A 144,179-nucleotide genomic window follows, 5' to 3' on the forward strand; every position below is an offset into this window, starting at 1 on the left:
ATCATTATTTTATGAAACATGATTAAAATGTTTTCTTCAAATTGGAGTCTTCACAAATTTCATCTTCAAAGTGTTTATAATTTAGTCATATAAAATTGTATTCCTATAAATTGTATTTAAAACTTAAAGTGTTATTAATTTTTTATTGTGTTTGAATAATTTGAGAAAATTTAATTTTAGAACTTTAAATCATTAAAAATTTAAATTTAGATTTTACAATGTCAATAAGTACTTCTGTTTATAAAGCAATTTAAATAATGTAGCAGTATAACATCAAATAAGGAGAGTAACCATTTCATGCTAATCTTCATATTTACTTACAAATTCTTACAGTTAAGTCTTTTTGTGTATCATTCTCTATTTTAATGTGCATATAAATGTATCATTTGTATAAAGATACATAAAATTTTATATAAATACTTTATATAAAGATAACATAAAATGTATTTTTCAAAAAGCTGAAAATAGTGGGTAACATGCACAATGTTTAGAACAATGTTCTAGGATTACAAGAAAAATAGGAGAAGACTCAGTGTCAGTAACAAAGAAAGCACTGAAAACGAGAATGCTAAGCTAAAGCAGGTGCAGCCATGAGAGGTGAAAGGAGGAAGCTCACCAAAGGGATTTACCACACATCCAAAGATGGAAGATGAAGACTGCACACCCGAAGCAAAAAGTTGCAACTGAAATCTGTACAGAAACACAACTCTTGTACCAAAAGAGTTAGGTTAGTCGAGAGCCATAATTATCTATTTTAGAGCAAATTTGTGTAAGTCCCAAGAGTAAAATGACCAATTAACTATGATAAAAATGTTAATAGCTGCTTTACAATATTTATAAAAAAACACAAAATATTGGCAAGAAGAAATAAGAAATCTGAATGGTCATATGAATTAAAAAAATAAATTGTTATTAAGATCTCTCTGTCAGGAATAGATATCTTCAAAACCAATTCTTCTGAAATTTAAACAACAAAATTACAACAATTTTACAATTATTCTTCAGAGAATTGAAAAACAATGAAATATTTCCCAAGTTGAACTATGAAGTCAGAATTGCAATAATAATAAAGATGAAAAATTGTTTATAAACAAGGAAGCGATAGGCTAGAGTCCCTTGAAAACATAGCAAAATGGTTGAACTGAAAAGAATAAATTAACTTTTCATTCTTTATAGACAATATAATTTTATATGTGCAAAACTCAGAAGAATCTGCAGAAAAAAATATTAGGATAGTAAATGTATTTAACATTGTTACTAATGTTAAATGTAAAATAATAGCTACAATTTTACACATGACTAGTAAAAACTAAACAAATGATTATTTTACAGAAGCATCAAAAAACATCAAATATCTAAAACCTAAAGAAATGTCTACAAGGTTACTACACTGAAAACCACAGATATTTCTGAGAGAAATCAAAGAAGACAAATTCTTGGGAGACATACCATGTTTATTAATAAGAAGCATCAATACTTACATGTTATTTCTTCCTAAACTGATCCCTAGATTCACTGCAAGTACAAAAATACAAAACAAAAAACTCTCCACACAACTAGATTGTAGAAAATAATACAAGGCAACAATCAGTAAGACAGTGTCATATTAGCACACACAAAAAAGTTGCCAAATGGAATGTATAGTAGAATCCAGATACTTATTCACACATATATAATCACCTGACTAGGCAGCACAATATACAGGAAAATAAAATAACTTTTAATAAATTATTTCTGATAAAGTTGATATCTACACAGAAATAACGTATTTGATTCTTCATTTCATACATGGAGAAAAAAATTAATTTCAGATGGTTTACAGATGTGAACATAAAATTAAAACAATAATAATTTTAAGGGAAAACATAATATCTTTATGATCTTGAAGTAGTTAAAGGTGCTTTAACAGAACGAAAATTTCACTAATCTTTAGCAAAGATTTGTTGAATTGTATCAAAATTAAGACATTTTATTAATCAAAAGTCACTATAGAAATCAATTAAGAAATATTTGAATTATCCCTCTAGGTTAATTGGTAAAATTAATATGATCTCAATTAAAATACCAGTTTTTTAAATGGTGCCTTACAAGTTGACAATAGCATTCATATAAATGTATAAATTTACAAAAATATCTAGTAAAACCCTGAAAAAGATGACTATGATGGAAGATGTGCTGTGGCAAATATGAAAATATAAAAGGAGCTATAATTATATCAGTATGGTTCTGGAACATATGAAGACAACAAGACCAATGCAGCAGAAGTGTAACTTCAGAAAAAAATGTTTCATCTCCATATAGAAATCTCAAATTCCTTAGGCAAAGATGTCATTTCAAATAATAATGTTGGATCAACTGGACCGTCATTCAGCAATGAACTAATTAACAAAATATTTAAAACAATTTATCTTTCAATACACAAACATTAATTGCAAATGTATGAAATGTCTAAATATAAAAAAGCAATCAATACACATTCTGAAGGAAAATATAGACAAATACTTTTATAAACCTATGTTGGAGAACACTTTCTAACCATGATTTTGAAAGTATAGACATAGAAAAAAAACAAAGCAAATGACATATAAGACTACATAAAAACTTGCATACCAAAAACACCATAAACAAAAATCAAGTCTAATGTTACTAATATATGAAGAAATATTAATAGTTGAAATAATAGAAAAAATGTCATAGAAATGTAGGCAAAAATTTATACACAATGATATGGTTTGGCTCTGTGTCCCCACCCAAATCTCACCTTAAATTGTAATCCCCATAATCCCCACATGTCCAAGGCAGAACCAGGTGGGAGTAACAGAATCATGGAGATGGTTCTCTCATTGCTGTTCTTGTGATAATGAGTGAGTATCATGAGATCTGATGGTTTTATAAGTGCCTGGCATTTCCCCTACTGGCACTCATTCTCTCTCCTGCTGCCCTGTGAAGAGTTGAATTCTGTCATGATTGTAAGTTTCCTGAGGCCATTCCACCATTCAGAACTGGGAGTCAATTAAATCTCTTATATTTATAAATTACCCAGTCTGGGGTACTTCTTCACAGAAGCATAAGAATAAACTAATACATTAAATTAGTACCAAGAGTAGGGTGCTACTATAAAGATACCCTAAAAAGTAGAACCAACATTGGAACTGGGTAACAGGCAAAGGATGGAACAGTTTATGTGGCTCAAAGAAGACAGGAAAATGTAGGAAAGTTTGGAACTTCCTAGAGACTTGGAGGGCTCAGAAGACAGGAAGATGTGGGAAAGTTTGAAACTTCCTAAAGACTTGTTAAATGGCTTTGACCAAAATACTGATAGTGATATGAACAATGAAGTCCAGGATGAGGTTGTCTCGAACTTGTTTGGAACTGGTATAAGGGTCACTCCAAAGAGACTGGTGGCATTTTGTCCCTGCCCTAGAGATCTGTGGAACTTGGAATCTGAGAGAGATGATTTAGGGTATCTGGCAGAAGAAATTTCTAAGTGGCAAAGCATTCAAGAGGAAGTAGAGCATAAAAATTTGGAAAATTTGCAGCCTGATGATGTGATAGAAAAGGAAAACCCATTTTCCGGGGAGAAATTCAAGGCAGTTGCAGAAATTTGCATAAGTAACAAGGAGATGAATGTTAATCACCAAGAAAATGGGAAAAATGTCTCCAGGGCATGTCAGAGACCTTCATGGCAACACCTCCTATCCCAGGCCCAGAGGCCTAGGAGGGAAAAATAGTTTTGTGGGCAAGGCACAGAACCTGCTTGCTCTATGCAGCCTTAAAAAATGGTGCTGTGAGTCCCAGCTGCTTCAGCTCCAGCCATAGCAGAAACGGGCCAAGGTACAGCTCATGCCATTGATTCAGAGGGGGCAAGTCTCAAGCCTTGGCAGCTTACACATGGTGTTGGGCCTGCAGGTGTACAGAAGTCTATAATTGAGGTTAGGGAACCTCCACCTAGATTTCAAAGGATGTATAGAAATACCTGGATGTCCAGGCAGAAGTTTGCTATGGTATGGGGCTCTCGTGGAGAACCTCTGCTAGAGCAGTGCAGAAGGGAAATATGGGGTTGGAGCCCTCACACAGAGTCACCTTTGGGGTACTCCCTAGTAGAGCTGTGAGAAGAGGGCCACTGTCCTCCACATCCCAGAAAAATACATCCACTGACAGCTTGTACCATGTATCTAGAAAAGCTACAGACAATGCCAGCCCATGAAAGCAGCCAGGAGGGGAGATTTACCCTATAAAGCCACAGAGGCAGAGCTGCCCAAGACCATGGGAGCCTACCTCTTGTATCAGTGTGACCTGGATGGGAGACATGGAGTCAAAACAAAACATTTTGTAACTTTAAGGTTACAAAGTGACTGCCTTATTGGATTTTGGACATTGTGGGACCTGTAGCCCCTTTGTTTTGGCCAGTTTTTCCCATTTAGAATAGGTGTATTTACCCAATGCCAGTACCTCCATTGTATCTAGGAAAGAACTAACTTGTTTTTGATTTTACAAGCTCATAGGTGGAAGGGACTTGCCTTGTCTCAGATGAGACTTTGCACTTTTGCACTTGGGTTAATGCTGGAATTAGTTAAGTTATGATCTTCATAATATCCACATAACAAGGGCAGAATCAGGTGGAGGTAATGAAATCATGGGGGCAGCTTCCCCCATCCAGTTCTCATGATAATAAGTGAGTCTTATGAGATCTGATGGTTTTATAAGCAACTGACATTTCCCCTGCTAGCACTCAGTTTCTTCTTGCCACCTTGTGAAGAGGTACCTTCCACCATGATTGTAAGTTTCCTAAGGCCTCCCCAGTCATGTGGAACTGTGAGTCAATAAAACCTCTTTTCTTTATAAATTACCCAGTCTCGGGTATTTCTTCATAGTGGTGTGAGAATGGACTAATGCACACAGATAATTGAGATGTTTAAAAGTGGCTCCTAAACATACGAAAAATTTTGATGTCAACAGAGTATGAGAAATTCTTTAAAATAGCAATTATATACAATTTGTCAAACATTTGCAAAAATTCAAACAGAGTTTGTTGATGAGACTGCAGGGAAATATGCACCATCATACATTGCTATAGAGTAAAAAGTCATTATGTCACGAATGAAAAAAATTCATTGATAACTAACAAAATTGCCTATTCATTTTCCCTTTGATAAAGCTATATGACTTAGACATTACCTTATTGGTAGGCTCCTAAAAATGCAGAAGTATATATGCACAAGATTATTAAATGAAGAACTATTTGCAATAAAATATTATTGGACTTTACAATTTGGTATATTTTTGTAGTGGCTGGTACAGGTTGTTCCTTTCCATGCTTAGTGCTTCCTTTAGGAGCTCTTGTAAAGCAGGCCTGGTGGTGACAAAATCTCTCAGCATTTGCTTGTCTGTAAAGGATTTTATTTCTCTTTCGCTTATGAAGGTTAGTTTGGCTGGATATGAAATTCTGGGTTGAAAATTCTTTTCTTTAAGAATTTTGAATATTGGCCCCCACTCTCTTCCAGCTTGTAGGGTTTCTGCAGAGAGATCCACTGTTAGTCTGATGGGCTTCCATTTGTGGGTAACCCAACCTTTCTCTCTGGCTGCCCTTAACATTTTTTCCTTCATTTCAACCTTTGTGAATCTGATGATTATGTGTCTTGGGGTTGCTCTTCTCGAGGAGTATCTTTGTGGTGATCTCTGTATTTCCTGAATTTGAATGTTGGCCTGCCTTGCTACATTGGGAAAGTTCTCCAGATGACAGGTTGATGGCTGCGGCAAACCACCATGGCAAGCATATACCTATGTAACAAACCTGCATGTTCTGCACTTGTACCCTAGAACTTAAAGTATAATAATAAAAAAATTGGAAACTAAATGTCCAACTTTAGATGACTGATTGCATAAACTATAATACATCCAAACAATTGAATACTAGGTAACTGTACAAAAGAGTGAGACAGAATTCTATAACCTGTTTTGAAGTGACTTCTAGGGTATTTTGTTAAGTGAGAAATGCAAAATTCAAAGGAAGAAAATTACAGTATGTTACTTTTTGTGTATCACCAAAAAAAGAATAATAAAACATAAAAACCTACATGTAGCAGTTTATTTTGTTTTGTTTTGTTTTTTTTCTTGCCTTTTTGTTTTTCAAAATCTTTCTGTGGTAATTCAATAAAACTGCAACTCAGCCACCCCTTTGTAATTACACCAGGAAAGTCTTGTGAACTAATTATTTTATTGATTCAAGCAGCAATGGTTCTAAATCAGACTAAGGGTCCAACCCCAGGTGTGCTCTTGCTGTGTCAGGACTCCCTGCTCAACCCTAGGCCTTCAGATCTCTAAAGCGATGGGGCCTTGAGAGCTATTTTTTAAAAGTTTCCCAAGCTAGTTAGATGACTAGTTCAGTTTAAGGAAGACTTGTCTAGTGCTCTTGCAGGGCTTCTCAATGTCAGTATACCATTGAAAAACTTTAAAAAGTGCAGATTTTATGTCCAACTCCAAGGGATTCTAATTGCTTAATGAGGTGTAGAAATAGACATTTTTAAGAATCTCTCAAGTTGCTTTTGGAAGAAGTTGCTAGTGTAGCTCACTTTAGGGAACTTTGCTCCATTCAGGGTTTGGCAAAAGGCAGGCACATGGGGAAAGAACGGGACACATTTATGAGGCTTAACTGTTGCTTCTCCAAGACCAGTTGCAAATCAGTAATCTAAACAATGCATGTACCTATGGCTAACATGGTATCTATGCCTAGAGACTCCAGTGCCAGCGAGAGAGAGTGAGGGTAACAGCGACTACGGGGACACGGTGGGCTTTCTGGTGTATCTTGCTATTCTTTTTTTTTTTTCAACTTTTATATTAACTTCAGGGGTACATGTGCAGGATGTGCAAGTTTGTTACATAGGTAAACTTGTGTCATGGTGGTTTGTTGCACAGCTCATCCCATCACGTACGTGTTGAGCTCAGCATCCATTAGGTATTCTTCCTGATGTTCTCCATCCCACCAACGCCCTCTGGCAGGCTCCAGAGTGTGTTGCCCCCCACATGTGTCCATGTGTTCTCATCATTCAGCTTCCACTTATAAGTTAGAACATGTGGTGTTTGGTTTTCTGTTCTTGTGCTAGTTTGCTGAGAATCATGTCTTCCAACTCCATGCATATCGCTGCAAAGAACATGATCTTTTTTTTATGACTGCATATTATTCCATTCCATTCTAATTCATTATCATCAGTTCTATCTTACCGTTTTCATTTTCATATCAATATCTTCTTTCTCTCTCACAGTGAGAACCCTCATGCTCGATATACTTCATTTCAACATCAATATGTACCACATATTGATGTATGTACCACATATATGGAAAGTATATGTACCACATTTTCTTTATCCAGTCTATCATTGATGGGCATTTAGGTTGATTCTAGTTATTTGCTACTGTGAATAGTACTGCAATGAACATAGGCATTCATGTATCTTTATAATGTAATGATTTATATTCCTTTGGGTGTGTACCCAGTAAGTAGATTGCTGAGTAAAATGGCATTTCTGTCTCTAGAACTTTGAGGTATTGTCACACCGTCTTCCACAATGGTTAAACTAATTTACACACCCATCAACAGTGTAAAAGCATTTCATTTTCTCAGCAATCTCATCAGCATCTGTTGTTTTTTGACTTTTTTATAATAATTCTGACTGGCGTGAGACGGTATTTCATTGTGATTTTAATTTGCATTCCTCTAATGATTAGTGATGTTGAGCTTTCTTTCATATTTTGCCCTCATGTATGTCTTCTTTTGAGAAGTGAGTGTTCAAGTTCTTTGCCCACTTTTTAAGGTGATTGTGTTTTGTTTGTTTCTTGCACATTTGTTTAAGTTACTTGGTAGTCTTCACCAAAAAATTAAGGTAAAACAAAAAACAATAAATGTGCTTACCTATAAAAATTGAGTGGTGAACAGGGATAGAAGAAAAGTGTGACAGAGTGACATATTTCTGAGAATAATGATTTGCGTAACTTTGCCTTTGGAAGTATGTTAATGTTCTACATATTTAAAAAATAAAATTAAATAATTAAGAAAAATAGGAGAAGGAAATTAGAAATAAAATAAAACCAATCAATCACAATAACATTTTAAATAAATAGCAATCCTGTAATCGCAGCAGTTTGTGTGGCTGAGGCGGGCAGATAACCCAAGGTCAGGAGTTTGAGACCAGTCTGGCCAACATGGTGAAACCTTGTCTGTACTAAAAAATAAAAATAAAAATAAAAAATAAAAACTTAGCCAGGCATGATGGCACATGCCTGTAATCCCAGCTACTTGGGAGGCTGAGGCAGGAGAATTGCTTGAACCCAGGAGGTGGAGGTTGCAGTGAGCCGAGATAGTGCCATTGCACTCCAGCCTGGGCATCACAGCAAGACTCTGTCTCAAAAAATAAATAAATAAATAGCAATACTGGAGGGATAAACAGGTGTTGGAGTACAGGAGAAAAGAAAACAAATCTTTAATTCTTTTAATTTTTTTTTTCTTAATTTTAGTATGAGCAAAGCAATTTTTAAACTATTATGAGTATAAGATGAGCAAATATATTGATGTTGAAAGTGAAGTATATTGAATGAGAGGGTTTTCTCTGTAAGAGAGAAAGAAGTTATTAATATAAAAATAAAATGGCAAGATAGAACCAATGACAATGAATTAAAATTGAAGATATCAGTGTATAAACACATAATTTTGGGACTATGAGTCTTTGTATTTAGCCTGGATCTTAGTCTAAAGATCACTAAAAGGAACTAGAACACCTTTGGGGAATGAGGAATGACTCTCAGAAACAAGAGAAGGATATATATAAGTAGTCGTCAATTGTGTGTATATATCACAATTTCTTTATCCACTCTTATAATGACTTCTTTTCCTCTGTGTAGATACCCAGTAGTGGGATAGCTGGATCAAATGCTAGTTCTACTTGTGTTTCTTTAAGGAATTTCCACACTGTTGTCCCTAGTGTTTGTATTAGTTTTCATTCCCACTAGCACTATAAAAGTGTTCCCTTTTCACAGTGAAAATGGTGTCTTAAACAGCAAGTTAGGCAATCTGGGAAAAGAGTGTTACAGACAATGGAAGCTATGAAAATATGACTAAGGCAGACCGAGTGCCGCATTTTCAAGGAAAAACAAGGAGTTAGTGGTGGTTGGGCAGATGTACAATGGGGCCTATGGTAAGAGACAAGACAACAGAGGGCCAGGAGGTCACATTCTGTAGGGCTTTAAGGAACCATATTTTTGTGTTCTAAATACTTTTCAGATCACCTGAAACGCTGAAATATTATTTCTTACAAGATATTTAGTGAATGGCCTTAATAGTGAAGCCAACATATTCTAGCCTGACTTAACTTTAATTATAGTTACAATGACTCCAACTCAAGTTTATCTGACCACTGACCATATTATGCAAAATACTTGGAAAACTAAAATTAAAGAATTTGTAAAGGAGTTTGCTAAAATGTTATACTTAGAATAGCTATATATCCAGATTATTGGAGGGATACTTAACTTGAAGGTATACATAACCATTAAAAGATAAAGAAACACAATCTACATCTCAGTGGTGTATAGATGTGAGGTTGCAAATTTGTGCTCCCTATAAACTGCTGAAGATGTTGCTGTTGGGAGAATCTGACATCTTTGGTAGCAGAAAAATTCCACTAGTAATGTAGCCAAGGAATTAATTGGATGTGAATATGTTGCTCAAAGAGAGTTATCTGCAAAAGTCTGCACCATAAATTTTTAATATAAATTATCATAAAAGAGTCTTCTCTAGTGAGTTGTTTAAGAACTGTAGAAAATAATTCATATTGAGCTATTGGTATTAGTTTCTTTAAAACAATATTTGTTAAAATCAAGATTTAAATATAATTTATTTGGAATTATAAACTTCTAGAAATGGAAAGAACATTAGGAATATTCCAGTCTAGCTGTTTTATGTTTCAAATGGGCTGAGAGAAGTTAAATGATATTCCCCAAGGTTACATTAATTGACAAAAATGTTGGAACTAAAACCAAGTTTCCATAGGTTTATTCTCCCTCCTTTTAAGTGGCAGTTCTAAAAACTATTTGGTCTAATAGGAGTATCATATCCCTGAAACTTTCCTGCAGTGTTCACCCAAATTGAAAGTAGAGTTGTGAAAGAGTAGCTACTATAAAAAGCAAAGAACTCAGGCAATTTATTCTCTTCTCCCAGTAGGAACGCACAGAACAGTATATTCTCATGAAGTTCATAAAGTGAAAACAGTAGAAAGAAGCAGAGTTTATGTACAGGGAAAAAGTCATTAGATAGTCTCTTATAATGTCTGTTGAAGTGGTATTTTAAGAATTTTTATAGACATGTTTGCATCATTACTGGCCTGAGAATATTAATTCTTTTTCAATCAACTATTAATGATGGGGATATAGGTTAAGTTTTCCATAAGACAAAATAAGATATAGATTTATGAATCTATATTTTATTGAAATTAATTATTGACAAATGTAATATGCATGTAAATCACCAGGGGAAGTAAAATGCAGAATTCAGGGATTCCACTTTCAAAGGCTGCTTCAGTAGGCTTAGTGGTGAAGACAGAATCTTCGTATTTATCACAGGTAACTAAAACAACTGGTTCCTAGACCACGCTTTCAGAAAAGCTATTGCAATGCATCTGGATGTCTTTAGGGGCATTTTCTTACCTTCCCTCCTGGCTGTTGTTCATTGTATTTGTTTGTACTTTTGAAATTTTGCTGTATTCACTGATCATAGATAGACCAAGTCTAACTTTCATGAACATATTTCCTTCATTATTTTTCTGTCAGTCAAAAAGTATTGCAATATAACTTAAAATGGTCATATTTATTACTGGCACTATCTTTGATAATATGTATTATAAACTGAATATAACAATGTATACATATATACTGTATGACATTTCTACAAAAATTAAACATAAATGTGATTATCAAGGTATCAGTTAATGAAATTAATAATATGCAGCTTTGGCTTCTGACAGGAGACTCAAAATAGATATTCATTTCAAAATTACTGAAAAGAATCCCTGGCTAGTTAGTTGTACTAAGTTAGAGTTTCATCTAAACTATGATTGAAATCATGCATACTGGAATGTGTTTTTTTTTTAAAGGAGAAGATTGAGCATTAATAAAATCCAGATTCTGATGCAGTAGGCTTCAGGTGAGGCATAAGATTCTGAATTTATACCACACTCCCAACTGATACCTATATTTCTGATCTGTGAATCAAGTTTTGTACAATGATGCTTTAGAGGACATTTCTTTCATTGACATATCACAACTCTGTGTGGTAAATCTATTTATCATACTATATTCACAATAGTGTTCCAGTGGAGTGTTGTTCAATCTACCTATGGAATTCTTTGACAGTGTGCATTGGAGATTTCTCTTGTCAGTTCCTGAAAAATAAAATGTTTTTCACCATCTGAGGTAATTTTTTCTTGTATCCACATATATATGAGATGCTGTGACTGTTTGTATTATTTCAGAACTAATTGCCCTAAATTGAGAATCAATTGACTCTTCAGCTCACATTGAGCTTGCATTGGTGAATTTTGCAAACTTCACTATTAAACAAATCCTAAGCGATAAATAAGAAAAAATTAAAATCTTTCTGTTAAACTAAATGCCTCATGAGGGATTAAGAAAAATGTCCATCATTCCAGAATTGTCTGGTGGAATGGTAAAAAACAAGGGTTTCATATTTTGTATTGTAGAGTAAAATAGTTGGAAAATATTGGGAAGGCATTGTGATTTATTCAATTGAAAGGAAAAAAAATAAAAGAATATAGAGAATTATCCTTATAGAAGTCCTGAAATGTGGTATTAAAAACCACTCATATATTTGAGAATGTCCCTAGACATATCAGGTCTTAAGAAATATGCAAATACCACCTCTGTGATAAAGTCAGGATATTATGCCATCTTTCTAGTTAAACTTAGAGATCTGTTTTAATGTCTTGACTCTCACTTCATTATTCTGCTTCCTGCTATTTCCTGCATTCTAAAGATGAAATAACCTTATAATATGCCATCCTATGCACCAAATGAAAGGAAAGTCACATATATGAAGGAAAGAAAATTATTTTCTGTTCAGTTTGTCCTCCAAACATATGTGAAATATCTCAGAAAATAAAACAAATTGATTTCCATCTTCAGGAAGAGAAAATTTCTACTATAATCTGTATCCTACATATTATGGTTTTCTAGAACCCAGAGCTTGTCTCCACAATTGAACACTAACTGAAGATTAAAACGTAGGTGCGATTGGAGGGATCTGGCAAGATGGCAGAATAGGAACAGCTCCGGTCTGCAGCTCCCAGCTAGACTAACGCAGAAGGCAGGTGATTTCTGCATTTCCAACTGAGGTGCTATGTTTATCTCACTGGAACAGGTTAGGCAGTAGGTGCAGCCCACGGAGGGTGAGCAGAAGCAGGGTGGGGTGTCACCTCACCCAGAAAATGCAAGGAGCAAGAGGCCTCTCTTTCCTGGCCAAGGGAAGCCATGAGGGACTGTGCTATCTGGCCCAGATACTGTGCCTTTCCCATGTTTTTTGCAATCTGCAGATCAGGAGATTCCCTCGTGTGCCTACATTACCTGGGCCCTGGATTTCAAGCATGAAACTGGGCAGCTGTTTGGGGAGACACCGAGCTAGCTGCAGTTTTTTTTCATACCCCAGTGACACCAGGAACCTCAGTGAGACAGAACCGTTCACTCCCCCGGAAAGGGGACTCTTTTGAGAAGTGTCTGTTTATATCACTTGCCCACTTTTTGAATGTTTTTTTTTTTTTTCTTGTAAATCTGTTTAAGTTCCTTGTAGATTCTGGATATTAGACCTTTGTCAGATGGACAGATTGAAAAAATTTTCTCCCATTCTATAGGTTGCCTTTTCACTCTGATGATAGTTTCTTTTGTTCAGCAGAAGATTTTTAGTTTAATTAGATCCCATTTGTCAATTTTAGCTTTTGTTGCAATTGCTTTTAGTGTTTTAGTCGTGAAGTCTTTGCCCATGCCTATGTCCTAACTGATATTGCCTAGGTTTTCTTCTAGGGTTTTTATGGTTTTAGGTCTTACATTTAAGTCTTTAATACACTTTGAGTTAATTTTTGTGTAAGATGTGTAAGGAAGGGGTCCAGTTTCTGTTTTCTGCATATGGCTAGCTAGTTTTCCCAGCAACGTTTATTAAATAAGGAATCCTTTCCCCATTGCTTGTTTTTGTCAGGTTTGTCAAAGGTCAGATGGTTGTAGATGTGTGGTGTTATTTCTGAGGCCTCTGTTCTGTTCCATTGGTCTATATATCTGTTTTGGTACCAGTACCATGCTGCTGGATACTGTAGTCTAGTAGTATAGTTTGAAGTCAGGTAGGGTGATACCTCCAGCTTTGTTCTTTTTGCTTAGGATTGTCTTGGTTATACGGACTCTTTTTTGGTTCCATATGAAATTTAAAGTAGTTTTTTTTTCTAGTTCTGTGAAGAAAGTCAGTGATAGCTTGATGGGAATAGCATAGAATCTATAAATTACTTTGGGCAGTGTGGTCATTATCATGATACTGATTCTTCTTATGCATGAGCATGGAATGTTTTTTTCCATTTGTTTGTGTCCTCTCTTATTTCCTTGAGCAGTGGTTTGTAGTTCACCTTGAAAAGGTCCTTCATGTCCCTTACAAGTCGTATTCCTAGGTATTTTATTTTCTTTGTAGCAATTGTGAATGGGAGTTCACTCATGATTTGGCTCTCTGCTTGCCTATTATTGGTGTATAGAAAGGCTTGTGATTTTTACACACTGATTTTGTATTCTGAGACTTTGCTGAAGTTGTTTATCAGCTTAAGGAGTTTTTGGGCTGAGATGATGGGGTTGTCTAAATATACAATCATGTCATCTGCAAACAGAGACAATTTGACTTCCTCTCTTCCTGTTTGAATACCACTTATTTCTTTCTCTTGCCTGATTGCCCTGGACAGAACTTCCAATACTGTGTTGAATAGGAGTGCTAAGAGAGGGCATCCTTGTCTTGTGCCAGTTTTCAAAGGAAATGCTTCAGCTTTTGCCCATTCACTATGGTATTGGCTATGGGTTTGTCATAAATAGCTCCTATTATTTTGGGATATGTTCCATCAATACCTAGTTTATTGAGAGTTTTTAGCATAAAGGGATGTTGAATTTTATTGAAGGTCTTTTCTGCATCTATTGAGATAATCATGTGGATTTTGTCATTAGTTCTGTTTATGTTTACCAGTCTTGCATCCCAGGGATGAAGCCAACTTGATCGTGGTAGATACGCTTTTTGATGTGCTGCTGAATTCAGCTATCCAGTATTTTATTGAGGATTTTTGCATTGATGTTCATCAGTAATATTAGCCTGAAATTTTCTGTTTTTCTTGTGTCTCTGCCAGGTTTGGGGATTAGGATGATGCTGGCTTCATAAAATGAGTTAGGGAGGAGTCCTCTTTTTCTATTGTTTGGAAAACTTTCAGAAGGAATGGTACCAGCTCCTCTCTGTACCTGTGGTAGAATTTGGCTGTGATTCTGTCTGGTCTTGGGCTTTTTTTTTTTTTAATTGGTAGGCTATTAATTACTGCCTCAATTTCAGAACTTATTATTCATCTATTCAGAGAATCAACTTCTTCCTGGTTTGGTCTTGAGAGGGTGAATGTGTTGAGGAATTTACCCATTTCCTATATATTTTCTAGTTTATTTTCATAGATGTGTTTATAGTATTCTCCGACGGTATTTTGTATATCTGTGGAATCAATGGTGATATCCCCTTTATCATTTTTTATTGTGTCTATTTGAGTCTTCTCTCTTTTCTCCTTTAGTAGTCTGGCTTGCAGTATATCTATTTTCTTAATCTTTTCAAGGAACCAGCTCCTGGATTCATTTATTTTTTTAAGGGTTTTTTGTGTCTTTATCTCCTTCAATTCTGCTCTGATCTTAGTTATTTCTTGTCTTCTGCTACTTTTTGAATTTGTCCTTGCTTCTCTAGTTCTTTTAATTGTGATGTAAGGGTGTCTATTTTAGATCTTTCTCACTTTCTGATATGGGCATTTATTGCTATAAATTTCCCTCTTAATACTGCTTTAGTTGTGTCCCAGAGATACTGGTACATTGTCTGTTTGTTCTCTTTGGTTTCAAGAACTTTGTTATTTCTGCCTTAATTTTGTTATTTACCTAGTAGCCATTCAGGAGCAGATTTTTCAGTTTCCATGTAGTTGTGCAGATTTAAATGAGTTTCTTTATCCTGAGTTTTAATCTTATTGCAGTATGGTCTGAGAGACTGTTCCTTATGATTTCCATTCTTTTGCATTTGCTGAGGAGTATTTCACTATCGATTATGTGGTCGATTTTACAGCAAGTGCTATGTGGTGCTGAGAAGAATGTATATTCTATTGATTTGGGGTGGAGAGTTCTGTAAATGTCTATAAGGTCTGCTTGGTCCTGAGCTGAGTTCAATTCCTGAATATCCTTGTTAATTTTCTGTCTCATTGATCTAATATTGACAGTGAGATGTTAAAGTCTCCCACTATTATTGTGTGGGAGTCAAAGTCTCTTTGTAGGTCTCCAAGAACTTGTTTTATGACTATGGGTGCGCCTGTATGGGGTGCATATATATTCACAATGGTTGGCTCTTCTTGTTGCATTGATCCCTTTACCATTATGTAATGCCCTTCTTTGTCTTTTTATCTTTGTTGATTTAAAGTCTGTTTTACCAGAGACTAGGATTGCAACCCCTTCTCTCTCTCTTTTTTTTTTTTTTTTGCTTTCCATTTGCTTCTTAAATCTTCCTCCATCCCTTTATTTTGAACCTATGTGTGTCTTTGCACATGAGATGAGTCTCCTGAATACAGCACACCAATGGGTCTTGACTCTACCCAATTTGCCGGTGTGTGTGTTTTAATTGGGTTATTTAGCCCATTTACATTTAAGGTTACTATTAGTATGTGTGAATTTGATCCTGTCATTATGATGCTAGCTGATTATTTTGCAAATTAGTTAATGTAGTTTCTTCATAGCGTCATTGGTATTTTTATTTTGGTGTGTTTTTGCAGTGGCTGGTACCAGTTTTTCCTTTCCATACTTAGTGCTTCCTTCAGAAGCTCTTGTAAGGCAGGCTTGGTGGTGTCAAAATCCCTCAGCATTTGCTTCTCTGTGAAGGATTTTATTTCTCCTTCACTTATGAAGCTTAGTTTGGCTGATATGAAATTCTGGGTTGAAAATTCTTTTCTTTAAGAATGTTGAATATTGGCCCCCACTCTCTTCTGGATTGCAGGGTTTCTGTAAAGAGATCCACTGTTAGTCTGTTGGGCTTCCCTTTGTATATAACTTGACCTTTCTTTCTGGCTACGCTTACATTTTTTCATCGTTTCAACCTTGGAGAATCTGACAATTGTGTGTCTTTGGGTTTCTCTTCTTGAGGAGTATCTTAGTGGTGTTCTCTGTATTTCCTGAATTTTAATGATGGCCTGCCTTGCTAGGTTGGGGAAGTTCTCCTGGATCATATCCTGAAGTGTGTTTTACAACTTGGATCCATTCTTGCCCTCACTTTCATGGACCCCAATCTATCGTAGATTTGGTATTTTCACATAGTCCCATATTTCTTGGAGGCTTTGTTCATTCCTTTTCATTCTTTTTTTTCTAATCTTATCTTCATGCCTTATTTCAGTAAGTTGATCTTCAACTTCTGATACCATTTTTTCCACATGATCAATTCGGCTATTGATACTTGTATATGCTTCACGAAGTTCTCATGCTGTATTTTTAAGCTCCATCAGGTCATTTATGTTCTTCTCTAAACTGGTTATTCCACTTAGCAGTTCCCGTAACCTTTTGTCAAGGTTCTTAGCTTTGTTGCATTGGGTTAAAACATGCTCCTTTAGCTCAGAAGAGTTTGTTATTATCCACCTTCTGAAGCCTACTTCTGTCAATTTGTCAAACTCATTCTCTGTTCAGTTTTGTGCCCTTGCTGGAGAGGAGTTGTGATCATTTGGAGAAGAAGAGGCTTTCTGGTTTTTGGAATTTTCAGCATGTTTGTGCTGGTTTTTACTCATCTTTGTAGATTTATCTACCTTTGATCTTTGAGGCTGACGACCTCAAAGATCAGGGAGGTTGTAAGATGAGAGGGTACAAAAGAGAAAACAGGAGGTGCCAGACTCCTCTAAACAACAAGTTCTTGCCCAAACTAACAGAGCAAGAATTCATTACCATGGGAAGGTATTCATGAGAGGATCCATCCCCTAGCCATTCATGAGAGGATCCATCCCCTGTTGTATCAAACCCCTGTGAACCTCAGTAGGAAATGCAAAAGGTTCAAGAGGCCAAAGAAGAGACTCAGAGCCAGCAAATGAGCCATGAGTTTTTATTATGGACTTACAGGGAAGAGAGTCCAGTGGTGGCAGGCTAGACAAGAGAAATGGCCCAGTGGCGGTGGGCCAGAAAAGATATCCACCTTCCTACCATCCGGTGGCAGTAGGCTGAGCAGGAAAATCTCAACCGCCTGCACACAGCATGTATTTATATAGCATTTTCACTTAATACCCTCCCCTTATCAACATCCACCTGGCAACCTTCATCCAATGCAAAACTCACAGCCCCAATGTCCTTAATGGCCTGTGTTCCAACTGATGGGACAGGGGATCAAATGTTTCCTTTTTTTTTTTTTGAAATGGAGTCTCGCTGTGTTGCCCAGGCTGGAATGCAATGGTGTGATCACGGCTCACTGCAAGCTCCGCCTCCCAGGTTCACGCCATTCTCCTGCCTCAGCCTCCCGAGTAGCTGGGACTACAGGTGCCCACCACCATGCCCAGCTAATTTTTTTGTATTTTTATTAGAGACAGGGTTTCACCGTGTTAGCCAGGATGGTCTCGATCTCCTGACCTTGTGATCCACCCATCTTGGCCTCCCAAAGTGCTGGGATTAAAGGCGTGAGCCACTGTGCCTGGCCTCAAATGTTTCTTATAGACAAGGAACAATTTTCCTGATTGGCCAGCCCCCAATTTCCTACCTCAGAACACATATTCAGATATTTCTGCCATACAGGGTCATTCTAAGAGTATGCTTAAGTTATTGCTATCAGATATGTTTACCCTATATCCCCATGATCCAAACACCTCCCATCAAGCCACACCTCCAACATTGGGGATCACATTTTAACATGAGATATAGAGTGGAAAAAACAGCCAAACCATATCAATATAATTCTAGAAAGGTCATTAAATTTACTTAGGCTGAAACTTTCCGTTATCCTATAAACTATGTTAAAATGCATTAAAACATAGCAAAACCTTGTTTTTAAAATTATAGTCTATTAATCTTTGTTAGAAATTGTGAAACTGATTTTTAAAAGTAGATTCTTGTATCCATCCTCTTCTCTGCCTTAGTCTCACTGAAGCAGACTCCTTTGAATAGCTCTCTTGAATATCTTTATAACAAGTATTGCAATGAGTCTTTACACACTAAAGCTTGAGAAAACTCTGACAATTTTTTGCCCAGCTTTCCACAAGATAATTCCTCACAAGAAAGATTGCTCTATAGAAAACATAAGACAAAGTTTAAAATATGATGAAAGAGATTATTGCTCAATGAAGTTTGAAGAGTGTACAAAAGAAAAAAGGGCAAGCATAATATTTTCTATTCCTATCCAAGGGTCTTCACCAAGTCTGGCCTCGACTCCTAAAAAAGATGCAAAATTTACCTTTACAATATCTTAGAATTCTAATGACAGAATGTATTACTTTTTTTTTTTTTGGAACGTGATAGATTAATTTGCCAAGCTGGATAAATTGACTAGTTTTTATAGAATTTACTAAAACTAGTATAGCTGACAACTGAGAAAAAAAAAAAAAGCCAGTATCAGTACCCTACATTCTGAGTTCAGAGAACAGCAAGCTGTGAAATCAGAGCCTGATGAGAAGCACTATTTTAGCAGGAGTGTGATTGCATTTATATCCCACCTGCCTTTTCTAATTTAGGAGAACTACAGTTGGGATATAGGGACACAGGTAGTCTTTTGAGGAAGGAAAAATCATGAAGATAAGTTATCCCATTTCTTTTTTCCCTCAAGAAAGGATTATTGACTGATTCTCATTACCAATACAGCATTAGGTTGTCACTGGTGAATTGCTTGTAATTTCTGTGGGTGTCTATGAGGCAAGGCTAATTATTTACTTCCACAGTCAGATATCTTCTTGGCCATTGGGCTTAATGACTTCCACTTATGAGACTAAGTTGAAATGGGATCAGAGTGAGCAACAAAGGACTGAGGAAAGATGGTATGGTCAGGCTGAGATTAGGTAGGGAAAACCCTCAAATATATGTTTCTGGAAGGTTGCAGAAAATGGATCTTACTTTTGCCTAGTTAGAATTGTAAAGGATATATGGAACTGGTCTCATATATTTTCTGGGACTACCAGTGTGTGTTTTAGAGTTTCAGGCATATTAAGAACATGCCACCAGCCCCCCTCTCTAGATGCCAAACTGAGTAAGTTCACTCTTTTCCATGTCCACTGATGTTTGGGAGAGGTGTTTCAGCTTGAGTCAGCGAGGTCTCCTTTCACCTGTATTTATCTACAGCAAGATAAAATGCGATAACTTAGATCAGTTTTGATAAGCATAAAGGGAGTGAGATGGGAAGCAACTTACTATCTTCTATCTTTGCATGATTTTTATTATCACTGGCAAAAAAAGGTGATGGCCAAGTGACACACACTCAAATACTAATATAAATAAACATATTTAATGCCTTCTCCTTCTTCCCAGCCTTTCACCAAGAAAATAAGTCAGTAGAAAAGAGAGGTGAGTTTGAAAGAGCTACACCTGTCCCTGCATGCCCCTTATTCTCTCAGACACACGAGACACATGTGGAGACACTCATCCAACTTATACTAGCAGCTTTGACTCCAATATGGAACCTGTGCTTTATATTGCATTGCAGAAATCTTGAAAACCAAAACTGTACAGATAATTTAATAATCAAAACCAAGTGAAAATTTAAAGGTGTCTACTGTGATATTATTAAAAGAACCCATTACCCAGGTGGTATGGTATGGCTGAAGGATTAGTTAAAATGGCAGACAGGTGGTGTTAAATAAATAAATAAAAGACATAGTTTAATATTTATTTCCAAGAATTGAGTGAAATTAGTCAAACTGCTTTGTCATCTTATCCCTTATCCTGATGTTCACTAACTATCCTTTATTCACCACTTTCACTTCTTCAAATGTAGAAGTACTAGACTACAGGAAATTGGAGAAATTAAGCAATTTGGATATGTCACATTACATCTGCAAACTTTATTTCCCTCATTTGTAATGTGCTAATGATACTTTCCATCTCCTGGGAAATATAATACTTAAAGTTTGCTGTGGAAAATTTTGTGAGATGAGGACTAGGACATTTCTGAAATATTTTCTTGGGTTTTACATGGAGAAAAGAACAAACAGATTGACTGTCTGATTGACCACATAGGAAGGTGCCGATCAATTCAAATGAGGGGTAATATTTCCCTAGTCTTTCCAAAGTTTCATATACACTCATGGTGAAAAGTCCCTCCCTCTCTACCCTATTATTACACGCAAAACACCCTCACAGGTCACATCACAAAAGGTCCCGGTTACCTCTACCTCATTAAGACACTTTGACAGGTAGACCTTCCATTTAGTAGATTTCCTCAGACTGCTGCTAAAGGTTAAACCATTGTAATGCTAAAACATTCTAAATATTTTTTGTAAGACCACAATTCTCCTACCATTGAAAATATTTTCTAACCAGGCATGCTAACCAACTTCTCAAACAATTTAACAATAAAAGAAGGAATTATTTAACGAATGGATACTAAATAACTGGATGATGAAATAATCTGTACAACAAACCCCCATGATGCACGTGTACCTGTGTAGCAAACCTGCACATCCTGCACAATCACTCCTGAACTTAAAAGTTAAAAATAAAATAGAAAATAAACAATTGGAAATGCTGCTTTACTAGGGATATCAGCCTAGAACAGCTTAAATCTAATTTCCAATATAATTTATTTTATGGACTATATTTATAAGTTAACTAGGTCATTAAGCTAATTTTGAATTGTGCCTGTAATATCCATCAAGGTCTAATCAGTATGTGTCTGTGAGCCTCTATTAGCATACCAGACACAATATTATGTGTCACATGCTATACAAAATGAAGAAAATTTTTGAATTCCTCGAAAAATTTTATAATCTATAGATGTGTTGTCTTTAAGATTCCCCAGTTCACTAGAGTAAACCAGATGTTTTTACATTCCTACTATATATGAACTACACATTTTAAACCTGTTTGGCAAACCTTCTGTTGATTATATTTTATCTAATTCAAATATTTTGACAAACAGCAATAAAATTACAATGTTCCTATGACTTAACACAAGTATTCTCCAGGCGAGTAACATTTTAAATTAACTAAATAATAATAAAAACAAATTATAGCAATATCATATTGGGATAGCCACCTTAATTTAACTATTTTTCAGAATAAATATGGAAGGAAATTAAATTACATAAAAATCATTTATGAAAATGCTTCTGGTGTTCAATTTTAATCTTTAAATTTTTGTTTTTATTTCATACACTTTCTATGGCAGTCAGATGAATCTGGATATAGGCATATTTTTCTGAGCAAAGGAAAGATCCATTATGATTACCTATTGTTCCTGCCTCACTTCTATTTTAAAATTCTCATTGGCAGTCTATTTTCCCACGAACTATATTACTGATTAATATAATTACTAAAACCTTGCTCTAAGGTATAATGTGGAAAATTTTGAGATTTTCAATGTGTTTTAAACATAAAAAGACTTGTGCAAAAACAAATTATGATGATGATAAAATGCTTGGCTTCAACATCAATCTCATGTTCTAATGAATGTGAGAATTTAATGGAGATGGTAGAGCATATGCATTTTCAACAGGCACTAGAGAAAAAATTTTGGAGCCCAGCCAATACCTCCTCTGGAGGGCAGAATATGATGAATTATGCGAAAAACAAGCCAACCATAATCAAGTGGCCGGGCAAGACATACCAGCTGCTATGCTCCAGGGGAGGGGTCCCCATGCTGATGTACAACAACAACTAAATTTTGATCCCCAGGTCTATGCACAAGTGTCTTTGTGCACTCTCAGGGCTTGGGACTGAATTCCTGAAAGTGAAGTTCAATGGGGATCTTTTATAAATGTTCGACAAGGGCCTCAGAAGCCATTTGTTGAATTTATCAATCAGTTAACCCAGGCAATTAAGAGACAAATTAGTCATGCCTAGGCTGCTGATATCTTATTGCTGCAATTGGCTTATGAAAATGCTAACGTCAACTGCCAGCAAGCAATGCAGACAATCAGAGGAAAGGCAGCCACAGTCGGGGAACTTACACGAGCATGTCAACTGATGGGGACCGAAACACACAAAGCCAAAATATTGGCTATGGCATTAAGGCCTCCTAAAGTGAAAAGAAAGAGAAATCCAAATTGTTTTCTATGTGCAGAGCAAGGTCATATGAAGTGGGAATGCCCCAATAATAGAGGCCAAGGTAACTCAGGAAAAAACCCCCTTCTATATGCCCCCAATATAAAAAGGGGAAACATTGGGCAAATCAATGCAGGTCCAAATTTGATAAAAATGGCAATCCCATAAGTACTCAGGTGGGAAACTTCATGAGGGGCTGTCCCCAGGCCCCATTCCAAACTGGGGCAATGCCAGTGGCTTTCCTCGGTCAGAGAGAAAGCCCACGGTCTTCTCTCTTAGAGCAGCCACCATTGGGAGTGCAGAACTGGAATTACTCTGCCAATGAATTAGTGCTAAAAGAAGGAGAGGACCCTAAAAAGGTTGCAACCAAGGTCTGGGGTCCACTGCCTCCAGGAACAGTGGGATTAGTTGTAGAGTGGTCAAGCCTATCCAGTAAAGAAATTAATGTGCTCACCGGGGTAATTGATAATGACTACCAAGGTGAGATATTAGTTATGATGGAATGTAAAGGTCTGCATATTCTTCCCCCTGGATCAAAGACAGCTCAGTTACTACTGTTACCATATTGGGTCCCCAGTGCCCAGGGAAAGGAAAGGGGAAAGGGAAGTTTTGGAAGCACAGGAGCCATAGGGGTATATTGGAATCAACTAATCACTGATCAGAGTCCCATGATCACCTTAAAGATTGGAAATAAGAATTTTACTGGCTTATTGGAAACACGGGCGGATATTTCAATAATTAGTGATCAAAACTGGGCAGAAACTTGGCCTTGGGTCACTCAGAAACAAAAAATTGTCAGCATCGGGGAAGTGCACACAGCCAAGCAGAGCACACACCCCCTAACATGTTGTGATTTTCAAGAAAGAAAGGCAGTTATACAGCCTCTAATTATGTCCATCCCTGTTAATCTCCGGGGATGAGACCTGTTAGTCAAGTGGGCGGCGGGAGGAATCACTCTGCAGAACCTTTTCTAATAATGTCTACTGTTATTATCCCTCCCTTACCCCTGATGTGGCTTTCTCAAGATCCAATTTGGGTGGAACAGTGGCCTTTAAAGGGAGAGAAATTACAAAGAGCCCCTGAATTAGTTGAAGAGCAATTAAAAGCCAGCCATATAGAACCATCAAACAGCCCTTGGAATTCAGCCATTTTCATCATTCCCAAAAAGTCTGGTAAATGGAGACTTTTGCATGACTTACGTGCTATCAATGCTAATTTGCAACCTATGGGACCCCTTCTATAGGGGTTCCCTTCCCCCACGGTGATTCCTCAAGAATGGCCTATAGTCATTATTGACTTAAAAGACTGCTTTTATACTATTCCCCTTACAGGACAGAGAAAATATTGTGTTTACCATAGCAGCTATCAATAATGAAAGGCCAGCTCACCAATTTCATTGGAAGGTACTTCCTCAAGGAATGCTGAACAGCCCTGCCATGTGTCAGTATCATGTAAATCAGGCTTTGTTCCCCAGTAGAAAAGAATTTCCTAATTGCAAGATTATTCATTTTATGGATGATATTTTACTAGCAGCCCCAACAGAGCCAGTACTTTTAAGTTTATATGCCTCTGCTGTAAAGAATACACAGTTAAGGGGTTTAATCATAGCACCTGAAAAAGTACAGATGTCCTCTCCTTGGAAATATCTTGGATACATACTAACTTCCCAGTCAGTAAGACCTCAAAAGGTTAAATTAAATACTAGCAACTTACACACCTTAAATGATTATCAGAAATTGCTGGGTGATATGAATTGACTTCGTCCTACCTTGGGCATAACTACTGATAAGTTACAAAACCTGTTTTCTATCCTAAAGGGCAGTATGTCCCTGGATTCTCCCAGGTGTTTAACTCCTGCAGCAAAAAGGGAACTTGATGAAATAGAGCAGGCTATTTCTCAGAGGCAGCTAGATCTCATAGATCCATGACATTCAGTTCAGTTGTTTGTTTTTCCCACTAAACATTCCCCAACAGGATTAATAGGACAGAAGGCCCCAGGGCTGTGCTTTCTAGAATGTACTTTTTGCTTACATACGGGGACTAAAACTCTGTCTCCCTATATCCAGCTAGTTAGTAAAGTCATCTATTGAGGCCACAGATGATGCAATCTATTGCTAGGTTATGACCCTGATGTTATTAGAATTCCTTTGAGTAAAAAGCAATTTGAAGCAGTATTGCCCTTATGTCTAAACCTGCAAATAGCACTCTCTTATTACACAGGCCATATAGAACATGCCCTTCCTGCCAACAAACTCCTTCAGTTCTCATCTCGTAATCCTGTGGTTTTGCTTGGAAGTTACTTATGTTTATATAAAAAGAAACTATTAAAAATTTTCTACTAGAGCAACTGCACACGAGGAAGGCCAAGACAAACACAAATCAAGAAATGGAGTCCTCCCAAAGCTGCAGTCTGAAAATACTATAAACAGTTAATTCCACACACATGAATGGGTTTCTTTGCTATAGAAAATCCAAGTGAAATAAGAAATGGACATGTTTGACAAGGTTTCGTTTAAAAAAGGATGAGACCCTGTATGCGTTTAGTTTTCTGCTCCATCACATTTTTCTCCTGCATTGTCTGATGTCCATAGTGTTAGGTCGTTTCTAATCAACTTCTAAGGTGGGTGCTGTCTTTGCATAAGTGTTCATTAAGTTTATCAAGTTTTGCGGTGGCCTCATTAAAAGCCTTTTTATTAAGGATCTCATGGTAAAATATGGAAAAGCTGAGAGCCAGATCATGGGAGATTGGGTGTGTGGGTTGCGTCTTTTTCTTGCTTCTATCAAATGCTTTTTAGTAAGCTCCTTGGGAATTATCTTTTATTTGTTTCCAATCATTACCATATGCAACTTTAGTAAAGTACAAGAAGTAGTCTCTCTTCAGTTTCAGAAAGAAAACTTTACTCTTTGGATTAGTTGCATTGGCTAGTAAATGCTTATCCAAAAATTCCAAGACCCTGGTGCAGATGGATCTCAGCTCAGACTTCACTTTCTGCTTAGTCCTTTATCAGCTGCAACTTCTTGTCAGAGTTGTCAGTTTTCTGCTTGAGATAGTCCTTCATCAGCTGCAAATTTTTGTTGGAGGTATTGGTTTTCTGCTCAATGCTTCATTCAGATGACCTTCCAGGCAGACCTGTGGCCCCTGACCATGGTCTTGTAGGCCACTGAGAGCAGATTGTACTCCTCTTTGGGCAACTGGGCACCCTGCTTGGCCACGGCTTTCCTGAATGTGGCCATGTTGAAGCGCTCTCAGCCTGCTTGGTCAGCTTAGCCTTCTGAATCAGCCGTAGATCTACTCCGTGACATGTGGTGAGCTGTTTGTAGGGCCAGGGCTGAGGATGAAGGGAGCAATGGTGAGTGTCTAGCTGGATCGGAGGAGTTCTTCTCAAGAGCTTTAAGTCTGTTGGCCGTAAGAGAAGTCTCCATTATCTTTATAATAAAATTCAAATAATTTATGTGGCTCACCAGGCTATACATTAGCTGGCCCCTGCGTGTTTCATAAACTACTACAAATATTCCTTTACTGTAGTACAGGATCAGGGTGTCCCTGGAAAACCACGTAATCTATGTCATTGAAATGTTATACTTCTTCCAACTGCCAGTAACGTTCATCCTGCAAATTGTCACATGGCTGGCTTATTCTTGCAATAAGCACTGCTGGTGGCATGTCACTTCCTCAGATATCTTACCAGAGAGCACTATCAAAAATACCTACTGTGCCTCCACCAACAACTTTAGTTCTATTTTATTTCATGTTTTATGTTCCTCATACAGTAAAGCGCAGCCTATAGTTTTACTATCTATGGGCCCTTTATTTGACAAGGGCCTTGTCTGGTTTGTCATTCCTGTGTTTCACCATTTAACATTAATTCAAAATTATTTATTGAGTTCCTGAGAAAATATAGAGAATCGGTAAATAATTTTGAAGAAAATAAATAAATCCTCCCGAATATTTATACTATTTCTACATTTATGTTGAGCAAAATACTAAAAGCATAATTCTATCACATTGTTTTCATTGATAATAGTGTAAACAGAATTTATAATACATCATTTCTATCAAAAAATATATAAACTTTCCACACTACCCAGAAACAGTACTGGTTACTTCAATTTACTTTTATTCTTACCTAGCCAATCAATCTGTTAGTTATAGAGAGATTTAAAATTAAAAATGCTTCAGGAAAACCAGAGATGATTATATTTAGAAATATTCAAAATTATTAGTCAAATATACTTTGAATATCAAACTAAATGGCAATATTGAATCAAATTAAGTAGCAATTCTATTTGTGATTTATGTACTGATTATAATAAACTTGATTTATAAATCAAACATTTAATGAGTATATGTCAATATTCAATGTAAAATAAAATACAGAAGAATAACTATTTAATATTTAGCTACTTTGTTACTTTATCCTAAAAGCTAAAAACATTATTTTAAAGACTTTTATCACAGAAAAAAATGTGATTTTTCCATGATGGAGACAAAATAATGCATTTTCACAAACTGAGACTTTAGGCTATATCTTTTTTGCTAGGTGATTTTTTCAATGATTTTTTTCACCTATGGGACAACTAAATAGTAAGGTGTTCTTGCTATTACAATGCTTTAGCCTTCTCTTTTCCTTTTAAATAAGTATATGTCAAGTTCATTTGTGCATAGAATTCAGTCAGGAAATTCTGTAAGTAAATCAAGTATTTCCAAATGCTATAATATTTTTATTGATTCTATAAAAATTTTGGAGTTGTTTTTCCAACTGCACATATTGCTACAAAAAGATAAAAACCACATAGGCACTGTAAAATGTAAGTATCCTTTGGCTTTTTGACAATCCAGTGTTTCATGTTTCCCTTTAGGCAAGAGAGAAAATATACAATCAGTCTATGTGATGTGTGTACCAATGTATTGTACTTTTGTATAATGATCATTATATATAAATGATCATTATATAGCTAGAACAGAAAATTTTTCTTCAATTGTTCACTCAAATAAATATTCAAGACTTTGTTTTCTCCCTTGGGAGCACCAATTATTCTCTGGTTTAGCCAGTTTAACTCTGAAATTCTCTCTTCTACTTGTTCTAATGCATTTTTAAAAGTGTTCACTGTATGTTGTAACTCCCTAAGTGTGTCTTTCATTTCCAGAAGTTCTGATTGGTATTCCTTTATGTTATCTATCTTTCTAGAAAATTTTGTATTCATATTCTAAGGTGCTTTTTAAATTTCTTTATGATAGTTTTCACGTTTCTCTGGTATCTCTTTAATTAGCTTAATAATTAACATTTTGAATTATTTATCTGGAATTTCACAGATGTCGTCTTGGTTTGGATTAATTGCTGGAAAGTTAGTGTGATCTTTTGGAAGTGTCATAGAACCCTGTTTTTTTTTGTCATATTACCAGAGTAAATTTTCTGGTTCCTCCTCATTTTGCTAGACTATTTCTTCAAACTATTTTTGAATTTATGTTTGATTTGAGTGTTTTTTTTTAATTTCTTTTTTCTCCTTAAGGATGTGACTTTAATGGTTATGGTTAATTATAGTCTAATTGGTTCTTTGCGCTTTCAGGGGTAAAGACTCCGTAAGTGTTTCTTGGTTACAAAGAATCTTTGTATAATGGTTTTCTCATACGCTGGTTGTAGTAGCAAAGTGTATGAGTACGTTCACCGTCTTCTATGGGGTTGGAAGGGTAGCCGTCTCTTGAAGCTTGTCTAATTCCCCCATGGTTTGCACTTTTTTTATTTGTATTTTTTGTTTGTTTTTTTGAGACAGTTTCACTCTTTTCACCCAGGCTGGAGTGCAAGGGTGCAATCTTGGCTCACTGCGACATCTGCTTCCTGGGTTCAAGCAATTCTCCTGCCTTATCCTCCCTGGTAGCTGGAATTACAGGTGCCTGCCACCACATCAGACTAATTTTTTTTTTTTTGTATTTTTAGTAGAAATGGTGTTTCACCATGTTGGCCAGGCTGGTCTTGAACTCCTGACCTCAGGTGATCTGCCTGCTTCAGCCTCCCAAAGTGCTGGGATTACAAGCGTGAGCCACCGCACCTGGCCTTATTTATTTGTTTTTACCCAGTATTTTATTTACAATTTTGATGGTCTGGGCTTCAGGATAGTAGGGGAGAAACCTCTACAGGGGTCCCCTACACAGGGACCCAAATTATGGCTAAAGCAGGTGGGTAAATACAATACCCAATGGTAGACAGAGGTCCCAGGCTTGTCCAAGGTGGCTGAGGGAGCTCTCAGTGAGCTGCACTGATGTCTTATCAGGGGGAAGGGTTGGAGCCACCTCAGATCCCCTGCCAGGTCAGCAGAAAAGCTGTCTACCTCCCAGACACACTCTTGTCCCAGTGCTCCAGCTATTCAGATCAGCCAGGTACATCTTTTCATCTTAAGAATTTTGATGATCCAAGTAGAGGGAAATTGTGACTCTGCCTCTTATGCAAGCCTAAACCTGGAGGGTACCCTTCCTGGGGAGATGCAGAATTTTTCTCTGTTCAACTTCTCTCCCTGTTTTATATTTTTTTCTTTCTCTTCCATCTTAATACAACACAATCATGCCCACCTTTTTTTTTTTTTTTTTTAGTAGAGTCAGGGTTTCATCACGTTGGTCAGGCTAGTCTCAACTCCTGACCTAAGGTGATCCACCCGTTTCAGCCTCCTAAAGTGTTGGGATTGCAGGTGTGAGCCACCATGCCCAGCCAGATGGACTCTTTTGTAAATCGAAACCTGGGTTTCCTATTATAAAATACGTGAATATCTATACTGCTGATTGTTTTCTTTGCTGTAATTCTTTCAAGCATTTTTTTTTAAATGAGTGTCTATACCTCTTACATTCTTGCAGTACATTCTTGACTCATTTCAGTTCAGGTTAGAATTTTTGTTTTTCTATGTGACAGTATAAACTTACAATGACACTAAAATTGGGGCTGCTGTCAACTCATCATTGGAAGTATGCTAGTTCTAAACATTAAATTTTTTTTTTTTTTTTTTTTTTTTTTTTTTTTTTTTTTTTTTTTTTTAGACTGAATCTTGCTCTTTCATCCAGGCTGGAGTGCAGTGACACAATCTTGGCTCAATGCAACCTCCACCTCCTCCTGGTTTCAAGCTATTCCTCCACTTAAGGCTCTCGAGTAGCTGGGACTACAGGTGTGCACGACCACACCCAGCTAATTTTTGTATTTTTTGACAGAGACAGGATTTCACCATGTTAGCCAAGCAGGTCTCAAACTCCTGACCTCAAGTGATCTGCCCACCTGGACCTCCCAAAGTGCTGGGATTACAGGCATGAACCACTGCACCCGGCCTAAATATCAATTTTAAAAAATGTGCCAGGGACTTTAAATAATGTACTAGTTCTTCCTTATGTGTGTAATTTTAGAAGTGTTCCAAGAAATTATTATTAAATAATCATTTTATAAAGGTAAAAGCAGGAAAGCTATTTTATGCACTGTTATAATGATTAGCATATACTAGCTACTCTATAAAAATGTTACCTTATTATCAGGAAACACATTGCCTGTGGTACATTAATACCTCTGATTTCACTCCATCACTACAGATTTATTGTATTGGTGTACTTATAGCAGAGTATAATATTCATCTAAAATTATATGACAATATTCATCTAGTATGATATTTATTTATTAGCAACAAACTACATTGTAAACAAGGTCCCCTATGACAGAGATAATTAAACATAATTTAAGTATGCAAACATTTCACTTCTTTTATGACTGAATAGTGTCCTATTACAAATAGAATACATATTGCATATCTACAATATGTTTAATTATTATATAATACCATATTTTTATGAACAGATGAATAAAGAAAATGTGATATATATATCTAATCATCTGTTGATAGACATTAAGTTTTCTTCCATATCTTGGCTATGGTGAATAGTGCTAAATAAACAGGGTTAAAGATATCTCTTCAATATACTGATTTCCTTTTTTTTAGATAAATACCGAGCAGTGGGATTGCTGGATTATATGGTAGTTCTATTCTTGGTTTTTTGAAAAACTTGTATGCTGTTTTTCACAATGTCTGTACTAATTTACATTCCCTCCAAGAGTGTGTAAGAATGTCCTTTTCTCCAAATCCTCATGAGCATTAGTTATTTTTCCTCTTTTTGCTAATAGCCATTCTTATTATGGTAACATATTTCATTGTGGCTTTGATTTACATTTTCTGATGATTAGTCATATTGAGTACTTTTTCATATATTTCTTGGCCATTTATATGTCTTCTTTTAAGAAATATCCTAAGATCCTTTGCCTATTTTTAAATAAGAAGGTGATGATGATGATGACAATTATTATTATTGCTGTTGAGTTGTTTGAGTTCATTGTAAATTATGGATATTAATTACTTATCAGATGAATAGTTTGCAAATATATTCTCCCATTCAATGGATTGTCTTTTCACTGTATTGATTGTTTCCTTTTTTTGTGTAGAAGCCTTATAGTTTAATGTAGACCCATTAGTATATCTTTGCTTTTGTTGCCTGTGTTTTTGTAGTCTTTTGAAGCCATAAAATCTTTACCTAGACCAATGTACTGGAGTGTGTTCCCTATTTTCTTTTAGTAGATTTATAGTTCTAGATCTTTTGTTTAATCAATCCACTTTGAGTTTATTTTTGTATAGGGTAAGAGAGTTCTGGCTTCATTATTCTGCGTGTGGAAATCCAGTTTTCCCAGCACAATTCATGAAAAAAGGTGTTATTTTCCCAATTATGGTCTTAGCATCTTTGTTACAAATGAATTGGCTATAAATATGTGAACTTACTTAGTGGTTCACTATTCTGTTTTATTGGTCGATGTGTCGGCTTTTGTACCAATGCCATGATATTTTGTTTATTATAGCTTTTTATTACATTTTAAAATCAAATAATATGATGCTTCTAGCTTTGTTCTTTTTGTTCAGTATTGCTTCGGCTATGTGGAGTCTTTTGTGGTTCTATACAAGTTTTAGTGTTTTAGCTTTTTTTTTTTTACTGTTTCTGTGAAGAATGTCATTGGTATTTAGATGGGAATTGCATTGAATCTGTAGGTTTCTTTGGGTAGTATAGTCATTTTAGCAATATTAATTCTTCAAATTCATGAGCATGAGATATCTCTCCATTTGTTCATTTCCTAAATTTCTTTCAACATTATTTTGTAGCATCTGTTGCAGAGGTCTCTCACCTCTTTAGTTAAGTTTATTTCTAGGTAATATTTTTGTAGTTATTGTAAACTGCATTACTTCCTCAATTTCTTTTTCAACTAGTTTGTTATTGGTATATGGAAACAATACTGATTTTGTTTGATGATTTTGTGTCCTGCTACTTTGCTGAATTCTTGTTTTAGTTCTCAGATTTTTGGGTGGTGTTTTTAGGTTTTTCTATATGTAAAGATTATGTTGTCTGCAAATCCTAATTGATCGTGGTGTATCTTTTTGAGACACCATGTTATTGGATTTGGTTGCTATTTTGTTGGTGATTTTGGCATTCATGTTTATCAGGGGTATTTAGGTTTAGTTTTCTTTTTTTGTTACGTTCTTGTCTGGTTTTGGTATCAGGGTAATGCTGGCCTCGTAGAATGAGTTAGGAAGAATTCCTTTGTCTTCAATTTTTTTGGAAGAGTTTGAGAAGAATTGATATTAGTTCTTCTAACTAGTGGAATTCAGATATAAAGCCATCCAGTCTTGAAGGGCTTTTCTTAGTTGGGAAACTTTTTATTACTTATTAAATCTATTTATTGATTATTGTTCTGTTCAGGTTTTTTTTTTCTTTTTGGTTAAATCTTGGTGTGTTTATATATCCAGAAATTTATTCATTTCCTCTAAGTTTTTTGTTTATTTTAATGTATTCATATAGCCTTTAATGATCCTTTGTATTTCTGTGGTATACGTTGTAAAGTCTCCCTTTTCATATCTGATTTTCTTTATTTGGGTCTGCTCTCATTTATTCTTGGTTACTCTAGCTAACAGTTTATCAATTTTGTTTACTTTAAAAAAATTGTATTTTGTTGATTCTTATATATTTCAATTAACATTCTCAAATATTTCTTATTAATATTAATAATTTCTTATTAATATTAATTATTAATTTTTATTAATAATTTATTTCTTATTAATATTAATCATTAAATATTAATTTTCAATTAATATTCTTAAATATTAAAATATATTTTTAATATTTATTTTGTTTAGTACTGCCCTGATTTCATTTTTTTCCTTCTCCTACATTTTTGTTTGGTTTGTTCTTCCCTTTCTAGTTCCTTCAGGTGCATCTTTATGTTTATTTGAAATCATTCAACTTTTTTGATATAGAAATTTATTGCTTTAAGCTTCCCTCTTAATATTTCTTTTACTGCCTTCCATAGGTTTTAGTATGCTGTGTGTCCATTTTTACTCATTTTAAGAAAAATTTCAATTTTCTTCTTCATTTCTTAATTGACTCACTGGTTATTCAGGAGCACATTGTACAATTTCCATGTATTTGTACAATTTCCAAAGCTCTTGTTTTTTACTTACAGTTTTATCCCATTGTTATCTGAGAAGACACTTGATACGATATTATTTTTTAAAAATTTGTTGAGACATGTTTTGAGTCCTAATAGTATTGTCTTTTCTGGAGAAAGTTCCATGCACTGATGGGATCTCTCTTTTGTACTTCATAAGTGCCCAAAGAAACTTACTTAGAAATATGAATCATCAATGTATAATGTTTGTCCTTTTTTATTGTTCCTAGGGGGCTTTTATAAAAGCAATTCATAAAGAAGAATATAGTAATGACTTTTGGCACTGGGTTAAACTCAAAACAATGCTAGAATAAAAAGCTGATATTCTAAACACTAAAAATTAATTCACAAGCCAGAATAAAACACTAGTTCGATGTATTCCAGAATAATAATTATTTTTTCTCCTAAAAAGCTACACAAAATGCCAATATCTCTGCAGATGCGATATTAATGAACATTCTTCATTCAATGAAAATGTGAGTCATTAACATTATATGAATACTTCTGTTACATGAAGTGTTTTCTTCCTGCAGAATGAGTAGCCCACTATAAATAGAAGTAAAGGAAGTTTATGAATTATCACCATTATGCACTTTTTTCATTTTGTTGATTTTTTTGGTATTTTTAATGTTTATTTTGTGTAGTACTGCTCTGATTTTATTCTTTTCCTACTCTTAATTTTTGGTTTGGTTTGTTCTTGCCTTTGTAGTTTCTTCAGGTGCATCTTTATGTTTATTTGAAATCTTTCCACTTTTTTGATATACGCATTTATTGCTGTTTCTCTCTTAATATTTCAAAAATCACTATTATAAATTTAATCATTACAAAAATCACTATTATAAATTTAAGGGATAATAACAGTGCAAAAATGTAGCATATGAACTCTGTATTTAAAAAGTATCCATTTATCTTCTGCATGATTTTATTTTCTTATTTTTAGGCAAATTGTATTTTCTATAAATTTAATAAACAGTGCATATGTGCCACTATGTTTACACATGATAGTAAGTATTCGTGAATGTGGCTAATGAGTTCTTCCCAAAGACTAAGTATTCATTAATAGTAAATCTCTTTTCCCCATGAGTTATATTTTATGTGAACATTTACCAAACATCCAAATAACTGGATTTCTCTTCTAGAGGTTTTACAGTTTCGGAACTTACATTTAAATCTTCACTCCATTTTGAGTTTACACTTATATGAGATAATGGTCCAATTTCATTATTCTGCATTTAGATAGTCAGTTTTCTCAATGGCATTTATTAAAGAGACTTTCCTTTTCCCATTGTCTGCTGTTGATATTTTTGTAAAAAATTAATTGATCTAGGATACGTAAGTTTATTTCTGAGCTCTTCATCCTATTACTTTGATCAATGCATCTTTTTTTCCTTGACAGTAGCATACTCTTTTGATTACTATAGCTTTTTAATATGTCTTTAAATCAGCTAGCGTGATGCCATTACCTTTGTTCTTGCTGAGGAGTGCTTTGGCTATTTGTGTGCTTTTGTAGTTCCATATAAATTTTAGGATTGTTTACTTAATTTCTGTGAAAAATGACATTGAAATTTTGATAGGAACTTCAGTGAATGTGCAGACCACTTTGAGTTGTATCAACATTGGGCAACAATTTCATATACTTGACCCCAAAACACAGGCAACAAAGGCAAAAATAGACAAAAGAGATTGCATTAAACTAAAAAGGTTTTGCTCAACAAAAGAAACAATTAACAGAGTAAAGAGACAACCCATAGACTGGGAGATTATATTTTCAAATTATAAATTGGATAAGGAACTAATATCCAAAACATACAAGGACTTCAAAATACTAACAACAACAACAAAAATCAAATAATCCTATTAAAAATGGGCAAAGGACCTGAGTAGATGTTTCTTAAAAGACATAGAAATAGCCATCAGATATATGAAAAAAAATGAGCAACATAAATAATCATCAGAGAAATGCAAATTAAAACAACAATCCATCTCCTCACTCCTGTTAAAATGACCATTACTGAAAAAAAAAAGATAAATGTTGATGAGAATGTGGAAAAGTAAAATACTTATACACTGTGGGTGGGATTGTAAATTAGTACAACCATTTTAAAAACAGTATGGAGGTTCCTTAAAAACTAAAAGTAGAATTATCATATGGTCCAGAAATCCTGCTTCTGTGTGTTTATCAAAAGAAAGTGAAATCAGCATGTTGAAAGGATGTCTGTATGTTCATGTTCATTGCAACGTTATTCACGATAGTAAACATATGTAAACAACCTAAGTATGTCTCAAACGGTAAATAGATACAGAAACTGTGGCGTATGTACTTACACACTGGAATAGTATCCAGCTTTACAAAGAAAATTTTGTCATTTGGGACAGCATGGATGTATCTGGAGGAAATTATGCTAAGTGAAACAAGCCAGGTACAGAAAGACAAATGCTGCATGATCTTGCTTAAATGTAAAATCTAAAAAGCCAAAATCATAGAAGTAGAGGGTGGAATGATGGCTACCAGAAAGTGAGCATGGGCCAGTGGACCAAGCAAATGGATATGTTGGTCAAAGGCTAAAAAGTTTTGGTTAGACAAGAGAAGTAATTTCTGGTTGATATATTGCAGCATTGTGACTATAGCTAATAATCATGTATTCCATATTTCAAAGTTACTAAAATAATAAAATGTAAATGTTTTAATTACAAAGAAATGATAGATTTGTGAGATGATACATGTGTTAGTGTGGCTTGATCATTGCGCTATGCATACATGTATATAATAACATCATACTTTGCCACCTAAATATATGCAATTATTATTTGTCAATTACAAATAAAATAAAATTTTAAAGATAGATCACTCTCGAGTTGCCTCAGATATTGTTAGATAAATGCATCTTTTAACTCCAAAGCCTGCACAGGTGGTGTGTCACCAAAATTATCCATTTCAATATCACTTTCTGAAAATTTTATTATTTAAATCAAAGTATTTTTTCCTACTATTGTTTCTTTCACTATTAATATTTAATACTTCCTTCTGATGGACTGTGTAATCTCTAGGTCAGACAAAACCTCCAAAGAAAAAGACTGAGGAGTGGAATGAGCATTCTCCATTTCATTGTTCATGGTGGTTTTCACATGTATTTTACTCCTACTCTATAGCAAACATCTCTACAAGGGTGTTATGTTATATTCCAACAAAATATGTGGTGGGTATAATTATCTGTTCTCTAATATCTTTTTGGTTTCCTTAACATCAAGATGAAACAATCATTTACAGTGGCTACTAAATTCCACCTGTAATTAAATATTTTTCTTTTTTTTTTTCCTTTTCCTGATAGATATGTAAGCAGCTATCTACATGCAATCTTTGGCTTCTTTTTTCTTTTCTTTTTTTTTTGGAGATGGAATCTCGCTCTGCCACCCAGGCTGGAGTGCAGTGGCACAAACTCGGCTCACCGCCACTCCTGTCTCCCAGGTTCAAGCAACTCTCCTGCCTCAGCCTCCTGAGTAACTGGGATTACAGGTGCATGCCACCATGCCCGGTTAATTTTTGTATTTTAGTAGAGATGGGGTTTCACCATGTTAGCCAGGCTGGTCTCGAACTCCTGATCTCAGATGATCTGCCCGCCTCGGCCTCCCAAAGTACTGGGATTACAGGTGTGAGCCATCTTGGCTGGCCTGGCTTCTTTCTTATCTCAAAAAAAGTTACTAAACACATAAATAGAAATATGTCATTTTTCTTGTCCTTGAGAGTTTCTATTTTGACCAATTGAACTAAAAAAAAGGCTCAAATTCAGTTTACAGTTGACAAACTAAATAATTGATAGTAACACTGCTTCTGAAGACAATTTTAAAAACTGGTGAAATAGGTTTTAAAATTGGATTTAAAATGTGATATCAAAGATGATGAGGAATTATTGTGCGATGGCACGGGAGACTGCAGAAACTTCAATATATGAGCCCAGCATAGAAGCACATGTGCTTCAAAAACCGTTTGATGATATAAATAAGACAGCTGAGAGAATGAGCTATAATTTCGAGACCTTTAAGGGCCACAGGAACAATGACATATCCAGAGACTGTCAAGATTTAGGACTCTAATAATTCCATCACCCAACTTGGAAATGGGACCTTAAAGAATTCATTAACCAGCTCATTTCCAGACTATGGCACTCCAATGAAAAATTCTTTTTTTTTTTTTGGTGGAGTCTCACTCTGTCACCCAGGCTGAAGTCTAGTGGTGTGATCTTGGCTCACTGCAACCTCTGCCTCCCGGGTTCAAGCAATTCTTCTGCCTCAGCCTCCTGATTAGCTGGGACTACAGGCTCGTGCCACCATGCCCAGCTGATTTTTGTATTTTTAGTAGAGATGGGGTTTCACCATGTTGGCCAGGAAGGTCTCAATCTCTTGACCTCGTGATCCACCCACCTTGGCCTTCCAAAGTGCTGGGAATACAGGAGTGAGCCACTGCACCCAGCCTCCAATGAATAATCTGAGTGCTTCTACACCTGCATTAAGGCATCTTAAATTGTGGCTGACTTGAGGTGCCATAAAAATGCAAATAAGAGTAAATTCATCTTAGTCGTCAAATCATGACAAGTATTAATATATTTTAAGCAAATGACCAGATTAAATTCATAGGTAACCTGACACATGTAAGATTAGGTAAAATAAGCAAGAATAAGTGAAAATAACAAACATTTAAAACAACTAATGGGAAACCAAGATACTAAAAATAAAATTGTTCCAGTATAAAAAGTAACTATGCACAACATGTCAAGAAGAAAAAAACCTAAGCATGAATATTTTAGGAGAAACTAAAAATTAATAAAAATTAGCACAACATATTAGAAAATTAACCAACTAGGTACTCTAGACTAAAAAATACAGTAATTGAAATCAATATAGCAGCAGATTGTATATAGCTAAATAAAAAATAGTATCAAAAGAAATTTTATAATTTATTGTAATAAGATACTAAAAGATGAGAAATACAGCACAGAATGTACAGTACATAGAATATAAAATATAATTTTATAGATATGATGAAAGATTTTTAAGACGCAGAGTAAGAAGCTCAGAAAAGCCAAGAAAAATGAATAAGAAAATAAATTTAAATATAGACACAAAAGAATATCTTATACACAAATAAGGGTGAGAAAGACAAGAAAGACAGATTGCATTGTGACAACAGTTAAACTGAGAGCTGACTTCTGTACAAACACTAGAAATGATACCTTCTGTGGACTAAAAGGGAAAAATGACAGCATAATGTCTACACTTACATAAAATGCCCTTATAGAATGATGAGAAATTAAACATAATTTAAGCAGAAAACTGAAAAATTTGGAACAGATGAACCACAGTAAATGAAATTCTAAAGACTGTTCTGTTTAAAATTTCACATAGACTAGAAATCATCTAAGTAAAATGCCACAGATGAAAAAAGGAATAAAGAGAAAAAAGGGAAAAGAATGTTAAATCTAAATTAATGCTTACTTTAAACCAGTAACTGTGATTTTCCATAATTACTTGAAAACAATAGCAAGATATATATATATATATATATATATATGGATTAAAGTGTTCTATATGTGTTTCATTGCTTCCATGATGAATAAAGGTATTAATTGAGACTAGATTAGGTGAAGATTGGTAAATTTAGCATGCGCCATTCAAGATAATCTAGCTTATACTGAACTTACACACAGCTATACATTTTAGTGGCTTATAATGAAAAGTTTTTTTTCTTACACTGCATGATCATCATCAATCACCTGGAAGCTATGTTCCAATGGAAATATTGCGTATTGTCATGCTGAGGGAAAAAGAAAATGACAAACCATGCTCTGAATGAACATAATGAGTAGCCTATCTTATTCTTCTGTTCACAAAGTATTCAGTATGTTCACATTACATATATTTCCCCTTTATCACTACAATATTTGACCGCACCTGAAATACAAATTGGAGAACATATTCTACTGAAGAGTGAGAACATATTCTACTGAAGAGTGAGGAGTTTTCTCAACCCATTCGTGTATAGTAATTAAGCAATATTTTTTTGAGAAATGAGAAGTGTCGTTTTATCCTACATGAAAGCTAACATCGTGGATGCTGGTAGAAGACACAAAACTCCTGGATCAGAGATAAAAGACAGTTTATTTTTACAGCAGTAGTAGTAGCCATAATTTCAGGATTTTGTGTGTGTGTGCCAGTACACTGATCCCTAATTCTCACATGGTGACATGAAAGGCAAGATGGTACTTCGTGTGCAGTGAGTGTGGTTCAGAAAAAGACCCCTGAGTTTAGTATACCTTATCTCTTATAATGGGAAGTAAACATGCCTCCTTTTGTTCTGGAGAGATGTCCTAAATCTTTCAAGACTATAAGCAAAACTTCCTGTAGATACAGAAGGAGCCACTATGTTTTTCAAAGTCATTTGCTATAGGAACATTCTTGAAAAGATACTCCGAAACAAAGGGCAGTCTGTGCCCCACTTCGCAAGACACAACAACACAAGAAACCTATGGATAATTGCTTCCCAACAGTTTTAAGCCACAGAAAATCATGGTAATGTATATTCCAAGCTTATTTTTTTGCCAATATAAATCTAAGAAATTTAGTCATCCTTGTATATATTTGATTCCAGTCAGGCGTATGTAGTAATAACCACAGAGATACTATCGAGTATATTTCTTTCATTGAATTAATAGTTTTATCTGAGTAATTTTTTAAATTTTTTTGAGATGGAGTCTCACTCTATTCCCCAGGCTGGAGTGCAGTGGCATGATCTCAGCTCACTGCAACCTCTGCCTCCCGGGTTCAAGTGTTTCTCCTGCATCAGCCTTCTGAGTAGCTGGGATTACAGGCACCCACCACCATGCCTGGCTAATTTTTGTATTTTTACTAGAGACGGGGTTTCACCATGTTGGCCAGGCTGGTCTCGAACTCCTGAGCTCAAGTGATCCACCCACCTTGGCCTCCCAAAGTGCTGGGAGTACAGGCTCAAGCCACCATGCCTGGTCATGAATTTTATGTGTAATAAATTTCACTGGTACTAATTGTGCATTTCAATTCTTTTTAATATTTTAATACAGTTTTACAACCGTTACTGCAATATGTCTATTACCCCAGAGAGAAATTTCTTACCTATTTACATTCATTTCCCATTTTTACCCCCAGCACTAGGCAACCACTAATCAAATTTTGTCTCTTTTAATTTCCTTTCCTTAACATTTCATATAAATGGAATCATAAAATGAGTTATTTTGTGTTTGTGCACATTTATTTAACATAATATTTTGAGGTTCATTCATATTGTAGCATCTGTCAGTAATTAATTTTTTATCACCAAATAATATTCCATTGTATGTATATTCCACGTGTGTTATCAGCTCACTAACTGATGGATAATTATGTTGCTTTTACTTTTTGGTGATTGCCACTTGCGTACATATGGGTTTATTTTTGGGTTATCTATTCTTTTCCATTGGTTGATGTGTCTGTTTTTATGAAATACCATGCTATAGCTCTGTATTATAATTTGAAATTAGGTAATGTAATTCCTCCAGTTTTATTCTTTTTTAGGAGAGCTTTGGTTATTCTCAGTCTTTTGTGGTTCCATAAAAATTTTAAGTATTTTTTTATCTGTGAAAAATATCATTAGTATTTTTATAAGGCTTTCATTGAATCTGTCAATTGCTTTGGGTAGTATGGACATTGATATGGTTTGGCTATGTCCCCACCCAAATCTCATCTTAAATTTCCATGTGTTGTGGGAGGGACTCAGTGGTAGGTAGTTGAATCATGAAGGCAGGTTGTTCCTGTGATGTTCTTGTTATAGTGAATGAGTCTCATGAGATCTGATGGTTTTAAAAAGGGGAGTTTCCCTGCACGAGCTGTCTTCTCTTGTCTGCTGCCATGTGAGATGTGCCTTTCACCTTCTGCCATGATCGTGAGGTCTCTCCAGCCATGTGAAACTGTAAGTCCAATAAACCTCTTTTTTTTTTTCTTTTGGTAAATTCTCCTTTCTCAGTTATGTCTTTATCAACAGTGTGAAAACAGACTAATAGAGAAAATTGGTACCAGTAGAGTGGGGCACTGCTGAAAAGATACCCAAAAATGTGAAAGTGACTTTGGAACTGGGTAGCAGGCAGAAGTTGGAACAGTTTAGTGGGCTCAAAAGAAGACAGAAAAGTGTGGGAATGTTTGGAACTTCCTAGAGACTTGTTGAATAGCTTTGACAAAAATATTGATAGTGATAAGAACAATAGTCCAGGCTGAGGTGGACTCAGATGGAGATGAGGAACTTGTTTGGAGCTAGAGTAAAGTTGACTCCTGTTATGTTTTAGCAAAGAGACTGACAGTATTTTGCCCTACCCTAGAAATCTGTGGAACTTTGAACTTGAGAGAGATGATTTAGGGTATTTGGCAGAAGAAATTTTTAAGCAGCAAAGCATTCAAGCAGGGACTTGGGTGCTGTTAAAGGCATTCAGTTTTATAAGGGAAGCAGAGCATAAAAGTTTGGAAGCTTTGCAGCCTTACAATGTAATGGAAAAGAAAATCCTGTGTTCTGAGAAGAAATTCAAGCTGGCTGCAGTAATTTGCATAAGTAATGAGGAACCAAATGTTAATCCCCCAAACAATGGGAAAAATGTCTCCAGAGCATGTCAGAGGTTTTCATGGCAGCCCCTCCCATCATAGGCCTGGAGGCCTAGGAAGAAAAAATGGTTGTGTGTGCTCGGCCCAGGCTCCCTGTGCTGTGTGTAGCCTAGGGACTTGGTGCCCTGAATCTCAGCCACTCCAGCCATGTCTGAAAGGGGCCATCATAAAGCTCAGGCCATGGCTTCAGAGAGTGCAAGCTCCAAGCCTTGGCAGCTTCCACATGGTGTTGAGCCTGTGAGTGCAGAGAAGTCAAGAATGGGGGTTTGGGAACCTCCACGTAGATTTCAGAGAATGTATGGAAATGCCTGGATGCCCAGGCAGAAGTTAGCTGCAGGGGGGTGGAGGTCCTCATGAAGAACCTCTGCTAGACCAGTGCAGAAGGGTAATGTGGGGTGGGAACCCCCACACAGAGTCCCTACTGGGGGACCACCTAGTGGAGCTGTGAGAAGAGGGCCACCATCCTCCAGACCCCAGAATGGTAGATCCACCTACAGCTTGTACCATGCACCTGAAAAAGCCACAGACACTCAATGCCAGCCCATAAAAGCAGCTGGGAGGGAGGCTGTACCCTGCAAAACCACAGAGGCAGAGCTGCCGAATACCATGTAAACCCACCTCTTGCATTAGCATGACCTGGATGTGAGACTTGAAGTCAAAAGAGTTCATTTTGGAGCTTTAAGATTTGACTGCTCTGCTGGATTTTGGATTTGCATGGGAACTGTAGTTCCTTTGTATCAGCCAATTCCTCCCATTTGGAACAGCTGTATTTACCCAATGCCTGTACCACCATTGTATCTGGGAAGTAACTAACTTGCTTTTGATTTTACAGGCTCATAGATGAAAGGGACCTGCCTTGTCTCAGATGAGACTTTTGACTGTGAATTTTGAGTTAATGCTGAAATGAGTTGAGACTTTGGCAGACTGTTAGGACAGCATGATTTGTTTCAAAATGCAAGGACATGAGGCTTGGGAGAGGCCAGGTGCAGAATGATGTGGTTTGGCTGTGTCCGTATTCAAATATCATCTTAAATCCCCACATGTTGTGAAAGGGACCCGATGGGAGGTAATTGAATCATGGGGGCAGGTCTTTCCTGTGCTTCTAGTGAACAAGTCTAATGAGATCTGACGGTTTTCAAAAGGGGAGTTTTCCTGCAGAAGCTCTCTTTCCTTGTCTGCTACTATGTGAGACGTAACTTTCAACTCCCACTATGATTGCAAGGCCTCTGCAGCCATGTGAAGCTGTAAGTCTAATAAAGCTCTTTCTTTTGTAAATTGCCCAGCCTCAAGTATGTCTTTATCAGCAGCATGAAAACAAACTAATACAAACATTTTTACAATATTGATTCTTCCAATACATGAATATAAAATAACTTTCAATTTTTCGGGGTTCTCCTCATTTTCTTGCATCAGTGTTTTATATTTTTCATTGTGGATATCTTTTAATTTTTTGCTTCAATTTCAAATATTTTATTTTTTCACTATTGTAAATGAGATTAATTTCTTAATTTCTTTTTTCAAATTATTCACTGTTGGCATACAGAAATACTACTGATTTTTGTATGTTGATTTTGTATCCTGCCACTTTGCTGAATTTGTTAATCAGTTCTAATAATTTTTTTGGTGAAATCTTTAGGCTTTATTCCAAATATAAGCTCATATGATGTGCAAAAAGGACAATACGGCTTCTTCCTTTTCGATTTGAATGCCTTTTATTTCCTTCTCTTGTCTTATTGCTCTAGCTATGACTTCTAGTACTATGTTGAATAACAGTGGTGAAAGGGAAAACCCTTGTCTTGTTTCAGATCTTAGAGGAAAGGCTTTCAGTTATTTCCCAATCAATATGATACTAGCTGTGGGTCTGTTGTATCTGGCTTTTATTATGTTGAAGTATATTCCTTCCATACCCAGATTTTTGAGGGCATTTATCATGAATGGATGTTGAATTTTATAAAATACTCTTTCAGTATCAATTGAAAGGATCATATGTTTTTTGTTTTTTATTCTGTTGATATGATGTATCACTTTGATTGATTTGCATATATTGAATAATTCTTGATTCTTGGGAATAAACATGATTTGGTCATGATGAGTGAAAGATTGTTGTCCTGAATGGTCTTGATGCTTTTTTTTTGTTTTTTTTTTTTAGACAGAGTCTCACTCTGTTGCCAGGCTTGAGTGCAGTGGTATGCTTACTGCAACCTCTGCCTCCCAGGTTCAAGTGATTCTTCTGTCTCAGCCTCTCGAGTAGCTGGGATTACAGGCACGCACCACCACACCCAGCTAATTTTTGTATTTTTAGTAGAGACAGGGTTTCACCATGTTGGTCAGGATGGTCTCAATCTCCCAACCTCATGATCTGCCTGCCTCAGCCTCCCAAAGTGCTGGGATTACAGGCATAAGCCACTGTGCACGGTCTAGATGCTTTTGAATGGTTGTTTGTATGTGGACATTAAAGAGTTAGATATTTACTGTTGTCTTCACGGTCTGGGGTTTTTTGTACCCATCTTCTTGAGAATTCTTTCCAAGTATTCAAAGGGTCTTGAGTGTTGTAATCCAAGGTTTTGGTCACTGCAATCATGTTTTCATTAGTGGGCAATCTAAGCCCAGTAATGCTGTTACTTTTGCAGCCTCAAAGAAGTACCACCTTGGTGGTCTTGGGCAAGGTCCAGAAGAATTTCCTGAATTACGAGGGAGAAACCCTTGTTCTGTTCCCTTACTTTCTTCCAAGAAAATTGAGTCTCTTTTTGCTGAGCCATATGGTGTTTGGGGAGAAGTGACATAAGCACACCTGTGGCCACCACTAGGACTGTGCTGCATCAGACTCAACATGAAAACAGCACTAGGTCTTGCCCAAGGCCTGTAGTAAACACTGCCTAGCTACCACCTATGTTCACTAAGGCACAAGAGCTCTACAATCAGCAGGTGGTCAATCCAGCCTGGCTTCTATCATTCCTTTCAGGTCAGCTAGTTCCTCCTAATCTCGGATATGTTCAGAGATGCATTCTGGGAGCAAGGCCTAGATTTGGGAACCTTGAGAATCTACCTAATACTGTATTCTACTGTGGCTGAGCTGGCACCCAAGCTGCAAGGCCTAGTCATTCCCACTTTTACCTCCTATTTCCTCAAGCAGAGGAGTCTCTCCCCATGGCCATTACCACCCCAGATTCATGACAAATACTTCCTCCTCACTGCTGATGCTCACTCAAGGCTCAAGGACTCTTCAGTCAGTGTGTGGTGAATGCTTCCAGGCCTGGGTCTCTCCTCTCAGGGCAATGGGCTCTCTTCTGCCCCAGGGCAGATTCAGAAATGCCATCTAAGAGGCAAGACCTGGAATCAGGAACCCTAGGAGCCTTCTTGGTTCTCCACCCCACCGTGGCTGAGTGAGTACCCAACCTGCAAGAAAAAGTTTCCTTTAATCTTTTCTCTCCCTTCCCCAAGCAGAAGTTCCTCCCCATAGCCAACAGTTGGAAATGTGATGGGTCACAAGTGATGCTATCAAAGCCCTGGGTCTCACCCAAGGCCTGTGGTAAGTACTGCCTGGCTACCACTGCTGATTATTCAGGGTCCGGGGGCTATTTAGTCAACAGGTGATGAATCCTGCCAAGACTGGGTCCTTCCCTTCAAGGCAGCAGGTTCCCTTCTGGCCCAGGGTGTGTCTAATTGTTTCACAATTTGAGATATTAAATTTAAGCCTTGAATCCATTTTTTATTTGTTTTTATATATGGCCAGACATAGGGGGCTATTTTCAGTATCCGTTTTTGGTCATCTGAGAGCCCAGAATAGGGGATTCACAACTCTGCCTGGTTCTCTATTTTACTGTGGCTGAGCTGATATCCAAAAGTTGCAAAACAAGTCCTCTTTACTCTTCCCTCTCTTCTCCTCAAGTGGAAGGTAAGAGTCTCTCTTGGAGCTGCAAGCTTCACTGCCTGGGGTTGGGGGAGGAGTGATGCAAGCACTCCCTTGGTCATCCCAGCTGGTGTCTCACTAGGTCATGGGCAACCCAAATCAACTACCTCTGAGCCCAGCACAAGACCAGTATGTGCCCAGGAATTCCAGTCCTTTTGGCCTAGTATGTCTTTCAGGTTTCTTTAGAATCCAAGAGCCCTTTAGCCCTTGGTGGCTAGGCTTGCTGGAACTCAGGTTTCAACCACTGGAATATAAGATTTGCCTTTGCCTAGGATTGGCCTAAATGCTCCCTCTGTGGGCACCGGCTTAGTTCTGCCCCCTGTTGCTTTTCACTGAGAGAAGGGAGCACTGACTTCCAGCGCAAAATTCCACAGTCACTGTGGTCTCCCTCTTTCAATGGCACAGATTTTCTCTCTAGTTCACGTGGCTGCTGCTGGGATATTGGGGAGGAGTTGCGTAGGTGATTCAAGACAGTCTTTCTACCCTCTTCTGCATCTCTTTACTTAATATGATATTAAAACCAGGTACTGTGATCACCCACCTAATTTTTTATTTTTATGAGAGTGTTTTTGTGTGGATAGTTGCTCAATTTGGTGTTCCTGTGTGGGAGATGATTGTTGGAGGCTTTTATTTGGCCATCTTGCTCCACCTCCTTTCTCCTTTTCCAATTTTTAAATTGAGTTGTCTTTTCATTACTTAGTTGTTAGTGGTCTTCATACAAGCTGGACGTAAGTCCTTTATTAGTTATATTATTTCAAACTGTTTTCTCTCCATCTGTGAATTGTCTTTATTTGTGCTTAATGCTGTTTTTTGAAATGCATAACTTTTACTTTTTACAGCTCATATTTATTACCTTTTTTACCTGTGCCTTTGGTGTCATATCTAACTTTTGCCAAAGTAAGAGCCTATTTTTTTCTAACAATTTTATTCTTTTCACTCTGACAGCCCTATGTCAATCATACTTCTTACATTTCTGTCATTGTTTCTCCATGATTGTCTCCAGAATTAATTATGGTTAAGTATTAGGCGTTCATAGCAAAGCCTAATGATTAATCCTTTCCACTAAGTCCTTTGTTCTAAGTGAAGTAATTTATTTCATGACACAGAAATAATTGGACCTTAATTCTGAGAAATTTTTATAGATTTAATGATTATTATAACTAATGGGTGTGACCATAGTATACTTAATTTGGTCCATGGTATAACACTGAATTTAGTTGGTATTTATTGCTGAAGGCATTTCTGAAATTTGACTTTGACTATTTGGGGATTAGAATCAATGGCATTTTCAAACCCACAAGTTGCCAAAATTGTGGGCTATTTTTAGTCTTCATTTATTTTTGCTTTCGAACTAGCCAATTATTTCCTGAACACATTTATTTCTTGCATTACCTTATATTATTTTGCCAAATATGGCCACAGAAATTATGTCACAGAATGAGATTTCCATTCCCAAACTCTTCCTCTAGAGCTATACAATATATTACGTACCTAATGTGCTTTCAAAGCTCCCAAAGACAAATGTTTGTCAAATAATTTGCCACTGTGTAAATAGTGTCATCATATTTCCTGTTATAACAATTTCTATACAGAACACACTTCCTAGGTCTTCACTTTGTGTATGATAATAAAATTTGTGTATTAGACAAAATATATTAAATTATATTGCAGTAACAACAAAAAGCAAAATCTTAGTAGTTTATAATAAACAAAATCTGCCTTACATAAAATATACTCATTGAAGTTGAACTGGGTGGTCTAACTTACGTGCTCCACTCCAGAGGCCAGGCCGACAGAACGAATCATCTTAAATGCCCCTCGTCCTTCTTTGAACAGCCTATTGGATACCACAAATGAATAATGAGTAAAAGAATAGACATAGAGATTATAATGTTTATACTTTTGTATAGAGAGTGATGATAAAAATGAGTACTCCATCCTTCTAAAAGAAGGTAAAAAATAAAAGAGAAAAGGAACAAAAAATGGATTAAAGTCTTAAATTTTAGACCTAAAACCATAAAAGCTCTGGAAGAAAACCTAGGCAACACCATTCGGGACATAGGCATGGGCAAGGACTTCATGTCTAAAACACCAAAGGCAATGGCGACAAAAGCCAAAATTGACAAATGGGATCTAATTAAGCTAAAGAGCTTCTGCACAGCAAAAGAAACTACCATCAGAGTGAACAGGCAACCTACAGAATGGGAGAAAATTTTTGCAATCTACTCATCTGACAAAGGGCTGATATCCAGAATCTACAAAGAACTCAACAAACTGAACGATATGAACAGACACTTCTCAAAAGAAGACATTTATGTAGCCAAGACACATGATAAAATGCTCATCATCACTGGCCATCAGAGAAATGCAAATCAAAACCACAATGAGATACCATCTCACACCAGTTAGAATGGTGATCATTAAAAAGTCAGGAAACAACAGGTGCTGGAGAGGATGTGGAGAAATAGGAACACTTTTACACTGTTGATGGGACTGTAAACTAGTTCAACCATTGTGGAAGACAGTGTGGCGATTCCTCAAGGATCTAGAACTAGAAATACCATTTGACCCAGCCATCCCATTTCTGGGTATATACCCGAAGGAATATAAATCATGCTGCTATAAAGACACATGCACACGTATGTTTATTGCAGCACTATTCACAATAGCAAACACTTGGAACCAACCTAAATGTCCAACAATGATAGACTGGATTAAGAAAATGTGGCACATATACACCATGGAATACTATGCAGCCATAAAAAATGATGAGTTCATGTCCTTTATCGGGACATGGATGAAGCTGGAAACCATCATTCTCAGCAAACTATCGCAAGGACAAAAAACCAAACACCACATGTTCTCACACACAGGTGGGGATTGAACAATGAGAACACTTGGACACAGCAAGGGGAACATCACACACTGGGGCCTGTTGTGGGGTCGGGGGAGGGGGGAGGGATAGCATTAGGAGATATACCTAATGTAAATGACGAGTTAATGGGTGCAGCACACCAACATGGCACATGTATACATATGTAACAAACCTGCACGTTGTGCACATGTACCCTAGAACTTAAAGTATAATTTAAAAATAAATAAATAAATAAAACAAAGGCCAGCAAAAAAAAATAGGCAGCATATTTAGAAAGTGCTCAAATAAATGATAAATATGACTTGATAAAGAGTAACTTCAATAAATTTAAATAGAATAAGTGTTTCAGATAAAAATAAAATATTTTTGGATTGTATAACCTAACCTAATAATAAGATTTTTATAAATGACCTATATGAGGTGCAATACTTTCTTTTAAAAGTAAAACGGGTTAAAAAATATACCATGCAATTATTAGCTAGAAGAAAGTGGAGGCTGCTTAAAGTAAAACATGTTATTAGAGGCAAAGAGATCACCTTCTGTAAATTATAGGCCTAATTTAACATTACACAAATTAGACTTTATGTTTTCATAAAATGACATAACCAAATAAGGAGCTAGTAAAACCCAATAAGAAGATAATGAGACAAGAAAATTGCATATTAATCTTATCCTGGAATATAAATCCAAAGGTATTAATAAACTAATACAGTAATTTATACAGTAGTATAAATAGAATAGTATGCCTAATAAGATTGAGCTGTGCATTCTCAGGTATGCACGTTAACAGTAGATCAATTAATTTAATTCATAATACTAACAACTAATATAGAGATTTTACAGAGTTATCAGTAGATGCAGAAATATATTGTATCAAAATCAACATTTGTTGATTATTAAAATATTAGTTATTGGTAAAAAATTAAATGTTTTAGCTGTGTGTTTGAAAACCATTTCTGTCCAGCATTTTATTTCATCTCCAAATTACTGCAGTAAAACAATACAAAGACAAAATATACAAAGATTACCAAAAAAAGTTATTTTTATGACACATTTTACCTGTAAAAATCATGATAATATTTTGGCGATTGTAGTAATATCACTGTATGCCAAATTTTATATTTATGTATACTATGAACAAATAAATAGAATTTGCTCATCAAAGAACAAAAAATCAATGAATAGTAATCTTTCAAAAAAGCAAAATATATTATATACACATACATACATTCATATATATACACACATATATACACGTACACAAATACATTCATATTATAAATGTATGTGTATATAAATCTATGTGTATATATAAGTGTGTTTGTCGATCTAGCTACCTATCTAGTTATGTATATCTATGCAGCAGTCCCCAACCTTTTTGGTACCAGGGACTGGTTTTGTGGAAGACAATTTTTCCACAGACTGAGCAGGAGTGGATGGTTTCAGGATGATTCAAGTGCATTACATTTATTGTGCACTTAATTTCTATTATCATCATATTGTGATATATGATGAAATAATTATACAGTTCACCATAATGTGGAATCAGTGGGAGCCCTGAGCTTGCTTTCCTGCAACTAGACAGCTGAATCTGGGAGTGATGGAAGTCAGTGACAATCAGGCATTAGATTCTCATAAGGAGAACTTAATAGATCCCTCATATTCACAGTTCACAATAGGGTTTGCGCTCCTATGGGAATCTAATGCCACTGCTAACTGGACAGGAGGTGGAGCTCAGACAGTAATGTGGGAGATGGGGAGTGGCTGTAAATACAGATGAAGTTTCATTTGCTCACCCATGTCTCACTTCTTGCTTTGTGGCCAGGTTCCTAACAGGCCACAGACCGCTAATTTTCCATGGCCCAGGGATTGGGGACACCTGTCCATATGTATGTATGTATGTATGTTTGTGTGTATGTATGTATAATCTACCTATCATCTTCTTTGCTTTGTCTATGTTGGAAATTGTAAGATATGACATATCATGTACCAAAAGGAAAGTTAACACAGTGATGATTAAACTAATGCAGAATGCCTTCTTATTAGTTAGGATTTTTATTTTATAGAGATTGCAAGAGTTCATTTTTACTCATTTAGACTTATGTGTAGTCATATATAATTTATGCAAATACATATAATTAAAATGAAATTCAAACATTTTATTTTACAAAATCCTAAAATGTCTACAAATTTGGAATTTTACACATCTGAGTTATTTTTTTGACTTGGAATTGTTGACATTCATGTTTTTCACATTTTTTTTTATTCCAGGAGTTTTAATGACTCAGGATATTACTTAAACTTTAAAATTTGATAGTCATTCTAAAAATGTTGATATTCTCTGTTATATTTCACAAAATGTCTAGTTTCTCTTTTTCTTTAATTGAATACATGTTATAACTTCTCAAAAATTTAGCAACAAATTTCAGACAAAATGGTATTCAAGTATTCTGTGCAATGCACGTGTTGGTTATACCAGCTCTTACTTGGGCTTTAACATGAGACTGGTCAATTTCTTCAACCTGCTATTGTGTGACGTTGTAAAACAGGTGTTTTATCAGCACATGAGCAAAACACATTGTATTAGTCCGTTTTCATGATGCTGATAAAGACACGCCTGAGACTAGACAATTTACAAAAGAAAGAGGTTTCATTGGATGGACAGTTCTGCGTGTCTGGGTAAGCTTCATAATCATGGTGCAAGGCAAGGAACAGCATGTCCCGTCTTACATGGACGGCAGCAGGCAAAGAGAGAATGAGGAAGCTACAAAAGCGGAAACCCCTGATAAAGCCATCAGATCTCGTGAGACTTATCTACTATCATGAGAACAGTATAGGGGAAACTGCCCCCATGATTCAATTATCTTCCACCAGGGTCCCTCCCACAACACATGGGAATTATGGGAGTACAATTTAAGATGAGATTTGGATGAGGACACAGAGCTGAACCATATCACACATCTCTGTCTATCCACTGGCCATTGTTAGTTCTCTTCAAATCACTTAATTTTTGCTTTATAACAAAATAGGGAATTGCCATCATTCTTTCAGTGATGTATCTCTGCTTCATAGCATCAAATTAACACTCCATTTCTCTATAATTATGCCTTTCTGCACACAAAAACTTTCCACTCAATTATCATTTACAGCTTAATTTTTAAATAAACTTTTAAAAGTTTTGAATTACAGTTACAGAACCATTGCAAAAACAGTAGAGTTCTCCATATATCTCACATCGAGTTTTCTCCGTTGTTATCTTTTTACATTATCATTTTCATATTTGTTGAAACTAATAAAGCACTGTTACATTGCATTACCAATAGTCAAAATTCAGACTTGATTTAGATTTCACCAGATTTTCCAATATATCATCTTTTGTTCCAGGATCAGTTAGTTACTACATATTATTTGTTTTTCAAACAAATAATTCTCCTCTTGTCTCAGGCACTGTCTTCATCTTACTTTGGTTTTCATGACATTAGCAGTCTTGAGGAGCACTGACTATGTATCCAGTAGAATATATACTAATCTGAATGTATCTGGTGTTTTCTCATTATTTGATATGTTAATTTCTTTGAAGACAATTTAAATAGTTATGAAAAGTTAATATATTTAATAGTAGAATCCAAATAGCTATACATAAGTCAAATGAAAATGCAATTATATGAATATCCATGACCAAAGTGAAGCTGCCTAGCTAGACATTGATTCTAGCCACCTGTTAGGGAGTGCTTGTAAATGTCATCTATTATAAGACATTTCCTGTCCACAAACGTGTTAACAGGTACATCTTGGAATCTAGGAAATAGAACAGCATTTTTTCTACTTAAGATTCTTTCCAGAACAGATTAACTGACAGCTGGGAAGAGATGTTACCTGACTGCTACCCACAATATAGGTTCAATAAATCCTTTTTTTTATTATTATTATACTTTCAGTTCTAGGGTACGTGGGCAAGGAAAAGTAAATCTTAGGAAGGATGGAATTTACTCATGCCAACATATGTAGTTTTTTCTGGGCATTTTCCATCTTAGCATAATATACAACAAGATGATGGGGTTAATTTTGATAATCAAGAAGTAAATTAAAAAGAGTAGACAGAGGTGGAGTTTCTAATGAAAATAAAGGACAGCAAATACAGGAGTGTTTCTTGTTCTAGGCCGCTAATCAATACAACTGTTTAAGGTTAGAGCTTGTCAGTGACACCAATAAAAAGAGATGTGGTCTAAGACTAAAAATTCTTTATTGAATATATATAACTAGAAAAGTTAATTACTTTAAGGCAAAAGGCATTTGCATGTCTTTAGCAAAAGCAAAGATATGACAACTATTTTACTAGAAGACAGAGAAAGTAATTGAATCACATTTCATTCAGTTCTCCGAAACTTACACTCAAGATATTTTACATGATAAACAACAGGGTATGTGTACTAATAAGTACATTAAGGTGCAATATATAAGTTATAAAGTAACAGTTCCTACAAGAAAATAAGAATGGGCTTATTATTTCTGTACATGGGTGCTATTCGTGTCCACAATGAGTAATAGATCTGCATCTGAAGAATAATTTAGGTATATTTATTTGGCAAGAAAAATTTTAACAAGAAAAAATGTTTAAATTGTGGATATGATAAATACACAAAATGACAGGTAGACTGTCTATCTGCTCCAGTTACATAGTATAAAGTAATCTTTTTGGAGTAAGGTAGATCTATTACCTGAGGAACTGAGTCTATTTTATTTTTAAACCATTAACAATCACATAAAACATAAGTTTCACAAAAAAGGTGCTAAATAATGGTAATTTTAAAATTATACAGGTATAAAAGAACAAAAAATCTAACACAGTAATCAGAAAATATTCCATAAAGTGACATTTGAATATGTTTAATTTTAATTTTAATTGAATATGAAATTGTCAATATTTTTTAAAATATACATAAAATTCATTGAAGTGGGAGAGAAGGATAAGCAGGTGGAGCACAGAAAATTATTAGAGCAGTGAAACTACTGTATATGATACTAGAACAGTGAATTCATGCCAATATATTTTGCTCCAACCCATTAAATGTATATCACCATGAAAGAACTCTAGTGTAAACCATGGACTCTGGGTAATAATTATGCGTAAATGCAGCTTCATTAATTGTAACAAATTTATCACTCTGATGGGGAATGTTGATAATGGGGGAGGCTATAAATAGGTGGGAGCAGGTTTTATGTGGGAAATCTCTGTAACTTCCATTCAAATTTGCTCTGAACCTAAAACTGCACTAAAAAATAAAGCCTATTAAAAATAAATTACCAACTAGAATTTTGAACTCAGGACTTCTAACCAAATGCTCATCAAGCTATTTTTAGTCAAAGAAAACCTTTGTCTAAATTTATATGGCTTCTGGAATCTATGGAAGTCTGGATATATGAAGAGTAATTTTTTTTAAAAGAAAAGAGTTGAATGTCATGTTATAAAATTGAGATATGATAAGGATGCTGTTTGCCTCAAACAAAACTGTATTACAAACATAAGCCTTAAACATCCTGACAATAACAATAAGTTAGAATGGATAAATATTTTATATAAAATGCTGATGATCTGTTTAAGAAAAGGAGGTTACTACAGAAATGGAAGATGCAGCAATGTACTTTAATGTCTACTTAATGAATAAATATGTTATTTGGTAGCAATAGGAAGTCATCAAACGTCATTTAGTGAATTAGTAACATGACTAAAATAGCAATTGGAAAGATTAACTTCAGAGTGTGTTTAGGATAAATTAAAGTAAAAGAGGTACGATGTTACCTAATGGTTGCTGAACTTGTTTTAATGAAAGTTATATGTAATAGGATTCTCTCTTGTGAGTGACAACATTCTGTGTGGTAAAATTTCTTTTACACCTTGTGTTTTTTTTATTGCAGCTAATGTTTATTTATATTTTACTCCACACATATTTTGTTTTACCATAAGAATGTGAATTCATATGTTCCTGAAGAAGTGCTTAAATATTCTTTAGCACATTATTGTGTAGCCAGAAAACATGTGTGCCAATTTGCCAAACCAGAACTGGAAAAAAAAAAAAACTGGTCTTTGAAATAATTAGAAAATTAACTAATGTATTATTAACATATGTATAAAGTAATTACTAAATAATAATTATTGATTAATTACTAATCACACCATAATATTATAATGTCCAATACAGTTTCAGCAATGGAAATGGAAATTACATTGCACAGGTTGCCAAAAAAACTAATCTAATGAAAGACGAATTGAATGAGGAAATAGTCTGAATCAAAGACAGATCCCAGCTTTCAAGCTTGGAATCTAAGGGGAAGCGATGCCATTAATAGAAGAAAGAAACCTTAAACTTGTAAAATGACCACTTTTCCTTTCCATTCTTTTTTCCAAATGGAATATTCTTTTTAACACTAGAGAAAGTTCTATCTTCCTTTCATAGTCTCCACTTAATGTTCTCTAATAGATGTTGTATTTTTCCATATAGTTACCATACAGAGCAAATAACTCTTTGTAACAATGCTTAAAAATATAATTTAATAAAGTATTATAAAATTTCATTTTCTTTAATTCATTGTGTCCAAAGTCAGTTACATTTCTTACTCTGCCCTTATAATTCTTTCATCAGGTTTTTAGGACAGAGCTTTAACTAAAAATATCTTGTTTTCCTTCTTTGTCCTGCTTTGCATTATTCATTATTCCAATTGAAATAAATAAGTAAAGCTGAAAGGCATACTTGGAAGTTTCTTTTTAAATAAAATCTAACACAATACAATTTATTATATTAAAGTTATTTGAGTAAACAAAGTTGTTTAACTCAAACAAAAACATCCATACAACTGTAAAGAATAATGAAAATAAATTATTTCAGTGTTTAGCAAATGTCAAATGTTCTGTGTTCTACATATATTAACTTATTATTACAACATCTTTATTATATTGAGAATATTACTATCTGTATTTTATAGATGAGGAAAGAGAGGGAGATTTGCCACTTGAGCAATAATATAGGTTTAATCAGTCTCAGGACTAGGATTTTAATTCAGACATGCCCCAACATAAACACACTGAAATTCCATGATTTGAGCAAAACGAATTGCAGCTCTGTTTTTATTGTACTTTTCAGGTATACTTTAATTTGCATGATATTTTTTACACTTTACAATTCATAAGCATTTGTGTAATGCTACCTAAGATTCACATTTACTTTATAGCAACAAAATTACATCTAATCAATTCCATATTGCAAAGTAAGCTTGTCATTCTGTTGTGGGCCACAATAGTTTAAGAAATATGCTGAATTTCATTGTTGTCATGTTTCTTTGAAGGTTTTTATTGCCGCAAATCCATAGAAAAGAAAATACTATGTTGGATTTGAGTTTCTGTTGCAATTTTCTTGTTTCCGTATATCTCCATTTTCTTTCTCATCCTTTCTGCTCTGATTAATAATATATATATTCACATACATAACATGTTATATAAAAGATGTATATGTTATGAATACAACAATACATTGTATAACTTCTTAATCACGCTTTGTTTTAAAAAAGAAAACAATTTATATAGTCTTAAAATCGCCTACATTATTACATTTTCTGATATGCTTTAGCAGATTCATGTTAATATGGTATTTCATTGTTACAGGTAGTCAGACAGGCACAAGCAGGGCAGGAGGGTGCTCTCCTCCACCCTCTAGGAATGTCGGTGATGTTTTGGCAATTGTCAGTTTGCCTCTCTAAAAGTGATAAATTGGCAGCTGGCACTAGGGAGAGACAATCTCCTAATGGTCCACAGCTGTTAACATTAAAGCATTAATTGAATGCAGGTGCCAGGAAGAAGCAAAAGGGGGCTTACACTAAAATCTCATGGACTGGGTAAGTGAGCCCGGGCTTGCGCATTAAGGGAAAAAATGGTGGAGTTTGACCTTCCTGGGGCAGGCCACCAGAAAAGGTAAGAAAGCCAGGCGGTCATGTGTAAAACTTCCTAAACTCACTGTGCATGCTCACTTCACAAGGATAAGCATATGCTCACTTCGCAAGGATAAGGAGGGCACTGCACATGTGGGCAGCCCACCCTAAGGGAAGAATCATGAGAAAGGGGTGCACAAGACGCTGGAGGTGGGCCAGCCTATAAAGTCCTAGGATCGTAGTTAAATGGGACACTTGTTCTTCAAGTTCCCCACTTGGATCTCTTCCAAGTGCACTTTCCTTTCTTTCCTGCTCTGAAGCTTTTATAAAATAAACTGCTTTTTTAAAATAAAATTGCTCTCAAATTTACCTCGATCTCTTTCTCTGCCTTATGCACCTCAGTCAAATTCTTTCTTCTGAGGAGGCAAGAATTAAGGTTGCTGAAAACTTCTATGGATGTTTTGGCAATTGTCAGTTTGCCTCTCTAAAAGTGATAAATTGGCAGCTGGCGCTAGGGAGAGACAATCTCCTAATGGTCCACAGCTGTTAACATTAAAGCATTAATTGAATGCAGGTGCCAGGAAGAAGCAAAAGGGGGCTTACACTAAAATCTCATGGACTGGGTAAGTGAGCCCGGGCTTGCGCATTAAGGGAAAAAATGGTGGAGTTTGACCTTCCTGGGGCAGGCCACCAGAAAAGGTAAGAAAGCCAGGCGGTCATGTGTAAAACTGTTAACTGGAATACCTTCCACCAGTAACAACACCCTTTCAGCTTGAAGCAGTCTCTAGTATATATCTTAAAATAAGTCTGTTGCCATAAAATGATCTCATTCTTTACTAATTTGGAATATTTGTATTTGGGTCTTTTTTTTTTTTTTTTTTTTTTTTTTTTAGGCGGAGTCTTGCTCTGTTGCCCAGGCCGGAGTGCAGTGGCACGATCTCGGCTCACAGCAAGTTCTGCCTGCCGGGTTCACGCCATTCTCCTGCCTCAGCCTCCTGAGTAGCTGGGACTACAGGCAGCCGCCACTATGCCCAGCTAATTTTTTGTATTTTTAGTAGAGACGGCATTTCACCGTGTTAGCCAAGATGGTCTCAATCTCCTGACCTCGTGATCCTCCCGCCTTGGCCTGGGTCTCATTTTTAAAATACAGTTTTACTGGATGTAGAATTATTGTTTGATTGTTTTTAAGTTTTTTTCTAATTCCTTAAGTAAAATATTAGCTTATTGATTTGAGATGTTCCTTTTCTTATATGTCTCATCTTAAATTTCTTCAAAGCACTGCTTTGCTGAAGCTTTTCAGTTTTACAGTGTTGCATTTTCATTTTAATTCACTACAACATATTTTCTTTTTTTATGATTTCATTTTTGAACTATTTGTTATCTATTTTCAGTTTTATTTTTTTAATTTCTGTTGGTACTTAGCGTATATATTTATGGGGTATATGAGATATTTTGATACAGGCATGTGATGTGAGATAATGGATAACAAAGAATAAACAATGGGGTATTCATGTTGAAAACTGCAGTATACACCACGAAGAATGGGGTATCCATGCCTCAAGCATTTATCCTTTTGGTTATAGATAACCCAGTTACATTCTTTAAGTTATATTAAAATATACACTTGTTAATATTGACTATAGTCACCCTATTGTGCTATTAGATAGTAGGTATTATTCATTCTATTTGTGTGTGTGTGTGTGTGCTCAACCATCTCCACTTCTGCCCCAATTGACCCCAACCACTCCTGCAATCCTTCCCAGCCTCTGGTCTCCATTCTACTACTACTCTGTCTGTGCACAAGTTCACTTGTTTTAATTTTTAGATCCCACAAATAAGTGAGGATATGTGATGTTTGTCTTTCTGCCCCAGGCTTATTTCATTTAACATAATGATCTCTAGTTCTATACATGTTGTTGCAAATGAATGGATCTCATTCCTTTTTATGGCTGAATAGTACTCCATTGTGTATATGTACCACATTTCTTTATGCATTCATCTGTTGATAGCACTTAGATTGCTTCCAAACCTTAGCTATGTTGTAAACAGTGCTGCAACAAATATAGAAGTGCAGATACCTCTTTGATATACTGATTTCCTTTCTTTGAGATATATACCCACAATGGGATTGTGGGATCACATAGTAGTTCTATTTGTAGTTTGTTGAGGAACCTCCAAACTGTTCTCCATAGTGATTGCACCAACTTGCATTCCCATCAACAGTGTACAAGGTTTCTCTTTTCTCCACATCCTTGCCAGAATTCGTTATTGCCTGTCTTTAGGATATAAGCCATTTTAACTGGGGTGAGATGATATCTCATTGTAGTTTTGTTTTGCATTTCCCTGATGATCAGTGATGTTGAGCACCTTTCATATGCCTGTTTGCCATTTGTATGTCTTCTTTTGAGAAATGTCTATACAAATCTTTTGCCCATTTTTGATTAGATTGTTAGGATTTTTCCTATAGCCTTGTTTGTGCTCCTTATACAATCTGGTTATTTATCTCTTGTCAGAGAGACAGTTTGTAAATGTTTTCTCCTATTCTTTGGGTTGTCTCTTCATTTTGTTGATTGTATCCTTTGCTGTGCAGAAGCTTTTTAACTTGATTTGATCCCATTTTTCCACGTTGGTTTTGGTTGTCTGTGCTTGTGGGGTATTGCTCAAAAAGTCTTTCTAAAGACTGGTCCTGGGAATTTTTCTTAATATTTTCCTGTGAGAGTTTCATAGTTTGAGGTTTTATATTTAATTCTTTAATTCATTTTTATTTTATTTTTGTATATGGCAAGAGATAGGGGTCTAGTTTCTTTTGCATGTGGATATCCTGTTTTCCCAGCACCATTTATTGAAGAGACTGCCTTTTCTCCAATGTATTTCTTGGCACTTTTGTCAAAAATGAGTTCACTATAGGTGTGTAGATTTTTTTCTGGGTTCTCTATTCTATTCCATTGGTCTATGTGTCTGTTTTTATGCCAGTACCTTGCTGTTTTGATTATTATAGCTTTTTAATATAATTGGAAGTCAGGTAGTGTGATTCTTCCAGTTTTGTTCTTTTTGCTTAGCATAGCTTTGGCTATTCTCGATCTTCTCTGGTTGTATGTAAGTTTTAGGATTTTTTTTTCTGTTTCTGTGAAGAGCGTTATTGGTATTCTTTTAGGTATTGCATGGAATCTATAGATTGCTTCGAGTTGTATGAACAATTTAAAAATATTGACTCAATCCATGAACATGGAATATTTTTCTATTTCTTGGTGTTCTCTTCAATTTTCTTCATCAGAGTTTTATGGTTTTCATTATGGAAGTCTTTTACTTCTTTGGTTAATGCCTGGGTATTTAACTTCATTTGTGGCTATTGTACATCAGATTATTAATTTTTTCACATTGTTCACTCTTGGTATATACTGATACTAATATATGCTACTGATTTTTGCATGTTGATTTTGTATTCTGAAACATTACTGAATTTGTTTATCAGTTATAATAGTTTTCTTGTGAAGTCTTTAGGGTTTTCCAAATAGAAGATTATATAATCAGCAAACAAGGATAATTTGACTTCTTACTGTTGAATTTGGATGCTCTTTACTTCTTTCTCTTATCTGATTGCTCTAGCTAGGTCTTTCAATATCATACTATATAACAGTGGTGACAGTGGGCATCCTTCTTGTGTTTCAGATCTTAAAGGGAATGTTTATATTTTTCCCCATTCAGTGTGAAACTAGCTGTGGGTCTGTCATATATTGGCTTTTATTATGTTGAGGTATATTTTTTTCTATTCCCAGTTTTTTGAGGGTTTTGATCATGAAGAGATGTTGAATTTTATGAAATACTTATTTTCAGCATCAATTGAAATAATAATATAGTTTTTATCCTTCGTTCTGCCAATACGATATATCCCCTTAATTAATTTGTGTATGTTGAACCGAGGTGGGTTCAACATACACAAATCCCACTTGGGCATAATAAGTGATCTTTCTAATGTATTGTTGAATTTGTTTGGCTAATATTTTTTTCAGGATTTTTGCATCAATATTTATCAGAGATATTGGCCTAAAGTTTCCTTTTTCTGTGCAATTTTGTCTTTTTTTTTGGTATCCCAGAAATATTGGTCTTGTAGAATGAGTTTGGAAGTACTCCCTTCTCCTCTATTTTTTGCAATAATTTGAGTAGCAATGGTATTAGTACTTTTTTAAATGTTTGGTAAAATTCAGCAGAGAAGCCATTGGGTCCTGAGCTTTTTTTTTACTGAGAGACTTTTTATTATGATTTTGGTCTTGTTATGTGTTATTGGCCTGTTCAGGTTTTGGATTTCTTCCTGATTCAATCTTAGTAGGTTGTATGGCTCTATGAATTTTTGCATTTCTTGTAGATTTTCCAATTTATTGGTATTTATTTGCTCACGGTAACCACTAATAATCCTTTCAATTTGTACAGTATTGGTTGTAATGTCTCCTTTTCATTTCTGATTTTATTTGGGTTTTCTCCTTTTTTTTCCTTAGTCTGGATAAGGGTTTGTCAATTTTGTTTAACTTTTCAAAAAAACGACTTTTGTTTCATTGGTCTTACTGATTTTTTTTTTCATTTCAATTTCATTTATTTTTACCCTGTTCTTTATTATTTTTTTTCTACTGATTTTGGGTTTGGTTTGCTCTCGCTTTTATAGCTCTTTAAGATGCATGGTTAGACTTTTTATTTCTCTTTTTTGATATAGGCACTTGTAAACTTCCTTCTGAGTATTTTTTTTTGCAGTATCCTATAGGTTTTAATATGTTGTGCTTCCATTATCATTTGTCTCAATAAATTTTTCAAATTTCTTTTTAATTTTTTTACTGCCCCACTGGTCATTCAGGATCATATTGTGTACTTTCCTTGTATTCATGTTATTTCCAAAATGTCGCTTGTTATTAATTTCTAGTTTTATTTCATTTTGGTCAGTGATGATACTTGATATTATTTCAATGTCTTTGAATATTTTAAGACTTGTTTTGTGACCTAATGTATGCTCTATCCTTGAGAATGATCTATGTGCTGAGGACAAGAATGTGCATCTGGCAGCCTTTGGATAAACTCTTCTGTAAATATTTATTAGATCCATTTGGTGCAGATTGAGTCTGACATTTGTTCATTTTCTGTCCAGAAGATCTGTCCAATGCTGAAAATGGGATGTTGAACTTTCTAGCTATTATTGTACTGAAGTCTATCTCTCTCTTTAGTTCAGATAATATTTCCTTTATATATCTCGGTGCTCCAGTGTTGAGTGCATATATATTTAAAAATTTTATATCCTCTTGCTGAACTGACCACTTTATCATGACATAGTGACCTTCTTTGTGTCTTCTTGTAATTTTTGTCTTGAAATAAATTTTATCTGATATATGTACAGCCACTTCTGCTTTTTTGTTTCCATTGGTATGAAATATCTTTTGCCATACCTTTATTTTTAGTCTATGTGTGTCTTTATAGGTGAAGTATGTTTCTTATAGGCAACAGGTTGATGGATTTTTTTTTAATCCATTCTGCCACTCTATGTCTTTTGATTGGAGACTTTAGTTCATTTACATTCAATGTTATTATTGATAAGTAAGGACTTACTCCTCTCATTTTGTTATTTGTTTTCTGGTAGTTTTGTAGTCTTCTCTTTCTTCTTTCTTTCCTTCCTGTCTTTTCTTAGTGAAGATGATTTTCTCTAGGGATATGACTTAGTTTCTTGCTTTTTATGTTTTGTGTATCCATTGCATGTGTTTCAGTTTGAAGTTACCATGAGGTTTGCAAATACTCTCTCATAACCCGTTATTTTAACTTGATAACCAGAACACCATTTGCATAAACAAACAAGCAAAAAGAAAACTAATAAAAACTATATGTCTTAACTTCATCTCTCTTTACTTTTTAACTTTTGGTTGTTTCTAGTTAATCTTATTGTACTTACTGTGTCTTGAAAAGTTGTTATTTTTTATTGGTTAATCATTTAGTCTTTCTACTTAGGATAAGAGTAGTTTATACAGCACAGTTACTGTGTCATAATACTCTGTTTTTCTGTGTACTTACTGTTACTAGTGAGTGTTGTACCTCTAGGTGATCATTTATTGCTCAATAATGTTCTTTTTTTCTGACTGAGTACTTCCCTTAGCATTTCTTGTTGGACAACTCTGATATTAATAAATCCTTCAGCTTTTGTCTTTTTTTTTTTTTTTTTTTTTTGAGACGGAGTTTTGCTCTTGTTGCCCAGGCTGGAGTGCAATGGCACGATCTCAGCTCACCGCAACCTCCACCTCCCAGGTTCAAGCAATTCTCCTGCCTCAGCCTACCGAGTAGCTGGAATGTTTGTCTTCTTTATGTTTGGATATTTTAGTGGGATATACTATTCTAGGGCAAAAGATTTTTTTTTTCCTTCACTATTTTAAATATGTCATTCCACTCTCTGCTGGCTTGTAAGGTTTCCAGTAAAAAGTCTGCTGTCAGATGTATTGAAATTCCATTGTATGTTATTTGTTCCTTTTCACTTGCTGATTTTAGAATCCTTTCCTTACCTCTGACTTTCGGGATTTTGTTTATTAAATGCCTTGACATTTTTTTCTCTGCATTAATTATGATAACTGTTCTATAACCGTCTTGTACTTGGATATTGATATCTTTCTCTAGGTTTGGAAAGTTCTCTTCTATTTTCACTTTGAATAAAACCCCTATCTCTTTCTCTACCTCATCCTTAAGCACAATAACACTTAGATTTCCCCATTTGAGGCTATTTTCTAGCTTCCTTAGGCATGCTTTACTGTTTTTATTATTTTTTCTGTTGTCTTTTCTGACCGTGTGTTTTTAATTAGCCTGTTGGGAAGCTCACTAATGCTTTCTTCTGCTTGATCAGTTCTGCTATTAAAAGACTGATGCATTCTTCAGTATGCCAATTGCATTTTTCAGCTCCAGAATTTCTGCTTAATTATTTTTATTTATTTTAAACTCCTTGATAAATATTTTTCTGTTAGAATTCTGAATTCCTTTTTTGTGTTATCTTGAATTTCTTTTTTTCTTTTTTTTTTTTTTTTTTGAGACGGAGTTTTGCTCTTGTTGTCCAGGCTGGAGTGCAATGGCGTGATCTCAGCTCACTGCAACCTCTGCTTCCCAGGTTCAGACGATTCTCCTGCCTCAGCCTCCTGAGTAGCTGGGATTACAGGCGCCTGCCACCATGCTCAGCTAATTTTTTGTATTTTTAGTAGAGACGGGGTTTCACCATGTTGGACAGGCTGGTCTTGAACTCCCGACCTCAAGTGATCTGCCTGCCTCTGCCTCCCGAAGTGCTGGGATTACAGGCGTGAGCCACCTTGCCCAGCCCCTTGAATTTCTTTGAGTTTTCTTAACACAGCTATTTTGAATTCTCTGAAAGGTCACATATCTCTGTGTTTCTAGAATTGGTTCCTGGTGCCTTATTTAATTCATTTTGTGAGGACGTTTTTCTGGATGTTGTTGATGCTAATAGATGTTCAGCATCTAGTCACTGAAGGGTTAGGTATTTGTAGTATTCATTGTCTGGGCTTATTTGTAGCCATTTTGGAGGGGATGGCTCTTCCATTATTTGAAAGGACTTGACTTGTGATCTAAGCTGTATCTAAGCTGTTCATTAGATTAGAACAATGAACATTAACAAATTCTTATATTTTTTATGTAAATTCAGATTAAGATGCTCCTGTTTTTTAGGATAAATAGAAAAGAGGCAGAGAGTGAGAAATGTAACATAGATGGACTGGGAGGAATATTCTATTATTTGTAGTTCTGATTCACCCTGTGAGTAGCTGACAACTAAACATTTATGCTTTCTTTCATGTCCTTGGATATTTTGTATTTTGTGGCAACATTCTAAGATTTATTTATATCACATTGTGTCTTTTTAACACTCTTACAGAAAGATTTAGGTACAGGAAATACAAAAGGAAATGCTTCTGTTACATCTCATAATGTGGTCATTTGTAGAAGCTTCAGAGCTTATCTGTGCAGTGCAAAGTTAGAAAACTTAGGAGTTCTATCACTATTAAGCCATTTAGCTGTGCCCTGCTCTACAGTTATAATTTGTGTTTCTGAGCTTTATCTGCTGTGTGTTAAGCATATGCTTTTAGTCTCAAGAGAGACTCTGGATTATTACAGAAAAATTAACCCAAATAGAAAATAAATTCTGTAATATTAACTCTGATGGTGCCCTATTATTCTGAGAAAAAGGAACACATTATCTCAAAGTTCACTGAGGCACTGAGATAAATAACTTGCCCAAGAGTTTGCTAATTATTTTCCTCACTGCTTCATTTCAACTGGGTTTAAACATTTTTTCCATAGAAGTTATGTTTTTGAATTATTAATAGTCATGATTAAGCAATTTCAAATTCATCATAGTACTACAAATAAGCATAGATAATATATTTATCAACCGATTTACAAAGTTATAATATCAAAGCATTTTGATTACACGTTTACCCTCCACCCTTCATCACAATTTTAAACTGATTTTATTGACTAAAAATCTTAAGAAACATCTGGGCTTTAAGCTAGAATGTGATGCTATTTGAAATCTGATAAAATGTCAACTTTATATTTGGATGAAATATTAATTACTTTATCTGCTAGCACAGTGAGTATTGCTGACTAAATTTATTTAGCAACAGAAAAAAAAAATTCTAAAAAACCCCAGGACTTATCCTCTCTCCTTTGACTTCAAAATTCATATTTAGTATAGAAAATCATAGTTAATACTTATTTTTAAATGTCAGCTTTTTCCATTTAGTCAAAGTATTTGAAAAATTATTAGTTTAAGAATTTATTTGCTTTTTAAAATCACAACTGAGAAATAATGTGTACTCTATGTATTAATTTTATAGTCCATTAAGGATCTTGAAAGAAAATTGTGTGAAGTATTTAAAAATGTAGTATCAGAGAATGCTCAATTGCTGCAAAAGTCTGCCTGCATTTTGTAATCCTAGATATCACTAAAGATTATAGTATTCAGTAAAAAGCTCCAAAGCTAGTACAAATGATATGTATTTTTATTCTATTTGTGTTAGAGACACAGTATACTGACTAGCCTGTAGCTATCTACACCTCTGCTTCCACCCCCTCATCTTCTTTCTTACAGGTATAACCCAAATCTGTTTAGGTCAACAAATTACCAAAATCCCAAAGATAACCATTATCACTTAAAGCCAGGCATGTTAATTGTATTCCCTTTTACAAGATGTGTCTTTGACCAGCCTTTGTAAAGTAGAGGCTGCCGTGTTACTCAAATCTAGTGAAACCAATCTAGGTGTCCATCAGTGGTTGATTGAATACACAAAGTGTGGTATTTATACAGAATGGAATACTATACAACCATAAAAAAGATGAAATCAAGTCTTTACAGCAACATGGATGGAGCTGGAGGCCAGTTTCCTAAATGAACAAACTCAGAAAAAGAAAATCAAATACCATAGGTTCTTACTTATAAGTGGGAGCGAACTAATGGGTACACATGGATATAAAGATGGAGGTAATTGACAATGCAGACTCCAAAAGGGAGAGTGAGAGGAGGGGGGGAGGGTTGAACAATTATTTGTTGGGTACAATGTTCAACAGTAGTGTGATGAATTCCCCAGAAGCCCAATCCCCACCATTACCCAATATAGCCATGTAACAAACATGTACTTGTACCCTAGAATCTAAAATTTAAAAAATAAATAATTAAAATAAGAAATGGAAAGAAAGAAAAGAATGCCGAAAGCCTTCTGGGAGAGTTTCATTATTTAAAAAATACAGGACCACTACAACAACAACAACAGCAATAGAAAGATTGTCCCCTGCTTCATGTTTAGGATGCTAATGATAATAGATTATGTCTTGAGCTGTGGTAGCCGTTTGCAACTGGTATAAGGACTAAAGGCAACACACTGAGATGAGAAGAGCAGAAAGTTGAAAACAGCTTGAGTCCCTGATGACATATTTGAGCTGTTTTATAGTTCTGAATTGCATGTCTCTCTACCTCTTAAATAAACAATAAGTGCTGTCATATTTTATGCCAGAATTTGCAGGGTTTTCTATTGCAGCTATAAACATTTGTAACATTAAATTACTTTCCAATTAATTCATATCATACTGGAGAAAGAAACCTCATTTTTTAAATACCTTCAGCCAAACTGTTCCATAGTTGTAGGAAATGTGAGTTTAAATTTTGTAGAATAAATAGTTGCATGCCAGTTTGCTTTACAAGGATGTTACCAACATTTCAAAACCTTACTTTTTGCTAAGGAAAAGTTAAATATTTTTTATGCTACATATCAAACATTTCAACAAACTCTAGTGTAGTTACCTATGAAGGCCAACATTTAAACATTTGGAGAAATAACTCTTCAAATTGAAAATAATTAAGCTTAAATAATGCCTTTTGAGGGCTTTCACAATGATGTTGAAAGTTCTATTATAACTTAGGCCTTCACGTATTTCAAAATGAAACAACCAAACAAAAGAACAAGAAGAAGATGAAAACGTTACAAAAGTTATAATACAGCAGTACCTTGGAATTATTAAAGGCACAGATGAACGTCATTACTCTTTGAAATGATTAGTTATTAGTTCTGGATGACAGAATGTACCACATTAATTTTATTAAAATGAGACTCCATGGAATTCCTCATGCATTGTCTTATTTGTATGATTTTAACATGAATACATTAAATTTACTACAGAATTATTAGACATTGCTTACTCTAAGGGCCTATAAACTATTTTTTTGAGAAAGGCCAGATAATAACTACAAGCATACCTCAGAGATTTTGCAGGCTCAGTTCCAGACCAAGGCAATAAAGGGAAGATCACAATAAAGCTAATCACACAATATTTTTGGTTTCACAGTATATACAAAATTATATTTAAACTACCTTGTAGCTTATAAAATGTGAAATAGCATCATCTCTAAAAAATAACATACAAACTTAATTAAAAATACTTCATTGCGGCCGGGTGCGGTGGCTCATGCCTGTAATCCCAGCACTTTGGGAGGCCGAGGCGGGCGGATCATGAGGTCAGGAGATTGAGACCATCCTGGCTAACACGGTGAAACCTCGTCTCTACTAAAAAAAGAAAAATACAAAAAATCAGCCGGGCGTGGTGGCGGGCGCTTGTAGTCCCTGCTACTCAGGAGACAGAGGCAGGAGAATTGGGTGAACCCGGGTGGTGGAGCGTGCAGTGAGCCGAGATCGGGCCACCGTACTCCAACCTGGGTGACAGAGTGAGACACTGTCTCAAAAAAATAAATAAATAAATAAATAAATAAAATAAAATAAAAATAAAGTACTTTATTGCTTAAATAAATGCTAGCAATTTTTAGAGGCTTCAACGAGTTGTAATCCTTTACCTGGCAGAGGGTCTGGCCTTCATGTTGATGGCTGCTGATTGATTAGGATGGTGGTTGCTGAGGGCTGGGGTGGCTGTGGCAGCTCTCAAAATAAGACAAAAATGAAATTTTCTGCATCAATTGACTCTTTTTCACTGAAGATTTTTTTAACCATGAAATGCTCTTTTATAGCATTTTTCTATAGTAGAACTTCTTCCAAAATTGGAGTCAGTTCTTTCAAATCCTGCCACTGCTTTATCAAATAAGTTTATGTAATACTCTAAAATTTTTGACATTTCAACAATGTTCACAGCATTTTCACTAGGAGCAGATTCCATCTCAAAAAATCCTTTCTTTGCTCATCCTTAAGAACCAACGACTCATCCATTAAAATTGTATCATGAGTATCATGAGATTGTAGCAATTTAATCACATCTTCTGGCTTCACTTCTAATTCTCTGTTTTTATCACATCTGATTTACATTCTCCACTGAAGTCTTGAGCACCTCAAAGTTATCCAGGAGGGTTGGAATCAAGTTTTTTTGAAAATCTTGTTAATGCCAATATTTTGACCTCCCAGGAATCACTTTTTTTTTTTTTAAACATGGTTTCATGGCTCACTGCAGCCTCAATCTCCTGGGCTCAAAAAATCCTCCTGCCTCAACCTCCGAAGTTGCTGGGACTACAGGCACACATTACTATGCCCAATTAATGTTTTAATTTTTTGTGCAAATGAAGTCTCACTGTGTTGTTCAGGCTGGTCTTAAACCCCTGGTCTCAAGCAATCTATCTATCTCAACCTCCCAAAGTATTTTGATTATGGATGTGAGCCACTGCACCCGGGCCATGAATGCTTTTCTGTGGCATCTAAAACAGTGAATCTTTTCCAAAGCTTTTCAGTTTATTTTCCCCAGATCCATCAGAATAATTACGATCTATGGTACCTATAGTCATAAACTGTATTTTTTACATAGTAAGGCTTGAAAGTGGAAATTACTCCTTGATCCATGGGCTGTAGAATGGATGTTTGGTTAGTAGGCATGAAAACAACATTAATCTCTTTGTTCATCTCCATTAGAACTCTTAGGTGAAAAGATGTATTGTCAATGAGCCATAATATTTTGAAAATAATTTTTTTTCTCTGAGCACTGGGTCTCAACAATGGGCTTAAAATACTCAGTAACCCATCCTGTAAACAGATACACTATCATCCAGGCTTTGTTCTTTCATTTATAGAGCACAGGCAGAGTAGATTTAGCCTAACTCTTAAGGGCCCTATGATTTTTGGAAACGTAAATGAACATTGGCTTCAACTTGAAGTCACCAGCTGCATTAGCCTCTAATAAGAGAGTCAATCTGTTCTTTGAATTTTTGAATCCAGGCATTGACTTCTCTTCTTTAGCTTTGAAAGTCCTAGATGGCATTTTCTTCCAATAGAAGGCTGATTCATGTACATGGAAAATCTGTCAATTAGTGTAGCCACCTTTAACAATGATCTTAGCTAGATCTTCTTGATAACTTGCTGCAGCTTCCACATCAGTACCTGCTGCTTAACCTTGCACTTTTATGTTATAGAGACAACATCCTTACTTAAATGTCATAACCTCTGCTAGCTTCAGACTTTTCTTCTACAGCTTCCTTACCTCTCTCAGCTGTTGTAAAATTGAAGCGACTAAGGGCTTTAATCTGGATTAGTCTTTGACTTAAGGGAATGTTGTGGCTGGTTTGATTTTCTATCCAGACTACTAAAACTTTCTATGTATCAGCAGGAAAGCAGTTTCAGTTTCTTATCGTTTGTGTGTTCACTGGAGTAGCACTTTAATTTCCTTCAAGAACTTTCTCTTTACATTCCTAACTTGGCTAATTATTTGGCATAAGAGTCCTATTTTTTAACCTATCTCAACTTTCTAGATGGCTTTCTCTTTAAGCAAAATCACTTTTAGCTTTTGATTTAATGTGAGAGGTATGCAACTCTTCATTTTACTTAGAGGCCATTGCAGGGTTTTTAATGGGCTCAATTACAGTATTATTGTATCCCCAAAATAAGGAGGGATAGCTGGTTGGCAGGGCAGTCTGAAAATATATCTTTATTGTGTAAGCTCACTGTTTATATGGGCATCTTTTGTGGCACCACAAAACAATTGCAATAGTAACATCAAAGATCACTGATCATAGATCACCATAGCAGATATAATTTTAAGAAGTCTGAAATATTGTGAGAATGATCAAAATGTGGCACAGAGAAGTGAAGTGAGCAGTGCTATAGGAAAAATGGTGCCCAAAGGTTTGCTTAATGCAGGGTTCCCACAAACATTGAATTTGTGAAAAAATGCAGTATCTGCAAAGTACAATAAACCAAAAGTAATAAAATGACGTATGCCTGCACTTAGACTCTGTAGGTCATTAAAGTGCCTGTCCCAATTACTCACTGCCTTTGTTATATGGTTAAAATAGCCATATATAAGACCAAAGTGAATGGGTATGTTGTTTTGCAATAAGTGTTATTTACAAAAACTGGCAGCAGTCCAGATTTGGCTCCAAAGCTATAGATATGACCCCTCTTCAGATTGAATTTTCTTGAAAGTTGACACAATTGAGATTGACAAATTTTTTTATAGAAGAGCTCCGAAACTTGACATTGTAGTAGTAAAATTTAGCAAATGACATAATTTCAAAAACCTCCCAACAAAGGTTTATGGAGTTTACAAATTAAGCTTTTTAAGTAGTGATTCTATAGGAAAAAATATATATATATCCTGGCTGGGTGCGGCAGCTCATGCCTGTAATCCCAGCACTTTGAGAGGAAAAGGCAGGCAGATCACAAGATCAAGAGATCAAGACCATCCTGGCCAACATAGTGAAACCCGATTTCTACTAAAAATACAAAAATTAGCTGGGTGTGGTGGCGGACACCTATAGTCCCAGCTACTCAGGAGGCTGAGGCAGGAGAATTGCTTGAACCTGGGAGGTGGAAGTTGCAGTGAGCCGAGATCACACCACTGCACTCCAACCTGAGCAACAGAGCGAGACTCTGTCCCAAAAAAAAAAAAAAAAAAAAAAAAAATCCTAAAATAGAAATCTGCATAATGAATTCATGGTCTTGTTTTCAATCTAAATCTTCCTCCTATTTTAGAATTGATCAGAAAATGCAATTGTTGTTATTTAAATGTAAAGTGAAAAAAACAAAGCCCAGTTCTACTGGTTGCTGTATAAAAACAATGATCTCAAATAATCCACAACCTTTTGTTTTCTCATGTAGTCCAAGGGTCCAGAGTCAGGAAGCAGCTTAGGTGGTCGTTCTGGATTAGGTAGCATAGATTTATTTACTAATATGCAGTGGGTTTAGGGATCACAATAACACTTTTAGGACACATAAAATGTTTGAATTTCTCTTAAAATCAAAAGAACAAATATTTAGGTCAAATGTTTATTTATAGTATCAATATAATTATTTTATAACAATACAATAATTATATATAGCTAAAATGTTATTTTTACCAGTTGTGTAGGTTGATATCATAAGAGTAATACTTACTTTTCTGGAGAGATTTCTCATTCTTTCACCTGTTCCTTTTCTGCCGCATTCAGATATGCGATATATGTACACATACACACACACACATACACATACATATATATATACACATATACATACATATATATGTGTGTGTATGTGTATATATGTATATATGTGTATATATATGTATATACATGTGTGTATGTGTATATATACACACACACATATATGTATGTATATGTGTGACAGAGAAAGAAAGAGAGAAAAAGGGCCCACAAAGACCAAATTAAAAGGAATAGAAGTTCCTAGGGCTTCAGAAAATTATAATGCATTGATGTCAGTGTGGCTCTTGATTCAGGGTCCGTCATGAAGTTGGTTAAGAGAAGCTGCCAGCAAGAGCTGCAGTTTCTGAAGACTTGTCTGAGGCTCAGGGTCCACTTCCAAGCTTATTCACATGGCTGTTGGCTGGAAGTTTCAATTCCTCTCCACAGGGGTGTTGCTGCTCATATTTGGTTTTCCCCAGAGTGAGTGGTTTCAAAGAAAATAAGCATGAGTGAGCAAGAAGACATACTGTTTATTATAACTTAATCTTGAAACCGGAATGCCATCATTTTTGTTGTATTCTACTAGTCACAGTCCAATCCTGGTGATTTGGAGGTACTTCATAAGGGGTGAATTGTAAGAAGCAGAAATTACTGGGTGTCATCTTGGCAGCAAACTACCATTCCAGGGGCGTCAGGACAGCCATGGTACAACATTACCTTATGTGGGACGGAAGTAATAAGAACGCACCTCAGACAGAATTGTAGTCACTGAATACAAAAGTTCAAGCTAAATTTTATTTTTAAAATTTACTTTAAAATAAAATAGAATTTTTCATATTTTATAATACCTTGCTAAATTTAAGAAAAATAATGTTATACAGTAATTAACAATTATTACTGCTTACTGAACATACCTCCACTGATAAAGTTTTCATAATATCTTATCTACTGGGAATGACTATGCCACATATTTTATAAGCCAACCATTATAATTAGAAGACTAATATATGTATCAGTGTTTGTATCTTTTATTTGTTTTTGTGTATCACTGCCTCAAATATTCTGTAGAAAAAAATAGCATAGTTAAGAGCAAAAATTAAAGTAGATAAAATATAATTCTGTCATAACTTTCTCTTTATAAAATAAATTCTGTGAAATTAAAATGTGGTCCAACATAAACAACTAGTCAATACTTAGGTCTTCAACACAATTCTTATAATTCCAATTTCTCCCACTGACTTTCTTAGTGGTTCGTTGTATCCACCAGACTTATATTTCTCCCTCCAGAGACTGCATATAGAGGTTGTACTTCATTTTTCTCTTTTCATGAAAAAAGGAACATGCTTCTAACAGAAACTGGGGCAAGCTTTTTTTTTCTTCTTCCTCCTTTTTCTTTTTGCTGTAATTGCAGACTTCTTTGTTGCTGAGCTCAGATACTAAGAAATCCATTACTCCTTTTCAGCTAATGTGAAGTGTATGTATCCCTTGGCTGTCCCAAGGAGAGAAGAAAAACACAGACAGGAGAAAAAAAAAATATCAGTCAGAACTGGAAGTTGCTGACTCAGGTTTCTACCCGCAGTACAATAGCCACTCTTTCTTGAAATGCAGTTGTTAAGAGACATCAGAATTAATCCTTTCCAGCATGGACTTTCAGAAACAGTGTTGCAAACTGTTGATAATGAACATCATGCATGTATTTTTTCACCTCATTTTACATAAAATAAATGATATATAAGTGTAAGTACTTAACATGTTAAAATCATTTACACGGGAAAAACTATGCCTCAAAGTTATCTGAAATCTTTGTTACTTGCTTTTGTATTATTATTTTCTTTATCACTTAAGTAACCCTTAAAGTGACATCAAATTTAATAGTTTTCTTTCTTTAGAATACTTTCATACCATTTTTCATTTTACATCTCTTACATTTCTATATTTTATAAGTTTATTGATGAATTTATGCATTCATTCAACAATTCAACATTCATTAAATGTATATAAAGTGTTAATGAAGACTGGAACATACAGGTAGAAATAAAAACTATTGATAAACTGTTCTGGAGCTCATACTACTTAGCTAAAGGATGCTATATACTTGAATAAGGTGATCAGAGATCACCTGGCCAAAATATTATTTTAAACAATTATGTTTGTTGATAAGAATAAATATAACACATACTTTTGTGCAAAGATCACTCATTCATTCCTCTTCGGCCCCAGCTATAGCATCCATATGTGCTTTGAAATTACTAAAATAATTATGAATACCCTGCCTGTGCATAAAATATAATAGAATAGGGATAAGTACATTGCACAGACCAGAAAAATGTTTTTGTTGTTTTTCTAATTAAATACAGAGGGGCCAGACTGATTGGATGCAATATATTCAGCACACAATTCCACTTACTGAGAAAACAGCAGAGGAAGTCAGGCACTGGCAGCAGCTAACTAACACCATCTAATTGGAGTAGCAAGAGCAAGCCATGGGACAGATGGAGAACAAGCTACTTAGATCAGTTTTTATACTACAGATCAACAGCTTTGAGAAGCAGTTATGTTGAGAACCCCATGGTTTTTTCAATGTTTAAACCAAGTCAAAGCTGGTACTTCAGTTGTTACTCCCTCATGGAGCACCAAAGAGTACTGGGAAGACCAAGGAGAGCCACACCTTATGCAAATTATAGGGGCAGAACTACAGAAATTGAATGTATTGAAATTGGAGACTTGGCAATGGCTTCTATTCATCATGATGCCAAGTAGAGGAAAGTATCTGAATTGGAATTGGCAGCTTTCTCACTATACACCTCAGGGATGCTGGATCACTGAACTCAAAATGTCTGTACTAATCAACTAGCCCTTCAGTATGACATCTCTGCTGTACAATATATTTCAGGTTAGTTTGAGGATTTTATATTTCACCTATTTTCTTTCTTCCTTTCCCGTCATTGTGTTTAATTAAATTAAGCATTTTAAAGTGTAGGCATTTTTATACATGTTGTGAAAAAGGAGGGAGTGACATCAAAGGCCAAAGTTCATAATATCCCTGATACTGGCCCAGGAAGAGTTACCATCACTGGCCCAGGTGGTCTCTACCCTAACTTGGCATAATTTACATCTCATGCAGTGTCAATGACCCTTGAACTGCTGGGCGTCTCATTTTCTTGTCTGCATAAAACAAGAGGATTGAAATGAAGTGTTATGATTTATTTTTCCAACGAAGATGAATGAAATGTCAAGAGCAGCAAGAAGAAATTTTAAATACTGTCACATTTGTGTCCTGCAACATTTGGTATTATTTTTTTACTTTAACATCTTTAGGTAGTAGATTATTATATTAAAAAGATTTAAGTATTTGTGTGTGGACTTTAGTTTCTTAAACTCAGCCTTAAGAGATATAACATCAACTGTATATATATATATACACATTATATATATATTATGTGTGTGTATATATATAATGTATATATATATATTTTAAAAGTATATTAAATATGGCTTGGAACCTATGTGCTGATACCATGTTAAGACTATTGATTTCAGTCACTATTGAGGTTCTTTCACCTTCCAATAATTGCACAAGAATCAAGGACTCTTAAGCAATGCTAAGAAATAGCAGAAAGTACCTTCATTCTTCAGCTCATCAAAATTGTCTATATTCTAATTGTCCCAGATTATAAGGACTCTTGAAGTTTTTGCTTTCACTGCTTATGAACCAAACTTGGGCCTGGAAATTTTTACTGATAGTAGTAGTCATGTAACTCAAGTTCCTGTTCCCTAAGGGAAACAGTCAGGTATTGCCCTGTTTATTCACTCCCTTCCCGCTTTGACTCAAGGGTGTACTTTTTTGCATTGCCATCTATTTGGACTCTTAGGGAGTCTCTTCACCCTATTTTGCAAACTTAAAGTCATTTACCTATTTATCTTCTATATTACCTAAATAACCACAGAAACATAAATGTTTAGAAATCAGAAACCTGAAACATAGTTGTACACATGCTACAAGTATTTAGCCTAACAACGACAAATCTCTCCTGGGGCCAGGAAACCAACAGTCTTATTACCTATTTGAAAGGAGGAAAGTGAGTATAGGGAGAATAAAACACAAATTAATATTTCAACACATTATTCTGCCCCACTTACACCTTTAAAATTAAAAAGGAATACCCTTGTCATACATTTTAATTTTATCTGGATATTAGACTTGATTTATTAGTATTCTATTTCCACAATAAAAGGGAACTTAATTGTTTATGGCAGTGATATATATGTTCCTTGAAAAATTATCACAGCTCACCTACTGAATGTTGAGTCTCATATTCTTATTACAAGTGATTCATTATAAAATTATGATAATAATAATGAGCTTAATAAGATCTGTCATAAAACTGATGTCTGTTATGTGCCAAAATATACCAGGGTATTTTCACACATTATCTCATCAACTCTCAACAATGCTCAAGCAGAAATTATTATTCCAATATTTCATATTAAACTCAGTTAAATTAAATTCACATGGATAGTAAGTAGAGGTGCCTTGATTCAACCTCATATCTATACATACATTACATGGTATCATTTTCTAGTACCTCACCATGGTGATTTTTCCATAGTCATTTTTTAATCAAACAAACAATTCTTGTAACAATTTTGAGACAACATACTTTTCCTGGAAAACATAAATTTTATTTTTAATTTCAAAGATTAGTATAAAGTTTTGCATATTTATTTTTTCTGTTTTTTAAAATTGTCCTCAGCACTTATGATATTTTAGCCATCTTTATTTTTTTAAAATGTCTTGATTAAAATAGTGGAGTCGTTTATGAATGTTTTATTAAAATATTATTTTTTGATATATTACTTATTTTTCTCATTAACTCACTAATTTTTGTCTTACATGTATTGGTTGATTTTCTCCAATTTATCTGTTTTGATAATAATAATGAAAAACTTATTTACTTATTTTCATTGTTATTTATCAGTTAAAGTGGTGAAAGGAATTGATCTTTCTTGATTGATTTTTTAAAAAGTATTCAATATATTTTGAAATGTCTTAATATTGCTATTATTAAGTCGTATAAGACTTGATTCTCTCTTTGGGCATTTATTCACTAACTATTTGTTGAGGGTTTTAATAATCTAGAGACTGCTGTGTGGTGAATACTGTGAAATATATGGCAGAAAATATTCTTTGCTCATAGATCAAAGAGCTATGGGGGGTGGATGGTGAGAGTCAAAAAATAAGCAAATTCTTTGTTGTTCTCTACATTATCCCCAAACTGAGTAGCTGCTGTTAAGATGCGAGTAAAACTTGCCGTCTTACCACCCTTTCTTTATTTTGGAGTTGGAGAGTACTCAAAAGAGCAGCCACAAAGGACACACCAAGACTAGAGCGATTTAGATCTGTCCCAGGGTCCAGGTCGAATTTTGAGAAAGCCTCAATAAAGTGCAAATGGAAATCAGTGGAGGACTCACCTGTATTCTGAGTACTACAGGAAAGTAATTCATCTCAGATCACTTTAGTCAAAAGGCTTCAAGTACTTCCGTTGGCAACCAAGATCCATGGGTTTCTAATGCCCTCAGATCTTCCTTAGTTTTGAGGGAGGGGACATGAACTAGTTGCCTTCCCTTAGCCACCTTATCCTTTGATGGAGTGGTCTTCTGAACCCTTGTGTGCTTGCACCATTGAAAGAGCAAAGCGTCCTAGTTGCAGAATTTCACATGGTATCCAGTGCACATCCTGTGTGTGGTGGGGAGGGGACTTTAAACTGTTAGCATGCTTCAGAATACTGCAGACTTTTGAGGCACAGTGAATATAAGTCCCTAAATGAGTGCTATCAGCTGATAAGGAAGACACAGTTATGACCCTGGGGTCCTCAGTTGCTTCTCAGTAGCATCTGTTTTGCTGATGATGGTTTCCTTCCTAACGAAGGGCTGGTTTTCCTCATGTTGAGACGAAAAAAAATGTATATTATAGAGCACTTTGTTCTCTCCTCTCTGTTTACCTTCATCACATCAACACCTTGTTTTATTGCCTTTTCCCATGTGACTTGTTGCCTTTATATGGGTCACAGTATTTTATCCAAGTTCTCCTTTTTTACCTTGATCATGTATCTCAATCATGTCTGTGTTCCTACCTCCATGGAGTATGGATAAGGAAATCTTGTATGTGGAATCTAGGCTAAGCTAGAGCTTAGGGCTAGGCCAAAAGACTCACAAATCTGTGCCCTCAAACAGAGCAGGTGATTCCTTATCAGGTAAAGAAGTTGTGCCCTTGTCCTTCTTTACAGGAAAATTCATAAGTGAAGGGAACGACTCTCTAAGATAGCATCACCTCCACCTTCCCTGGAGTCAGATTGAGGCAAGGAGAGATAAATAAATGCAGAGGCTGCAGAGGGAAGAGGGGCAGCAGAGAAAGGAGAGGGAGGGTTCTGTGAAAGGGATAGTGCCTCTAAGTGTTGCATTCACTCTTCCATTTTTCTCAGTCTTTTCACTAGCTACCCAAATTAATTTTGAAATGATATTTATTTCATAAACACCAGTAATTCATTTGCTTGGGATGAGGACTCTCCAAGAAGTAAAAGCATTAATTTATCCAAATCAAAAGAACCATCTTTAGGCTATTACAAAACTGGATTTTTGTGTATTCATTCCAAATATGACAGTAAGATTTTAGCTTTCAAAGAGAAATGCCTGCAGGCAACATTCCTGACTTTCCATATTTTTCAACCATATGGCAATCCTGATGGGATTGTAGAGCCTGCATTGCCCATGCTTATTCAATATTAAAGTATTCTATTTGGAAAGGGTGGTTCATCTAGCTAGTTTTCAAAAAAAAAAAAAAAAGCTGAGGCCTAGAAGGGAGAGACGTTGTAAAATTTGTGGTCTCTTACTTGATACTAGGAAAGCCACAGACATTTAGATGGTCAGCTCAATTTAGGAGCTGCCACACATCCCGTCCACATCACCAGAATTGATGAAGGAATATAATTATAAACACTTTCTTTCCAACCCAGGCAACCTCCCCACAAAGGTAGAAGGGAAAGAAAACAATTTTATTAATGAATAAACATTAAGCCAAAATGTGAAGGGCATCATAGAAAATTCGCTAAAGAGATCACAAAGACAAAAAAAAAAAAAAAAAACCTCACAATGTTATGTAGCCAAACAGATAAAACAGATTATATTCACATTCTCAAATAAGTAATAACTAGTCCTCAAGTCAGAGGACCCGACCACACCATGTGTCAGACATAGTTCATCCTAAATTCACATGAAAATTGACCTGACCATCTGTGCTAACTAATTGGCTTTATCCAAAGGAAAAACAAGCTTCTCATAACTCTATTACAGAAGATAGTTTTTGCAGCTTGAGGCTAAATGAGATTAGAAATTAGTCTCCGTCTTAGTTCAGGTTGCCATAACAGAACGCCATAGACTGTGTGGCTTAAACAACAAGTACTTATTTTTGACAGCTCTAGAGGCTGAGAAGTCTAAAATTGAAGCACTGGCAGATCTTGTGAGGTCACATTTCCCTGTTCATAGAGGGCATTTTCTGTTTCCTTACATGATCAACAGAAAGACAGACAGACGGACACACACACACAGAGACAGAGAGAGAGAGAGAGGGAAAAAAAATCTAGTATCTTTCTTCTTATAAGGACATTAATCCCATTTATGAGGGCTCCACCCTCATGACCTAATTAGGTCCCAGAAGTACAACCCTTAAATGCCATCACATTGATAATTAGGCTTCAACATTTGAATCTGGCAGAAACAAAAACATTCAGTCTATAGCAGGATCCTACCCTTCTACAGAAACAGGTAAATAGGGTCACTTTCCTTGATCATTACATTTCAAAGAGATCGTTTTCAGATCCTTGAGATTTACTTAAATTTCAAATAGAGAAAAAAGTTACAATTACAAAATGTGTAAAGCAAATTCTCTAAGAAAAGAAAGGAAGCTCTTTCTCCTTGTTTTTAATAGGGTGAATTAAGCCTCTTGTATTTAATTTGTGTTTGCCCTTACACTTGTGTTAATTTAATTTAAGAGATTTTTTATATATCAAAAAATAAATTATTTGTATTTTTTTACATTTGTTTTAAATTTATATCCATTTGTAGGTCTGTATTAGCCAGGGTTCCCTGGAAGGACAGAACTAATAGGATAGATGTATATATGAAAGGGAGTTTATTAAGGAGTATTGACTCACAAGGCAAAGTCGCACAACAGGTCGCCTCCAAGCTGAGGAGCAAGGGAGCCAGTCGAAGTCTGAAAACATCAAAAGTAGTGAATCTGATAGTGCAGCCTTCAGTCTGTGGCCAAAGGCCCAAGAACCCCTAGCAAACCACTGGTGTAAGTCCAAGAGTCCAAAGCTGAAGAAGTTGGAGTCCGATGTTTGAGAACAGGAGGCATCCAGCACGGGAGAAAGATGGAAGCCAGAAGACTCAGTCAGTCTAGTCTTTCCACATTCCTCTGCCTGTTTTTATCCTAGTCATGGTGGCAGCTGAGTAAATTGTGCCCACCCAGAATGAGGTTGGGTCTGCCTCTCTCAGTCCACTGACTCAAATGTTAATCTCCCTTGGCAACACCCTCACAGATACACCCAGGAACGATACCTTGCATCCTTCAATCCAATCAAGTTGACACTCAATGTTAACCATCACAAGTTCTTTATATTTTTAAAATCTCTTTTGATTAACTAAAGTTCCTAACAGCAGTGCCATCACATTTCAGTGTTTTACTTTATGCATAGTGTTTAAAGGAATCCTTACCTATCACGAGGTCAGGAGAATGTGCACCTATATTTTCCCTACAGAAGTCAAAAATTTTGCTGTTGTAAGAGCTTATATGTAAGACCTTAACAAATCTATAGTTGATTTTATATATGTTGAAATATTTTATTATATTTTTGTATGGCTGACTCGTTAAACTAGCTAAATTTACTAAAGGGTCTCCTCTTTCCCCTATGACCTACAATTCTACCTTTAATTCATATCAAAGTTCAATATAAGAGTGAAACTGACTTTGAGGTCTCTCTTTCATTTTATTTTAAATTGCTTAACACTGTTGAATTCTAAATTATTTCAGTTATTATGCCTTTATATTTGGCACAAAATATACTGTTTCCTTATGATTGCCTATAGTGATAAGTACAGAGTATTGATTATTCATTTTCCTTTACTTTATAACTTATATATTTGAATCAACATGTGAAATTGTACAAAGAATATTGATGAGATTAAAGTAGAATTGCTTTAAATCTATATCACAATTTAAGAAAATTTTAATTTTTTATAGTATGTGTTCTTCTTATCAGTGAACACAGAATATTCCTCAACTTGATCAGAACTTTTTAAAGCCTTACAGTATAATTTTATATACAGTTCTTAAATTTTCTTGTCATTCATTTTATATACCATATAGATATTTTTTTCTGTTATGAAGAATGAATAAAACCATGTAATATAATTATTTGAAGGTCAATGAGCTATTCTTTAAGCTATGAAATCTAATTGCATGCGGGCTAATTATTACCTTGGGTAGAAATGCTCCATTTCTAACTCCATTTATTAAGACACATTGTTAGGCACATTGATTAATTTTAGAAATTTGTAAACATTTTTGCATTTCTACCTAGATAAACATATAATCCACAAAATACTGGCTAAGATCTTCAGAGCAATGTTAAAGAAACTCACTGATAAAGATCATATTATCATCTTACTGATTTTAAATGGAATGCTTTCCTGGTCATATAAATTAACATGGCTGAAGAGATACAGGAGTTCCCTTCACTCGTAATTAACCAAAGCTTTTTTGTTCATTTGCCTTCTGGCTTTATAATAATAGTGTAATTACTAAACCATAGATGAAGACTATTTTAATGATTTCCAAAGAACAAATCTTTAGTGTAATTCGTTATCTCTTCTATTTCCTATTTTTCTATTTCATTGATTTCTGCTTTACATTTTCTAAAGATTTGCTTCAACTTACCTTGAGTTTAATCTTCAGTCATTTATCTAACATTTTTATGCTAAAAACGTTGCCTGCCAAATTAAGAATAAATTTCCTTCTTTAATTAAAAATAAAATACCATTTATTGTTATAAATGTTCTGTGAAACTTCACTTCTGTAGAATTAAATAATTTAAGCTAAAAGCTGTTGGAACTTTATATTATTTTGAGCCTTGAGAGGAATATGGCTATGTGGCCTGAATCATATAGCATGCAGCTGCAACTTCTGCTTTTCCTTGTGAATGATATGAAAAGATCAAGTAGCTCCAGAGATAAGACTTTTTTGAAATCATTACCCTCTTCACTAAATGTTGAAACAATCTTCTTTGGAATGTAGTGAGCTGTATTCAATCAAATCACTGTGATGTATGTACTGTCCTTCTATGGAAAATAATGTGACCCTGTTACACTTCTCTATTTCTGACTATATAAGTGAAACCTTAATTTCTCTACTTTGGAGCACTGACCCTATTTTTTTGGAGTAAGTGGTTTTTGGGTGGCCATCCTCAAATTTTATCCTCAGGTAAATGCAATAATTACATTTTCTAAAGCTCACTATTTAAGACTGACACTCTCATGACATATAACAGATTTTGATATGTAATTTTTAAAATATCTTTGATTTAAAATATTTTAATGTAAATTATAATTCATTTCTGACACATGATTTATTGTTCCATGATTCAATAAATTGCATTTATTTTTATTTGCAAATATATTTTGATTTATGTTTTACCATTCAGAAATTAACTCCCACATAAATTGCATTGTAGTCAGAGAATATAGTATGTAAAATTGCCTATGAGATTCACTAACATTTATATTAAAACAAACACATGTCTGTGTTCCATGTTTGCATATAATGTGAACTTATAATCATTGAAAGCAGGATTACTTACATGATGACAATATCAAATTGTAAATTTTGTGCAACACTGTTTTGCTGATCATTGTTTTATCTGTCAATTAATGAGAAGTTTATTTATTTATTTTCCTTACAGATAAGAGTCTCACCTATTGCCCAGACTGGAGTGTAGTGTTGCAATCATAGCTCACTGTTATCTTCAACTCCTAGGATCAAGCCATCTTCTTGCCTCAGTCTCCCAAGCAGCTAGGACTACAGGTATGCACCACTATGCCTGGCTATTTTTTGTTTGTTTGTTTGTTGTTTTGTAGAAATGGTTTCACCTTGTGCCCAGGCTAGCCTTGAACTTCTGGCTTCAAACAATACTCCTGGCTCAGCTGCCCAAAGTGCTGGGAATACTGGCATGAGCCACCACGCCCTGCCTAGAAATATTTTTAAATCTCCCACTATAGTGATAGATTTCTCCAATTACCTCTGCAGTTCTAATGAGTAATTTTATATATCCAAGCTATGTTTTAAGTACAACACATTTAAACTACATATGCCATACAGTTGAATTACAATTTTATTATTTTATAATAGTCTTCTTTATCCCTAAAACTGTTAACTGTAAAATCATTTTCTCTCATATTATATGGATATATCAAATAGTTTTGTTTTAAATAAAATATACCTTGCTTGTTTTAGCATGTATGTGTGGGGATGGTGGGGAGGACAGTGCTTCAAACCTCTCTTTCCCAGCAGAGACCAGAATTACCCTTGAGAATGTGTTGCACCTGGGCTCTGTTATGGACTAAAAAAGGCTAATTCAAACTTTTAATGTCCCATTATGCTGTAAGCTAAACTTTCTAGAAATTACTGAATGTTCTGGATCCACAATTTTCAGCACGCTTTCATAATTATGAATCTCCATTTTTTCCTTGGCTGTCAGCAGGCATAAAAACAAAGCACAAGGCTGAGTGCACAGGCAATTGTCCTAGATGCTTTTCATTTTAGAGATCAGAGAGAGAAACTCAGCCAACATAGGACACGTGAGAAATTAGGACTGTTTGAAGTCAGGTTAGCCATGCCTCAACATAGTTGTTACTTTGTGCATGACGTGTTTTGTTGAACACTTTTCACCTTTGGCAAAGGAGACAGTCATTCTGTGGGCTCAGTTTTGATGTCAAAGGTTAAATTGATTTGAAATTACCTGGTGCCCTCCAATGCAGAGTTGTGAAGACGTCTGCGTTACAGTAGGGAAGATGTAGTAACACTGAGATTTCATATATAACTGAAAGTAAGAAAAAAAATCTTTCCTCAAATTATTTGGCCTTTCAAATTTTATCATCTTGCCCTATTGCTTGAATCATATTATAATATATAATATATGTAAAATCATTATTTTAATACTTATGAAAAAGAACTAGATACCTGTTTAAAAGTTAAAGATGTATTAACCTTTTAGTTCTTTGTAAAGCTGCATAAGAAACTCCACACCAAAAGTTCCACAAAAGCTGTGATATGGACAAGTTTATATTTCACATTGGATGCTCATCATCTTTCGCTGTGCATGATAAAAAGTGAGCATGAATAAAATTTATTAAATTAATAAATCACTGAACTGAGAAATGAGATATATTTTTAAATAACATTAAATAAATATCAGTACTGAAGATCTGGATTAATTGTTTTTTATTTTTAGTTAATGGGAAGCAGATGTGTGTGTGTGGAGGATGGTAAATAGAAGATATTTTATTATCATTTTAATTTTAATTTTAAAACTAAGTGTTAGCTTAACCTTTGAAAATACAAAATTCTCATAGATACAATGGAAGCATAAATGTTAAATGTAATTCAAGCTGGACTATTCATTCTGTAGCTTCATCAACATTCAGTTGTAATAAATGATTTAGGTTTCTGAAAAATAGCTCAGAAACATGGTGAGTATATATTATATATCTATATATGTGTGTTTATCAGTATCTGTGTCTATACTTCTCTATATCTATATATCTAAACATATATATGTGATATAGTATGTATACATTTATTTTATATAAAGAAATATAATCAGAAAATGACAATAAAGTAACTTATTATTTAATATATTTTTATTTTCCTAAAAGCATCACTCTTGACGTTGTCTCAGTAGATTGCTAGGAATATCATCACTTACTTTAAAATGATAATTCCATTTTAAGCCCGTCATACAGTGTTTCTATAATTTTTATACATATTAAACATTTTAAATTTTAAAATCTATGAATGTGGAAATATTACATTAGCCTATTACTTGAGTAAAGTTCAATAGAAAGAGTTATAACAAATTTCACAAGCAGTACCATACATGCTTAAGATTCAAATGTCTATTTCTAACATTGGATAGACTATGCCTTCCTTAATACATATGAGGAGTGAAATGCTTTTTTTGTTTGTTTTTTCCAAGACAGAGTCTCGCTCTGTCGCCCAGGCTGGAGTGCAGTGGCACGATCTTGGCTCACTGCAACCTGAGGAGTGAAAGACTTTTAAAAAAATGCTAAACTTGGGAAAATTTATAAGTGATGCCAAAAACACACAATCTTATTTTTTAATTTTTAGAAAAAGGTGAACATCCATTAATCAAATGCCATTTGAATTACAATTAATGGTGAAAAATGGCAATTTTCAGTATTTTGGTGGTAAATACTTAGAGATCCTCAGGATATTTTCAGGGAGCCTATAAAGTCAAAAATATTTTACTAATAAGGCTACGATGCAATTTTCCTTTATTATCCCCATTCCTTCACAAATATAGAGTACAAAAATTGTATTGATATAATTTCCAAATCTACATTTCATTAACCCTTAAAGACACTACCACTTATCCTCCAGAAAGAATTATTCTGAAACCTGAAGATCTCATGGAGTAGCTTAGCCTTCCTTGGGATCTATTATATTTTCCTTCCTTCTTATTCCTACCTTTTGGAATAGAAATATCTGTCCTACCTATGCCTGTCCTACCACTGGATTTTGAAAACACATAACTCATTTGGTTTATAGATTCACCAATAAGGAGAACTTTAGTTTTCAGAGAAATCATACCTTGAGTCTCACCCACATCTGATTAAGATAATATTTAGATGAGGCTTTGGACTTTAGACTTTAGAGTTGATGTCGTAATGAGTTAAGATTTGGTGATCTGTTGGGGTGGAAAAAATGTATGTTAACATGTGAGAAGGACATGAATTATGAGGAGCCAAAGGAAAAATGTTATGGGCTGAATGTGTCCTCCCACAAATTCAAATATCAAAACTCCAATCTCTAATGTGGTAATATTAGAAGGTGGAGCTTTGGGAGATAATTAATATTAGTTGAAGTTATGTGGAGATAAGTACTGTTCTAAGAGTCCCCAGAGAGTGATTTGATTCTTGCAGTTCTTCACCATGTGAAGATACAATGGCAAGCCAGCAGTTTGCAACACAGAAGAGGGCCCTCAACAGAACTCAACCTTGTTGACACTCTGATTTCATATTTCCAGCCTCCAGAATTGTGAGAAACGAAATTTCTCTTTTTCATAAGCCACCTCATCTATGGTAATTTGTTATAACAGGTTGTACTAAGACAACAAATTACCTCTCTTGGCCAATTTAGTAAGCTCCCACTTCTTAGTTCAAGACCTAATATATAATCCAAGTTCTTCAATTCAATGTAACACCAGAGACTAGGAGATAGTATGTGAACTGAGAAGAGTCATTCTTTCATTATGATGTTAAAGTCTTTATGTAGCATAACTTTGTCTTACTGTTTTGGAAAATTGGGGTTCCAGCTGAATTCTTTGCATGTCTTTAGATCATGTGATAAAAATACTAGTCCAGTGTATTTTATCTAGAAACTTCTAAGTCATTGATAAACTAAATATAATTACACAGTATTTCTAACGTAAACTCCAGAAACTGGGAGCATTCTCATTTTGGTAGAGAAACAAGTTTTTGCTTTATTCTAAGTTGTGATATTTTCAGGACAACTAATATGGATATGAGTTTTTATTAGGGCTTTCCAGAGAAACAGAACCAACAGGAGATACACACACACACACACACACCCCTCCCACACACACACACACACCCCTCACACACACACACACACACACAGAGGAGAGATTTTTAATGAGAAATTAGCTTATGAAATTATGGAGGCTGAGAAGTCCCATGATTTGCCATTTATAAGATGGAGATCCAGGGAAGCTGATGCTAAAAATTCAGTTCATGTCAAAAGGCACGATAAACAGCATAGTCAATGATGTAAATCCCAGTCTGAGGCCAAGAGAAGAAGAGATGAGCTGTCCCAGCTCAATCAGGAAGGCAGGAAAAAAAGGTGCTAATTTCTCCTTTTGCTCTATTCGGGCCCTCAACAGATTGGATCGTGCCCACCCACACTGGAGAAGACAATCTGCTTTACTCATTCCGTCAAATGAATGCTAATCTCATGAAAAAAATTAACACAGAAGTAATGTTTAATTTGGGCATGTTGTGCCAAGTCAAGATGACCCATAAAATTAACCATGACAGAGTTGTTCTTCATTTATTCTTTTATTTTCCTAAGATTTTATGTTTGATCCTTCAGTTGTATCTCATTTTTTATTTTCCCTCATCTTAAAGAAAATCCTTTTCTCCCCAATTATACAAATACTATAGGTTGATAAACTTTACATACTACCAAAAGAAAGGGATAAATAGTCTAAAATTTACTGCAACAAACACCTCTGTACCTCAGAGAGGCAGTTATTTTATTTTTAAAAAAAGTCCTAGAAGTTGATTGCTTACATATCAACAACAACAAATACCTAGATACCTAATACCAATCAATATAACTTTTCTGGCATTATGGCTTTTTAAACGTTTTGCTAAATCAATGGGGAAAATAGCATATTTGATGAGATTTTAATTTTAACTTTTAAGGATATTTAATATCACTTAATATGTTTAATTAGCCACTTGGATTTTAATTTATTGGGATACCAATTGCTTGCACCAGTTAGCACTTGCCACATAACAACAATCCTAAACTGGGTGACATACAAAACCATTCAGCTGTTCTAGCTGTGCTCCACGGTGCAGCTGTAATATGCATGGCTGAATCACTTTAGCATCTGTGGGTGGATAGAATGCGGAATTTGGTTACATCTAGCCTTGGGATGATTCAGCTTTGTACCTCCTTCTTGTTCATGTTTCATCCTTTTCCTGAGTCCAGCAGGCTAGTTCATAAATGTCCTTCTCAGGCAGTGGCAAAAGTGCAGGAGAGCAAATAATAACTCACAAGACATCTTAAGCCCCAGTACTGGAATAGACACATCATCACTCTGCTTAATTGATTATCCTAAACAAATCAAATGGTACTCCCGAATTCCACAGATGAGAAAACAGACTCAACCTCTTACTAGAAAGAACAGCCAATAACATGACATGGGGTGTGGATAAAGGGAAGGGTGATATGCTGAAATCAACAGGGCAATTAACCACAGTCTGCCCTCTTGGATGCATTGATTTATATACCTTTGTGTGGAAAATAATGTAACAGAGATACTAGGATATCCAAAACACATTTAATGACAATCAGGATTGAAATTCAGGATCCAATGATTTATATAAGATTGCACATGATGCTTCTCTTCATCTGGTGGTCTATGAGCTAAATACAAATGTGATTTGCCCTCCACACACGACGTGTAAAATGCTGAAATAGGAGCGGATAAACACAATGTACACACATTCATAAAAGTAAGAAATGTGAGGCAAAGAGCAGTGGGTGGCCAATAGGAATTCTGAAATCCCACTGAGTTTTACCAGGTAGGTCCCTCTGGAGATGATAATGTTTGTTGTTTGAGCCTGGTTCTTCTCTGTCAGCATTTCTTTCAAGTATATTGACATCTGTCCTTTGAGATGTTCTTCCTTCCTCCATTACCTTCCTTAGTTGCTTCTGAAAAGGCATCAGAAAATATGTTTTTGTGCAAATTTCTCAGCCTACTTGTTACTAGCATAAAGTTAAGGGCCCAAATAACTAATTGCATATTGAATAATCTCAGACCTTGAGATTGTCTAAGGCTAGAACTGATAAATCTATCTCGGGGAAAAATATATAAACTAATAATAATGGACATCTAATGAGCCTATGGACCAGAGAAAAATTCCAAAGGAAAATTAGAAAATATTCTTAATCAATGAGAGTGAAAACACAACATACACAAAATTTGTGGGATGAAGCTGAAAGAAAACGGTGATTTGAGCAAAATGTAAAGCATGGAAGAAATAAAATGAACTAAGCCTCCATAATAAGAAATTATAGAAATAAAAGAAGAACAAATTAAACCCAAATAAGGCAGAAGAGTAGGAAGAGTACCAGAGTTGAAAGTAATGAAAAAAGAAAATAGATGAGCATTAAAGGGAAGAAAAATAAAACCTGAAGGACATAATTTGAAAATATCCAAATATAATATTAATATAAATAAAATACATTTATATAACATTATAAATATATTAATGTAAATATTAAATGAAAGTAATAAATCTATAGGTAGACATTATAGAAAAGAGAGAAAACACATGACCAGTATTTAGAATGAGCAAAGTGACATCACTACACATTCTGTAAACAATAAAAAAAAAGGAAATACAATATTATAAAGTACTTTGCCAGTGATCTGAGAAGTTAGAATACATGAATAAATTTCTTAAAAAAGGAAGATTACTTAAGCTAACTAAAAAAAAAACCCACTTAATTTATTTCATTTTTTAAAGGACAAAAAACCAAACACCGCATGTTGGTTTTTTGGTAATTGAACAATGAGATGGGAATTGAACAATGAGAACACATGGACACAAGAAGGGGAACATCACACTCTGGGGACTGTTGTGGGGTGGGGAGAGGGGGGAGGGATAGCATTAGGAGATATACCTAATGCTAAATGACGAGTTAATGGGTGCAGCACACCAGTATGGCACATGTATACATATGTAACAAACCTGCACATTGTGCACATGTACCCTAAAACTTAAAGTATAATAATAATAAAAAAAAAAACCCTCAACACTTTAATTAATAAAGATTTCCTGCAAAAAGTACTCCTGTCCTTGAGAAGGTGGCTTCATTGGTGCATTCTACTAAACATGTAAGGGAGACATAATGACATTTCTCCAAAAACTTTTTCAGAAATTTGAAGTTACAAACTCATTCTATGAACTCAGCATCACTTGATACCCAAACAGAAAAGGCTATTAAAAGAAAAGTAAACCACAGACCAATATCTATCATAAACAAATACACAGAATTCTCTAACAAAATGATAGACATTCAAATTCAACAATATATACCTGGGATGAATCTCATTTTGGTCACAGTATATATAAATGTGATTTTCCCTCCACATACAACATGTGTGTTGTATATACCATGACCAAAATGAGATTCATCCCAGGAATACATGATTGATTTCACAATAAAAAACAACTAATGTATTTCAATGTGTTAACAGACTTAACTAAATTACCATCTTAAGAACCATTTGTAAAATCCAATATCTATACATAATAAAAGTCTCAAAAAAACTAGCGATACAATGCAGAATTTTACCTGATAGAGAACATATCTGTGAAAAATCCCTAGCTAGTATCATACTGAATTGTGAAAAACTAAATGTTTTATCCCTAAGACAAAGAACAAGAAAAAATATCTAATCTAACCAACTTAGTTCAACATTGTAGTAGAGATTGTAGCCAAAATAATAATCATCCCCCATTAATAACAATAATAATTATGATAATAATAATAAGCATCAAATGAAAAAGGAAGAAATAAAATTATTTTTATCCACAAACAACATGATAGTTTATATAGAAAGTTTCAATGTGTGTGTGTATATATGTGTGTATACATGTATTTATGTGTGTGTGTGTGTAATGTCTTAAGATAGTCTTAGATAAGACTAATAATGTCTTATATTAAGATAGTCTTAGATAAGACTAATAATGTCTTATCTTAAAAAGTTCTAAGCATTCAACTCGGCTATTCCAGTCCTGTGGTGGTTAATTTTATATGTCACCTTGCCTGGGCTAAGAGATGTTCAGATAGCTGGTAAAACATTTATGGGCATGTCTGTGAGTGTGTTTTCAGAAGACATTAGCATTTGAATCAGTTGACTGAGTAAAATGATCTGTTCTCACCAATGTGAATAGGCATCATTCAATCTTTTGAGAGCCTGAACAGCCTTTTGAGAGCCTGAACAAAAAGCCAGGTTAAACGTAATATCTCGCTCTGTCTTCTTGAATCAAGAAGTCTATCTTCTCCTGCCCTTGAACATCACAGCTCCTGAATTTTAGGCATTTGGACTCCAGATCTTACACAATCCTCTCTCCCTCTCTTTCAGCTTGAGCTGAATTACACCACTGGCCACCGGCTTTCCTGGTTCTCCAGCTTGCAGGTAATAAAACTACTATGGCTTCCTAATCATTTGAGCCAATTCCAATAATGCATCTCTCTCTCTTTGTATATATGTGCATATATATATATATTCACATATATGTACACATATAAGCATATATATATGTATATACACATATATACATTTCCTACTGGTCTTTTTCTCTGAAGAACAATACACAATACAATTCCTACACTTTTCAAAATATAAATAAAACCATATGTCCATGAAAACATGTCTATACAACTGAATAACCAAATGTTAGTCTATATTATATCCACTTACAGAAGAAAGGAGGAACCCAAATTTCTTCTTATTTTCTTCTATAAATATCTTTCCAGATATTTATAATGATGAAAATGTTCAATTGTATATTGCTATGATGCTACATCTATGCCATCCTGTGTATAATTCCTTAAACACATTGCAGCATATCATTTCCATTTATTCAACAAGACTAGTATCTTCTAATGATCTTAATATTGCCACATTAAAACACTTACTCTAGTAGTTTGCATTACTATATTTATCTTTAATCTTTTGGAACAACTAACATAAGTCTCATTAAATTCAACCTACAGTTATTGCATTCCTAATGTTTGAGCCCTAACTGGGTATACTGGAGATTGAAATCTTCACTCAAACTACATTAGTGTCCTTAACATTCATAATGTTTCTGTACCCAGCTATACATTATTTTGACCTGTTCTAAATGCCTTTAGTGTTTTGTCTTATTTATTTTTCACCAATAAGATTCTGTTGTTTTTTTTTTCCATCATGGTAGAGTATGGAAAGCATTTAATTTGATGAAGGACAATTTGTTTCTAGCTCTTCTATTTACTTACTATATAATCTTAATCATCTATTTTTCCATCTCATTATTGGGGTAATAGTCGTTCTCCTTCTTCCATGGTTCCTGATTGCATTATAAAGGAAGAAATATCCACCTTGCTCCCCCAGTGAGCAAATTCTGTGGAAGGTCTGCTGTCCCTCCATTCTTCTTAGTTCTCCCTCTTGAGAGGATGACTAATTTAATTGAAGAAACTTTACATTTATTAGTCTGTAATAATTATATTAGAAAGATATCTCTATTTTTTCTCTTTTTAACTTGTTTCTTAAAAACAAGACTGCTCATGATTTTTACATACTAGAGTAGATAATAACCTTGCAAAGAATGGCACATATTTTAAAATAAGTATATTGCTAGTGACTGAATGATTCCACTGCTGGACTCTGGACTCTGTTCTCAAATGTGGTTGCCTTAGACAAGAGAATGACCAGTAGCTAGCTACTTTGAAATTAAAAATATAAATAACACTGAAATATTTTTAGAACATCATAAAGAATGTTACAGCTTTCAAGAGCTACTTGGTTGTTACAGGTGCTGAGTCTCCTAATTAGAGTTAATAATATTTTTTCTAGAGAGTGCAGATTCTAAAATATAAGATATTCTTGCAAGATAGCAATTTTCTTTTTTCAGAAATGTCTGAATCAGTAAAAATTACCATTTGGGGGAATATTGGCATTTGCTGATCATTCAAAAGCAATGATTCATCTAAACTGCTCAGACTGATTATTGTAACAGGATTCCACTGTGCTTTTTATATTTTTTCATAAGAAAATTAACAGACTGTTCATAATTCAGAGCAGACACAGGTGTTCATTACCTTTTCTGAGAACACAGTTACAAAAGCACTTATCTCTAATAATGGAAAAATGAAAAGGATTCAAAGAATTACACAGACAGATTGGTTAAAATACAAGAATATTTTGTCACATTCTACAATGAGCCTGGTTCAATCGTGTCATATAATTCTTCAGGATGAGTATTGCCAAGTGAGAGCAGAAAAAACATACTTTATCCATAGAAGACTCTAAGTCAGAAAACCGTTATTTCCATGAATAACATAATTATGAAGACCTTAATTTCATCCTGTGAATATAAAAGTAAGAAGCAAATCATAAAGCTATCGTTACACCATTTAAGAAAGCCAAATTTCAGTTACGCTCTGAATTTGGCAGTGTCTTGAAGTAATTATCTGGAGTTATGTATTTGAAAAATCCTTAAATAGCAGTTATAATTAGTTTAACAGAAGGAAATATCATTCTATATGTATCTTGTAAATTGAGACAGCTCTATTTTAATTATATGACTAGAAATTATAAAATTGTGAACTAATTTGATCGTAAGATCTAGAACTCCGACCTCACAGCTGAATGTGATGCTATTTTCTACCTCTCTCTCTTCCTCTGTGATATTCTTCACCTTTCTTCCATAGATTCAGTATGGTAATAGGATATCAGTTGCCTGAATATATAGTTGGTCATTAGTTCCCTGGAAAAGGAAAGTGGAACCATTAGAAATAGCTGAAGCTCCTTGGGTTGTCTTCCTCCATGAATTTATATTAACTGTCAAGCATGATATGGCATAGCCATAATATACATTTCTTGAAGAAAAGATACTTTTCCTTTTTCCAAAGCTTTATGAACAAGGTGACTATAGTCAATAATAATTTAATTGTGTGTTTTAAAATAATTATAATAGTATAATTGGATTGTTTATAAAACAAAGAAAGGATAAATGCTTGAGGTGATGGATACCTCATTTACCCTGATGTGATTATTATACATTATCTGCCTGTATCAAAATATCTCATATATCCCATAAATATATACAACTATGTGCCCAATAAATTAAAAAAAATTAAATTTAAAAATTTTCAAAGGGGAAAAATAAGAAATATTGGTCCTCATTTATGTTTGCAGCCTGACCTTAGTGTTGATCTGGATGATACTCTCCAGGTAAAATTTCTCAGTGGTTTTCTTATCTGTACTAGGGCTAATAATACCTGGTTTATACATTTTTACTTTTTATTTTTAAAAGCTATCACGGCCTGTCGCGGTGGTTCATGCCTATAATGCTAGCACTTTGGGAGGCCAAGGTGCGCAGATCGCTTGAGGCCAGGAGTTTGAGACCAGCTTGGCTAATATGATGAAACTCTGTGCCACTAAAAATACAAAATTAGCCGAGTGTGGTGGCACATGCTACTCGGAAGGCTGAGACACGATAACTACTTGAACCTGAGAGGTGGAGATTTCAGTGAGCCGAGATCACAACACTGCAGTTCAGCCTGGGCGACAGACTGAGACTCTGTCTCAAAAAACAAAAACAAAAGACACCAAAAACTAACACATATTCTGAAATGTGGTAGACAATATCTATTCGAATAAATGAATGAATGAAAATCATTCCAAAGAAAACTCTAAAAATAAAAACAAGATTTTCCAGCAAAAATCTAAAGAAAAATTGCTTTGCTTTTCAGCATTTTCTTCAGATAGAAGATTCATGGAAATCTTAGAGAGAAAAAATGCTTTGCTTTTTAGCATTTTGTTTGGAGATAAGATTCATGAGAATTCTAGCTTTGTTATTATATTCTACAAAGTCCAAAAAATGATGAAATATATTTATTTAACTCTGATTTGTTAATATGAGGGTCTTGACATTGTTCTGCTATTAATCAGAGGCTATCGGGGATGAGCTGTAAATCCTTTGTCCACCAGACCAGCTTCAAGAACAATAATTCACTAGAAGGAGTCATAGAACTCAGAAAAACTGATATACTCCCTGTGGCCATTTATTACAGTGAAAGAATATAGATTTAAATCAGCAAAGGAAAAAAGTACATGGAGCAAAGTCCAAGAGTAACTAGGCACAAGCTGGCAGGTGTCCTCTTTCCATTGGAATAACATGGGTATACTTATTTCTCCCAGCCATGTGTGACAATATTGGTGATTTTTTGCCAACCAGGAAGGCTCTCCCAATGTCTAATATTCATGGTTTTTATTGAGGGTCAAACATGCTGCTAAGCAGCAACTGTATAATTGACAGCTACTCAGAGTCCATCTCCTAGTGAAAAAATAGGTATTTCACTATAAACTACATTAGCATAAACTATCTGATCAAACTGATGCTACTACATGGCCTAAGGCCTCAGTAATACAAATACGTAATATCACCCTAAATTCTAATGTTAGCATAACTTATTTCATCAAAGTGGTGGTACATGGACATTTATCCAAAAAGACCTACAAATGATGAATAGGTATTTGAAATGATGCTAAACATCCTAATCATCAAGGAAATGCACATTAAAACTTCAAGGACTTATAATCTCACACTGAGTATGTTGGCCATTAACAAATAATGATAATAATATTAATTATAATAATGATACTCAGGGTCAGTAAGTATGTGGAGAAACTGAAACCTGTACACTGCTGGTAGAAATGTAAAATGGTGCCACTGTTATGGAAAACAGTATGAAAGTTTCTCAAAAGAAAAAAAAAGAACTACTGTATTCTCCAACAGTCCTACTTCTGAGTATTTACTCAAAAGAATTAAAATCAGTATCTCAAAGTGATAGGTGTCCATTTATATTCATTGTGGCATTATTCACAGAAGCTAAGATGTGGAATATATATACAATAAAATATTATTCACTTTTTAAAAAGAAGAAAATTTTGCCATAGGAGACAATATGGATGAACCTTGAGGACATTATGGCAAGTAGAATAAGACCATCAAAGAAGAAAATATACTGTATGATTCCATTTATGTGGCATTTACAATAATCAGACTCAGAAATGGGAAGCAGAATGGTGGTTTCCAGGGGATAAGGAAAATGAGGAACAGGGATTTGCTGTTCAGTAGTTGTAAAGTTACAGTAACATAAGATAAATATGTTCTACAGTTCTACTTTACAGCATTGTGCTTGCAGTTAACACTATACTGTACGCAAAACTTGTTAGTAGGGTAGATCTCATGTTATCTGATTGTGTCACAGTAAAACATAAAAGAACAGTTTCTATCAATATCTATAGATAGTTTGGTGATTACTGCAATCATAACAACGTTAATTGTCTTATCCATAAAGATGGGATGACTTGCAATTTATTTGGATCTCTTAAAATTTATTTTTAAAATGTTTTATAGTTATTAGAGTACAAATTTTCTGTTTTTTAACAAAAAAATTTAGGTATTCTCTTCTTTTTTAGATTACTATAAATCAAATTGTTCCCTTAATTCCAATTTTCAAATATTCACTGCTAGTATATAGAAATAAAATTGGTTTTTGAATATTTATATTGTATCTTGCAGCCTTACTGCATTTACTTACTTTTTCTTATATTTTCGTAGTGGATTCCTCAAGATTTTCTATATGTGAGATTATGTTATCTCAAATAGAGATAATTATACCCCTTCCTTTCCAATCTATATGTCTTCTCTTTTTCTTTCTTGCCTACCTGCCCTGAATAGAACCTCCAGCACAATGATGAGTAGAACTGGCAAGAATAAACATAATTGTGTTGTTCCTGATCTTACTGGCAAAATGGACTCAGCCTTCTATCAATAAATGTAATGTTAGGTGTTGATATTTCATAGATGTCCTTATTTGATTTAGAGTGTTTTTATCACTCTTTATAATTTTTTTTAGAAATTTTAAAACTGATTTTTCTCTGTGTTCTTCACATCACACAATATCTATCAATCCATTTTCAAGTTCACTTATTCTCTCTTCTGCCAGTTCAAATGTATTCTTGAGATCCTGAAGTAAAATTTGCCAGTTAATTTTCTACCATTTACCAATAGATGTGTGCGTGGCTTGGAGGTTGCTCTTACAGTTTAGAGAGTTTACTTTTTTGTTGTTATTCCAGATTCAGCTAAGAACTAGTAGCGTGGAGGTTCTCTTTCTGTTCACTTTTGAGAGGGCTCATGTTTAAGCATGGTGGTAGTTAGAATAATGCCTCCCTGCAAGATGGCCACAACTTAATGTCTGTATCTCGTGTTGAATTTTATAGATATTAGAGAAAAGGAAAATTAAATTTGTGGATGGAGTAAAGATTGCGAATATTCTGCCTTTAAAATAGACACATAATCCCTGTTTATCCAAGTAGTCCAAATGTAATGACAAGGGTCTTAAAAAAGAAAAGGGATGCAAAAGAGAGCTAGTGAGATGGCAGAATAAAAAGAACTCTGATATTACTGAATGTGAAGATGAGGAAGGAGGCCATGAGCAGAGAAATCCAGGCAGCCTCTAAAAGTTGGGAGAAAAAAACCCTAAAACTCAAGAAAACCAATTATCCTCTTGATCTGTAAAACGTAATGCAGCCCTGCTGACATCTTGATTTTTTAGTCTACTGAGACCAATTGTAGATTATTTTTACTAAAAACTGTAAGGTAATAAATTTGTATTATTTTAAGCTACTTGATTTGTTGTAATTTGTCGTAGCATCCATAGAAAGTGAACATGTGCAGACCATAGTTTTCCAGGCTGCCAGTGATGACTACAGCAGTATTTTAAAGATCAGCCTCTTAAGAGTTGCTCCTAGATGAGAATAGCTTACTCTTCAGTCAGTGTTCAGTCGAAGGTTTTGTTAATCTTACTGGACTAGTGAGGTCTTGGTTTCCTTTTTGCACTGATGAATCTGTACATGTGCTGGAGAATGCTTTCAAGTCTACCCAGATTCTTGTTCTGATTGCCTCTAAAGTGGGTCCTGCTTAGCATATGCACACAGTTTTCTTGACACCCGAATTTGACTCTGAACCCAGGGAAAGTGTTGTTGGATAACTTTTCCCCTGACTTCTTCTGGTTGCTCTGCTGTTTTGCTTTTATCAGAGCTACCAGCCTTTTCTTTATTGCTTTCCAAAAAAGATCTCCTCTGTTCTCAACAACACCCTTAAGGCATGAAGCTCTAAGTAAAATCAGTTTTCTCAGCAAGTTCCACACACAGCTCTTCTTGCTAACATCTTGCCTTTCCCTTTGGGCAGAAGCCTGACAACACTGCACTGGATTCAGCGGCAGGGAACCCTGTGTCCCCAGAATGATACTCAATTTCTACAAGTGTGCAGTAGGGTGAGTGGCAGTACCTGATCTTTTCAGCTTGTCCCTAATTGCATAGAACCACAATCCTATGAGTGAGCTGGGATAGTAGTGATTGGAACTCCAGTATTCTCAGACTATCAAATCTGGTGTTTCCACTGTAGGAGGAAGTCTGGGTGGGTTAAGAGAGTCTCTGTGCTTTCAGAAATGAATCTCTGGATTAAACCTTCTGTAATATAGAGATGAGGGTATGGGGTATGGCCTATGTACCTACATCTTTGTGAGTGAAACCTTAGCTCCGGACTATGAGCTTATGGAAGAAGTAGTCTTGTCTCCTTGGCTATACATACTCCTATAGCTGCCATAATTTGGAGCTGGAGAAAGAGGATGTAAGGGAGTATGTCATGGCTCAAATGCCTCAGGTGCTTTATGAGATTTAGTAGATTATCTTGAGTGATTGTTTCTTCATTTGCTATATGCCTCTTGGACAGTCCCCAGAGATATATTGTCATTGTTTTTTAAAAATAATTTTGACTAATTAAATTTTTGTTTTGCAATGGAAAAAAATATCCACCGAACTTCCTACTTCATCATTTTGGAGATAATACCCTTCTACTCTCATACAGCTTGCTTTAGCAGTATGGCCATTTGTGTTTAGTTCCAAATATACCATTCCATTTTGTGATGGAATGCCACTGGATATATCTAAGTACATAACTTGGTTGGTGTAACACTATCCGTCTGTCAATAAATTTTCCATTAGCATGACAGGAGCTATTTTACAAACTGTGTAAAATTTCCTGTTGTAGATGACATTTTTCTTCAGAACTCTGAAGACCTATATTTTGATTAAGGGCTTCTAGCCTATAAAGTCTTTATTTTGCATATATATCTAACAGCTTAGTAGTGTGTAATAATAATATTCATTTTTCTAAGTGTAGAAAAAATTTTTAATGAAATAACGTACTGCAACAGATGTTGAACATATCACTTTATCTCTTAAAATATCCATCTGTCCTGAGATTTGAAGAAGGCTGATGTCTTAGGGCATTTTTCATTACAGAGATCCATCTTCACCAAATTCTCAATTTTATGCTGATTCTTGCTGTATTTTAGAAATAAAGGAGTATTCACAGAACCAGATATAGATCAGGTTACTCTCATGTCTCACAATATATGATCTCTCCCTTTTGTGAAAATATTTATTTTTAATTAAATAATTTAGGATGCATGAATAAAATTCAGGATAAGGATAAAGCATTAGGTAAACTGAGAGATTAAGATAAAAGGGAAAAAGTTTAAATGAAATGTATTATTATTATTGTAAGTTTTATCAGATACTGCATGTTCTTCATTTACTGTTTTATAGCTATTTATACTGAAAATATTTTAAGAGTGGAATTTGTTCTTTTAAGTTTTCATGAGCAAAGATATCAGAAGGCTAAATTAATGTAGAGTCTGTAGAATTTCCTTAAATTAAAATAAGGCATTTTAAAAGATTATCAGAGGTATATTTTCTAATTATGCAATAGGAAAAGTAGTAGACAAGTTGACTAATCATATTAAAATATAACCTAACTGTTCCAAATATTTTAGAATTGATATTCCTGGTGGTATACTGATTTTGATTATGTGTACTTTCTCAATCTATCTAAATCAGTCTTGATTAGATTTAATAGGGAGTTTAGGCATATCTTAATGACACTTTTAAATTAATCAAAACCCAAGTAATTTAATATTTAAGACATTAATCAAGAAACTAAGGCTGTATTTTTATAGATTTCCATGACTCTATTGTTGTTAACTTGTCCACATGGTACTTCTGATTTGTTACAGGTCTGCACAGCACAGTGTTCAATGGACATTACAAAAATTGTGTTTGAAATTAGAATCTTATATATGTGTGCTTACTAAAATTCCATTACTGCAGGTTTGTGTTCACACAGAAATGAACTTATATTACTACACTTCCAGTAGAATTTCCAGCAATATTAACTAAGTAGTTGAAATACAACCGTAGAAAATTATTAATGGAGATAACCTGTAACATCAAATCACTCATATAGATAATGGTTTTTTGAGAAAATTGAAATTAAAAAAATTAACCCAATAATATTTTATTAGGTGGAAAAATGTTAAGCTAAAATACATCACTGCACATAGATGGAGAAATTGAACAAGTTCTGTTAATGTTCAACAACTTTTAATATGTTTTATGGACAAGTGGAACGCCTATGAACTATTTTTAATAAGGCATAATAAGATTATAAATTACAGAAACTAACTTCAAATGGTTATTTATAAGTATTAGCATTATACAGTCATATAATATTTGAACTAAAATGGTTTGAATTTGCATGAGGATGGTAAACTGAACTATTAAAATATCTCAAAATGCCATAAATTTATGTAAATACTTTTTCTAAAGTACTGTTAAAGAGAATTTAGAATATTTTTTAATCAGTACATCAAACCTCTTGAAGGGTGGGACTGTAAACTAGTTCAACCCTTGTGGAAGTCACTGTGGTGATTCCTCAGGGATCTAGAACTAGAAATACCATTTGACCCAGCCATCCCATTACTGGGTATATACCCAAAGGATTATAAATCATGCTGCTATAAAGACACATGCACACATATGTTTATTGCGGCACTATTCACAGTAGCAAAGACTTGGAACCAACCCAAATGTCCAACAATGATAGACTGGATTAAGAAAATGTGGCACATATACACCATGGAATACTATGCAGCCAGAAAAAATGATGAGTTCATGTCCTTTGTAGGGACATGGATGAAATTGGAAATCATCATTCTCAGTAAACTATCGCAAGAACATAAAACCAAACACCACATATTCTCACTCATAGGTGGGAATTGAACAATGAGAACACATGGACACAGGAAGGGGAACATCATACTCTGGGGACTGTTGTGGGGTGGGGGGAGGGGGGAGGGATAGCTTTAGGAGATATACCTAATGCTAAATGATGAGTTAATGGTTCAGCACACCAGCATGGCACATGTACACATACGTAACTAACCTGCACATTGTGCACATGTACCCTAAAACTTAAAGTATAACAATAATAAAATAAAATAAAAAATTCTCAGAAAATAAAAAACTAATGGACTATATTTATGGAAAACAGAAACACTGCTCCAAAAAGAGTGCAAGCAATTAGGTTCCTTTCACTATCTCACCAGTTGGTTAATTATCAAGTTCAGAATCTCATCCTAAGACTATATTTCTGGAGCCACTAAAACTGAAGATTGTAACTTGGGTTAGTCCATATAAAACTGACCTGAAAATGACCATACTGCCAAAATAAATATATAAATTTAATAATTTTTTTTTCAAAATACCATCATCATTCTTCACAGAACAAGGAAAATGCAGTCCTAAATGGAACCAAAAAAGAGCCTGCACAGCCAAAGCAAGACTAAGCAAAAAGAACAAATCTGGCCTGGCGCAGTGGCTCATGCCTGTGATCCCAGCACTTTGAGAGGCTGAGGTGGGTGGATCACAAGGTCAGGCGATCGAGGCCAACATCATCTGTTCCACAAAAACTATTGAAATAAAAAAAAAGTGTGTGTGTGTGAAGGTAAACATGATATGAGCATTTTAAAATTGAGTATGTTTGAATATTTCTTTTCTTTTAAAATTTAACACAATTCCTGAGCTGCAATTTAAGAAAACAACCTATAGTAGAAATAGGAAATATATACTAATTATAATAATTTATATGAAGAAATAAAAAATACAATCATAAATGTTCAAAATACATTTATAGGAGACATACAAATAAAAAAACTTCAATGATAAATATTAAAATATTGAGCACTAAAATGTTTTAACATTTTAAAATAAAAATGCTTACAATCATGTATAAGTATTAAAATATTGAGGTGTTTTTAAATACCTCAGATAAATTAAAATATTATATTAATTATGTTAAATATAAATGTATTCTATACATATGAAAATTTGAAAACATTAAATAGCTATTAAATTGGTGTCTTATTCCATTTTCTGCTGCTGTAACAGACTACCACAAACTGGGTAATTTATAAACAATTGAAGTTTCTATGAGTCATTGTTCTGAAAGCTGGAAAATTTAAAAGCATGATGCAAGCATCTGGTGAGGGCTTTCTTGCTGCATCATCTCATGGAGGAAGTTGAAATGAAGCAGAAAAGCCAGAGGCAAGAGAAGAACAAACTGGTTATTATAATAGACTCACTCTTGCAATAACTAACTCACTTCCTATATAACAACATTAATCACTTATTAGGTTCCACCACTCAACAGTGTTGCATTGGGAATTAAGCTCTCAACATATTAACTTTGGAGGACACATTTAGGCCATAATGTTCAGCTAACATTTTAAAACATAAATACTTACAACTATACGTAAATCCAAATATACAGTAGTCCCCCCTTATTTGTGGGATATGTTTCAGAACCACCAGTGGATGCCTGAAACCACAGATAATACGCAACTCTGTTTTTTTCTATACACACATACGTATCTAAAGTTAAATTTATAGATTAAGCACAATAAGAAATTCACAAGTAATAATAAAATAAAACAATTATAACAATAATCAAAGTTATGTGAATGCGGTCTTCCTGTCTCTCACTCACACACACAATGTCTTATCATGCTGTACTCACCTATTTTCAGAACTTAGTTGAACATGGGTCAGTAAAACTGCAGAAAGCAAAATTGCAGATAATAAGGGACTACTGTATAGGTATGTATATCTTTGTGTGTGTATAGAGAGAGATCTTCATATATATATGCCTTCTGTATATGTGTGAGTATATTTAGGTGTGTGTGTATATATATATGTATACTTATGTGAAGATAGATATATATATATGAAGATACAGACACACACACAGAGATACACACACATATACAGTAGTCCCTCATACACAAAGATACATATATATCTTTGTATATATGTATATATAAGGATGTATATATGTGTACATGCAAAGATGTATATATGTATATACAAAGATATATTTGTATATATGTGTATCATTGTACATATATATACACACACACAAAGTTACACACACATACACAGAAGGTATATGTATGTGTGTGTGTGTGTATATATATATATATATATATATGCCCCTCTTTCAAATATTTGAGTTATATGTGTATTTAAATATATATCTCTGCCCTGTTATGTTATACTCAGTACAAAATCTTTAAGGGTAATTTGGGAAAGAAAAGATAATCTATGGGCATTAATACATTCCCACAGAAATTTAAATTTAGGATTTCTATCTAGAGGAATTACCAAAAATTTGCAGAAAATAGTTTTGATTATACTTGGGAGCTTTTCTGAGTTGTGTTTAATAAACATGAGTATTGAAAAAATCTAGTATTTGCAGAACTGAGGAATTGCTATAATAATGTGTGTACATCCATTGATGAAATTTCAATTTACTAAAAATTATTTGATTAAGAATGCTTAATAGTAATTGAAATGTTTATGACACAGCTTGCCACATATGCATTGCCAAATATGCAGGAACTAATGCAAAACATGTGAGTTAGTATATGTCTGTGTGGATGGTAAATAATTTTGCAAGTGTTGTTCATATATCTTCACCACTTCTTTATAGCCGGATAATCATATATATCATATATTTTATTTTCTTAAGACTTTTGCAAGTCTCTAATAAGCACATACGACTGTTTATATTCTGATTAAAAAATATATTTTGCCTCTCATTAGCAGAATCTAAACCAGAAATCTAATAAAAGAATTCTGGTAAAGGACATTCCCAGGGTTCTGGCCTCAAGGTATGGGCATACCTCAGTCTGAAGTTTGCAAGGCTAAAGATTACTTGAATTGAGTTTCCTCACCATTTGAGAAGAAAGGAAAACATAAAAGCAATTAATTTTGTTTTGGCTTCTTAGATTGAATTTGATAGACAAGTTTTTAAAAAATAAACTTGCATTCTGCAACTTCCCTGATTTCAGGGCAATTTGGAAGCAAAAACTTATAATAAATATACATGAGTAAGGAAGAAAGGCAAAGCTTTCTAGTGATTTTCTATAGAAAAAGAAAGCCCACATCTGAGTAACTGGATTGTACCTGCAGTGGAATTCCGCATAATGCCTAGGCTCAAGTGGGTAAAGTATGGGTTATATGGTGGGCTCTAGAGATTTTTGAGAAGTGGTGTGTTCTAAAATGCATAAATATCTCCAAGATATTATGTTTGCCAAAAGTCAGTCACTAAACAAATATCTAAAATAGTGTCTGGCATTGAACATGAAGTCATTACCAATATGGAAACAGCATTTGTCATTATTGATTGCACAGAGTGTATAAGCAAAGTGATTGCACATAGTTAATTATCAGTAACTAATTGAATAAATATTAGAATGCAAACTGCAGCAAAGGATAAATCTTCAGTTCCACACAAATAGGTAGTAACAGAGCAGGAAACCACATCAACTCACAGAGTATGCTAAGTCAAATAGTGAACACTTTTGAGACAGGATACTAAGTGAAAATAGGTAATAAGAGAAACAGTCACTATTTCAGTAATGCTTTAAGTAGCCCCAATATATAATACTTATATACAGCCAATAATACTTATAGAATGTGATGAAGTTACCTACACTAATTGTATACCAATTATTCCATAAAAGAGAATATTCAATCAAAATATTAATATATAAAATCTGAATGTATGCTTTTTCTCTCTAATGGACCTTGAAATTTTAATGAGATTCTTGAAAGACATATAAAATTTCTGTTAGAATCCTACATGAATCTTAAAAATTAATACTTATATATCTCCTTCTGTAAAAATCAGACAACATAAAAAAGTACTGAACAAAAATGGTTTAACAGTGAAATAGAAGAAACCCCACCTGAACAGAAAACGCTCCTCTTTGAGAGATAAATAATACTATGTCAAAAATTATACATATTGTTATCATAAATATTTAGTAGTCAATATTCCAATTTTCTACAACGTACATATATGATATAATCAAACATACAAAATGAGAAGGGATCCAGCTAAAAAAGAATGTAATTAAATAATTAACAAATTCTTAGTTAAATTCCTGGTTATTTCATTTCTAATCGAGATATTTTACTGTAGGTTGTGTTTATCATAATTATAACCATTGCCTGTGAGAATTATTTAATCAATTAATTAAATGTAATTCTTCTTGAATAATGGCTTGTGTTTTGGAAATAATGGCATGCACTGCGAAACTAACTACCATTTTTACCTCCATTGCTATCTAACACATTCCCACTCACCTTAAGTAATCATGTCAAGTATTATATAGCATTTTCTTAAAAATGGAAAGTTATTTTCTAAAGCAATATGGGTTCAGAGCTTAACAGAAGAAAAGATCCCTCATGATGAAGCCTATAAATATTATAAATATAAGAAGGGAAGTGGACAGTGCTAAAAAAAAGTGACTAGAGTAATATAACATAATGGGCATTGGAAGTTCAGAAAAGTTTTTTAAAAGAGGTGATATATAAGGTGAAACTTGACAAATAAATAGATGTTACCCAGATAAAAGAAAAGATGGTAGACAATGTTTTTTTAAAAAGCATAATTAGAGCCAAATCCTGAGTGAACTCCCACTCACCATTGCTACAAAGAGAATAAAATACCTAGGAATACAACTTACAAGGGATATGAAGGACCTCTTCAAGGAGAACTACAAACCACAGCTCAAGGAAATAAGAGAGGACACAAACAAATGGAAGGACATTCCATGCTCATGGATAGGAAGAATCAATATCATGAAAATGGCCGTACTGCCCAAAGTAATTTATAGATTCAATGCTACCCCCATCAAGCTACCACTGACTTTCTTCACATAATTAGAAAAAACTACTTCAAATTTCATATGGAACCAAAAAAGAGCCTGTGTAGCAAAGACAATTCTAAGTCAAAAGAACAAAGCTGGAGGCATCACACTACCTGACTTCAAACTATACTACAAGGCTACAGTAAGCAAAACAGAATGGTACTGGTAGTAAAACAGATATATAGACCAGTCTTCAGAAAAAATGCCGTACATCTACAACCATCTGAAGTTTGACAAACCTAACAAAAACAAGCAATGGGGAAAGGATTCCCTATTTAATAAATGGTGTTGGGAAAACTGGCTAGCCATATGCAGAAAACTGAAACTGGACCCCTTCCTTACACCTTAAACAAAAATTAACTCAAGATGGATTAAAGACTTAAACATAAGACCTAAATCCATAAAAACCCTAGGAGAAAACCTAGGCAATACCATTCAGGACATAGCCATGGGCAAAGACTTCATGACTAAAACACCAAAAGCAATGGCAACAAAAGCCAAAATTGACAAATGGGATCTAATTAAACTAAAGAACTTCTTCACATAAAAAACAAACAAACAAAAAACTATCATCAGAGTGAACAGGCAACCTACAGAATGGGAGAAAATATTTGCAATCTATCCATCTGACAAAAGGCTAATATCCAGAATCTACAAGTAAGTTAAACAAATTTACAAGAAAAAAAAACATCAAAAATGGGCGAAGGATATGAACAAACACTTCTCAAAAGAAGACATTTATGCGGCCAACAAACTTATGAAAAAAAGCTCATCATCACTGGTCATTAGAGAAATGCAAATCAAAACCACAATGAGATATCATCTCATGCCAGTTAGAATGGCAATCATTAAAAAGTCAGGAAACAACAGATGCTGGAGAGGATGTGGAGAAATAAGAACACGTTTACATTGTTGGTGGGAGTGTAAATTAGTTAAACCATTGTGGAAGACAGTGTGGCGATTCTTCAAGCATCTAGAAGCAGAAATGCCATTTAACCCAGCAATCCCATTACTGGGTATATACTGAAAGGATTATAAATCATTCTACTATAAAGACATATGCACACCTATGTTTATTGAAGCCCTATTCAAAATAGCAAAGACTTGGAACCAACCCAAATGCCCATCAATGATAGACTGGATAAAGAAAATGTGGCACATATACACCATGGAACACTATGTAGCCATAAAAAAGTATCAGTTCATGTCTTTTGCAGGGACAAGAATGAAGCTTGAAACCATCATTCTCAGCAAAATAACACAGGAACAGAAAACCAAAAACCACATCCTCTCACTCATAAGTGGGAGTTGAACAATGAGAACACATGGAAACAGGGAGGGGAACATCACAAACCAGGGCCTGTCAGGGGATTAGGGGTTAAGGGAGGGATAGAATTAGGAGAAATACCTAATGTAGATGATGGGTTGATATGTGCAGCAAACCACCATGGCATGTGTATACCTGTGTAACAAACCTACACGTTCTGCACATGTATCCCAGAACTTAAAGTTTAATAAAAAGAAGCATAATTAAATTATTAAAAATTCACAATAGCTAAGCATGACTGTTTGTGTCTTGAGTCTATAGAACTGACAAGTATAGAAGTGAAAATCTAGAGCCAAATTACTCAGGAGTTTGAATGCTATATGAAATTTTAAAAAGCTTTACCTTAAGGAAATGAAAAGTGTAATAATTTTTAAATTTTAGAACAATTATTCTGACAGTAGAATATATAAAGAGTAGCCAACTAAGACATAAGAGATGAAAAGGCAATTTTAAGAGGTTCAGTTTGGTAACTTAGAAAAGAGATCATGGTGGCTTAACTTCTGGAAGTGGCAGTGAGTATGAAAAAATGCAGATGGATTTGATAGATAAGCCTGAATTATCAGGCTTAGTCATTATGTGATATATGGGCTAAGAAATTTCATCTATAAAACTTTGTGCAGTGTGATGTAAAAAAAAATCACACACAACAGATATTGAGACACACAGATTGTCAATGTATTATTCAGGGCTATACCTTGGGTATGTAACAACAAGAGTATAGAAGTTTTTAACCCTCTCCAGCTCTATGTAAAATTATTTTCAGTAATATTTTTGTTATCAGGAATAATAACTGGAATTTCATAATTTATTCTTTAGTTTTCAAACAACATTAAAGAGAAAATGAGTTTCAAATACAAAATCAAATTTCAGTAAAATATTTCATATATGAACTAAAATTTACAACTTACTAGACAAAAAAAAATTACTCATTGATAGCCACACTCTGTCTCACAGTTTCCAATTTTGAAAGCAAATAAAATCTCCAAATAGACTTACAGAATAAAAGAACTGAAATAACTAAAGGTTTGTTTCATTACAATGACTATAATATCATGGCTAGTTTTGAATCTACTGTTTAATGGGAGAAATAAGGAATATTATAGGGATTTAAAATACAAAGCAAGCTCCAGGAATTCCCAATCTTTATAAACTTACTTTCAATAGAAACACGTCTTTCAGGGATCCTTCCATATAACTGAGAATTCCCAAAAGTAATTCCATTTAGAATACAGTGTAAAATGTCAATGTTTATTAATGAATAAATGATGAATTATGTTCATCTGATTTGTGTATCTGTATATATACATATATGTATATAATCTTAAGTATATATCAACAGTATATGCATAGAGCATATGTATAACAATGTATATGTATATGTATGTGTATGTGTATATGTATATGTATGTGTATATGTATACGTATGGTATGGTTTGGCTCTGTGTCCCCACCCAAATTTCATATCAAATCGTAATCCCCCAGTGTTGAGGGAGGAACCTGGTGGGAGATGGTTGCATCATGGGAGCAGCTTCCCCCATGCGGTTCATGTGATAGTGAGTTCTCACGAGATAATGGTTTTATAAGTGTTTGGCAAGTTTCTCCATCAGTTGCTCACTCTCTCACCTGCCGCCATGTAAGAAGTGCCTTCTTCCCCTTCTGCCATGATTATAAGCTGTCTGAGGCCTCCCCAGCCATGTGAAACTGTGAGTCTATTAAATCTCCTTTGTTTATAAATTACCCAGTCTTGTGTAGTATCTTTACAGCAGTGTGAAAACGAACTACTATCACATATATACATATATAATATGTGATATTTTTATATATCACCTGCTCTGGATGAAGATATATGTATTTATTTTATACTTAGAACTACAAAATACTCCATTGTTTGAGGGTTAGTAAATAATTCTGGTAATATTTTATACAACTCTACAGGTTGTATAAAAGGAGTTAATAACCGCCTGTATTTTTTCACCTGCTTTCTAGTAACAGCCTATACTGAAACTGCCTATGGAATCACTAAGTCACAATTTTCTAAATTTGCTGAAATCATTTGACAAAGTAAGTTAAAAGAGACAGGAGAAAGCTTTACAATAAATAACAAAGGAATTTAGAACATTTTAACATCTCAGAAGATGAAAAGTTGGTATTTTTTACTTACTGTTTTACAGTTAGAAGCTCTGGGTATAATGTCCTAGAAACTGTCTTTTTAAAAATGAGAAATTTGCAATTGAAAAACAGCAAGTTAGACTATTATGCTCATTTCTATGCTTGCAAGTAAGAAAGATTTGAGATAGTGTTGTATTTAATACAAAAAATTAGATCACTTTTCTTCCCCATCTCCTTTTTATATCATTTGAAGATTTATTTCAGTCAAATAATTTATCGGTAATTGTTATCTAAAATATTATATTACTTAATCACACTCTCCATTAATGGAATTGAGAATAAAACTTAAAAAGTTCAAAATATTACATCATTTTGAAAATTTCAGGCAAAAGACAGTGCACACAAAAAGCAAATTAAAAGCAAATGTGATAGAAAAATAATAAAAACATAATCAAAATTTTCAAATTATATTTTTATTAAAATCTTTATTTATCACAAATATTGTAGCCTCCATACTGTCTCCTCGGTTATAGGTAACTAGGTAAGCTATGCTAGACAATGAAGCAAAGTTCCTACAAGTCAGATGGTACATCAGATTCAAATTTTAATTATATAAATTCTGAGTAGTGTGATTTGAGAAAATTAAATCTCTGTATGTGTCAGTCTACTATTGTGAAAGAAAGAAGAAATAGTATATATCTAGTCTATAGAATAGTTTGATTTATCAAATTCAATGAAGTAATCCACTTCTAGCCAGCACTTTATCTAGCTTATTCTGGCTTCAGCTCTCTGATGGCTTTAACTGTTTCTCTCTTGCTCTGGCATAAGGTAACAGTTGCCTACAACGTACGCCTGATATTTAACCACCATGTATGAGTCCTTTAAACTGCTAAAACCTGTAGAAATATTGTCTACATTACAGTCTCTGGAATTAAATCATTTGAATTATGTTCTGCCATTCCAGATATTTAACAGACAGTGCTTTAGTTTCTAAATGCTACACTTGAGACAAATGTATGTTTTGCAAAACATAAACTAATAAACCATTTTCATTGCCTATATTTTATTAAAAATCAATACTTTATTTTCATAAATGCATTTAGAATATATACAGTGTAAGTCCACTGAATACTGATTTATGTACTTAATATTCTGTCTTTTATTAATAATATATTTCCCCTTAAGATATTTGACTTATGTGTAACCAACAAAAAAATGAAAGTGAAAGCCTCATATGTTTATGATTAAAAACCTAACATTCTCACTATAAAATATGTATGGAAAATTCAAAGAAAATAGCATCTTATGATTTTGTTTATAACAAGAAATACCAATATTTACTCTGTGAAAAAAAATGGTGCCTTAAGCAGTTAGTCACATAAAATACAATATGAAGGAGCTGCAACATATATTTGTAAAGATAATAAGAATATAAAAGATGTCATTATCCATATAAAAATGTAGAAAGTTCCAATTTCCAACCGATATTCGTTTTGAAATATTTTATATATATTTTACATTTTTTGAATGGTTCAACATTTTATAATATGTACTACATACAAAAGTATTAATAACAGTTGCTTTCCAAGTGTATTGTCTAAAGATCTATAATTATTGCTTACACAATTTAAGAACTAATTACAAGAATACATAATGAATAATAAGCCAGAACTAACAAGTTGTGATTACACGTAAGTGATAATCTTTTAGTCTGTCAAATAAATGAATGGGTAATGAAGATAGAGAAAACTAAAATAAGTCAAACTGTAATATCATTTAAGTATGAGTAAATATCATAATTTTATCATCTTTTGACATTAAAAAACTTATATTTTTTGCCTATAACTACATATAACTGATTCATTACCTGTTTATCTTATTCTAGTGCCACATTTGTAACATTGTAGTTAAAGCTGTGTCAGCATTTCCATTATAATTTTATATTTTCATCTATTTGTAATTCTGCAATTGAAATTTTTTCAGAACCAAAGTTGGAATGCAACATGTTTTTCATAGAGGACATTAAAAACAAGTTTTTAAAAGCTTACACTCATTTGAAAGATATATCTTATCCTGAGAATAGAATGTATTGTAAGTGATGCCAGTTGCTAGTTTTGATATTCTTCATATTTATTTTTTGTTTTTTAGTAAATATTTCTTTTGACTGAGAAAATAATAGGTATTACTAAAATATACATTTTATTTTTCATTAAAAACAAATATTATATATTAGGTTTATAAATTTAACTTTAAAATAACACAATATAGATACACTACTTTGTCTTTTGATCTGTGATATTACAGGTTAATCTTCAAGTTTTATGAAAAAATTGACAAGCAGAAAAATATTTATAAAATTACTTAATACTTTTGAACATGCAAAAAAGTTAACTTTACATTTTCTCAGTTCATGAATAACTATAGAGAAAATAAAACATAGCCAAAATACTCTTTACACTTACATGTGCAATTCAATCATCTGTATTTTAGCTGGACAAAAAAAATCGAGAGTAATAAATTAACAAGTACCAATATTTAAAAATTATTTCATTTTTTGATGCTCATATTCAAAGTAAGAGAACTACCAGAATAGAATTAAAATAAAAAATAATACTATTTAAATATTATTAAAACATAAAAAAATTGCAGAATATTATAATTCAATGTTTGTCTTATGTACAAAATCTGTAGTAAAGTTTACGAGCACAACATCACAAGAATTATATCAAATTATAATTCACAATATTTATGTTAATTAAATCATCAATATTTTCGACCAGTATCAACATCTGAAGTTATTTTTTAAAGGAAGACAAGTTATTATATTTTTAGTTATGAAATTTGGAATTTTTGCAATGCAATCTTTTTTTACATTTAGTTTTTGTTTTAGGTACAGAAATTACATGTACATATTTATTACTAATTGCATGACACTGAGTATTGCATGACATTGAGGTTTGTAATATGGATCCCCTTACCCCGGTAGTGGTTGTAGTATCAGATAGGTATTTTTTTAACCCACACACCCTCCCTCCACCCTCTGGTAGTCCACAGTATCTACTGTTTCCTTATTTGTGTCCATGTGTGCTCAATGCTTAGCTCCCAATTTAAGTGAGAATATGCAGTATTTGGTTTTTCGTTTCTGCACTAATTTGGTTAGGTCGATGGCCTCTAGCTCCACTGATGTTGCTGCAAAGGATGTGATTTCATCCTTTTATAGATGATCCTATGGTGTATATGTACCACATTTTTTTATCCAATCAACCATTGATGGGAACCTGGGTTGATTCCAAGTCTTTGCTATTGGGAATAGTGCAATAATAAACATATGCACACATGTGTCTTTTTGATAGAATGATTTCTTTTTGGAGGATGTATAAACCCAGTAATGGGATTGTTGGGTCAAATGGTAACTGCTTTACGTTCCTTGAGAGATCACAAAACTGCTTTCTACAGTGTTGGACCAATTTACATTCCCACCAACAGTACACAAGCATTTCCTTTTCTCCATAGTCTTGTCAGCATCTGTTGTTTTTGACTTTTTAATAATAGCCATTCTGAATGTTAGATGGTGCCTCATTGTAGTTTTGATTTGCATTTCTCTGATGATTAGTGATGCTTGGCATTTTTTCCTGTTTGTTGGTCAATTGTATGTCTTTTATCAAGAAGTGTCTGTTCATGTTCTTTGCCGTTATTTTTTTAAATTTTACTTTAAGTTCCGGGATACATGTGCAGAATGTGCAGGTTTGTTACATAGGTATACATGTGGCATGGTAATTTGCTGCACCTATCAATGCCAATTTTTTAATGGGGTCATTTGTTCTTTGCTTGTTGATTTGCTTAAGTTCCTAATAGATTCTGGATATTAGTTTCTTTTGCTAGGCAGAAGTTCCTTATTTTAATAAGATCTCACTTGTCAATTTTTGTTTTTGTTTCAAATTCATTTGAGGACATAGCCAAAATTCTTTGCTGAGACTGAAGTCAAGAAAAGTATTTCCTAGGTTGTCTTTCAGGATTTTTCTAGTTTGAAATCTTAAATCTTTAATATTTACACTTTAATCTTTTGAGTTAATCTTCATATATGGTGAAAAGTAGGGGCCCAGGTTTTATGTTCTGCATATGACTAGCCGATTATCCCAGCACTATTTATTGAATAGGGCTTCCTTTCCTCATTGCCTGTTTTTCTTGGTCTTGTCAAAGATCAGATATTTCTGAGTTTTCCATAATGTTCCATTGGTCTATATGTCTGTTTTTGATGCAGTACCACCTGTTTTGGTTATTATGGTTTTATATAGTTTGAAATCAGGTAGAGTGATGCCTCCAGCTTCATTCTTTTTATTTAGGATTGTTTTGGCCCTTCAGGCTCCTTTTTAGTTCCACATAAATTTTAGATAAGTTTTTTTCTAATTCTGTAAGGAATCATGTCGTTGGTTTCATAGAAATGGCATGGAATCTGAAAATTGCTTTAGGTTGCATGGCCATTTTAACAATATTGATTGTTCCAATCCATGAGCATCAAATGCTTTTCCATTTATTTGTGTTGTCTGTGATTTCCTTCAATGATGTTTTGCAGTTTATCTTGTAGAGATGTTTTTCATCTCCTTGGTTAGCTGTACTCCTAGGTATTTTCAATTCTTTTTTTTCATTTTGGCTATTATGAGTGGGGTTGTGTTCTTGATTTCACTCTCAGCCTGGATGTTATAGGTGTATAGAAATGCTACTGCTTTTTGTATATTGATTTTGTGTCCTGAAACTTTATTTTTTTATTTTTATTTTTTTCAGACAAGGCCTGGCTCTATCGCTCAGGCCAGAGTGCAGAGGTGCTATCTCCACTCACTGCAACCTCCGCCTCACGGCCTCAAGCCATTCTCCCAACTCAGCCTCCCAAGTAGATGGGACCACAGGATTGTACCACCACACTCGGAAAATTTTTGTGTTTTTGGTAGAGATGGTGTTTTGCCATGTTGCCCAGGTTGGTCTCCAACTCCTGAGCTCAAGCGATCTGCCCGCCACCACTTCTCAAAGTGCTAGGATCACAGGCATGAGCCACCACACCCAGCAAGGGTCCTGAAAGTTTACTGAAGTTGTCTATAAATTTTAGGAGCCTTTTAGCAGAGTCTTTAGGATGTTCTTGGTATAGAAGCATATAGTAAATGAAGAGATATACTTGAGTTTTCTATGTTGATGCCTTTTATTACTTGTTCTGGCCTGATTGGCTGGGCCAGGACTTCCAGTATTTTGTTGAATAGAAGTGGTTAGAGTAGACATCTTTATCTTGTTCTATTTCTCAAGGGAAACTTCTTAAGCTTTTGCTCTTTCATTGTGTTGTTCGCTGTGGGTTTGTCCAAGCTGGCTCTTATGGTTTTGAGGTATTGTTTTTGATGCCTAGTCCTTTGAAGTTTTTTATCATTAAGAGATGTTGGAACTTATCGAATGCTTTCTCTGTGTCTATAGAGATAATCATATGGTTTTTGCTTTTTCTTTTGTTTATGTGGTGAATCACATATATGGATTTAAATATGTTGAACAAGACTTGCATCGGAGGAACAAAGACTACTTGATTATGGTGTATTAGCTTTTTGATATGCCGCTGGATTCAATGTGTTAGTATTTTATTTAGGATTTTTGTGTCATGAATGATATTGTTCTAAAGTTTATTTTCTTCATTCTGTGTCTGCCAGATATGGTAAAAGGCTGAGGCTAGCTTCATAGAATGAGTTAAGAGGGAGCCTCTCCTCGATTTATTGGAATAATATTAGTAGGATGGGTATCAGCTCTTTGTAAATCTGGTAGAATTCATCTCATCTATGAATCCATCTGATTCTTTATTAATAATTCAATTTCAGCAGTTCATGTTTGTCTGTTCAGTTTCAATCTCTTCCTGATTCAATCCTGGCAGACTGTATGCTTCCAGGACTTTATTCATTTCCACTAAATTTTCTAATTTGTTCACAGAGTTTTTCATAGTAGTCTTTGAGAATCTTTCATATTTTTGTAGGATCACTGTTAATATCACCTTTGTCATTTGTGATTGTGATTATTTGGATTTCCTTCTTTTTCTTTGTTAATCTAGCTAGCAGCCAATCAATCTTATTTTTCAAAAGCCAACTCTTCATTTCATTGATCTTTTGTATAAACTTTTACATTTCAATTTCATTCAATTATTCTCAAATCTTAGTTATTTCCTTTCTTCTTCCAGCTTTGGGGTTGGTTTGTTCCTTTTTTTTCTTTAGTTCTTTAGGTGGAAAGTAAGATTGTTAATGTCAGACTTTCCAACTTCTTGATGAAGACATTATATGGCTATAAACTTTCCTTTTAATACTGCTTTTTCTGCACCATAGAGATTTTGGTAAGTTGTGTCCCTATTTCTATTAATTTCATTGTTTTTAAATTTCTGCCTTAATTTCAATATTTACCCAGAAGTTATTCAGGAGTAATTTGTTCAATTTCCATGGGTTTCTGTAGTTTTGAGTGGTCTTCTTGGTATTTTATTGCACTGTGGTCTGAGAGTGCTTGGTACGATTTTTTGAAAATATCAAGATGGTTTTATTACTGAGCATGTGGTCACTATTAGAAGAATGTTCCATCCTGCACATGAGAACAATGCATATTCTTTGGTGGTAGGGTGAAATGTTTGGTAAATTTTTATTAGGTCCAATCGGTCAAGTGTTAAATCTACCTCATTGATTTGTCTAATGCTGTTAGTGTGGTGTTGGGGTGACCCACTATTATTGTGTGGTCAAGGAAATCTTTTCATAGGCCAAAAGAACATGTTTTATAAATCTGGGTGCACCAATGTTGAATGAGTATATATTTAGGATAGTTAATTCTTCTTCTTGGATTGCACCCTTTATGATTATGAAATGACCTCTATTGTCTTTAATTTGTATTGGTTTAAAGTCTGTCCTATCTGATATAAGGATATAGACTCCTGCTCTTTTTGTTTCTGCTTGCATGGTAGATTTTACTCCACCCTTTTACTTTGAGGGTCTTGTATTGTTACATATGAGATGGATCTCTTGATGACAATATATAGTAGAGTCTTGTCTCTTTATTCAGCCTTCCATTCTGTGTCTTCAAGTGGGGCATTTTGCCAATTTACGTTAAAGGTTAGTACTGATATGTGTGATATTGATCCGATCATGGTGTTATTAGCTGGCTGTTACATAAATTTGTTTAGTTGCTTTATAGCGTCTGTGGGCTCTGTGCTTAAGTGTGCTTTTGTGGTAATGGGTGTAATTCCTTTGAATCCCTGTTTAGTATTCCTTTAAGGACTTCTGCTATGGCTGGTCTAGTTTAAACATATTCCTTCAGCATTTGCTTGTCAAAGGATTTTATTTTTCCTCCACCTATGTAGCTTAGTTTGGCAGGATATAAAACTCTTGGTTAAAATTTCTTTTCTTTAAGGATACAGAAAATAGGCCCCCCAATGTCTTCTGGCTTGTAAGATTTCTGCTGAGACATCTGCTCCTAATGAGTTTTCCTCTGTAGGTAACCTGCCCCTTCTTTCTAGCTGCTTTCAAGATTTTTTTTGGCCAGACGCAGTGGCTCACACCTGTAATCCCAGCACTTTAGGAGGCCGAGGCAGGCGGATCATGAGGTCAAGAGATCAAGACCATCCTGGCTAACACGGTGAAACCCCGTCTCTACTAAAAATACAAAAAATTAGCCGGGCGTGGTGGTGGGTGCCTGTATTCCCAGCTACTCGGGAGGCTGAGGCAGGAGAATGGCGTGAACCCAGGAGGTGGAACTTGCAGTGAGCCAAGATTGCACCACTGCACTCCAGCCTGGGCGACAGAGTGAGACTCCGTCTCAAAAATAAAATAAAATAAAATTAAAAAGATTTTTTTTAATTGTGCATTGACCTTGGTGCATCTGGTAACTGTATGCCTTGGGATAGTTGTCTTATATAGTATCAGGCTGTATTTCATTTGCAAATCCACCTCTCTGGTTCAATTAGGAAATTTTTCATGTATTATATCCTGAAACTTTTTTTCCAAGTGGTTTATTTACATTTACTATTCCTTCTTAGGAAGGCCTTTGAGTCATAGATTTGATCTTTTTACATCTTTGAGGTCTGAAATTCTTTCCTCAGCTTGGTCTATTCTCATGTTAATACTTCCAATTATATTATGAAATCCTTGTACTGAATTTCTAAGCTCAAGATGCTGAGTTTGAGTCTCTCCTGACACCATGTAAGATGTGTCTTACTTCTCCTTTGCCTTCTACCATGAGGACTCCCCAGCCATGCAGAGCTGTAAGTCAATTAAACCTCTTTTTTCATAAATTACCCAGTCTCAGGTAATATCTTTATAGCAGTGTGAAAACAGAATGATACACATACCTACACACCAACACATCAGGAGTTGCAGCAGAGAAAGAGTTTAATAATTTTGTGGAAGCCAAAAGAGGAGATTATAGGAACACTTAAATCTATCTACACAAGGTGTACTGACCTAGGGTTTTTAAGGGAATGATGGCAAGCATAGGGCTGGAGAGTTGAGGTTACTGATTAGGCAGATCCAGGGTATGAAATCATAAGGATGTGGAAATTGTCTTCAACTCTTCAACCAAATAGTTTAGTTTCTACATCCCTATGATTGGTTGTTTCACCAGAATGCAGACTCTAAAAATTATCTTAAATGAAAAACATAATGTTTCTCAACCTTAAAGATGTGTATAGAAACAATTACAGGAAGTTTGTACCTTGAGCTATGTGATTTAGAAGCAGTAAAGAAATATAAGGAATTGGGCTAAAAGACAAGCTGATTAATGGTTAATGTTGAGCTGTAAATCTGTCCTAAGCTTACGCTTTTGTTAAAAACACCTGGCAACTAATTTTATTAATTTTATTAGTACAATTTCAGAAGGTCACTCTTGAATATTCAGTTGAGTCTTCAATATGCTTGTAAAGAAACTACTTGAATCAAGAAAAGAGCCAAAGTGGGAATAAAATTTCAGGTCCTGGAGCTTAGATAAGGGCCTGGAAAATGTTTGTTAGCAAAAGCCAGATGAGAAAATCTCATAGTCTATGGTAAGTCAGTTAGAATAACAAGATTCTTGCCTCAATTGTGGAAAAAATTAACCTACTATAAATCACACTCTGTTCCCACCAAAAAAGAAAAGCTTAAAATAACTGAACACATCAACTGTGTCTAAGTAATCTAATTATGTCCCAGAACAGAGTTTTACAGAATATTTTAAAGGCAAAAGGATCCTGTACTTTACAAGGTCTGATATTCAATAAACTCACAATGTCTGATATTTAATGAAAAATTTTCAGACATACAAGGAAGCAGGGAAATACAACACATAATGAGGAGAAAAGTCAATCAATCAAAATGGAATCCAAAATGACTGGTTATATATTTAAGGGAGAGGAGGCTGGGCGTGGTGGCTCACGTCTGTAATCCCAGCACTTTGGGAGGCCAAGGCGGGTGAATCACAAGGTCAGGAGATCGAGACCATCCTGGCTAACACGGTGAAACCCCGTCTCTACTAAAAAATACAAAAACTTTGCTGGGCGTGGTGGCGGGCGCCTGTAGTCCCAGCTACTTGGAAGGCTGAGGCAGGAGAATGGTGTGAACTTGGGAGGCGGAGCTTGCAGTGAGCCGAGATCATGCCACTGCGCTCCAGCCTGGGTGACAGAGAGAGACTCCGTCTCTCAAAAAAAAAAAAAAAAAAAAGAAAAGAAAAAAAAGAGAGGAAATTAAAATAGCCATTACTACTCTATTCTAAAAGTTTAACTAGAATGAGGGTCAGGAAAGTTGTTTTAAAGCTGTATAGTAAATATTTTAAGTTTGTTGGCCATAGTTTTATTGAAATTATAATGTGAAAGCAGCCATAAATAATATGTTAATGAATAGGTAAGGCTATATTTAAGTATAAATGTATTCACAAAAGTAGTATTATTTTGGTCTTGGGTGCTGGCTGTAATTTACTGACTCTTGAGCTAAAAGAAAAAATGAGCATTTCAGAAGAAATTGCAGAAGGAAAAGATCAGTAAATATATCAATAGAAACAATCCATACATAGAAACTGGCCAAATATAAAGACTAATACATATAGTAGCAGAAAATGTGCAAAATAAAACACAGAAAAAATAATTAAATATTTTTATAAAGCATCCATGAATTTGCAGAAAACGTCAGGTAACCAAATATATGTGTAATTACAGTCCTCAAAGGAGATAAATGCAAGAGAATACCAAAAACATTTTTTTCTTTGAATATTTTACTCCACTCTCTTCTTGCTTGCATGGTTTCTGAAGAGATTTCTCATGTAATAATAATTTTTATTTCTCTGTAAAGCAGAATTGTATGTATGTTTGCTTGTTTTCTCCCCGCTGGCATCTGTCAAGATTTTTTGCTTGTCTTTGAAATGTTTTTATTCACTTATTTTTTAAGGTTGAATACGATATGCCTAAATGTAGATTTGTGTGTGTGTGTGTGTTTATTCTGTTTTGCATTCTCTGAGTTTTCTGAATTTGTGCCTTGGTTTCTATTATTAATTTTGAAAATTTCGAAGTCACTATTGTTCAAATGTTTCTTCTGTTATCTTCTTTCTCCTCCTTCTGGTATTCCCATTACATATATTTACATATTTTCTAATTGCCACATTGTTCTCGGATATTCTGTTTCATCTTGTTCGTGTTCTTGGATATTCTGTTTCATCTTTTTCCTGTTTTGTTTTTGTTTTTGTTTTTGTTTTCTCTGAGTTTCAGTGTTGGAAAATTTGTGTTGACATTTCTTTAAGCTCACTGATTCTTCACTTCACATTATCTAGCACATTGAGGAGCCCATTAAAGGCCTTCTTCATTTCTATTACTCTGCTTTTGCTTTCCTGCACGCCTTTTGACTCCTTTTTAGAGATTCCGTCTTTATGTTTAAATTACCCATATGTTCTTGCTTGTTGTCCACTTTATTCATCAGCTCTAAACATATTAATCATATGTATTTTATGTTTGAGGTCTAATAACTTCAATATTTCTGCCATATTCAAATCTGATTCTGATATTATTTCTGTATCTTCCAAGTGTGTATTTTGTCTTTTAGCATGTTCTGCCATTTTTTGAAAGCTGAATTTGAAATTTGAAAGACTGGGTAAAGTAATTAAAGTAAATCAGCCTTAATGTGAATTTTTACATTTATCTGGCTAGGAGTTAGGCTGTTTACTGATTGTTATAGCTGCAAGCATCAGAAGCTAAAATGTCCTCTAATGTCTTATTTTGTCCCCTCTTGTTGTCTTTGGATTTCCCTAAAGACTTCTTAAATAAAATCTGAGATGTGTTATTTTAGTCATAATCCTGTTTATTTATTTATTTTTTTTTTTTGAGACAGAGTCTCGTTCTGTCACCAGGCTGGAGTGCAGTGGCACAATCTTAGCTCACTGCAACCTCTGCCTCCTGCGTCAGGTTCAAGCAATCCTCCTGCCTCAGCCTCCTGAGTAGCTGGGACTACAGGTGTGCACCGCCACAACCAGCTAATTTTTGTATTTTTAGTAGAGATGGGGTTTCACCACATTGGCCAGGATAGTCTTGATCTCTTGACATCATGAACCACCCACCTCAGCCTCCCAAAGTGCTGGGATTACAGGCATGAGCCACCATGCCCAGTGCATAATCCCAATTATTATACAGGTACCCTAATGATGTTGGGGTAAGGTTAAGGGATGGGGAAGCATTTCATAATTCTATCATTAGTCCTCAGTCTTCCAGGGAGCCTGTGTCCCTAGACTATGACCTTCACAAGTGTTTCTCAGTTTTGTACTCCATGCCTCCTTAAGTGAGACAAAAAGGAGAGGGTTGTAGTTGGGGTTTTTCCTTCCCCCAAGTCACATACTGATAAAGCCCAAGCCAATTTGCACTCATAAATAGTTCCCTTTGAGGGCTGGCCATCTTAAGGAGAATAAAATATAACACTAAGGGCATATTCCAAAATGGCTACCTTTTCTCTCTGGTAATTGGAAGCAGGAGAGGATTTTTTTCCTGATCTTCACTGTGGGAACACGTAGGGCTTCTGCAGGTAGAACTCACAACTGCAAGGGAATTCTCCAATACTGCAGAGTCTGGGAATTTTCAATACTCAAACTTGTCTACACTGAGTGTGTAGTCTGGAAGCTTGTCTTCTCTAAATCTTATGTTGAAATGTAATCCTCAGTGTTGGAGGTGGGGCCTGATGGGAGGTGATTGAATCATGGGGGTGGATTTCTCATGAATGGTTTAGCACCATCCCCTTGGTGATAAGTGAATTCTCACTCTGAGTTTATGTGAGACCTGGCTGTTTAAATGTGTATGGCACCTCCCCACTTCTTGCTCCCACTCTCACCATGTGACAGACTGACTCCCCTTGCCTTCTGCCATGATTGGACTTTCTGAGTTCTTCACCAGAAGTAGATGCTGGCACCACACTTCTTGTACTGTCTGCAGAACCATAAGCCAACCTCTTTTCTTTATAAATTACCCAATCTCAGGTATTTCTTTATAGCAAAACAAAAACAGCCTAACACACTGACCCTCAGCAATACTTTAAGTTTTCCTACTCTGTTATAATTCCAATGAAGGTTTCTTTTTCCAAGCTCCAGTGAGGCGTGATTCTCCCTATCTGCCTGTTTGTGTCTCCATTTTTGGAGGCAGCTGTTTTCCCTGTGAGCTCCATACTCATGACTCTAAGAAGAGTCAACGTTTTCAATTCAGTTAGCTTTTCTCTTCTAGTGAAGACTGGAGTGACAATTTCTATCTCAGTCAATTTGTATCACTATTAAAAGAAATCATAGACTAGGTAGCTTAAGAACAACAAACACTTATTTCTCTCAGTTCTAGAGGCTAAAAAATTCAAGATCAAAGTGTCAACAGATCTAGGGTCTGGTGAAGACCTGCTTCCTTGCTTGTACACAGCAGCCTTCTGCCTATATCTTTAAGTAACCAAGGCAGAGTTCATCTCTCATCTATCTCTTATAAAAGCACTAACTCCATTGAGGAGAGCTCCACTCACATGTCTTAATTATTTTCCAAAGGCCCCACTTTCAAATGCCATCACATCGGAGATTAGGCTGATATATATGAATTTGAAGGGTGACAAAACCATTCATTCTATAACAACTCCCAAGATCCTTACATGCCAGTAAGGACAAACATATTGAAAAAAAAAAAAAGCAATGGCCAAATATTTCCAAATTTGGTGAAAAATACAAACAAATATCCAAGACACTTAACAAAACTCATGCAAAATACACCGGAAGAAAATTGCATCAAAATACTTTGTATTAATTTGTGAGAACTGTCATAACAAAATACCACAGACTGGGTGGCTTTAAAAAAATTTGTCTTCTCACAGTTCTGAACACTAGAAACCCAACAATGAAGTTACAGCAGGATTGGTTCCTTTTCTGAGGGCTGTGATGAGACTCTGATCCAGGCTTGCAGATGGGCATTTTCTCCCTGTGTCTTCACATTGTCTATTCCCTGTACGTGGGGTCTTGGTCTCAGTTTTCTCTTCTTATAGGAACACTAGTCATATTGGATTACACCCATCCTGATGTCCTCATTTGAATTTAATTACCTGCTTAAAGATATTGTCTCCAAATAAGGTCACCTTCTAGGGTACTGAGAGTTAGAAGTCAACATTTAAGCTTGTGATGGAGGAAAATTTATTCCTTAACACACCTAATCTTTTTTTTTTTAAAAAAGAAATAAAGAAAATAATTTAAAATTAGCTAGAGATAAGAAAAAGGCATATTGTATTATAAAAAGGAAAGGCAAAAATAACAGATTTGTCACATAGTCTAACATATGAGAAATATGAAGAGGCCCAAAAACCTGGCAAGCTTTCTCTTCAGGACACTTATTGTTTTCTTGGGCTACATTAGAGGCAGGAGAGCTATAATACAGACTTTAAAGAGCCAAAAAATCCCATCTCGCTTGATATTTAGGAGTTAAATGACTACTATACAAAAGAGGCCTTCTTCAATCTTTCAATCACTCTCTCTATTAAGATATTTGAAAGGCTTGAAATCTATGCAGCCAAAGGGACAGTATGGAAAGAAGGCAAAAATGTATACTCAAAACCCATGCAGGGCAAAACAGAATCCTCATAATCTTCAATATCTCAATCTAAAGTCCATATTATTTCAGCACCACATTCTGCAGACTCTCAAGGACAGAGAAGACATATGAAGCATATTTCTTCTTAATGCCATGCAAGAGGCTAAATATTTTTTGGGTTTTATTATTTTGCTTCTCAGCTCTGATAAGAAAATATAGTTTTTTTTTTTAAGTTTTCAATACACATAAGTCTTCCAAAGGCCAAAAGAAGAATTAAGTTGCCTTCTGTGTGCCTAGAAAAGTCATCCAGATCTTCTGGCTTCACTTGTATAGCAGCTTTCTGTTAGAAGAATTTGTGCCCAAACTTCTTGATTGGAATAATGAATCTAAGACTCTAGGGAGCTAAATGCACAACAGATTTATTTCTCAAAACAGGATACAAATTTCTTAATAAGCACAGAAAACTAGAAACTGTGTTTTTGTTTTTGAACACTTACAATTTTGATTAGGAAGATTTTAATACCTACATCTTTGCAAACACTGAGATACCATAAAATAACAACTCTCTTAAAATTAGTCACAAATTTGATGAAAAGAACGTCATAGTGAGTATTTATTAAGGAGTAGTAGATAATTATATTGAAGGAAGTAGAAAATATGAAATCTATAAAATTTGTATTAGACCTCTGAGAAAATTTTAAATAAAACATAAAAATACTTGTCAATATTGACCAGAAAAGCTGCCTATATACTGAGTAATGGAACTGCTGGATTCCCAATTAGAATAAAAACAGAAAAAAAATATTTGGTAATATTGAGAAAAATAGAAAATTATGTGAAAGACTTGGAAGATGGATCTGATCTATAATGCAAATAATAGGAATTCTCAAAGAAAAACAAAACATGATGAAAATAACTATCTGCAAACAATAGAATATTTATCTGAGATGAAGAATGGCTTGATTTGCAGATTTTATAGCTTTCTAGAATCCTATAGTAAGTTATTAAACACCCACACATCAATATCTTAGTAAAAATTATAAATTTAAGCATTAAGAAATACTTTAAGAATGTAAAATATTCTAGACAAAAGAAAAATGATAGATTTAGAAGAAAGAAAATCCTGTTGAAATTGGATTTCTTATTTTCATCAATGTGAACAAATAAATTATGATATAATAGGTTAGGGGAGTAGAATTCTGAAAGCAATAGCCAATCTTGAAATAATTTCTCTGTCAAGTCAAAAAAAAATGAAGGCATGTAAAAATACCAACAGTACTCCCCTCCTGTATTTGAAAGAACTATATATTCTAACATATTCTAAACAAAAGATTGAGATAAAGGAAAATTGTAAAAAAACAAGTGGAAATACATTGCACATTTTTATTGTTTCAAATAATTTAAATATGATTAGATATGTGTAATAAGTCTCAAATATTTTCTAACACCAAATATTTAAATCAATTACACAAAACATATTGGTGGAAGGAGGAGAGAGTGGCCGGGAGGTGAATAGGTTGGAGAGTAAGAAAGTAAAATACATTAAACTGCCTTGTTGAGGAAGCATCCAACTGGAAAGGAAGATTTGTTTTTGAAATGTTCCTATCATAGTTGAAAAGCATATGCTGTATTATATTATAAAGTATATTTGGAAAATACATTTTACCAAAAATGTTAATAAGGGTATGTAGTAACACAAAAGGTCAGATTGTCAAATCTGATTCCCAGAGACCCTGGTTCAAAATTGGAATTCATTTCAAATTGGATTCGACATGCAAGGTTCATTCAAACCAATTCATGTGGAGCCATCGCTTATAAAGGGTACCATTTGAGTATGGATCATATTTATTTTATATTCCATTGCTTATAAAGCTTACATTATTTTCATTCATTTTCCATCCAACCATCATAAACCCCTACACATTTATGAATCGAAGTTTTGTTTTGCTTTGTTGTGTTTACAATAAGTGGCCTAGAGAGAACAGGTACATCGTGCTCACAATTCATAGGCAAGATATATGCATGAGTATTTTTCTAGTAAGCATTCTAAGTATTTTTAGAAAAGGTCTGGTTATTAATATGTTTAAAAGGGATTTGACTGAGTCACTTTTTACTCCTCAGCTGTTCCTGTTCAAAAGAAAGATTACAAGCCCATTCCACTTCTTTTCTTGCCATCGTAAAATTTTAAACTAACAATGGGAACAAAAGGAATACATTGAAACTTAAAAAGAAAAAGGAAATAAATACATAACGGTAAATCAATTAAATAAATATGTTATTGCATTAATCATTAATGAAATTAATTATGAAAATATTAACAAATAGCTATGTATAGGTCAAGCAGAAAATGTTAGTAATCAAGATTATGGAAATAAAAAGTTAACAAACTAAATGAATACACATTTATACAAAATTTAAAAAGCGCATTGTTGTGTTTCCTGTATTAGTCCGTTCTCACACTGCTACACTGGTATAAAGAACTGCCAAAGACTGGGTAATTTGCAAAGAAAAGAGGTTTAATTAACTGACCGTTCCACATGGCTGGGGAAGCCTCGGGAAACTTACCATCATAGCAGAAGGGGAAGCAGGCACTTCTTACATGGCGGCAGGTGTGAGAGAGAGAGAGAGAGTGCAAAAAGGAGGAAGAATCCCTTATAAAACCATCAGATCTCGTGAGAACTCACTCACTATCATGATAACAGCATGGGGGAATTCACCCCCATGATCCAGTCACCTCTCTCCAGGTCCCTCCCCCAACATGTGGGGATTACAATTCAGATTAAAATTTGAGATAAGATTTGGCTGGGGACACAGCCAAACCGTATCATGTACATAAAAACCTTTAATTAATTTGACAATACAGACACAAAGAAGTTTCAATAAACTTTAAAGAATAATATCAGTAAAACACATGCTATTTTTGAAAACAATATTTTAACCAAATTAGAAATTATATATGTATATATATATAATACACGTTTTTTTTTATTTTTAAATGAAGCTCAATATTATTTAGGCATAGAAAGGGAATCGCACTAAAATTTTTTTTTTTTAATTATACTTTAAGTTTTAGGGTACATGTGCACATTGTGCAGGTTAGTTACATATGTATACATGTGCCATGCTGGTGCGCTGCACCCACTAACTCGTCATCTAGCATTAGGTATATCTCCCAATGCTATCCCTCCCACCTCCCCCCTCCCCACCACAGTCCCCAGAGTGTGATATTCCCCTTCCTGTGTCCGTGTGATCTCATTGTTCAATTCCCACCTATGAGTGAGAATATGCGGTGTTTGGTTTTTTGTTCTTGCGATAGTTTACTGAGAATGATGGTTTCCAATTTCATCCATGTCCCTACAAAGGACCTGAACTCATCATTTTTTATGGCTGCATAGTATTCCATGGTGTATATGTGCCACATTTTCTTAATTCAGTCTATCATTGTTGGACATTTGGGTTGGTTCCAAGTCTTTGCTATTGTGAATAATGCCGCAATAAACATACGTGTGCATATGTCTTTATAGCAGCATGATTTATAGTCATTTGGGTATATACCCAGTAATGGGATGGCTGGGTCAAATGGTATTTCTAGTTCTAGATCCCTGAGGAATTGCCACACTGACTTCCACAATGGTTGAACTAGTTTACAGTCCCACCAACAGTGTAAAAGTGTTCCTATTTCTCCACATCCTCTCCAGCACCTGTTATTTCCTGACTTTTTAATGATTGCCATTCTAACTGGTGTGAGATGATATCTCATAGTGGTTTTGATTTGCATTTCTCTGATGGCCAGTGATGATGAGCATTTTTTCATGTGTTTTTTGGCTGCATAAATGTCTTCTTTTGAGAAGTGTCTGTTCATGTCCTTCGCCCACTTTTTGATGGGGTTGTTTGTTTTTTTCTTGTAAATTTGTTTGAGTTCATTGTAGATTCTGGATATTAGCCCTTTGTCAGATGAGTAGGTTGCGAAAATTTTCTCCCATGTTGTAGGTTGCCTGTTCACTCTGATGGTAGTTTCTTTTGCTGTGCAGAAGCTCTTTAGTTTAATTAGATCCCATTTGTCAATTTTGGCTTTTGTTGCCATTGCTTTTGGTGTTTTGGACATGAAGTCCTTGCCCACGCCTATGTCCTGAATGGTAATGCCTAGGTTTTCTTCTAGGGTTTTTATGGTTTTAGGTCTAACATTTAAATCTTTAATCCATCTTGAATTGATTTTTGTATAAGGTGTAAGGAAGGGATCCAGTTTCAGCTTTCTCCATATGGCTAGCCAGTTTTCCCAGCACCATTTATTAAATAGGGAATCCTTTCCCCATTGCTTGTTTTTCTCAGGTTTGTCAAAGATCAGATAGTTGTAGGTAAGCAGCGTTATTTCTGAGGGCTCTGTTCTGTTCCATTGATCTATATCTCTGTTTTGGTACCAGTACCATGCTGTTTTGGTTACTGTAGCCTTGTAGTATAGTTTGAAGTCAGGTAGTGTGATGCCTCCAGCTTTGTTCTTTTGGCTTAGGATTGACTTGGCGATGCGGGCTCTTTTTTGGTTCCATATGAACTTTAAAGTAGTTTTTTCCAATTCTGTGAAGAAAGTCATTGGTAGCTTGATGGGGATGGCATTGAATCTGTAAATTACCTTGGGCAGTATGGCCATTTTCACGATATTGATTCTTCCTACCCATGAGCATGGAATGTTCTTCCATTTGTTTGTATCCTCTTTTATTTCCTTGAGCAGTGGTTTGTAGTTCTCCTTGAAGAGGTCCTTCACATCCCTTGTAAGTTGGATTCCTAGGTATTTTATTCTCTTTGAAGCAATTGTGAATGGGAGTTCACTCATGATTTGGCTCTCTGTTTGTCTGTTGTTGGTGTATAGGAATGCTTGTGATTTTTGTACATTGATTTTGTATCCTGAGACTTTGCTGAATCTCCTCAGCAAATGTAAAAGAACAGAAATTATAACAAACTATCTCTCAGACCACAGTGCAATCAAACTAGCACTCAGGATTAAGAATCTCACTCAAAGCCGCTCGACTACATGGAAACTGAACAACCTGCTCCTGATTGACTACTGGGTACATAACAAAATGAAGGCAGATATAAAGATGTTCTTTGAAACCAACGAGAACAAAGGCGCAACATACCAGAATCTCTGGGACGCATTCAAAGCAGTGTGTAGAGGGAAATTTATAGCACTAAATGCCCACAAGAGAAAGCAGGAAAGATCCAAAATTGACACCCTAACATCACAATTAAAAGAACTAGAAAAGCAAGAGCAAACACATTCAAAAGCTAGCAGAAGGCAAGAAATAACTAAAATCAGAGCAGAACTGAAGGAAATAGAGACACAAAAAACCCTTCAAAAAATCAATGAATCCAGGAGCTGGTTTTTTGAAAGGATCAACAAAATTGATAGACCGCTAGCAAGAATAATAAAGAAAAAAAGAGAGAAGAATCAAATAGATGCAATAAAAAATGATAAAGGGGATATCACCACCGATCCCACAGAAATACAAACTACCATCAGAGAATACTACAAACACCTCTACGCAAATAAACTAGAAAATCTAGAAGAAATGGATAAATTCCTCGACACATACACTCTCCCAAGACTAAACCAGGAAGAAGTTGAATCTCTGAATAGACCAATAACAGGAGCTGAAATTGTGGCAATAATCAATAGTTTACCAACCAAAAAGAGTCCAGGACCAGATGGATTCACAGCCGAATTCTACCAGAGGTACAAGGAGGAACTGGTACCATTCCTTCTGAAACTATTCCAATCAATAGAAAAAGAGGGAATCCTCCCTAACTCATTTTATGAGGCCAGCATCATTCTGATACCAAAGCAGGGCAGAGACACAACCAAAAAAGAGAATTTTAGACCAATATCCTTGATGAACATTGATGCAAAAATCCTCAGTAAAATACTGGCAAACCGAATCCAGCAGCACATCAAAAAGCTTATCCACCATGATCAAGTGGGCTTCATCCCTGGGATGCAAGGCTGGTTCAATATAGGCAAATCAATAAATGTAATCCAGCATATAAACAGAGCCAAAGACAAAAACCACATGATTATCTCAATAGATGCAGAAAAAGCCTTTGACAAAATTCAACAACCCTTCATGCTAAAAACTCTCAATAAATTAGGTATTGATGGGACGTATTTCAAAATAATAAGAGCTATCTATGACAAACCCACAGCCAATATCATACTGAATGGGCAAAAACTGGAAGCATTCCCTATGAAAACTGGCACAAGACAGGGATGCCCTCTCTCACCGCTCCTATTCAACATAGTGTTGGAAGTTCTGGCCAGGGCAATCAGGCAGGAGAAGGAAATAAAGGGTATTCAATTAGGAAAAGAGGAAGTCAAATTGTCCCTGTTTGCAGATGACATGATTGTTTATCTAGAAAACCCCATCGTATAGCATTGGGAGATATACCTAATGCTAGATGACGAGTTAGTGGGTGCAGCGCACCAGCATGGCACATGTATACATATGTAACTAACCTGCACAATGTGCACATGTACCCTAAAACTTAAAGTATAATAAAAAAAATAAATAAATAAAAAAAAAAAAAAGAAAACCCCATCGTCTCAGCCCAAAATCTCCTTAAGCTGATAAAAATTTTTATAAATTTAAAACTGAGGCCAGGCATGGTGGCTCACACCTGCATCCCAGCACTTTGGGAGACCGAGGAGGGCAGATCAAGAGGTCAAGAGTTTGAGACCAGTCTGACCAACATGGTGAAACCCCGTCTCTACTAAGAATACAAAAATTAGCTGGGTGTGGTGGCGCACAACTGTAATCCCAGCTACTTGGAAGGCTGAGACAAGAGAATGGCTTGAACCCAGGAGGCGGACGTTGCAGTGAACTGAGATCGCGCCACTGCACTCCAGTCTCGGCGGAAGAGTGAGACTCCGTCTCAAAAAAAAAAAAATTAAAACTGAATGACATTAATACTATGTGTCAAAGCAGGTGGAATAAAGCTAGAGTAGTAATTAGAGATATTACTGATAATTTAAATTTATTTTTATAAATTCTATATTAAAATAAAGGTATAGTATATTCTACAGAGGAAGTCAATAAAAGTACAACAAGATAAATCTGAATTAACTAGCTGAGGTGTAAAAAAGATATAAAAATTAGGACAGAAATCATGAAATCGAAAAAATACGAGAGTTTGAGAGAGAGTTAAAAAAAAAAACCCTCTTTGAAAAATGCAAGAAACTTATTTCCAGTAATATTTTTAAATAAAAAATGTAAAAGAAAAATAATATTAGGAAGAACAAAGGGAACATCCTTTTGTTTCTTAACAATTTTTTGCTAATGAATAACTTGAGCTTTTTTTCTTTTAGATTGTTATTTTGCTAATAGTCATAGATTTTAGATATAATAACTAATTTATAAATATTCAAGGATAGTATATTTTATAAACATAACTGTAGGTTTATAATAACATATTTGTTCTGTGATATGTTTCTTCTCCTACCCACTAATACAAAATGAATGAAAAGAATACAAAGCATAGTACTTTTAAATCAATGTTATCATTTAAGTGTAAAAACATAAGTTGTGAGGTCAAGTTATTGTCACATTCTCTTTGTACATTTTAATGAAAATTTAAATTGGTGAAGAGTTTGCTGATGTGTTTAAGTGTCTAAGAAGATGAAGATAAGAAAGAGAAAACTGGTAAATAAAATAATACAACCCTCAATATATCCAAATGATTGGTGAATTTTTAGTATACTAAAAACCACAAAGTTAGCAGTTTATTTCTTTGTAATTATTTTTGTTTATTCTCTTCTGCATCACATGAAAATTTTCAGTATATCTGAAAATATTACAGATTCTGTGGGCTCTCAAATGGAGACCTTCACATAAATTTGACACTTTGACACAGTGCCATTTATCGTTAAACATTGTGTCATTTTTCAGTCAGTCTTTGTGACTGTGTTCATGTCTCAACCAATTTGAATAAATTTTTCATAATGTCACTTCTAAGATTATAGTCAACATTTTAATAATTCTAAGATATGTCAGTTGTATGTATTTAGCCATTCTGTCAAAACCATTTATTTTCCTTCTTTCATCTTCAATTTTAATTTTAAGTTCAGAAGCACATGTGCAGAATATGCAGGTTTGTTACATAGGTAAATATGTGTCATAGTGGTTTGTTGCACATATTATCCCGTCACCTAGGTATTAAGCCCAGCATCCATTAGCTATTCTTCCTGATTCTTCCCCTCCCCCTACCCCTACCCCATGGGGCCCAGTATGAGTTGTTCCCCACCATGTGTCCACGTGTTCTCATCATTCCGCCCCCACTTATAAGCGATACCATGTGGTGTTTGGTTTCTATTTTATGTCTGCATAGTATTCCATGGTGTATATGTACCACATTTTCTATATCCAGTCTATCATTGATGGACATTTGAGTTGATTCTATGTCTTTGCTATTGTGACTAGTGTGGCAGTGAACATACGTGTGCATGTATCTTCAAATAGAATGATTTATATTCCTTTAGGTATATACCCAGTAAGGAGATTGCTGGGTCATATGATATATCTGCCTCTAGATCTCTGAGAAATTGCCACATTGTCTTACAAAGCAGTTGAACTAATTTACACTCCAACCAAAAGTGTGAAATTGTGCTTTTTCTCCACAACGTAGCCAGCATCTATTGTTTTTTGACTTTTTAATAATCATCATTCTGCCTGGCATGATACTGTATCTCATCGTGGTTTTGATTTGCATTTCTCTAATTATCAGTGATGCTGAGATTTTTTTTCATATGTTTGTTAGCCAAATGCATGTCTTCTTTTGAGAAGTGTCTGTTCATGTTCTTTGCCCACTTTTTAATGGAGTTAGTTGTTTTCTTTTTCTTGTAATTTTATTTAAGTTTCTTGTAGACTCTGGATATTAGACCTTTGTCAGATGTATAGATTGAAAAATCCTTTAAAAAACCAAATATACTCTTTGTCTGGATTACATAATAATACATGTTTAACTTTCTTTCTCCTTTACTTTTATTTTTTATCTGATTTTCTAAATACTAAATATAGCAATATTTTGAAATCAAAGATCTTACATCGCTCCATATTGTTAAAGAAATTTAGATATAACTTTAAAATAGTGGGTGAATATGTTAATCTATTTGATGCCAAGAGAAATCATAAGTACTGTTTGATACTTATGTTATTGAGTTTACCTTCTCTTTTTATTAGCAATGGATATTAGCATGTCTTAATTATTTTACATTGATAAAAATGCACATTGGATCTTACCAAAACATTCATGAGAAGTTTCACTGTCAATAAGTATTCATAACTCTTCCTTTTCCTAATCTACATACTTTTACAGCCTTTGCAGGGCATTTATTATTAATAAACTTACTTGCTAATGTGTGGAAGAATAAATTTCCATGAGACTGACTTACTGGATTCAGGCACTCCTGTTTCTTATTTAAACATACTGAGTCTTTTCAATAGTGTGGCAATAAAAAAGAAAATAGATCATTATACCAAAAAGATATATGCACTCATATGTTCATTGTGGTGCCATTCACAATACCAAGGATATGACATCAACCTAAGTGCTTATAGTGCTTATCAATGGTGGGTCAGACAAAGGTAACATGGCCCATATACACCATGCAATACTACCCAGCCATAAAAAGAATGATATATTCTTTGCCACAACATAGATGGAGCTGGAGGCCAAGTCCTAAGCAAATTAACTTGGAGACAGAAAACTAAATATTGTATGCTCTCACTTTTAAGTGGGAACTAAACATTGAGCACATATGAACATAAACATAGGAACAATAAGTACTGCAGCCTACTAGAGTAGGGAAAGACAGAGTGGGGTGTGTGTTGAAAAGCTATCTATCGAGTACTATGCTCACCACCAGGGTGCAATATACTCATGTAACAAACCTGGCCATGTACACTTTATATCTAATATAAAAATTGAAATTTAAAAAAATACTGAATCAGTTTATGAAACACAAAGACTCATATGACCCACATGTAGTGGGCTACCTCATCCTCTCTTATAATCCCATTAGCTGCAATGTGAATTTTCTATATGTTTTCTTTCAATCTGTATTTGTTAATTTCACTTTGATAGTTATTTCCTCAAATACTAGAAAAATCATGTTATTAAATACTAGATGAATTATGATTTGGAAAACAAAGGGTGTTTCCAATAAATCATAAATCATTATGGAAATATTTAGAAAAGCTTCAAAAAGTCTATCAAATCAGCATTACTTGTCATGTATTCAATAGAAAAATAAACTAAAAATATAAGAATTCAATACTGAAAACATTTTGTAGGCATACTGAATCTCTTGGTCATTTCTAAAGAAATAGAAAAAATTCAAATAGTAGAACATTCATTGTACATGTGTTTTCTGCGAGTATTTTTCCAGAGAACTATTATTTTGTGATCTATATTTAAAGGCCTTTTTTGCTTATAACAATCTTGGTGAAAAAAGTCCATTTGTATATTTTTAAATCAAAATAATAAAGTTTTATATGAACCTTTAAAACATATTTTATTATCAGTTGCAATGTCATCAGACACCAATAATATTTATAAAATTGCAAGGAAATCTAGTTTGTTAGGGTCTTTCCATTATTTATTTTGTTCATTATATAAGAAATTTTGTGCTTCAGTTTTATTTTAGATTCATAGGTAATATACCAGGTATCTATCTGTTTTTATCTTGTAAAAACACATGGCTTCTCATTTTAGGTTAGGAAATCTGTTGAACAAATTTTGTACCATTCTTCCTAAGCTATATTATTGCTGAATGGATTTTTAAGCAACACGAATTAAGGAACTCATTTATGCAAATTTTTCTCAGCCTATCTTAAATAGATCAACCAAGCAGACTACTCATTACAAGACCATTAGTTAAAGAGAAGCTAGTTCATATGGGTGTTATAGACCAATACGTAAAAAAATATGCAAATGATAAGCAAACAAACAAGCAAAAGCATTGTAAATAGCAGGCATGAAATTAAGCAACTCCCCATTCTTCTAGCCAAGGCTCTAGTGCAAGAAATCTTCAACATCTGTATATACAGTCCCTAGATGAAAGTGGCTGCTATTTTATTTAGGACAAAGAAACATGACTACTTCAAAGCTTTGATTTCCAAGTATTTTGCTTACTCTTCATGGTGGAAATCAATGTGATTTGAATTTGCTCTTAAAATGTCACTTGAGCAGGCTAGATGTATGCTGTAAAGGTCTTACTGTCTGAACTCATGCCACAGCTTCATGTTCTTGTCCGTTAAGTACTGGTCTCCTTACACATCTCTCTAAGCTAGATTTTTTTTTTTTTTTAATTTTCCTTTAAGTTCCAGCATACATGTGCAGAACGTGCAGGTATTTTACATAGGTATATGTGCACCATGGTGGTTTGCTGCACCTATTGAATTGTCCTCTAAGCTCCCTCCCCTCACTCCCCCACACCCTCTAACAGGCCCCGGTGTGTGCTGTTCCCCTCCCTGTGTCAATGTGTTCTCATTGTTCAATTTCCACTTAGGTGAGAACATATGGTGTTTGGTTTCCTGTTCTAGTTTTAGTTTGCTAATGATGTTGGCTTCCAGCTTCATCCATGTCTCTGCAAAGGACATGATCCCATTCCTTTTTATGGCTGCATAGATTCCATGGTGTATATATACCACATTTTCTTTATCCAATCTATCATTTATGAGCATTTGGGTTGGTTACATGACTTGGCTGTTAAAAATAGTGCTGCAAAAATATACACGTGCATGTGTCTTTATATTAAAATAATTTATATTCCTTTGGGTATTGTATTAGTCCATTTTTAAGCTGCTGATAAAAACATACCAGAGATTCGGCAATTTACAAAAGAAAGACTTTAATGGACTTGTAGTTTCATGTGGCTGTGGAGGCCTCACAATCATGGCAGAAGGTGAAAGGCATGTGTCACATGGCAGTAGACAAGAGAAGAGAGCTTGTGCAGGAAAACTTCCCTTTTGAAAATGATCAGCTGTCATGACACTTATTCACTACCACGAGAACAACAGAAGAAAGACCTGCCCCCATGATTCAATTACCTCCTACTGAGTCCCTCCCACAACACATGGAAATTCAAGATGAGATTTGGGTGGGGAGAGAGCCAGACCATATCATTCCACCCCTGGTCTCTCCCAAATCTCATGCCCTCACATTTCAAAACCAATCATGCCACCCCAACAGTCCCCCAAAGTCTTAACTCATTTCATCACTAACTCAAAAGTCCACAATTCAAAGTCTCATCCAAGACAGGGCAAGTCTATTTTGCCTATGAGCACGTAAAATCAAAAGCAAGTTAGTTACTTCCTAGATTCAGTGGTGGTATAGGCATTGGGTAAATATAGCCATTTCAAATGTGAGAAATTGGCCAAAACAAAGGGATTACAGGCCCCAAGCAAGTCTGAAATCCAGCAGGGCAGGCAAATCTTAAAGAACAAATGATTTCCTTTTATTGCATGTCTCACATTTGGGTCATGCTGAGGCAAGTGGTGGGTTCCCATTGTCTTGGGCAGCTCCACCTCTGTGACTTTGAAGGATATAGCCCCTCCTGGCTGATTTCACAAGCTGGCATGGAGTGTCTGTGGCTTTTCCAGGTGCACGGTGCAAGCTGTTGGTGGATCTGCCGTATTCTGGGAGCTGGAAAATGGTGGCCCTCTTCTCACAGCTCCACTAGTCAGTGTCCCAGTAGGGACTCTGCATGGGGGCTTCAACCCCACATTTCCCTTTAACACTCCCTAACAAAGGTTCTTCATGAGGGCCTCACCCCTGCAGCCAATTTCTGCCTGGGCATCCAGCCATTACCATACATCATCTGAAAATCTAGGCAGAGGTTCCCAAATCTCAATTTTTGACTTCTGTGCGCTCTCAGGTTCAACACCACATGGAAGCTGCCAAGGCTTGGGGCTTGCATCCTGTGAAGCCATGGCCCAAGCTCTACATTGGCCCCTTTCAGCCATGGCTGGAGTGGCTGGGATGCAGGGCACCAAGTCCCCAATCTGCACACAGCACAGGGACCCTGGGCCCAGCCAAGGATACTATTTTTTCCTCCAAGGCCTCCAGGTCTGTAATGGGAGGGGCTGCTGTGAAGATTTTCGACATGCCCTAGAGACATTTTCCCTATCATCTTGGGAAGATTCCGCTCCTCGTTACTTATGCAAATTTCTGCAGCCAGCTTAAATTTCTCCTTGGAAAATGAGATTTTCTTTTCTATTGTATTGTCAGGCTGCACATTTTCTGAACTTCTATGCTCTATTTCCCTTTTAAAACTGAATGCCTTTAACAACACACAAGTCACCTCTTGAGTGCTTTGCTCTTTAGAAATTTCTTCTGCCAGATAGCCTAATAATCTCTCTCAAGTTCAAAGTTCTACAAATCTCTAGGGCAGGGTCAAAATGCTGCCAGTCTCTTCACTAAAACATAACAAGAGTCACCTTTGCTCTAGTTCCCAACAAGTTCCTCATCTCCATCTGTGACATCTCAAACTGGATTTCATTGTCCATATCACTATCAGCATTTTGTTCAAAGCCCTTTAAGGAGTCTCTTGGAAGTTCCAAACTTTCCCACATTTTCCTGTCTTCTTCTGAGCCCTTCAAACTGTTCCAATCTCTGCCTGTGACCCAGTTCCAAAGTCGCTTCCACATTTTTGGATATCTTTTCAGCAACACCCCACTCTTCTGGTACCAATTTACTTTATTAATCTGTTTCACACTGCTGATAAAGACATGCCTGAGATTGGGCAATTTACAAAAGCAAGAGGTTTAATGGGCTTACAGTTCCACGTGGCTGTGGAGGCCTCACAATCATGGCAGAAAGTGAAAGGCATGTCTCACATGGCAGCAAACAAGAGAAGAGAGCTTGTGCAGGAAAACTCCCCTTTTTAAAACAATCAGATGTCATGAGACTTATTCAATATCATGAGAACAGCACAGTAAAGACTTGCCCCCATGATTCAGTTACCTCCTACTGGTCTCTCCCACATATGCAGGAATTCAAGGTGAGTTTTGGGTGGGGACACAGTCAAAGCATATCAGGTATATACACACTGAGATTGCTGGGTCAAATGGTATCAGAAAACTGAAACCGGGCCCCTTTCTTACACCTTATACAAAAATTGATTCAAGATGGATTATAGACTTAAATGTAAAAACCAAAACCATAAAAACTCTAGAAGAAAACCTAGGCAATACCATTCAGGACATAGGCATGGGCAAAGACTTCATGATGAAAACGCCAAAAGCAATTGCAACAAAAGCCAAAATTGACAAATGGGATCTAATTAAACTAAAGAGCTTCTGCTCAACAGAAGAAACTAACATCAAAGAAAACAGGCAACCTGCAGAATGGGAGAAAATTTTTGCAATCTACCCATCTGACAAAAGTCTAATATCCAGAATTTACAAGGAACTTAAACAAACTTACAAGAAAAAAACAACCAATCCCATCAAAAAGTGGGCAAAGGATATGAGCAGACACTTCTCAAAAGAAAAAATTTAATTAGTCAACAAACATGGAAAAAAGCCAACAAACTTATGAAAAAAGCTCAGCATCACTGCTCATTAGAGAAGTGCAAATCAAAACCACAATGAGATACCGTCCACAACAGTCAGAATGGCAACCATTAAAAATTCAAGAAAAAATACATGCTAGTGAGGGTGTGGAGAAAGAGGATAGCTTCTTCAATATTGGTTGGAATGTAAATTAGTTTAACCATTGTGGAAGACAGTATGGCGATTCCTCAAAGATCTAGAACCAGAAATAAGCTAGTCTTCAATACAATTTAGAAGATAACTTTTCAAATGTAGAGCTCTCCCAAATATTTGTTCAAATATATTCACTTGACAAGGCTATAAAATTGATTTATATTTAAAAAGCAAAACACTTTCCTAATGTAATTGTAATGGCCAAAGTAAATTTTTTTTGTGATTCACTCTATATTTTAAACATAGGCATAGTTATCATTTAATGTCATTATGATCAAGGAAGTGACCTTCCTCATAAACAACAGGATCATATCTTTCCAAGCCCTCTAATAACCTTAACGATATTGACTCCCCAGCCTCTCTTCTGTCTTCTATCTTGCCTTGGAAACTTGATTCTTCTTATTTAAATTTTAAATGCAGGATATCTTTTTTATAATAAAACAAAAATCAAGTATATGCCTTCAAATGTATTCCCCCTCTTTCTGTTATTCTGGCCATTCTCTTAAGAGCCTAAATGTTCCCCCATATTCTCTGTTTCAATTTTCTCACCTGACACCAACTTCCCAACTTATCTTGGCTTTGTCTCTGTCACTACAGTAAAAGGGTTCTCATTAGGGTCAGCATACTTCTATTAATTGAAATTTAAAAATGTATTTTGTCTTACATAACTTGATTTTATATCCTCATTCTACACACTTTAGTGCTTCTGTATAGAAACATACTCTATCCATAATTACCTGAATTTTCCCTATAACTGTAGCCATCCTTTATGCATTTCTTTTAAAGCACACAGCTTTACCTTTAAATCTTGAAGCTTCTAAAGATGTAGGCATAATTCCACTTCTCTGGATATTCATGTTTCCAACAGAATCGCACCTCTGTCATTGTCATTTGCGACAGCTGCTGATGGTTCCCAATTGGTACCCCAATTACTTAGGGCCTTCTTTTTTTTTTTTTTTTTAACAGATCTCACCTATTACTTACAAAAATTTGCACTCAATTCTCACATGGTATGCCACCTTAAATATCTCAAAATCATCCAAAGACAGTATGTCCCAAAATGAAGTTTTTATTTTCTCTGGAAGATTGGGTCTTCTTCCCCATCTTAGCGAATGGGAACATTCATGTCTAGTGCATCAGTAAGAAACCTAACAGTCATCTTTACACTTCTTCCTCACTGTCTTCCTCCAGAGCTTCCCCAAATTACTGTAAGTCTACTGTGTTTTACCTCGTAAAGTACTCTTGAGTAAATTCCTAGTTTCTATGTTTACTCCGAAGACACTGACCCAAAATGTTTTGAAAGAGACACCACTGCATGGTGCCTAAATTGATCTCAGGCAAGTTATATAACCTCTTCCTTCAGTTTCCTCAGCTATAAAAATTAAATTAATAATAAGAGTTATTTGAAGAGTAAGTATATTCATAATTTGATATGCCTATAAAATGTCAATAAAAGTTCAATAAACTTAGCATTTACATAATCTCCTGATGTAATTTGGCTTTGTGTCCTCATCCAAATCTCATCTTTTAGCTCCCATAATTCCCAGAGTTGTGTGAGGGACCCAGTGGGAGATAACTGAATCCTGGCGGTGGGTCTTTCCTGAACTGTTCTGGAGATAGTGAATAAGTTATCATGACATTTGATGGCTTTAAAAAGGGGAATTTGCCTGCACAAGCTCTCTTTTCACCTGCCACCATCCACGTAAAATGTGACTTGTTCCTCCTTGCCTTCTGCCATGATCATGAGGCTTCCCAAGCCATGTGGATATGTGAGTTCTCCATTATACCTTTTTCCTTTGTAAATTGCCCAGTCTCAGGTGTCTTTATCAGCAGCAGGAAAACAGACTAATATATCTCTCTCCTGGAAATAGCAATTGGTGCTTAATAGCTTTACTTTCATGCTAAATGTTCCAACATTATCAGTTTTCCACATTGGAGAAAGAATGGTTCTTTCAAAATACAAATTTTGTCATGCCATCTTCAGACTAAAAACTAATTATTTCTCTTCTAGTTTTCTTGGAATGAAAACCAACAACCTCTAAGGCTCTTGGTGATGTGTTTCCAGGCTTTACCCCAAGTCATTTTTTAAGATTTTGTTGTTAACTTTTCTTCCTGAATCAGCGTTTTCCCTGGTCTCACAGCAAATGGTGGGTTTCCTGCCCTATGCTCCCTCTGTTCCATGTAATTTTTCTTCAGAGTATTACCAGGGTTTGAAATAACATATATATCTTTTAATATTACTTATGCTTATTTGTGTCACTAGTCTAATAAGATTCACAAGGGAAAAGACTATGCTTTTCTAACACACCATTATACCTCCAAAGTGTAACACAGTGCCTGGTTTATGGAAGAAATTCAATATTTTAAATTGATTTATGTATTAGTAGATGGATGAATGAACTTTAAATAAAGTGATATGACTTTTCTTTCAGAGGGAGGTTATCATGGGCACAATTATACAGAATACCTCTTTATACAAGATGCTATTTTGATATTCTTTTCTTTGCCCTCTAGTTTAGATAATTATCAAAGTAAATAGAACAGAAATATATATTCAGAGAGAAGATAATGTATTGTTAATGAATGAGGGCCAATGCTAATGTAACAACTGGAGTCAGTATAAAGATTTTGAAAATAAAATTAAAATATCTGAAAATACTAGATTCATTTTCCATATAGTTTTGCACTAGCAAACATTAGAACAAGTAATTTTTAGCCATGTCTATTGAGTGCAAGTTATGTGCTAGACACTGGGGCTGTAACTTGGAGCAAAAATAATGACACAAAATATTGTAATTGTTAAGATCAAAGTCTTTGGTACCAGTTTTCCTGTGTGTGAATTCTGGTTTCATTACTTAATAGCTGCCCTGTGAAAAACTTTCCATTTCTATTTGCCTCCCTCCATCTAATGACGAAAAAAGGATAATATCACCTAACCTCAAAGGTTATTGTAAGGATTAAATTAATGTAAAGCATTTAGCACTATAATTTATATAAAGAACTATGCTTCACATATAAGGAGCTTTACATATTATAAAATATATATTATTGCTAACATTATTTGTAACATTAATACTTAGCTTACCAGTGAACCGGAGATAAAAACAAGTAAATAGACACTGACAGCATTTTATAATAAATAATATCACATAGAAGTACAATGTTTTAGGTAATCATGAAAGTGGGATGCTTTATCTGAATCTGAGAGTTCAGAGAAAGTTTGTTTTATAGTGTGGCATCTAACAGAATTTGAAGGATGTGCCCAAGTTACCCTTTGATGAATATGAACAGTCCCCCAAAAGATGGCATATACAGAATTAGCATATGCAGTAGTTGACTTGTTTGTGTGGTGAGAGCCTAGAGTCTATGTTGTCAAACCTGTGGAGATAAAATTTACCCATAAAGATATCTCACAGTCGGCTGAAACCCTTGACTTACAACTAAAGCATCAATTCTTCACCTTTCCTTTATCCATTCACTTACTTACAAATATATTGTTTCTCAGGAGAATGTCTCTAGATTTGGAGACCCTGTCTAGATTAGACAATGACTTAACTCAAAGTATTTAAATTACGAATGCAAATCTCTTTTCATAGGGACTGTCTTAGTCAGCTTGAATGGCTACAACAGAATGCAATAGATGTTATGGCTTAAATTACAGACATTTATTTCTCACAGTTCTAGAGGATGGGAAGTCCAAGATAAAGTGTTGGCCAATTTCTTGAGGTTCCTCTTCTGGCTTGCAGACAGGCACCTTCTCACTGAGTCCTCACGTGGCAGGGAGAGAGAAAGCTCTTCTCTCTCTCTCTTTCTGATAAATATAGCAATCCCATCTTGAGCATTCATGACCTTATCTACATTTAGTTACCTACTAAATATCTCACCTCCAAGTATCATCACACTGGGGATTAGGATTCAACACAAGAATTTTAGAATTTTCAAGTGACACAAATTTTGAATCCATAACAGAAATCATGGCCTCCTTTACTTGTTGTACATTTCTCCCTCTCACTTATTTCCTTGTCCCAATCCCCTATTGCTTGCTTCCTTTCTTTCCTTCTTTCTTTCTGTTTCTGTTTTTTTTCTTTCTTTCTTTTTTATTTTCTTCTTTTTTATAATGCCCATGCTCCCTTACATCTTTTTTATTTCTAGTCCTGTACAAATTATGGAAATATGTTAAACATATGTAGGTGTTCTGGTTGAGATACATGTTTATTCCTCACTAAAACAAATAGGCAAAAATATAATGTTATCTAAGAAAACAAATGATTCAGTATGTAAAAATTATTTTAAGTATTGATAAAGGAGATAAAGGAATAGAAATCAAACTAGCTTTGCTTTAGTATCAGTTCTTCAGAGTTCTACAACATGCATCCCATAAGATAAGAAAATCCACTCAAGAATTATAGTGTAGTTTTACTCATTAGAAGTTATTACATTAATATATTAAACATGAGCATATATGTGTAGATTATTTTGAAAATATAAGTTCTGACTCTCTGAGCATTACATGTGCAGCTTCACCAAGCCAATAAATTTGGGAGAATACTTTGTTGTAACTTTTTTCCTTTAGTTTGTTGATAGTGGTTTTTTTTTAATGTTAGTTTTGTTTTCTTTTCCATCCTTGAGTCGTTAAAGAAAAATGTGTCCATAATTCAGTCTTATGAAGGTCGTAGCTATTTAAATCAAAATACAATGTGATGTTCAAAGCCACATTCTTATCCGCAATTATATATATCACAAACTGCCTGCATAGAAATCAGTAAATTACAGTGAAAAATGTCAATTTGACAGTGTGCCAAAATGGTTAGTCTATTCACCACAAATACATATAAGTTGATTGCTAGTTTGATATTGCATGTTTATTATTCTTTTATTAACTGTTCCTATTAGCACTTAAATATTAGTAAATTCCTTGCATAGTGATTTGAAATAGATCACCAAGACTTGTGAACTTTTTTCCTTTGTAGTATTGGGTTTGGAGTGAATCTAATAGCCCCTAGTCATGAGTGCTGTTTTAGAGAAACTTTATTTCTAGTGAGTGGAACTATGAGCTGATACACTTGCCTTTACACTTTGCCAGTATTGAAACTGCTACAAAGGGATTATGAGATTTATCCAGGGCCAGAGTGCTAGTCATTGACTAGTTGGCTGAAAATTATATTTTAGATGCCTGATTCTTAACCCAATTGGCTGTGTGACATCCCTTGAGAACATTGGTGGTAAAAGATTCAGGCTGTTTCAATTTACTCTTTTAATTAAAACATAGAACTGGAGAAGAAACAAATGAAAGAGATGAGAACAGGGCTTAAAATATCTGCTAGCTCGCCCTCAGTATTCTTTGTTACAATTCTGCAGTAAGGCTCCACCAACATATCTCTGAACAACTGCCACTTTTTCTTTTTGATTATGCAACATGCCACATTTATAGGCTCAGAATGGCACTTCACATTCCATTTCCTCAACATAGCATCATTAGAAGAAACACATAATTTTAAGCACTGACATCTAGCAAATGCAATGCATTGTGTTACTTCATTATACTCTCTTGTTTGGAGTTAGAAACTGTAGATTAAAGAATTTGTCAACAACTCTTACTGAGAACACATTGTGTTCAGAGCCTATTAAATATGGGCAGTAACTTAATAGTAAAATTATAAAACTTACTTTAAGAAAATGGTGTTGATATACAGGGAAAAGAAACAAAGTTCAGTGTGGTCTAAATAATTAAAACATGTACAAACAGACTTCCTTAAAATAAGCAAAAAAAATCCATATTTAAAGATATTAGAAATAAATTTGAAATAATTATTTTATTTTCCATCATGCATTCATTTATTGAAGACAAACGGGTCTATGCTAATTTTTAAAGATGAATGAGAAGAATATAACTCTTAGCCACAAGTAGCTTACATTCCATAAGGTGAAACAGCTAACATATATGTAGTTATATAAAAATTAGATACTGATAAGTGGTAAGTGTCAGAAAGGAAAAGTCTAGGATGTTAATATTTGCTATTCAGTAGGCTGAGTATGACTTGTGAAATTTGAATATACTGCATTTTCTCAGTTATTTTAACCATAATGAAGATAAACATATATTTACAAGAAAAAAAAATGAAGTAACTAACTCTGGATGCAAATCCAATTGTATTGAAGAGTAAATGATAGTTTATTGCCCTGGCCAATTTGCTTAATGTGTCTGCTTAAATGTATACCATACATACAGATTTAGATATGTTCTGAACCTATAAATAACCCAATGGTAACTAAAAATTTTATGGGGTACTGTGCTAAAGATTTACTGTCCTTCTCAGCTAGTATAGAAATAACCCAAGGCAGATTAATTGTAGAGAGATGCTTAGGTTACATTTACCTGCATTATTAGCATGAATAATACAGGTATGTTTTTATGTACAGAGATGTAGACATATTTTTAATGCAGTAAAACCTTAAATCTGTATCATGTATTGTTAACATGGATTCTGGATCTAGACCCAGTCAGTGTGTGTGAATCTCAGCATGCTACTTAATTCAGCTACATATTCATGGACAAGATACCTAACCTGTCTTTTTAAACTTTTATTTTAGGTTCAA

General features: G+C 34.7%; 1 pseudogene; it reads right to left on the reverse strand.

Moving 5' to 3' along the window:
- Positions 1 to 25,056: 25,056 nt before the first annotated feature.
- LOC100994938 (14-3-3 protein theta-like) lies at positions 25,057 to 26,180 on the reverse strand (annotated as a pseudogene).
- Between the last annotated feature and the right edge of the window lie 117,999 nt (positions 26,181 to 144,179).

Source organism: Pan paniscus, chromosome 15 (genome assembly GCF_029289425.2).
Source record: "Pan paniscus chromosome 15, NHGRI_mPanPan1-v2.0_pri, whole genome shotgun sequence".
Taxonomy (NCBI): Eukaryota; Metazoa; Chordata; class Mammalia; order Primates; family Hominidae; genus Pan; species Pan paniscus.